At 39.5% G+C, this 144,179-nt stretch overlaps 4 protein-coding genes and 7 non-coding genes across 12 annotated transcripts; 3 read left to right on the top strand and 8 right to left on the bottom strand.

Annotated features, from left to right (window-relative positions):
* Window positions 1-20,037: 20,037 nt before the first annotated feature.
* c1ql3a (complement component 1, q subcomponent-like 3a) lies at window positions 20,038-36,138 on the bottom strand. The gene is made up of 2 exons (XM_041814468.1): window positions 35,524-36,138; window positions 20,038-20,217 (listed from the first exon to the last, which is right to left on the bottom strand). The coding sequence occupies exons 1-2, from the start codon at window positions 36,112-36,114 to the stop codon at window positions 20,038-20,040; spliced, it is 771 nt and encodes a 256-aa protein (XP_041670402.1). The 5' UTR covers window positions 36,115-36,138.
* Window positions 36,139-53,513: 17,375 nt separating this feature from the next.
* Window positions 53,514-95,228, bottom strand: rsu1 (Ras suppressor protein 1). 2 transcript variants are annotated; one of them, XM_041814174.1, is made up of 9 exons: window positions 95,123-95,228; window positions 94,829-94,951; window positions 92,918-92,968; window positions 82,422-82,542; window positions 81,069-81,187; window positions 79,000-79,082; window positions 77,929-78,043; window positions 77,379-77,511; window positions 53,514-56,913 (listed from the first exon to the last, which is right to left on the bottom strand). In XM_041814174.1, exons 2-9 carry the CDS (start codon window positions 94,935-94,937, stop codon window positions 56,811-56,813), a joined length of 834 nt encoding a protein of 277 aa, XP_041670108.1. In that variant the 5' UTR covers window positions 94,938-94,951; window positions 95,123-95,228; the 3' UTR covers window positions 53,514-56,810. The 2 variants fall into 2 exon arrangements, with proteins under 2 accessions (XP_041670108.1, XP_041670107.1); XM_041814173.1 differs by having other exon boundaries at window positions 95,053-95,222.
* A 1,223-nt stretch (window positions 95,229-96,451) lies between these two features.
* trdmt1 (tRNA aspartic acid methyltransferase 1) lies at window positions 96,452-103,468 on the top strand. Its single transcript, XM_041814280.1, has 11 exons — window positions 96,452-96,534; window positions 97,297-97,406; window positions 97,612-97,688; window positions 98,285-98,356; window positions 99,749-99,814; window positions 101,204-101,273; window positions 101,369-101,452; window positions 101,664-102,022; window positions 102,331-102,388; window positions 102,837-102,966; window positions 103,154-103,468. Exons 1-11 carry the CDS (start codon window positions 96,471-96,473, stop codon window positions 103,252-103,254), a joined length of 1,191 nt encoding a protein of 396 aa, XP_041670214.1. The 5' UTR covers window positions 96,452-96,470; the 3' UTR covers window positions 103,255-103,468.
* Window positions 103,469-106,139: 2,671 nt separating this feature from the next.
* Window positions 106,140-123,707, top strand: zgc:163022 (putative ferric-chelate reductase 1). Its single transcript, XM_041814704.1, has 13 exons — window positions 106,140-106,179; window positions 109,796-109,932; window positions 113,405-113,602; window positions 115,157-115,258; window positions 116,194-116,338; window positions 117,930-118,037; window positions 118,458-118,573; window positions 120,757-120,843; window positions 121,082-121,173; window positions 122,917-122,975; window positions 123,103-123,246; window positions 123,496-123,515; window positions 123,603-123,707. Exons 1-13 carry the CDS (start codon window positions 106,140-106,142, stop codon window positions 123,705-123,707), a joined length of 1,353 nt encoding a protein of 450 aa, XP_041670638.1.
* trnag-ucc lies at window positions 118,913-118,984 on the bottom strand. Its single transcript has one exon. It is a non-coding gene; the product is annotated as a tRNA-Gly (tRNA).
* trnaa-cgc lies at window positions 120,221-120,292 on the bottom strand. Its single transcript has one exon. It is a non-coding gene; the product is annotated as a tRNA-Ala (tRNA).
* Window positions 123,708-125,038: 1,331 nt separating the features above from the next.
* trnaa-ugc lies at window positions 125,039-125,110 on the top strand. Its single transcript has one exon. It is a non-coding gene; the product is annotated as a tRNA-Ala (tRNA).
* Window positions 125,111-127,019: 1,909 nt separating this feature from the next.
* On the bottom strand, window positions 127,020-127,091 carry trnag-ucc. Its single transcript has one exon. It is a non-coding gene; the product is annotated as a tRNA-Gly (tRNA).
* A 690-nt stretch (window positions 127,092-127,781) lies between these two features.
* Window positions 127,782-127,853, bottom strand: trnag-ucc. Its single transcript has one exon. It is a non-coding gene; the product is annotated as a tRNA-Gly (tRNA).
* Window positions 127,854-128,807: 954 nt separating this feature from the next.
* On the bottom strand, window positions 128,808-128,879 carry trnaa-ugc. Its single transcript has one exon. It is a non-coding gene; the product is annotated as a tRNA-Ala (tRNA).
* An 811-nt stretch (window positions 128,880-129,690) lies between these two features.
* trnag-ucc lies at window positions 129,691-129,762 on the bottom strand. The gene has a single exon. It is a non-coding gene; the product is annotated as a tRNA-Gly (tRNA).
* Window positions 129,763-144,179: the final 14,417 nt, after the last annotated feature.

Genomic DNA, 144,179 nt, shown 5'->3' with positions numbered 1-144,179 from the left:
GGATTTTCAGAGTGACCATGCAGGGCTAGCTCAGAAGTACCACAAAACTTAATAGCAATAGCAACATCATTGTCCAAGGTTGAGCTGTGTTCAAACTCATTACCTCATTGTACCCACGAGTGCACTATATAGTACAGCTAATTATAAACTGTAGGTAGGAGGGAACAAGTGTTAATTTAGGGCATTAATTTAGACACATCCATGGTTTGACTTTTCATGTATCTTATTAGTTTTATCACCATTCAAATGGACAGCAGTATTGCTCTGCACGAGTCAGACTGACTCAACCTCGAACGGGGGTGTGATGGTAGACAAGAGAGGGCTAGATGGAAAGAGAAAAGAGAAGGTTAAAATAGGATGGAGTTCACAACATAATTGGACATCTCTGTGTTTTCTCTTCCTGCTTGGATTAGAGAAGAGAGTCAGGCAGGATTTGGGACACATGATAATTATCCCATCTGAGATCCCATCTGTGACCCCCCCTGTCCCCAGCCTGTTTTCTTAACCCTCCCCAGCTCTCTCAGCTTAAACGGGATTGTCTTTCTCTGCTCCAGAGTCTCTGAGGTCACTAAAAACAAGCCAGGCTTTTGTGTCACAACAACAAAGGATTTCAAATGAAGGAGAGGATACTTTTAAACTCCCTATGAAAGGAGCCTGCACTTGTTTTTGCAGTTTCACACTTTCAGGAGAGCTTGAGTTTTATGTTTTCTGCAGACTGTGCTAATGATGCTGTGTACCTTAGAGAGACGTGTCTTGTTTAACTCATCAGTATGTCTTCATTGGGACACAGAAGCTCTCTGGTTTTATGATCAGATGATGTCAATTTTGTGGTGGGAATAATACTGACATGACTCGTCAGGTTAATTAGATCATGTCTGGTATAATTTTCCATTTTATTTTGTAGATCCACTTCCTTTTTTTCTCATTTTCCTACCATGTGTGCCAGCCCCGCCCTGATCACCCACATCTGTGTCTAACTAGCCCCTGGTTGTCTGTGGATCCCAGGTTGCGTATGAAATTGCACTTATCCTCTACTCTTTATTCTCTCTATAGTGAGCTGTCTGTAGCAGACTATATAGGGACTTTAGAGTTGGCATGACAACAAAATCAAAATTATGATTCTGATACCGAGTTGGGATCACAAAATGAAACTGGTTTGACTCTCCATATGTGATGGATCAGACGCTGGATGTCCATGAGGGATGGTAACTTTTTCAACAACTAGAATTAATTATTTAGTTAAAGATGAACTTCTTTCTTGTTTAAAGGCTCTTCCCAGATAACGTGACACAGCAGCGGAGAACCCCCGCTAAGGCAGGGGTCCTCAGTGTGGGGGTCGGGCCCAAGGTTATTTTAGTTAACTAAAACTAACTAAATAACTAAAACTAACATGTAAAATCATTTTGGTTAACTAAAACTAAATAAAAACTAAGCTTTACAAATAAAAGAAAAACTACCTAAAACTGTATTGTCTGTTTATGAAACTAAAATGAAATAGAACTAGGGGCAAAATCTCCTCAGTTTTAGTCTTTGACATCAGCATTGTGACTGACATGAACACCCAAGCCTGGAGAGAGTAAAATCGCCTGATTTGGTTGAAGATGGTTGACTTTACACAATGGTAAATTTAGGTCTTGATTGGTATACGAACATTAAAGACCCTGTAAAGTGAAAATGAATGTGTATTTAGGTTTGTTGTATGACAGGTCATTGTATTATGAACCCCTAAATCATATTTCAGTCAAATAAAACATTTCTCAGTTTATAAAATTAAGCTTCAAAATCATGAAAAATGAGGTATTAAAATCTGCTCCAGGATGGTGTGGGAGTGGGATGAGGTGATGGGGTTAAGCCCATGCCTACTCAGGAGAAATACGATCCTCTCAGATTTAAAAATGTTACAATCTGAATGTTGACCTTTTGATCAGAGTGCAGCTGCCTGGCTCTCTGCCAAAGAGACAGTCTGTTTTCTGGCTCAGATCTCTGTTGTCATGCTTTAAATGATCCATAGACCACAGTGGCTGATAAATTTGGCAAATGTACCTCTCAGTGAACAAAAAAACAGCATTTAACTGACTGTTAATTTAAATAAAGGCAGTAACATCAGCTAATAACAGACTGTACTGAGATGAACCGCTCTGTGATTTTATATTGTAGTGTTAGAGGGACGGGGTCATTGCCCACTGTGGGCTTGTGACATCACCAGCCCACATATTTGCCCTGCCCAAATTAAACTCAGTCAGGAACAAGCGGCAACCTCCGGTCCTGAAAAATGAAGCCAATGCGGAAGTGCAAAAAATTGCAATACAACGAGTGTCCACTTGAGGCTGGCTGCAGGAACACTGGAAGTCCCGTCTGGACACCTGTTACAACCAGCTGGTTTTTACTCTAGAAATAAGCTGGTTTACAGCCTGGTTCAAAAGACCAAACTTTTCTCATTAGCTGAAGTCTTCATGTGCTCTCACTGTACGAGTGGTGAATTTTTTTTGTACCACAATTGTTTAGATTATAGAAAAAACCTCACTGCGAACTGGTTGGTGCATCTTATTTGACTGACAGATAGCTCGACAGGCAGAAGCTACATTGCTGTCAACCAGAATGCTAGCTAGCTAGCTGACAGGAAGTCGCGGTTAGTGGGCGGTCTGTTAGGTTGAATCAACGTTTGGTTGAGACCACGATTTCAATATGGAAGCCGCCGCAAATTGGCTTCAAGAGCTGTTTGAGTCCGCCTATTGCCACATCCATTTCCTGAGAGGGGTGGGGTCAGGGGTGTAGTCAGACAGCTCATTAAAATTTAAAGAACACAGAAACAGAAACAGCTCATTCTGAGCAGGGCTGAAAAAGAGGGTTTTATAGACATTCAAATATCTGGAGTGTTTTTTCAGCAACAGACTACCCAGGCACAATGGGGACCCCTGAGACCAATATAGACTCGTCTTAAGGGGGTAAAACATGTCCCCTCAAACAGAATTCAACCATTTTTTCAGACGATGTCTCCTCATTTTACCTTTTTAATTCAGAAAACAAAATAGGGAAAATGGCAGCCATTATTGTTTTTTTGGTTTCTGTCCAGAAATAAAAAACAAGTGAAGCTGGCCATTTTCTTGATTTCCACACAGTCAAATACCCTTTCAAAATAAATGATACTTTGGTACCCTGACCACAGCCTCTTGTCGAGGGACAGCAAGATGTATTTTGAGCGCGTAAGGGCATAAAGTGCTAACATTAGCATCTGCTAGCTAGCATAAGCATCCACTAGCTTACATGCTACTAGCAACAGTGGCACATTTAAGTCAAGCATGAGGTATTTAAGACAAAAGAAGGTTGTTCTCTTTGAAGGAATAATGCAAGCTCAGCACCAGGATTACTAATTTACCCCGCCTCTTTCCTGACGACAGCTGGGATAGGCTCTAGCCCCCCACAACCCCAAACAGGGTAAGCAGTGTAGATAATGGATAGGTGGATAACACATTACCAGTTATACTCCATCATGTAGGGATGCATTCTGTATACACAGATGGTGGTAATTACAGGGGTTACATGGGGACAAAACTCATAGTTCTCCACTACAGCAAACTAGACGACATCTCTACACTGACCCAGTCTTTGCCAGATCTAGGATTTAGACTTGAACTGAAATAAGTGAGTCACAGTTCCTAACTGAAAATACAACACAGAAAAAAGTGTCAGAATAACAGATGCACCTTGAGAATAATAGCACTCAGAAAAGGTAGAAATTGATTTTAAGAGTCCTCTGCCCCAAATGTGGATGCCCTATATATTCCCTTGCTCCTGAGTTATGACACATGGGTCTCAGAACCTGACATCTTTGGCACACTTTTATCATTAATGGAGTGACAACTGTGGGCTTCTTCAGATAGTCAACCTGAGCTGTGCGGATTTCATACTCAAATATGTGTCATTATCCAATTACCTGACAAACATCCTCTCAAAGGCGTCCTGTTTAAGCTAAAAGGTCTCTTTCTCTCTGAAGGGCCAACTTGTAGATTTATACAGTGTGTCCTGTAAAATACATCCCAAGAACCCCACAGGATCACAGGCGTCCAAGGCAGTAGGGCATGTGTTGTTTACAATATCTCAGGAACCATAAGACAGATCTCTGAGGAGTAAATCGTGATTGGAAGCATACCTTTTTGATTATATGGACAACTTCTGGCATGTCTATCCCTTCTAGAGCATTTTCAACCCAGGGGGAAAGAGTGGTGTTAATTAAGAGCTTTGATACCAAGTTCGCTAAATCAATGATGATATGACTTCTTATTATGTTTTTTTTTTCATGTTTAAAACATCAGCAGTCTTGCTAACTTTGCTCCATTTTGACTCCAGAAGAAAAAGACAATAACTTCCTGTTAGCATGTCAGCCAATCACGAGGCTGCAATTTCTTTTTCTATATCGTTTTCCTGGTGATAGTGACCAATGACGACCAGCCACAGATAAAAAAGGAGAAACCAGAAAAGCACTCACAGAGCGCAGACCTCTGCCATTCGCCCTATCTCCCACTAGTGAAGAATCCTTTAAAAAATTCCCGGATCTGTCCCCATGTACCCCCTACCACAGCATTCGCCAATTCTCTGCCTCCCCAATGGGGTGGAAACACGGTGAGGCAGAGAATTGGCTTCGCTATGGGTGGACTGTCATGCTGGAAGCATTGCCTGCTGGTGCCAACGGATGCACTGACAGTCTCACCCATGGTCTCACTGGACAACTGGAAGTCATGGCAGAGAGTGAATATTCCTCTATTCCACCCAGCATTGTGAGTATTCTCGCTACAATTCACTGTCTTTCTCTCTGTTACGCTCCGACTTGTCTCCTCAACCAGGCGTGCATTTTTCAAACTCTATCAACTCCAAAACTTTGAATAGTAACACACACAAAATGCTGCTGGGATTGAAGTTACTCATGTCTGCCATCTCCTGGTGTAAAGTGGTAAAGTCTACAGGCATTTTAGCATAAGAGATACAGCCAGACCAAGAAAAGTAAAACCTGGTTTGGGGTTGTACTGGCTGGCAGGCTTGCCCACTGACTTTGCTGGGCCCCTGAAAAACCCAGTAAATGAGCCCTCATCAGTTGTGTTTTAGTGATCGTATCAGTGCATGTGTATTGGATCAGTGCGTTGAACCAGTAGCATCCTGGCTTATAATTACAATGCATTTTGGAGCTGATGAGTATGTCGAGCTATAACTGGGTTCTGATGTTCAAATTATTTATTATTTAATCCATTTTAATCACTGTTTCCATCCATTTTGCCACATTTGCTCTCCACATAAAACAGCCATTTTTTTTTTCTTTTAACCCTTTTCATTCTGAATCCATCCATCCTGACAGAGTGCTTCATACAGCACCAGAGATGGAGAGGAACTTTTAGGACGCACTCACACTAGGCAATCGGTACCGTGTCTTAATCCAGTGCCTGTAAGGTGACAGAGCAACAAAATCATCCCTTTATTTATTATATTTCCATGGTGGATATTCATATGATAAACGGGCAAATCATGGTGTTTAAAGTGAGGATTTGTTGCGAGAGGGAGAGTGAAGGAGGGGGGCGAACGAGCAGGAGGCAGTGTTTTTTTGCCACACTTTAATCGCTTTCACCACTTATCCAAGCAAACATTTGTCACTTTTAACCCTCTTTGAACTGCTTTTCACCATTTTTCTGCCTATTTTTTCTTACCACTTTAGCCAATTTTTTTCCACTCTTAAAACTTATTTTTCACTTAATTTTGCCACGCTCTTCACACTTTTAACCAGTTTTACAATTACTGTCTTTACTCTGCAACTATTTAATTATTTTTCCTTTAAAGTCACTTTAAATCTTTCCACTTTATTCTCTGGTGTCCTGACATCTGTGCACATATAGCTATAAAGTCTGACTTTACTTCCCTTATTGTTTAGTTCAGTGTGCCCATCCACACTGTTAACATTACATATAGAAGGGTAATTCTTTTGAAGAAAATGGGTTTACATTTTGAAAATACCACATTGTACTACAGCATACATAAATCAAATGTTGCTTTGATGGAAGTGTTTAGTATTCAGGTTAAACATAAAATATAGTTACTGCAGCTAAACTTTAAAATGGACCATGATTTCCTGACCTCCATGGGCACCCCCACTTAGCTGGGCCCCAGATAGCTTTCCTCTTTATCCCCCCCTTATGGGTGGCCTTGCCTGTTGGCTATTGTTAGTTCAGAGTTACAGACTTGTTGCTTATTGGTATGATTTCTGGGCCTCAGGAGAAAACAAGCGGGCACTCAATCATTCATCTGGAGTATTTGGCTGATCTGGGGCACAGATATTTGCCCATTTCTTTTCTATTCTGTCTTTGTTTCTCCTCGATGGTCTGCTTCTTCCTCTCTGAAAAACAGTATTCAACTTGCAAACACCATCAAAGATGAAGTAAAGTTAAACACAGAAGGGAAAGGGTGTTAAATTAAACTAAGGATTTCCTTTAGAGGCTTTTAGCTTCCCTTTCACAAAGGTTTTTTCCCCTTTTTCTGTGACAGACAGGGTGATGAGCCTCTTTAATTACCACAGCAGGGACCCTTCTTTCCCCACTAGTGATCATGATCACTATCTTTTGGTTGGGAGGAACATTTTCAGGAACATCTAATATGGGTTCAGGATTGTGTTTTGTTTGATTAAAATCACTTGATCATCATACTGGTCTGAGTGATGTTATCTGCTGGATGTTCTTTTTAAAACGTTCACATCCTGCTCCTCAGAGATTTTCTCTCCTGGTTAACTGGTGGGCATCAGGTGTGACCGTAGACTATAGAAAGAATCAGACTAAAGCACTATTTACATGGGATTAGTGTTACCTGTGGACTTCTGATACAAGGTTATTATAGTTAACTAAAACTAACTAATTAACTGAAACTAGAATTCAAAAATCATTTTAGTTAACTGAAACAAGAAAAGAAAACTAAAACTGTATAGTGCACTTACAAAACTAACTAAAATAAAATAAAAATGGAGACAGAATATCCTTATTTTTGATATGTTTTTAAAAATGTATGACTCAGATCACTCAGCCCTGATATCTATCCGCAGAAAATCAAAACTAACACTAATACTATTAAAAATTAAACTGAAACGGAGCATTTTTGAAAAGAAATACTAAACTAAACTAACAAACCAGCAGTCAAAACTAATAAAAATGAAACTGAAATTGAACACAGAAAGTGAAAACGAAATGAAAACAAAAACTAATGAAGAATCCAAAACTATTATAACCTCACTCTGTTAATTTGTGAATTACCCACTGGGGTCAGTATTCTGTGTGATGCATTCAAACAGGACAAGTGAAGTCTGTAATGTACTCAGATTTACTGGCATTTCCAGAAAACATAAAGGTGCTGCATGACAGCAGTAATAAATATGCATAGGTAAGTTTAATTTCTAAATTCTGTTCAAAAATTCAATGTTGTGCACATAGCATTTTGCTGTGGCATTTGCTTCATGTATCCTACACATACTGTTGGAACCTAACCACTTAATGTTGAGCAAAACATTTCAAAACCTAAAACTGTGTTATGAATGAAATGTGCGGCAAATCCCCTATTTTTTGTCAGAAAAAGTGGCACAGGTCTTAAAAAGCCCACATATACCCCCCTAAATTGCAGAAATGCCATTTCACATGGGAATAGAACTACCTGTGGATCTATGTGTGCTATGATCACTAATAACACTTTTTTGTGTTTTTGTTATGTTGCATAAAAACACAACAACAGAGCTGTATTTGAACATAACCTGAGGTAGTAGAAATGTTTTTTTCACTTGGAAAAAAAAAGGAACAAATAAAATGAAATTCTCTAAATAATAATTTTGGTCACATCTTACCTTGGGGCTACTTCTGTCAGCATCGCTAGCCTTGCTTCAAAACAATGCAGTGCATTGTAGGTAGACTGTTGCTAGGCTATGCGGAGTGTTGCATTCAGGTCTGAAATACCATGGGAATTTACGAAAACTAGCTTAACAGGTTGCCCTCTGCATCTCTGGCATGACCGCAGGCTGGGCAACTTGGGGGTTGGTTCTAGGCCGCATGTGGCCCCTGGGCCGCTAATTGAATAGGCATGCCATAGCCTCTTCAGATGTAAACGTACGTGCAAGCAAATACAAGCATTTTGAGTCTGTTTTTTTATCGCTTTATTAATGTAAACACATAGAAACATACAGCAGAACACTGACAAAAGTGAGCAGCATCACAGAGGCATGTAACCACTTGGTGGTAGTTTTAGTTTACAGTAAATGTTGATGCATGTGCACACAGGTCAAAATCAGATCATTTTTATTTAGCCTCCATGAAAACAGTGCATTTAGACTCCCTCACTGTGAAGGATTCTTATCACTGACAAAATATTGCTCCTGTAAACATATGGTAGCTGAAGTCATGAGGTAAAGGGAAAGTTCAAATCTCAGAAAAGACGTTTTTATGAGCTCCTGTCTGTGATCACCTCCTGTAGTGCGTGTGAAGGACATAGCACAGGAACAGGTGGTTCACACAGAATGAATGACAGCAGGCAGGAGTCACAATGGCAACTCATTATTATTATTATCAACTTAACCTCCTTAATCAGAGAGGGTCTAATGTGCCATAAATTCAAGTTATCTTATTGGTTCTGGATTCACAACGCACTTTAACATTTTCAATCGTTGCTGAATGTTCACCGGACTTACACCAGACTCTCACCTTGTTCCTGCAGAACTGGGAGAGCTCACACGCAAGTGTGGGAGAAGAAGAGGAAGAAAAAGAGAAGTTTCATGGTAATGATAGTGATCCTGACAGAGAAGGACAGAGGGGTCGAAACAGGTGAGCCTGTGAGTAAGAGAGAAAGAGAGTGTTAGCTGATCTGTGTCTCTCTAGAAAGACACTCTCAATAATATTGTCCATCACAGGCTGCACTACTCTTGTCCTTTCATGTTCCCTTACTTTGGACACAGTTTGAGAGCAATTCATCTTTACAAGTTCGGACTGGGATGAAACTCCTTTAAAAAAATCGGACATGATAAAGTTTATAATCAAACATCTAATGAGCTGCTTATTTTAGAAAAAAAAACCCTATTACCATCTAACAGGTCAATGTGGCATTAAACATCGAAAAAAAATCTGTTCTCAGCCCAGCTGCCCAGCTAGTCTGCCTAAACCTGGAGCCTCATTTACCAACAGTCAGAAACAGTAAAAAATTTATCAGGGTTAAAAAAAAAGTTTGAAACACTTTAAATACATTAAAGAAATCAGTTTGATTTAAAAAGAAATAGTCAACATGGTAAATAAGTGAGTAGTGATGCCTGTTTTCATCCCACTGACCTCCTTATCAAACCTCATCTTCTTGATTTCTTAGGGCGCACTCACACTAGGCCATCGGTACCGTGCCTGGGCCCGTTTGAGCCTAAAGTCCGGTACGTTTGACCAGTGTGAGTGCATTTATTCTGTGCTTGGGCGCGGCATGCTTCATGGCCCTGGCACGGAAGGACAAGGTATGCCTATGCATGGCACGGATGCAAATGAGCACAAGAGCGGGAATATGACATAACATGAATTAACAACAAAAGGACCCGCGACAGAGCGCACAGAGCACACCAGGCAGCAGCTGCATGCTCGAGACGGCAGGATTTTTCTAGAGAGATAGGGAGAGAGAACTATATATTTTGTCTCATTGTATTTCAACAAGTTACAAAGATTTTATCAGAGCTAAAGAATTTAACTTCGCACAGCTCTATAATGACCTTGTTCTAATGGATCCCAGTCCAGTCCACATTTCTGACCAGTTTCTTGCAAAGTCAGGCTTTAACGACTGTGACGACTGTCTTTAGTTTGTAACTCACCCGCAAAGTGGAAAAGCAAACAATGTAGTTGAACTTACAGAGTTTAAAAAAAAAATATCTGTATCATTCAATGGTATTTTCGTAGTAGCTAGCTGACAGCATTTGGGCATTTGGCCACCTACCATAGCTGAGACAGACATGCTACATTCCCTAAACTGATTCTTCTACTGTGCATGCAGACTGGGACAAAGACAGTTAAACTGCCTAATTAGGCTGTAACTCTGGCTCAATTTTGCTATGCTAATGCTATGCTAAGGAGTAGAGGAATGGTTCCTAGCTTTGAAACTCAGTGTTACGTTGCAGTTTCAAATGTAAAAATGCTGCTCTCTGATTGTTGACATCTTATTTGATTGTCATGTCATATGAAGAATCCACTATCAACCATGGAAATGTGCCTCTTGCTCTCCAGACACATGTAGCTGCATAAACATATTCAGCCAGTAAAGTAAATAATTTCACGGGTTGGATCTCATCACTCATTGTGTGAGGTTAAAAAAAATTAAAGGCACTTAATGTGATTAAAAACTAATTATCAATACACAGGAGAAGGTTTGCCTCATTTGTAAATGCAAAGAGAACCCATAGCATGAATGGTGAAGGGCAGTGAAGGACTCTGCTGAAGCTATCTTCACACCTCTAGTAGTGCTCCAGATGGAGGCTGTGGCCGACTGACAGGATGGCATCCTGCTTCAAGTTACCTTACCTCAAATATTTACAGCAGTCATCAAAGCCAAAGAAATCCTAGGCTTTAATAGCCAAAGTGCTGGGTTTCTTATCACTGACACATTTGAGACGAGGCTTACAACCAGTCATGCTGTGGAACCTTTGTAAATTTGTTGTGCACTGAGATTTTTCTAAAATGAAAATATTCTTCAGTCTGTATGTTTGGTTTTCTTGTCTGCTGACGCCAGTCAATGACTTCTTGAAGGAAAGCTCTTGTGGGATGTTGGCTATTGAATTAGAAAATCAGTCAAAACAATGGCTCCCCCGTGACAGATGTCTGGCTAGTTTTATACTCTTCAGGCACAGTAGAGACCAGCAGGTACAATTCATGCCCTGTTGAAAATACAGTGTTAAATCAAAGCTGCTGAGTTTTGGTAATGTGCTAACTAAGGTAAAGCTAAGTGCTTTGTTCATGTGTTAAATGCTGTGGTATGATGTTAATGACTGTATTTGTGTTAGGAACAGCTGATCACGCTTTGATTATGTTTGTTAACATAACCTTGGTCATGTGGTCTTCAACACTGGACTGGTTTAGCCACAACAGACATCTCTACTTTCCAATTTTCTGAATTGGGAAAGGGAAAGATTAAAGACAGTCTGGCTGCAGACCTTTCATTTCTGACGGCTTCTCTCACAGACTGTTCATCTGAGACACTGTTTATCTAAGAACTTTCTAAATAAAATCATATTAGACTTCTGTTTAGCAGTAGGGAATGGGTAAAGTAACAGGAAATCAAAAGTTTAAAGTCAAAAACCTGACCTGCAGAACCTGGTTATAAAAAATTTAATACATCTGAGTAAACAGTCTGCTTGAAGGAAAAAAGGTTGTCCTCCTTAAAATCACTCTGACCCAGCAAGTGTATGTTATGAAGCTATGTAGCTAGCATAGCTAAAGCTTAGCTAATAAAGCAGCTATGTCAGCTCCATAAATAACATCAAGTATGTTGGCAAAAGGTCGCATTGCTAAAGCAAACTTTGTCATTTATTACATAGCTATATAGTTAATGTAGCTAGGTTAGCTTTAGCTAAGTTTGCTCACATTTCTAAAGCTAAGTTAGCTAGAGATAATGGAGCTATATAGCTACATCAAGCTCACAAAGCAGCTATGTAAGCTATATAGACACATACTCTACGTAGCTATATAGGCTACATTTGCTAAAGCTCACATTGCTAAAGCTAAGTTAGCTATGGATAGTGTAACTATGTTGCAGATGTAGCCAAAACTTAGCTTTAGCTACATTTAAAAGAAGTTACAGCAAGCCACCATTCATCTAACTACTTATTAATAATTTTGGTCCTCTATGTCTCAGGCTGTGTAGCTGGATTCCTGCATTGCCTGGGTTCTTATTGTTTTTATGGTACTTGATATCAGAGTCTTTCCTGCATCCTGATGATGTCCATGATGTCTTAGTTGTGTAGTTTGGTTTGATGTGCGCCGTCTGGTTGATGTCCTGTGATGTCTAAGTTTGTATGGCATCACATGACGTCTGGGTTTGGATGTATTTTGATGTTGTTGAATTATTATCTCGATCATATTTTTGATTAGATTCTTTAAGTGTGTGGATCCTGCTGATGTTGTTTGCATGTCATGTTTCTGTCTTCTTTTGTTTGGGTTTGTTTCTTTGTTCCTCTGTTTGCTTCTGCACATGTCAAAGCACTTTGTAAACCCATGTTTTAAAAAATTCTATAAAAATAAAGTTATTATTATAATTATACAGCCCAATTATCAGAAATACACAAAACACTGTGTAACTCCCATTCATTTAATGGAAATGCTGTTGAGGTAAAAGTACACTGTGGACTGTTGTAAAAAAACAAAAAAGAGTGCAAAGTTTTTATAGTATTGCACACACCAAACATTGCATGTACCATACATATGCCTTTCACACCAATACACTGGTGAGGAGCAACTTCAACACAGTCAGTTTAATTATGATCATGATATCATTGAGTTGATTAATATATTACTTAAACATTTCTTCTGTGCTTTCACTGTTCATGGATTAGGCAGAAAATATAAGAAGTTTGTATCACTACAGTATTTACACAACTCCAGTAACAGTGATCCATTGGTTCTATCTCAGAGATACACAACACTGTACATGGATAAAATGTAATTCTCTACTTCTGCATAGTGCTTTCAGTTCACATTGCAATACTTCACACAGTAATTACATCTTCATATATGTAAAAAAACAGAAGTTAAACATTTTTATTAACGGAAATCAGTTTTAAGATAAATAATTACATTCAGGAACAGAAATGATGTCATTGCTTTGTAAGAAAGAGTTTATGCCAACACCGTGTCTATATTCATCATAACGTGTGACTCCAGTCGTCTTAGAGTTTTAGCCAAGGTGCATTTCTGGAAGTTTACAGTCGAAACCAAGAGTTTCAAGCTCATGCTAGTTATAGGTTGTTTGCAAGTAATGTAAGATCACTGGAAAGAGCTCAAGAGGGGGGACAGGAAGTGATTCTAAACAAATGGTATCAAAATGACAGTTCTGTGCTGTTAATGGCTGTGCCAACTGGATTTTAAATAACATACTAAAAATTTTACTAGGACACGAGTTAAGACTTGTGTACTATGTTTGAAACCCATAGAGTTATGAATAGAGCTTTCTGTCTGTAATTTGCGCTCTTTTTGTCCACATTTATGCACGATCAATCAAAGCTTATGGATATGAAACAAATGTTGCAATACCGCAGCCAATCATGGGGGGCAGTGTTGAGCGATGTAGCCAACAGTTCAAGCCGGAGCAGCAACACAACAACAATGGTGGAACTCACTCAAGCATTCTGAGGAAATATCACCCAATAAATTTTGAGTAGTTATAAATTATATTAATGATGTTAGCTCACCTGGGTACAGAGAGAGACATTTACAACAGAACAACTGGGCAGAGGACGGGTGGAGAAGCAGAGAAAGAGCTGTGGAGCTCCGTGTGAGACAGCGACCTTTGGGGGATTTATTGTTTAACGTCCATTCCAACATAACAAATGTGTAAGAATGAGGGCAGTGATGACTGTCAGCTGTCAGTCAGTGTTCTGGTTTTGTAATGTTAGTTAAAAGAGAGTCATGATGTGCTAAAGTTAACACAGTATCTGATGGCAGAGTTAGGAGAAGTCTTTTTGGTGTTATCCCAATGTGCCGAAGAGAAGTCAAAAAGGAGTCCAGCTGGCACCTCTTGTAATCAGTCAACATCCAGGCCTCACAAGAGTATAGTAAGACAGGGAGGACCAAGGACCGAAAGGCTCTGACTTCCATCTGCATGCACAGATAACAGGAGCACCACACCACCTTGCCCAGCAAAGCCACTGTCCAAATCTGTGGTTTATCTCAGCCTCATTGGCAGACTATGGATTATGCTGCCAGTGTAGGTGAAATGCTCTGCAACTGCCATGCTCTCACGATTCACAGACACTGATTGGATGGCATCCCCAAATGCCTGGATCTTTGTTTTAGCCCAGGAGATGCGCATTCCCAATATTTCAGCCTCCTCACTCAGCAAGTTAAGAGTCCCTACAAGGATAATGACAGTCTCCGCAAGGATCACAGCATCATTAGCAATGTCCAGATTGGTGATCCGGAAATTGCCAGATGGCAATCCACAGTTCGCTGCCCCTGTTACCCGCCCATTATCCAGTCCATACAAGTACTGAAGATTGTATTTAAGACAATCTCCTACCACCCCAGGATCAACTTAGATGAAGTCAGAGGTGGAGCACACCTACAGCACTCTCTGTACCAGAGTATAGAGCAGACATCAGCCAGACAAGCAAATGTGGGATCCTGTGAAGCCCAAGAATCCTCTGGAGGGCATTCCTGCTAACTGAGTCAAACGCTCTGTTAGTCAACATAGGCTGCAAGTAACCCTCTACTGAATTCCCAAAAGAGCTCAGTGAGGACCCAAAGTGCCAGTATGCAGTCTACCATAGACCTCTTAGGTATAAAGCCCAACTGTTCAGGCCACTGGTGTTGGAGCAGCAGCTCAAGGATCCTGTTCAGAATATCAGTGCAGTTGCCGGGAACTGAGAAAAGTGTAATACTCCTGTAGCTGTTTCTCTCATATATCATTCTTTCCCATCCAGATAGAGACAACAATGTCCTTCTTCAGTCAGTAGGAATGATTCCCCCTTAAGGAGCAGCTAAGAGGATGTAACCTCAGGAGGGAGGCTTCCCCAACTGCCTTAAGCATCTCAGCTTGGAACTAACATACACCTGGTTTGTTCCTGCCCTTAAGATTATTCACCATCTGTCAAGTCTTCTCAACACTTGGCAGGTCACAATGTACAGGTGGGTCCACACTAACTGCATCTGTGGCATCAATTTGAAACTCACAACTGGTAAGAAATGCTCGATACAACTTCTCTAAGTAGCCAGACCATCGTTTCTAGATATCTGACTCCTCTGTTAGGATCGTGACATCAGGCACCTTAACTGCAGAGCAACAGGAAGATGCAGCTGCCTTGATGTTCTGTATGGCTCCAGGGAAGCATTACTTGTGCCTAGTTGACTGTCTTGCAGCCTTACGCCTCAGTATCCTACCCAGTTTGATTTCGCCATCAAGTCTTGCCCTGCAACTTGCCTCAACAATATCAATGGTTTCCTCAGAAATAACGCCACCTCCTTCTTTGTGGTAACCTTGGGGTGTATTCACAGGCAGGAGTCAGGGTACCAGACTAGAAGCTTGCCCAGAGAGACTTAGGATCTCAAATGACATCTGGTGTTCCAAGAGTGGCCTCCTCAAGGCAACGGACATCCAGTCTGATTCGACTGGAGTTGGCCTTCCTGGGACTCTCACAAAAATGATACTAGTTGGTTAATGGTAAAAAAAAAAAAAAAAAAAAGCCAGAGGCACTGCAACAGTGCTGCTTTGTGGCTGCGCCATTACAGAGTAGCTGCATAAAAAGGAGTACAGTTTTAATAGTCAGATTAATGCCTGTATCTAATGTAATGTCTTTAGCCTGGATAAGCAGCAGAAAATGGACCTGTGGATGTGTTTTCCCGGCAGTATTATAAGTAAAAACAGCAACAAAGTTCCACAAAAAATCTCAAACTTAAACTTTACTCTGTCACTTTTCATCCAGTTCCTGCAGCAAATGTATGCGGTAACGTGGCAATCATTACATCCATAGTTTTTAAAGTTTCCATAAAGACTGCCCAGCAGTCACTAGAAAAATCATCAAGAATCATATCTGTGAATTTTTCTTTTATCCAACTTTTAAAACTCAATATCATTTAATAACAAATATTTCTGTGCCTTTTTTTGAAAATATATATTTTTACGCAAAAGTATATTACATGCAACACAGACTTAAAGCTTTAATGTGTAGAAATAAAAAGTGATTTCTCATATGTATTTATTTTGGTTGAGTCCTTACATCACCTTAAAAAATCAAACAGTCTCAGAGCCAGAGAAAATCTTAATTTTTCCTTTTCAGTGGTTCTTGTCATAGCAGCCACCATGACAGAACCCCTGTTATTTATTTTACCTTGGATACACTGGATATTATGTCAAAGACTGCTACATAAGGAAGTTTGAACTGCTACTGGAAGCTGTTTTTTGTTGTGATATCTCATGCATCTTTTATGCTGCTTGGAGTATGATCATTCTCTTCTAATAGGCTGCATGTTCTGTCACCCCATAATGTAAAAGTTCATCCTCACACCCTAACTCCAACCACAACAACTGTAACGTTGTGGCCTGACGAGTCATTTCTGAGAGTGGAAACAGATCAGCTCTGCCACTTCTACAGGCTACCTGTTATTATTAACTGAGGAGTCTATTTAAAAGCTACACTCCATAAGGTGTTTCTATGAAACATTAAACAGGCTTTTTAGTTTCATGGATGAATTTTTATATAATGAGGGGGAAAAGCTATTAAAAAAGTGGCCATTTGAACTTCTTGGTGTTTGAATTTCAACTTCAAACGATTTAACAGTTTGGCCCCCTGCAATCAGGGCCTATGAAGGGGAGACTAATAATAAAACATATGGCAGGGTTTTTTTTTTTAAGATAAATATTAACACATTTTCATTTTAGGAACTAAAAAATGGCTAACGAGGCATGTGTAAAAGTTAAATTGCTTACAGTGATATAGATTGTGAAATTAAATTTTTAGATACAGAAACTGTTTTGCATTCATTTTCAATCTAGCTTCAGTTCACCACCTCACTGTCTCTTTGCCTCCAAAATGTTCGTATGCATAGGTCACAGTTTCCTTGAAAAGTTTATAAGTGAAATGCCTGGGTTCTCCTTTATAAATTCTGTGTATGCACAAAACAGGGCCTAAAATTGGCGTACGCCAAAGTATGTGATCTATAAAAAACAGACCTGACTGTAAAATAGACACACCTATTAGCAAATTCTGACCAAGCGGTAAGCTCCAGTCCTAAAAAATGAAGCCAATGCGAAAGTGCAAAAAACTGCGAGTGTCCACTTGAGGCTGGCTGCAGAAACACCAGAAGTCACGTACACAACACGTTAAAAAGCCGATTTTTACACTAGAAATAAACTGGTTTAAGCATGGTTCAAAAAACCAAAGGTGTGTCATTAGCTAATGTCTTCATGTCCAATCACTGTATGGGGGTGAATTTTTTTGTACCACAATCGTTTCGATTATATTTAGGACAAACCTCACTGCACACTGATTGGATAGCTTGATAGGCAGACATTACCTATCTGTCAACCAGAGGGCTAGCATTAATGATAGCTTAGCTGACAGGAGGTCGAGCTCAGTGGGCGGGCCATGAGGTTGATCCAAGATACGGTTAAGACAGTGATTTCAATATGGAAGCGGACTGGCTTCAAAAGCTGTTTGAGTCCACTTATTGCAATCAAACGGCTGATGTCACACAGGCTTTGTCCAGTTCTTTTTACAGTATGATTCTGACCCATGTGCACAAACATTTGGAGACAGAGGAAAATTGACGACACGTATGGTGATGTAAATTACTCTGGTCTTCATTATAGGGTTAGTCTTTACTATAATATTAATGATTAACACTTATCTGATAGGCCACAACAGAGAGTACGGTCTAGTCCCGCCCTCTTTGGAAAGTGTCTTGAGATAACTGGTTATGAATTGGATTTATGCAAAGACTGATTGAAAGACTGATTGATTGATTGAAGGAAGTCTGTATTCTAATTCATTTAAAACAATACACTTTACAAAATTTAAAGCTCCATTCCACTGTCCCATCACCATAAGGAGACTGTTTCATTTTTATGCATGCCTAGTGAGCCATATTTTACTTCCTGATATGAAAACTGGTAGTTAAATGTATGGCAGGATTTTGAAAAGATAAATATTAACACAGTATAAGTCACCTTAAATAGCCCTATGAGCCCTGATCATAGATGGCCAAACTGTAACATCATCGTTTGGGGTAGAAATCCAAACACCACGAGACAGGGAAAAATTAAACAGCAGATCAAAGGGCCATTATATTATATTACTGACTTTTGAAATTAAACATTTAGTGAGGATAGAGGATTGCAGCCTGGAGAGACATGCAGTGAGCAGAAAGAGGCTCATCTTCAGCATCAATCAAACAATCCTGAATCTCTCTCTGTCAGCAGAGGTGTTGTGTGTTCCTAACTTCTTTAGAGCACATTCACTGTGAAATAACATCTATCCTAGCTTGGCTGCCCCGTTTTAGCATCAGCCGGCACTCGCTCTCATTTCATCACCCGTCACTGTGTGTTGTCTTTCTCTCCATCTTTGGGTTGAAATGTAAGTATCACTTTTTATTCAGTACGTCAGTATTTTCAGTACTATCAAACATAAAATTAACAATTTCAAAGTATCAAAAAATGTTGTCAACTTTTCTGTTGAGAGAAGGAAGTGAATGCATGTTGCTGACTGAATAAGGATGACTTTTCAGTCCCTTTTATCAGGTTATACTCCCCCCTGCAGGAAATCCAAGTACACTGCAAAGCTAAGCTGATCAGTGATCGTTATCGGTTTCAGGACTCTGATTGGAGCATGCTCCGTAAGCAGCTGAGGTGGGCGGAGCTTTCAGGGAGTCTCTAATTCTCATCTTTTGTTTCTGTTTTGATTGAGCGCCTCCTGGAGCACAGGACTGTGCGTTTAAGACAATTTAAACACTAAAATGCAATGACACTGAAAGATAAATTCAGACTGATGTAGAGGTTTGTAAAAAATGCAGGTATTTGTTTAGAAATGATTACAATTAATAGAGATTTTTGAAGAATAAATGAGGTAACTACGTTTATAATGGGAAGCCTGGTGTCGATCTCTCATAACACACTTCAGCTTTTCTTTTTGTCAGCACAAAGAGCAAAGAGAGACAAACACTGAACTGTGATTTTCATTATGATTATCACTATAAATATTGTTTATTATTGTATTGATTGAATAAAATCTTCTAGGGTAATTGTCTTTGAATATCATTTATAGTTTAGGACAGTGGTTCTTAGCTGCTATTGACTCAGGACCCAACACCAACTCCCTATTGAGCAACTGCGACCCAAATTTCTATTTGATTTATCAGATTTCTTCAATGAAAAAAACGATGATGTTTGGAGTTCAGACAGTACAGAATGAAGAGAAGCAACCAAAAGAGAAGATTCTGGAACACATTCCTAATAAAATTCCAAAACATGTCCCGGAAAGTTCCCAAAAATTCTCTGTTTCCTATGAAAATTACTGCTGGATAGGACTGCTGAAAGATTCTTGGAAAAATCCTAAGAATCATGGTTGAATATTCCAAAAAGGTAAAGTTCTTTGTGAATTTTCTTTTGATTTACATACCAAGCCACAGAGAATATTACCAACAGTTCCTGGGAAAATTTGCCAGAGAAAAATCCCCTAGATTGAGGGAAAATTCCTAAAGTTTTTTGGAGAAATTACTTTTATCTTGAAAACATTCTGCCAAGCACTTTTTTCATTTTTCATTTTTTAAAACCACAGAAAAAAAGAAATTAAAAGCGCTTTATAGACTCTGACAATTTTTGTTGCTGGCACACATTCACGACCCACCTTTGGGTCCTGACCCACCAGCTGAGAACCACTGGTTGAGGATTTCCTGTGTGTTCCTGTATTTCTGTTTGTTTTTATTTTAAACTTCTTCCTCTGTTATTGATAAAGAGCTTGATTTGTTCACACAAGGTTGGGCCTGTTGGCAGGAATATTGGGACCAGTCAGATAAAACAGTAGGTGTAATTAAGCTTGCAATTATTCATAAACCTTTCCCACATGTACAGACTCCCATTCTCCCCCATCAGTCCTTATCATTAACACATCTTCCAGTAGTAGGAGAAAAGAAAGGACATAGTTTTCCATCAGCTGAGGACAGTGATGATGGCAGAGGGTCAGAAATAAAAAGGCTTACAGATTATCGAGGGCTGATTTATATAGGTTTCTCCACAGACGTTTAAAGAGTACGTTTGTGATGAAAGTTTCTGGGCAACGAGGCCTCTACATGAATGTGGTTCAGTCTAGTCAGCGTAGATGATGAATCCAGAGAAGGTGCTGTACTTGTTGTTGTTCCCTCCGTGAGCTTTGCCTCCGTCTAGTTTAATGTAGACCTCGTCTCCTGGCTCCAGATGCAGCACGGCGCTGTTACTGGCGTAATCGTAGTTCTGGTCCGCATCCTGGGCAATGGCACTGGCACGCACCTGAAGCGTGACACAGACAAGAAATCATCAATATGCAATAATCATTTAGAGAAACACATGAAAACATTTCAGTCATCTCAATTTTTTAAATTTGTTTAAGTATTTATTATGGTAGCAAAATATTTGTTTGGCGTCAGTCTCTTACTTAAACACTTCTTGCAGATTTATTTTACATGCAGAATTAAGGAATCATGTGATTACATCTTAAAGGTGACATACAGTATTTTACCCTTTTAAGACAAGTTTATATTAGTCTCAGAGGTCCCCAAAACATGCCTGTGAAGTTTGTTGCTGAAAAACACTCCAGTATTGGATTTCTCCACGTCTAAAAACCCCTCTGTTTCAGCCCTGCTCAGAACGAGCTTCTGTGTCTGTAGCTTTAAATGTTACTGAGCTGTCTGACTCCGCCCCTCTCAGGAAATGGACGTGGCTCTCCTGATCCTCCTCTCAGCAGCTGAGAGGTCCAGGAGAGGAGGGCAGAACTCTCATCCAAGTGGGGAGGGCCAAACAAACCTGGGGGCGGTGCTAACTCCCCACATGACATCATGAGGGGAAAATCTGAGAACGGCTTGTTTCAGCACATATTGTCTAAAAGGTGGAGAAAGAGAGAAGGGGTGGGAATGGATTTGTGTGATTCTTGGGGGGATTGTGGACAGGCCAGGGGCACATATTTTTTGCTAGAAAAGCCTGAAAAAGTGTATTTTGCATAATATGCGACCTTTAAAATCTCCTCAGACCAGACAGGAGGATGCTGGGGGGGAGGTGGGTTGAAAGCAAGAGCGCAGTATTGATTCAGCAAAGGGGGCAATTGCATAGCAGAAGAATAAATTGGAAATCTTTCAGTCTGAGTAGATAAGATAAGATATTCCTTTATTAGTCCCACAAGGGGAAATTCCAATTTACAACAGCAAAAAGCAGTATAGACAAAGCAGGCCACTGGTGACAATAATACAATAGAAATAGAGGACAAATAGAAGTAGTGTTACAAGAGCATTAACAAATACAGAAATATGGAATATAAAACATCAACTTACAAATTATAAATAATATTTAAAAACTCTTATGTACAGGTTGGATATATTACAGATTGGGTGTGGTGGAGATATTTATATATTACACCTACACATATATACATACACACACATATATACATATATATATATATATATATACAAGCATGTGTACAGATTATACATATAAATGTTAGTTATTGCACAGATTATTTAGAGCAGTTTCTGTTGTGGAGCGTAACAGCCTAACAGGAAGGACAGACCGGCGGTACCTCTCCTTCTCACACTTTGGGTGGATCATCCTGTCACTAATGGAGCTCCTTAGTGCAGTGAGTGTGTGTTGAAGGGGGTGGGAGTCGTTATCCATCGTGGAGGACAGCTTGGCTGTCATCCTCCTCTCCCCCACCTCCTCCACAGGTTCCAGAGGGCATCCCAGGACAGAGCTGGCCTTCTTTATAAGTTTGTCCAGCCTCCTGTCAGCTGCTGTGATGCTGCTCCCCCATCAGACCACACCGTAGAAGATGGCCGAGGCCACAACAGAGTCATAGAAGGTCTTCAGGAGTGCCCCTGCACCCCAAAAGACCTCAGCCTCCTGAGCAGATAGAGTCTGCTCTGACCTTTTTTATAAAGTGCAGTGGTGTTATCAGTCCAGTTCAGTTTATGGTTCAGATGAACACCCAGGCACTTTTAAGATGTCACCATCTCAATGTCCCTTCGCTGGATGTTCACTGGTGATGGGAGGAGAGTGGGGGTGCTGACGAAAGTCCACAACCAGCTCCTTGGTCTTTCCAGTGTTAATCTGGAGCTGGTTCCGCTGGCACCAGTCCACAAAGTCCTGGATGAGTCCTCTGTATGACCGGTCGTCTCCATCTGTGATCAGGCCAACAATGGCCTAGTTGTCAGAGAACTTCTGCAGGTGGCAGGTGGGTGACAGGTGGGAAAAGTCAGCAGTGTAGAGGGTGAAGAGAAACGGCGCCAGCACCGTTTCCTAAGGGGCCCCTACACTGCAGAGGACAGTCTCTGACACACAGTCCTGGGTCCTCACATACTGTGGGTGGTTGGTGAGGTAGTCCACAATCCAGCATGTGAGGTGTTGGTCCACTCCAGACAGCTCCAGCTTGTCCCCTAGGAGCACCGGCCTGATGGTGTTAAAAGCACTGCTGAGGTCCAGGAAGAGGACCCAAACAGAGCTCCTAGGTGTCTCCAGGTGAGAAAGAGCTCGACTGAGGAGGAAGATAATGGCTCCGTCCACTCCAATGCCAGGCTGGTGCGCGAACTGCAGTGGGTCCATGGCCGAGCTCACCAGGGGGTGCAGGTGGTCAAGGATCAGCCGCTCCAGGGCCTTCATGAGGTAGGATGTTAAGGCCACTGGCCTGTATCTGCTAGGATCCTTGGGATGCTGGGTCTTTGGCACGGGTACCACGCAGGGTGTCTTCCAGAGGCTTGGTACCCTTCCCAGTTTCAGGCTCAGGTTGAACAGATGTCCAGTGATCCCACTCATCTGGTCTGAGCAGGACCTGAGGAGTCTGAACTGAGGCCGTCCAGTCCTGCAGCCTTCCTGGTCTTTATCCTCCTGAGCTGATTCCTCACCTGGAGAGGTGTGAGGGACAGGTTGGAGCAGGGGGGCTGTGTGTCTTGGGGTGTCAATGGGAGGGTTGGGAAAAGCATTGGGGGGTGGAGGTGGTGGTGAGCTGAATACTAAGGGGGAGGGGTGACCCAGCTCCTCTCCTCTGCCTCAGCCTAGGTAGACCACTGAATTAGGAGGAAGTGAGTCATGTGATTTGACTGAGATGAATGTCAGGTGTGATTAGGCTTGAGATTAAGGCTGGACAATATGGGAAATTTATCTAATTGCAATTTTTTTTCCCCCAAATTTTGTGATTTGATATGCAATTATTTAAGTTCCTCATCTCATGTATTTTCCAAAAAACCCAAGCAATAAGTCATTCTATATTATAACCAACACAATAATAGATCAAACAAGGGCTGAACTATTTTGAAAGAGAAAAAAATTGTTATTCTGACTTATATTCCAAATTGAAGATGATTTTTTTATTGAAGGGATTGATTATTTTTATGCAATTCTCATATTCAAATAAAAAATGTACAAAAATGAAGATAATTGAATTTTTAAGTACCTATTCCAAAAAAATCATACATGAATGACTGCATGATATGTAATGTATAAAAACTCTGCTGAAAAAAAGTTTGAAACAGGTACTGTGACACAAAGTTTGGGTTAAAGAAATATTGCACCTTCTGCGATTTGAAAATTGCAACATGCTATTTTGCTTTTCTATTTTAATCTAATTTTTAGATTAATTTCCAAGCCCTAATTGACTGACTTTTTTGACATTTGGCTGAGACGCAGCATGGCAAATGTATGAGGGCCAAACTGTAACCACATACACTTTATCCGACATTCAAACTTGGAGAGAATGTCTCTTCAGGAAACTCCCCTAATTGGAGCACTTGGGCCAAATATTACTTTTGACTTTTGGGCCACGTTTGGTGTATAATTGGCAATGGTGGCATTGCCGGACATGAGGGCCAAGTCACAACCACACGTGTTATGTCACACCTTTAATACTGGAGGCTAGCAGCAGTTTAAGATAACTAGGTGGAAGTAATGATGTGGTTTCACCTGGCATGTTTTAGAGATGGAGAAACGAGAGTAAAGAAAGATGTTGAAGCTGACCCACTCTTTGAATCGAGCCACACACAAAAGGACTTCAAAGTAAATGTGGTAGATTATTTCTTTGGTATAACTATGGTTCTTGGGAATAAATCTTTAATGTTTGGAACGCCTGTTTATTTCCTTTTTAAAATGGTGCCACATTTGTATGGAACAGTCATTTTTGGGATGAGCAGCAGAGCGCAATATTTGGGTTGAACCCATTGGAAAATTTGCCATTTCCTTACTTTTTGTGCTGTCAGCTGAAACCTTCAATGAGGCTGAAAAGGGAAAAAATCACTCTTAGCACACCACAGGATAATCCAGAACAATAATCTTAACAACCATCTGATAATCAGGCCTTGCTGACTTTGGTCAGAAGAGGGGATTCATACCGACGACTGGCAAGATTGTATGGTCTGCTTGGTTTACAAAAAAAAAAAAATAAATTTCAAACAATGACACCAGGACAAGACTATTATGACGTAGATGTCAAGCTTTACAAGAGATGTTCACATATTACTGATTCTGTAGGAAAAGTGATCAGATAAACTTACAGCAGTCTCATATTGACACATTTGCTTGTTTTAAGAAGATTTTCACAAAATTGTCTCAAGTAAATTAAATTCAGCCTAAATTCAATAGCTCTTACTGTTAACTGTGTGATCAAATGCTAAAGAATAGCAGCTTGTTGACAAACCTACCGGTAAACGCCACTGTAGTTTAGGAACTGTGGATTATGATGAGGATTAAACGCTGTGGCCAGTCAGGAGAAGAGTGAAAACATCTTCCCCGCCAAGAGGAGGCGCCAAACTGACGCCATACCAATGATACAGCTGAGCTAAGCGCCCCACTAGCTCCCATTGTATAAACAGACCCTCACTACACCCCCTACCCCACTTCCCTGTTGCAAACTCATGCAGAAGCAGGTTGGCAGAAGGGCGGGAACATCTTTTTTGCCACAACAAGCTTTCAGTGCTGTTTATTGCACTCTATTGTATAGAGAAATGTGTTTCAGTTGTGATAAAATTTTCGCTGTACTCCACCAAGCTAACCGCGAGGAACACAAAAGTTTCTGTTGGCTCACATTACAACTAAACCCTGCCTGTAGATAGAAAAAAATATATATATAGTATATATATATATATATATACTGAAATATATACTGAAAAGTGAAACCATGCAGAAAAATGAATCCAAACTTCAGTCAATACTTCTCAATCTCAATCAACAACTTCGAAAAGATAAACCAAATTTACAAGCTAGATAATATTATACTGTATGTATGTATATTGACTCCATGACTCTAAAATTAAGGCAAATTCTTGATGCAATCATGGACTCAGACCTAAATTTTAACAGCCAGTTAACAGACGGTTACAAAATCTGCCTTACCATCCTGGAAATAAAACAAGAATCAGACAGTTTCAATCTAAAGAAGACACAGAGAAACCTGTTCACACTTTTATTTTAGCGGGCCAGATCACTGTAACAGTGACCAAGAATAAATAAATAAATAAATAACATCCATCAGACAGCCGCAGCTCATCCAGAATGCTGCGGCCCGAGTCCTCACCAAGAACACATTACACCAGCCATCAGGCTTCCAGTCCTACTGTTAGTATATAAAGCACTAAATGGACTTGGCCGAAATACTTGTTAGATCTTTTACAGACCCTTGTGAGGCATCCAGACCCCTCTGGTCCTCTGGGACAGGCTTATTAACTCAGAACCAAAACCGAGCAGGGCGAAGAAGCTTTAACTTTCTACGCTTCTCACCTGTAGAGCAAATACTAGTGAGCCTTTCTTCATCTGTCAGCCTTTCTAAACAGGTTCTAAAAACTGACTTTACAGGTGATCATTTGCTGTTTTTTCTTTTTATTTTTGCTGAATGTCTTTTCCTTTATTTCTTTGTATCTTATACTTTATTTTATGTATCTTATACTTTATTTTATGTCTTTCTGCTGTGTTTTAATGCTCATAATGTTATAAATGTTTTGTTTTTTGCTCTGTAAAGCATTTTGATTTGCCCTTTATACAGTATAAATGGAGCTCTATATATAAACCTGCCTTACTTTAGGTGGAGCTTGCCGTGGTGCTGCAAGGCATTGAGATATTGTACTAGCACCATCTTGTGATTAATCCTTACCTGATTCATTAATTCTTCTGTCAACAATCACTATGAAGCAGTTACAGCTGAGTCATGTCTTGACCAATCAAATCAGCCTTTTTATGTTACCTGGGTTTGTCAAACTAGTGCTTTCCTGAGCAGCAGATAAAGGACAGAGAGAGGACTACATGTGATATGGACTCAGAAAACTTCTCAGGAATTTTTTGATCATCTTTCCTTCACAGATTACATCCTCAGTGACTGACACTGAGAGTCATCATCTAGGTTTATAGCTTACATAACATTTCTGATTGACACCACAAAAAATACTCTGAACTATCATCCATTGCCATTGTCTTTTGCTCAGAATTATCAAGGTAACTGCTGTAGATGTAATCATAACCATACCAACATGTCACACATTTCAAATGCCCAGCTTCCTTGCAGCAGAGTCTCATGAGATGTTCAGAAAATTACGAGGCTCATGCCCACAACACCCTTTAATGGAAACACAATCAAAGCACAATTGTACTTAGCTGAAATTTAAGAAATATCGATCTTTTTTTTGTGAAAAACTGTAATGGAAACCCAGCCACAGTGGTTAATTTGCAAAGCTGTATAAGCTAATGACTGCATAAGGCAGTGGAAACCCTGGGGTGATATTGAGAAAAATCAACAAGTCTAGTGACCAAACAGGGGAATGTTTTGACAGGAAGTAAAAGGAATTTGAGTCGCTGAAGAAAATGCTAAGACAGCCACTGCAAGTGCAGGTTTTGGGCACTTTTAACAATCAAAGTCGAGTACAAGGCAAGGCTGAAGGTGGAGGATGATCTGCAGTTATGCAATCCTGCGTCAGCTGGTTCGAAGGGGAGATTCCTCCTCAGCTGTTCTCACCTGATCCCAGGGCAACCTGACAGAGCCTTAACAGTTTTGTAAAGAGGAATGAGGCAAAGTGCAGTGTCCAGATGTGCAAGCCTGATTGAGACCTATCCACACAGACTCTGCTGTGATTACAGCCAAAGGTGACTCTACTAAAAACTGACAGGAAGGAGATGAATATTTATGCAGTCACTTGTTTTGCATTTCATATTTTGATTTAATTTACATTATTTTGTAGAAATCTGTTTTCACTTTAAAATTAAAGGGGTTGTTTTTTGCACATTTTTTGGACAAAAAAATGTAAAATTATCTTGACATGATTGATTTATAAAATCAAAAAAAAGGTAAAACGTCCAGAAGGGTGAATAAATTTTATCGGTACTGTAGATGAGGGCTTTAAAGGACTGAAGAACATTCAGATCATAAACTTAAATTAGGACAATACAAAATAAGACCAAACAACAGAGTCAAAACAACTACTCTTTTTGTCCTCAAATTGAATGGCAACTGGAACCGGGTGCATAAGCAGCTGTTTTTTCTGGTTTTGTTTCATGGTGAGGAAATTCTTTCAGTTTAAACATTTCAGGAAAACTGACAGGAGACTGAATCTCACTTTTATGATTTCATTCAAATGCAAGTTAAGCAAATGATGACTTTAATATTATGATTAATATTTAATCTATAACACTTTATTGCGTTTTTTATCAACTTGGAGGCCCCGGGTCATATTCAGAAACCCATCCGACCCCCAGAATATTATCAAAGTCAGAAAATGATGTAAGGAAAAAAACTGTTGCAGAATTTAAGTATTTATGAAATCTTTACAGCTATGAAAGCAACCACAGAAACACCTGACACAATTATTTGAGCAGGAATGACTTTAAGTTTGGAATGAGAGCCCCAGATCTACTGTGTAGCTGTTTAACCAAAAAAATCCTCCTGTCAGCCAGAACTAGTGAATATTAACTCTATGTTGTATCTGTGTACTTATCTTAAACAATAGCTTAGTTTGGTTGTGCTCTGAATCAGTGTGGTGAAACAAATCCTCTTTCATGACTAAAATATTGCATCTGCCTCATCCTGTTCAGCCAATTTTAGACCCCTTTTATGTGTGCAGATGCAACAACAGGAGCTTATATTATTATTATAACATTACATTCTAAAAGATAATCCCATGCCAGAGTGGGGTTGGGGGGGATTTGTGGCTTTCTTAAAAAATGTTAGGAATTGTTGAAGTTAATAAGGCAAAACGTGGGTTTTATGTTGAGATACTTTTTTTATTTTTAGGCTCTTGTCCGTAAAGTCACTGTAAAGTGAAATCCAAAATCTGTGTCACATTACACACTACATATGTTGGAATAAGGTAATGCTGTAAACGTGAAAAAACTGAAATCTATGTGTGACTGAATTTTGGATTTCGACCTCTTTCCTGGCTTGTTTTATTTGAGCAGGGCAAATATAAGAGCCCATGACGTTACCAGTCCCTCTAGGGAGTTACCCCAGCCCCTTAAGTGCTACAATGATATAAAATCACAGAGCAGTTCATCTCAATACAGTCTGTTGCCAGCTACATGCTGTGTTTTTGTTACTTGTGAGGTAAATGTCCCAAATCTATCAGTCATGGTGGCCTGAGGGTCATTTAAAGTGTCATAACAGAGAGATTCATACCAGAAAACAGTAAATTTAATCCTCAACGTCTGTCTCTGCTCTGGCACAGAGCCAGACAGCTGTGCTCTGGCTAGAGTTCATCATAAAGTCAGGGGGAAGGCTAATTGCTGGAGTCTATTTTTTTACTTGCCCCAGAGGCAGCAGGAACAAACACCTTACCTGCTGAAGGTGTGCTTTAATCCACATTTCACTCGCCTTTAGTCCTGGTTGACTAAAAGTGGCAGGCTGTGGCTTTGTCTCTCTCAAAGCAACAGCTCATTCCCTCCTGTCTGTTAGCATCACAGTGCTAAAGTTTAGTATCCAGTGATGGACATGTTCTGTTCCTGCAAAGAACTATCATTGAAGACCTTTACACAACACATCACTCCGACCCTCATCCACCTTCACTGGCTCCCTATCAAGCATCCATCCATACACACCATCCGGCAACCTTCGGTCTTCTAACACTTGCCTACTTTCCATACCCAAAACCAAACTCTGAACCTATGTAGACAGAACCTTCAGTGCTGCAGCTCCCACCCTCTGGAACACTCTACCTGCAGACATCCGTAGCGCTCGATCTCTGGACATTTTCAAAAAACGTCTCAAGCACCACCTGTTCACCACAGCCTACAGTCTTCACTAAACCACCCCTTACACCCATCCTTCCCCTCACATAGTTTGTCCATGTCTGTGTGTTCTTGTAAAGTTTCCTTGGGTTTCTTAAAAGGCTTTATTTAAATTCCAGATATTGTTGTTATTATTATTTATATTAAAGAGCAACATCAGGAAGTGAAGTGTTTTCAGTCGCAACTTAACAACAAAGACGTCTCATAAAGAGAAGAGAGACTTAACTTTACATAACTCAGAAAATAAGATATCAGGGATACCTGATAAGTAAAATATAGGATAATAAAATGAATCTTAGTCGTTTTAACTCAAAACAGTCTGTCATGATGTGAAAGTGATTGTTCCTTTGATGGCTTTAAAAGAGGGCTGTACCATAGCAGCAGAGCAGACAGATATTTCTCCAGTGGCTGGAGCATTCTTTTTAACTTGAGAGGATCGTATTTGTGTGGTTACAGCCAAATGTGTAGGTTTGGATCAGGGATGCTGATCAGTACGTCTGATATTAAATAACAAAAATAAATTGGACCCGATACCGATATTAGATCGGATCTGGCCCATCTCCAGTTATTGTGGGTTAGTCGAAAATAACACTAACACAGAGGTGTAGCGCCTCATAAAGCAGGGTAGACACTGTGGGGCTGGAGTAAAAATAAAAAAACGTTAAATTGATATTAGGGTTTAATGAACATATTATGGTTAAATGCACGTAATTGTTAGATCAGTCTATCGCCTATACTGTGGCCAGCCACCAGGTAGCAATTGAGATGTTTTGTCTCCATGGAGCTTTCATGTTCCCCATCACTGAGGTTGATGCTGATATGCTGAGTCCTGACTGCTAAAAGCAGAAATAAGACGTATCGTTTGGATTCTCAAAGAGCCTGAAGTAGAACGTTGGCACAGAAAACAGCTTAAAAAAAGAATGGACTGTTTTTATCACTCCAACTTATAGATGTGCTCTGCCTGTGTGCCTCCTTTTTGACTTATAAATCTGTTTGGCTGAAACAATGGGATCTACCATCTTGTCCTCGTTCTTCAGTGTAGTCAGGATAAGGCACACGCATTTGTTTCAGCCCCACTGATCCTACAGGCTACTACTCTGCAGTGCACAACCAGTGCAGGTGTTTTAGAATGGTTGCTGACACTCCCAGCTGAATATTCACCTATAACAGATGGCAGGTGGATTTCTGTAAAACTAATCAAATGTTGAGTCTTTCCTAATAAAAATCATCTCAGTTGTTTTGGTGGTTGCTTTAAAAGTGGCAGGCATTTCCTTTGAGCTCCCAAAGAGCTGCATGAAAAAAAGTGATGTCAAAAGTCAACAGCAGCTTTGTTTGCTGACCTTACAAATATGACTGTGTGTTTTTCTAAATCCTCAAATAAAGACCAGGGCCTTTATTTAGAAAATTGCTGGTGGTACCAGGCCTTCATAAAGAGGAGGCTTATAAGTTAGAGCCAGGCCTTTATTTCTGATTCTCACTGAGATGAGTACTTGTTCATATTGTAGCAAATATCATAGAGTAACTTCTAAACTAATAGGATTTTAAGTAGAGGGTTATATTATAACTGGGTAGTATTAAGAAAAAAAATACAGTAAATATTTTCTTTAATTACAAATAGGCTGAGGGAGGGTTTGAAGTAAAACAGTTTTTGATATCAAACCAGCTTACAACTGCTTCTCTGTTTTTCTCACTCTCTCTTTTTCATCTAGTGGCAGTAAGGATGGTCATCTCATCTAAAACATTTTAAATCTGAGCTGAAACTGTTACAGATGATAGCTCACAGATTTATGTTGATCTACGGTAAAGGTAGTTTTGTTGGTCGGTGAATGTGTGAGGATCCAGACCCATAGTTCATTTATTTTCTGTGTCCTCATATCAGATGTGAGTCAGGATTATTAAGGTGGGTTTTGGATCAGTGTATTTTCTGGTAGTTCCATTTCCTAGTTGAAACGAGCCTCAGAAATCAGGACAAACTCTTGTTACTCCGTTTTTTCATTTTTACAGAAAATGGAAAACTTAAGAAGTTTATTTATTATTATGCGTACCACTGTTGATTTCGTCAACAAAAACTATGACTTAAAATGTTGGTCAACAGCCTTTTCTCCATGACAAAAACTAGACTAAAACTAACAAAAATAGATCTTTGATGACTAAAACTGACAAAAGTAAATTTAGTTTTCATCAAGATAACTAAAACTAGACTAAAATGTCATTTAGTTCTTGTTCGACATTTAAAATCCAAGATATTTCTCCACTGTGTGTAAATCTGTCAGAAGACATTGCATCTGTTGCCTTTCTGCCTCTCAGCTGTAGAAAGCAGGGACCCCAGGTTTGGCAGAGTGCAGAGAACACACTACCATGATTTGGTACCAGATTTAGGCAAGAGAATAAACGCTTGGACTAAAAGTTAAGACTAAAATGTGAGGAATTTTTATGTACTAAAATATTTTTGAGTTTTCGTTGACTAAAACTAGAATAAAACCAAAAAGGGTAGAAATGATTAATATGTCACTAAACTAAAACATGTAATCAAAAGACTAAGATTCAAAATTAAAAAATTAAAAACTAAAAAAATTAACAATGTGTGTACAAAGTAAATAATTCAGTAAATAAATATATAAATGAATAATTAGAGAGAAAAACAAGCAAATGTTGGCTTATAAGCTAGAAACCATATAAACACAGACATACTGCCATCCACTGGTGTTAATAAATAAACATTTCCACAAAATAAATCAAAATTGAACCAATTTAAAAAAAAATTGTTTTTCATTTTTTACATGTTTTGAAAAAACAAGAAAAAACGGAAAATGTCCAATTTTTTCTCCTTTTATCAGAAGCAAGAAAAAAAAGTGAAATAAGCTCCATTGTTTTATTTTTTTCCATTTTCTGTCAAAAACAAAAGAACAAGAGTTTCTTCCGATTTTTGAGGCTCAACCAGAAACCGCCAGAAAATACACCGACCATTTTGTCCTGTAGTGATGTTAGACATCACCGCAGTGGTGAAACATACTGGGTTACTGGGTATACTGGGTTAAACCACCTGTAGTGTGGGAGAGAATCACCATGCATCAGTTCATCCTGGCTGAAGGAAGAAAAACGTTTTCTTCTGTCTTTTCCTCATGATCAAACCATCTCTGCTGTGACTCACTCTGTTTATCTCTCGGTCTGCACTGCTCCTCCACGTCCCTCTGATTGGCCGAGTAGCGTCACGTGTGACGACCTCTACCAGAGAGTCAAGAGGCTGTGAAGTTTTAAATAGATTCCTGTGTGAAAGTGATAAACACTGTGCTGTCTACAAGCAAAACACACTGAAACAAGCCTGGCCTATCAGGGCGGCCCGTATTTGTTCAAGTGGACCACGACCCCGACTCCAGCCACGGCCTGGGTTTGAGTCCTGGTCTTTATTAGAGGAAATACGGTCAATGTTTTATCATGGTATCACCTTAGATCAGACAAAGCTTTTTTGCTGCCCATGAGATCTTTGGAGGCCCCCTCCCTCTGTCCCCCAGACTGGGAAACCATGGAGTAAGCCCCTAAAAATCCAAGGGCCCACTGACGGGTTGGCACATTTTTATTTTTTATTTTTTTTGCAACTATTAATTTTTCATAATATGTGAATTTAACATGTTATACACCTACAGAAAGCGCTGATTCTCAGAATTCTGACCACGTTAATCATTCCAGGATAAAACTCCCACAGCAGACACAACTGTAGCATTTATCAGGCTACAAACTACAAAAAAATGTGACAGCTCACCATAAGAAGCTCTCCTGATCATATTATTCTATCAAAACAGTCCTGAGTCCACACAATCTAGATCCAGTCAAATATTTAGTCCAAAAACAGGATAACATCTATAAAGATTCATGAACCTGTTTTGTATATTTTCAAATTTGCCATTGTTGGTCACAATAGTTCAGTGTGTTTGCTGTAATAATGTCTTTTTTTCCAGGCTATTATTACCTAGACACCTAGACTTTTCCTCATAAAAACAGGTGATAAACCCTCCGTTTCTGCTCTATTGTAGTCATCTTTAAACCTAAACTAGCTAAGGCTTCATGCCTCCGTTCAGTTGAGTTTTCCTGCTAAAACCTCACAGCCACAGTGATCTGCAGGCCTCTGTTTCAAATTCAGACGGGAGGAAAAAAACAACTTTTGTTGAATTACTCAAAAACAGTAGCAGCGACAGTGAATCTGACAGCGGAGGAAACGTCAGAGTGTCACCTTTCTACAGACTCTGTGTTTGTGCTTGAACTCCAAATCATTCCCACACAGCATACAGTTCAATTTGGACGTACCTGGATAGGAGCTGTGGCCCACTTCACCTGGAATTCTAAGGGTTAAAGTACCACAACATACTTTTCCTTCCTCACATTTTCTGAATTGAATATTCTTCTGCTGGTGAATAGGATTCTTTGGAGCTGATGATAACTGACATAAAGCATCTCAATCAGAGTGTCTGTTTTCACATTTTATAAATGATGGGCTCATATTTATTAGAGTATTAGATAAACATGAAATCAAAGAGGCATTAATGGATGCAAATCTCTGCATCATCTGTGCACATGACTGACCCTCACTCTTTACTGATGCACCCATAAAGCATGCTTTTAAATGAAGAATAAATTAGCTAATAATTATGGTTGAGTCTACTAATAACCTTGTTTACAAGTGGCATACAAATAAAGCATTATAGATGATATTTTAGTATTTAACTGATGATGAGCAATATTTAAGAAGCTGTTTGTTTTTATGTCAAAATATGCAAAGGTGTAAACGTGGGGGAGATGTCCAGCATTTATAGACGAGGTCATGGCTGATGGCAGCTTTAGGAAAAAGGAGAGGGAAAAGAAAAGACAAGGAGTTCAGTCCTGAACCGTACAATTTAAATGGTGGTCCGCTTATTTCACCTTGACTTTTTAAGGTTGATTCCTGCCATTAATTCCTAAATAAAGTCCATAAATAGTCATTTAGAGGTCATGTCCACTCATTAATCCTAGTTGTTCATTTTTAACCACGTTTCAGCTCCATAGAAAGCCTTAGATCAAATATAAGCTCTGTACATGTGATTGAACTCCAAATATCTTCCTTTAAATGCGTCATCTTTTGTGCTCAGCTCTGCAAAGAATCTTTAAAGCTCAAAAATTTTGATTTTACTCTCTGAAATTGTGCTTTAAAATGAAAGGAAATAACAGAAAAAGCAAATGCTCTGCTCTGAAACAAGTCCAATGATTGCCATCTTAGAAACAGGATGTCTGAGAGAGTGCCAGCTTTAAAAGTGAATTTAATATGGATTAGAGAGTAAAGGCAGTGCCTGCATGTGTCTCACATTTATGGTTTTCCCCTGTGGAAATGTCTGAACATCTCAGTAGCACTCCTCCTAATTGAAACGTGTCTTTCAGCATCTGATTTGTCATGGCGTGCAGCTCTGCTGGTCTAATCCCAGAGATTTTTGCTGTGTTCTCTGCGCTCTGCAGACGCATTACAGTTGCAGGCTGACAGGCAGGGATGTGCTTGGTGGACCGACGCTGCAACACTGGTTTGCCCCGTGGATTAGATCTGCTGCTGACAGGCTGATCACTACGGAGACGCACAGAGAGCAGGACACAGTGACGGAGCAAATACACAAGCAGAGGAGACGAGGGGCAGCTGAGGACCTCTGTGGCCCCCGCTCACATTTCATTACCATTTCAGTCATCTTTGTCTTTTCTTCTTATAATAATAATAAAATAATTATGATAACAATAATGATATGCATCACTTTTACAGAGTTCACTACCATTTCTCAACACTGGGTAGGTAGTGATAATTCTGCTTATATGTAGACAGATAAGGGATTTTTCACCACCTACAGATAATTGTCTGAATTATTAAAAGCCTCCCTTGTGTAGCCTAGGCCTCAGTGATGGATATTGGCAAACATCATGGACACCACACACCATATTCTGACCCCTGGTCTTTGAGCCACAGATCATGAGGCTTTGAAGCTCCATCTCCCTCTAGATTCAAATTCCTCCACCAAAACCACAAAATTACGCACAGCCTACACGTTAGGAGACTCCCTGTGGAGACTGGATTTGGAAAGATCATGGATGTTGCTGATATAAATGTGTAAGTGAATTGCTGCGCTTCTTTTGTTCATGAAATAATGAAGTGATGCTGCTCTAAACTTAAACTGTAGTCTGATTCGTTTAAAATGTGTCTGATGAGACTTGTGGGGTAAATTGGCGCTAGCGTAACTCCAATAAAAGCGCACGATTGCGTAAAATTCTCCGTTCTTAACTTTACAGCCACAGATCCCTCACAGCTGCGTGTTAAACTCTGTTTTGACTTTACTGCTCAGTTTCTGTTACCTGGTTGTTTTTGCACAGATCTGCCCACATGCTCGTGCCGTCCCCTCCGCGCATCAGAACGTGGTACGTGAAGAAATAAATCCCGGGGATGGAGCATGTGAACTTCCCGGTCGTGGGATCGTAGTGGTTTCCCAGATTGGTCACAACGTCGTCGAACTTGAGCACCTCGTAGCCCTCGTGCTGCTTCTTCAGCCCTGCGTAAAAGGCGATCTTGGGCACGGTGCTGTAGGTGGCCGCGCTGATGGCGCCGGCAGCTGCGTTTGGTCCCGGAGGTCCCGGTAAGCCAGATCTGCCGGGCTCTCCTTTCTCTCCAGGGGGCCCCGCTGGACCGGGAGGTCCCGGCTCACCGGGAGGTCCTCTCGGACCCACCTTACCTGGACGACCCGGCTCCCCTTTCGGACCTTGGATAAAGGTGGGCAAGGACTGCACGAGGCTGTTGTCCCGGACCGTGTCCGCCGTGGCGGTGCTGGTGGGAGATTTGGTCCCGTAAGGGTCGCACACCATCCTACAGGTACCCAGCATCTCGTAGTGCGCCGCTGTCCCCGCTGAGTTGACCAGAACTGGAATGAGGATGACCAGAACCAGGACCATAACGACCCCCAGGACCCCTGCCGCCACCAGCCGCTTCCTGCCGACCAGCCGCGTCAGCGCAGGACGATCCTGTTGTCTGCTTTTGGGTGAAATTTTGCTGGCTAAAGAGGCACCCTTTTAAAGAGAAAAGGTAGCTGAGCTACACGTAGTTGGTATTAGGATCTAACTTTTAAAAGCAGGCCCCCCTCCCCTCGGCGCTCTCTCCTTTCTTCACTTTCTGCTGATGCGCACTTACTCAAGTGTTTGGAAAAGTTCAGCCCTTACTGCTCCGTAATGTCCAAAACAAGTGGATTCAGCATCTCTGAGATGCTCTCAAATCCAGACGCGGGGACTGGCCCCTCTTTGATCCACAGGTCCCAGACCAAAGTACCATACAGATGCGGAACTCTTAAGGAGGATCAAGATCACTTAGATCGTTTTCCTGATATAAAGCGCTCAAAGACAAAGGCAGCAGAGACACAGGGGGAGCGTCAGAGAGGAGGGAGGTGGGCGAGAGAGAGAGAGAGAGAGAGAGAGAGAGGAAGGGTCCTGATGCTGCATCTAATAGGAACGGAGAGGGTTAGAGAGGTTTCATCTTAGTGACCAGGTTATCCTGTTACATATCCACTGACTGATGAGGACCTGATTGGGGAAACATGCGTCTCAGTTCAATTTATTTTATGAACTCAGCTAACACTCCTCAGTGACAGCTCAATTTAAATTAATTCAACGGCATGAAAACTGCAAAACAATTTTCCCAAAGCATCAAATAGTAATACAACAAATTCAATAACAATTATTTTAAAAATTAAAAGCTAACAATAAAGTGATAATATTTAATAAAATAATCAAACACAGAAACAAATGATGTCGGCCATCACTGCTGTCACTGTTTACACTTTTATTTTTCATCATCAGGTAAAGCTTGAAAAAAGTACAAAAAATAAAAGTACCTTTTATTAAAAGACGCGGTGGGTTAAATGGTTTCTTCCTGATTCATAGTGTGAGCGGTCAAATTAATAGGCTGACCACTTTTTCATCTTTTATTGGAGCTGAACTCATCAAGGATCTGGATCTTTTAAACCCTGATTTTAAATCCATTCAGTGCTCAATAAAAGAATCACTCCCTTGGATGTTCTATCCTTTTATTGTTTGTATAAATCAATTATAGGCAGCATAATTTGGCTTTTTTTGACCAAAAAAAAAAAAAAAATTCAATGTCAAAGTGAAAACTGTTCTCTACAAAATAATGCTAATTTATCAAAAACATGGAATGTAAAATAAGTGACTGAATAAATATCCACCCCCTTTAAAGTGACCGACCTTATTCATCACAGGGCCAGACAGTTTGTGCTAGTAGTCTCACAATTAGTGAAATAGGGATCACCTGAGTGCAATGAATGCCTCTCAAGTGATTGTAGTATAAAGACAGCTGTGTCTGGAAGGTCCAGACACTCGTTGAACAGTATTCCTTGCCACCATTACACTATGAAAAAAAAGAACACTTCAAGCACATCAGAGAAATGGTTATTAAAAAGTATAAGTCAGGGGATGGATACAGAAAAAATAAAAGGCACTGAACATCCACCAGAATTCAGTTAAATCCATCATCATGAAAATGTAAGGAATGTGGAACGTGTAAATCTGCCTAGATCAGGCTGTCCTCACAAACTGAGTGACTGTGCAAGAAGGAGACTAGTGAGAGAGGGCGACAAGACACCTGCTGTATGACTGCTCTGAAGGAGTTACAAGCCTCATCAGCTGAGATGGGAGAGACTCTGCATACAACTGTTGGCCAGGTTCTTCATCAGTCAAAGCTTTATAGGAGAGTGGCGAAGAAAAGAAGAAAGAAAACTCAGATTAAATCTGGACTAGAGTTCACCAAAAGGCATGTGGGAGACTCCATGGTCAAGTGGAAGAAAGTTCTTGGTCTGATGAGACCAAAAAAACAAAATGGTGTTTTTTGACCATCAGGCGGACACCAAACACTGACTGTGGGGATGCTTCTAGGCAGCCAACCCTGAAAAGCTTGTAAATGTAGAGGATAAAATGAATGTGACATAAATAAGGAAAATTCTGGAGGACAGTCTTATTCAGTCTGCAAGAGAACTACAGCTCCAGCAGGACAACTGCCCAAAGCATACAGAAAAAGCTACATAGAGATGGTGTAAAGACAACAAGGTGGATGTTCAGGAGTGGCCGAGTCAAAGCCCAGACCTCAACCCAAGAGAGAATTTGAGGCTGGACTTGAAAAGGGCTGTTCATGCCTGGTCCCTGTGCAAATTGACAGAGCTTGAGTATGTGTCCAGATGTTGGAGCCTGACTGAGATCTATCCACACAGACTCAGTGCTGTGATTGCAGCCAAAGGCTCATCTAATAAAACTTAGCCTAAGTTCAGTCTGGAAGACCATATTCTCTCTTAGTGGTTCATGTCTGCACATTTTCATGTATTTCCTCACTCATGCTCTCTGTTACATCATAATCAGCTGTTCACATCACCTGGTCACACCTATCCAATAGCACTGCTCCACGTCCTCACTGTTGGCCTAACATATCACTGCTGCCCCTTTTAAATGTGGCTTCCTCCTCCATCAGCCCATTCATGGCGGGGGTTCCGAGCAACCCTCCACCTCCCCATCACTGCCAAGTCTACAAGTCCATCAACGTTCAGATGGATAAAGATGTCATCTTCAGCCATCACCACCACCACCAGTGTCTGGACTCCAGGGGGATAGATCTTTCCGCCGCTCAGGGCAGACACCCTTCGATCATGCTATGTCCTTGTGGAGTTCAATGCCAAAGAGACTCCGACAATAATTCAATATCACATATGTAAGGTAAAATGTTATCTTTAAATCAGTCACTGGTCTCTCCTGATTGAACTGAATACTGGTTTGAAGGGGACGAATTTTTATGCAGTCACTTATTTCACATTTTTGTTTAATTGATATTACTTTACTTTGTAGAAATCTGTTTTCACATTGACATTAATGGGGTTTCTATTTTTTTAAATTTTTTTGGTCAAAAAGCCAAATTGTATTGACCATGATTGATTTAAAACAATAATAAAAGGGTACAATATCCAAGGGGTGAATACTTTTTAGACATTGTATATGTTTTTCTTCTACGGCTACATTTATCATCATCATCAACAGTGAATGTTCATGTTTCCATGGTTACCGAAGACCCCTCCAATTAAAGACATCACCGTGGTACTCTAGGATTGTGGGAACTTAAGTATTTTTGACTGACATCACAAATAAACATGTTTTTCACTAAAAGAGGTTGATTTCTTACAAACTTGTTTTGTACAGGAGCTTCTATCTTCATTTCACACTCAGGTAGCTGAGGTATGTTTAACTTAATATTTCTGACGTCTTGGCTGATAATCAAATCCACTGTAAAGAAATTAATGGGAATTTTACTGCTGGAACTACACTGTTGGGCTGTATTGATAAGAGCAATCCATCCGCGTACTTTGCCTAAGCGATGCTGGTTCTGTTCCTTTTTGGGTGAAAACTTTTCATTTAAATGAGTCTTTGGTGATTTATAAGCTTAAATTTCAAACTGTGCTGTTTGGGAGCCCAAATCCTTTGACCCATGAGTTAAAAATGAAAATGAGAACTCTTCGGAACAGTGATTTCAGCATAACATTAAAAAATAAAGTTAAAGCTGTATACGGGTGTCTGTTCAGACTAGTGTTAGGTATGTTGCATTTTATTAATGGGCAGCGATACCACCTTATACACTTAAACATAGCAGCCCAGTCAGAGCTATTGTTAGCAGTGCTGCTAATTGCTTGCTAACGGTGTACGGTTGTGCTTTGACCTTCATGCACAGCCTACACAAGCCGACATTGCTCACTGCTGTCTTTATCAAAACAAGCTAAGTTATCAGCGTAGAAACTTAACAGAAGAGGATAAAGTGCACCTTCCAAGGAGAAAATCATTTTGAGCAAATCAAGATTAAAGTTCAAATGGCAAGATTAAAGTCGAAATGTCTAGATTAGAGATGGAATGATAAGATTAAAGGTGAAATGACAAGATTGAAGTTGAAATGTCGAGAATAAAGTCGACATAATTAGATTAAAGCCAAAATGTCGAGATTATAGTCGAAATGTCAAAAATAAAGTCGAAGTGACAAGATTAAAGTAGAAATGATGAGATTAGAGACGGAATGACAAGATTAAAGGCGAAATGACAAAATTACAGTTGGACTGTCAATATTACAGTCGAAATGACAAGAATAAAGTCAAAATGTCGAGGGTAAAGAAATGTCGAGAATAAAGTCTGAATGACAAGATTAAAGTTGAAATGTCGAGAAAAAAGTTTAAATGTGGTGATTCAAGTCAGTGATAAAATTAAATATGAAAGTGATGAGATTAAAGTCAAAATGATGATATTAAGGTTGAAATCTAGAGATTAAAGTCAAAATGATGAGATTAAAGCAAAAATGTCGAGATTAAAACATCTCCATACGTAATGTTACAAGATTATTTCATAGCGTGGTGAATGTACAGGTCACAACTTGTCCATGAGAGCGTTTTGGAGTTGTTGGATTGTGTATTTGATGAGGGAAAGCCAAAGTACCCTCTGCTTACATAGCATTAGGTGTGCAGCTTGTCTATCTGTCCCCCCAGATCTAGAAACAGCTTGCACCGACAACTAAAGGAAACCAACCTATTACTAAGACTGTAGGAATTATGGCAATGGGCAAATTTGCCAAAATGTTGAAGTATCCCTTTAAAGTCGAAACATCGACAATAAAGTTGAAGTGACTAGATTAAAGTTGAAGTGACAAGATTAAAGTAGAAATGACGAGATTAGAGACGGACTGACAAGATTAAAGGTGAAATGACAAGATTAAAGTTGAAATGTCCAGATTAAAGTTGAAATGATGGGGAAAAAGTCAAAATGTCGAGAATAAAGTCTATATGACAAGGTTAAAGTCGAAATGTAAACAAAGTCAAAGTGACAAGATCAAAGTAGAAGTGACGAGAATAAAGTGGAAGTCATGAGATTATAGTTGAAATGACGAGATTAAAGTTGAAATGAGGAGATTAAAGTTGAAATGAGGAGATTACAGTGGAAATGAGGAGATAAAAGTGGAAATGTTGAGATTAAAGTCGAAATGTTGAGAAAAAAATTAGAAATGTCAAGAGTAAAGTCAAAATGTCGAGAATAAAGTCTAAACCTGCTATTACAAAAAGCAGATCTTAGACTGAAGAGGATTAGGGCCATTCTGAAGGAGAAAATAATTTGGGGCAAATTGAGATTGAAGTTGAAATGACAAGAATAAAGTCGAAATCATGGTTGAGTCTGTGTGTCTCTGCAGGTGATCAGATGGAGAGGAAGAGACAGAAGCGCTTTTAATGTCCCCCTATTGATGTATGAGTATTTAAGATGATAACAGTGAATCGTACGCCTCATATCAATGAACATGTTTTACAATTTCTAATTACTGGATTAAACAACAAAGAGATTTTCTCTCATTAGATCAAAACACAGTGTCTAAGATCCACTGTTGGTAACAGCAAGTTTCAACTTTATTCTCTTCATTTTGACTTTAATCTCGATTTGCCCAAAATTATTTTCTCCATCGAAAATGGCCCTAGTCCTCTTCTGTACTTAGACACTGTGTGTTTATGTGCTAAAGAGAAAGAATATTTTTGTTGTTAATTTAAATAATGAGGTATAGTTACATTTTCATTGATATAAAGCATAAGGCATTTCGTAGAGACAGTCACTATCCTGTTATTGTCTTAAATGCTCATACATCAACAGGAGGGACATAACAGCTCTCGTCTCTATTCCTTTTCCTCTCCCTCTGATCACTCGTAGAGATGCACAGGCAACAGACTCAACCTCAGTAAGGGGATAGCGAAGGGAGATTAAACAAATTTACTGACATTTCTGAAGGGAAGCATGGAGGCACTGCGTGAAGGCAGCAATAAAAAGAAATGGTGATTTCTATCTCTAAATTCCATACAAAAAATGTTGTGGGCATTGTGTTTTGCAGGTTACATTTTCTTTTCTTTTTAAAAAAATCATTTATTTATTTTATTTGTGCAGAAAAATTACAAGAAATAGGGACACAAATAAGTGAACAAGGGGACACAAAATTTAAACACAAGATACTGACTTATAGAATATAATGTAATCAGTGGTGGGTAGAGTACACAGTAACAGTACTCAAGTAAAAGTAAAAGTACCCATAAGGATAAGTACTTGAGTAAGAGTAAATAACTACCTTACTAAAAGACTACTCAAGTAGTGTGTCACTTCACTAGTAACTTCATTTTGTGCAATTTATTATTTTGCATTACGACATATTATTCAGGGGTAGTGTATTTTGCACAGTGTCATAAATAAAGTAGCATAACTTGCTGAAAGTAAAAGAAATAAAAAACTTAACTTTTACATAAAGCAGCAGTCAAGTTATGTTTGTCAATCACAATTATGACATGAAAAATTCAATATAATGATAAAAAACACAGACTCCTTCTCTCATAATAGTTATCTTATTTCTACATGGTGATTTTAATCTCAGATACATGAATTTGTAAACTTTTTAAAATCATATTATATTTATATTATCATGTGTTAATGATTTTTGGCCTATATTAATGAAATGAATCTTATGAACTGGCCTCATTTCTGACTTTTTGCCCTGTTTTATTGAACTTTTACTTTTTAGCTCCAATTTATGAATTTCTATTCTGATAATCTCTCAGCAAATTTGGCAAGCCAAACTGAAACTTATTAAAACCAAAGACAGCTTTGGCCCACTAGCCCCACGTTATAACCATGTTAGGTATAATCACTGATATAAGAGATATGCCACACATACATGATAATAAATTAGTGTCACCTATGACGTAATGTTAAATAATGGCGTGTAAAACCATATTTGTGGCACAGTTACATAGGTGATTTGGACACGTGACATCGCAGTCTGCAAGTGAAAAGAGAGATTTGAACATACACGTTTTGCTAACTAGCAGTGCAGTCGTTAGTTTGTTTAGCTTACTTACCATCAGAGGTGTCAAGTAACTAAGTACATATACTTTGTTACTTTACTTAAGTAGAAATTTTGGGTTTCTATACTTTACTGGAGTAATTATTTTTCAGCCTACTTTTTACTTCTACTTCTGAAAATTTCAAGCGATTATCTGTACTTTCTACTCCTTACATTTTAAAAATAGCCTCGTTACTCCTATTTCATTTCAGCTTGTTTTCATTCCGGCTTGGCATCGTTCAAAAAAACACCAATAAAAAACCCAAAACTTATCCAGATAAATCGCGCCATCTGGATAGAGTGGATTTGATTGTGGTTGGATGAGAAGTATAAACATAATACCATTCTGACACCCTATTGGTTTATACGCAATCCATAGCACCTACATGACACAAATCCCATCACACTCCAGCAAGGAAATAGCAGACGTATGTAGCCTAGTACGAAGATGTCCATGGCAGAGACTCAAGAGGACTCGAGCTAAATGTTCCAACCAAGCACCAGTGAGGAGGCTGGTAGTACACATACTGTATATGGTTCTTGAATGTATTTGCATTGTACTAAAATGCATTCATTTTCAATGGGCATAAATACGGCTGAAACAGGTGCATCTGAAATTTTTCAACATTAACGTTTAATATAACATTATAGTCATTATGGCCTTTAGAATTTTTTTTTTTTTTTTTTTTGGGAGGTGGGATAGTGCACAATGGTAGAATGGAATGCAATGGTAGAATGGAATGGTAGAATAGAATGGAATGGAATAGTAGAATGGAATGGAATGGTAGAATAGAATGGGATTGAATGGAATGGTAGAATATAATGAAATGGTAGAATGGAATGGAATGGAATGGTGGAATGGAATGGAATGGAATGGTAGAATAGAATGGAATGGTAGAATGGAATGGAATGGTATGGTGGAATGGAATGGAATGGCAGAATAGAATGGAATGGTAGAATGTAATGGAATGGTAGAATATAATGGAATGGTAGAATGGTATGGAATGGAATGGAATGGTTGCATGGAATGGTAGAATGGAATGGAATGGTAAAATGGAATGGAATGGAATGGTAGAATAGAATGGAATGGTAGAATGGAATAGAATGGAATAGTAGAATAGAATGGAATGGTACGATGGAATGGATTGGAACGGCAGAATGGAATGGAATGGTTGAATGGAATGGAATGGTAGTATAGAATGGAATGGTAGAATGGAATGGAATGGTAGAATGGAATGGAATGGTAGAATAGAATGGAATGGTAGAATGGAATGGAATGGTAGAATTGAATGGTAGAATAGAATGGAATAGTAGAATGGAATTGGCCCCTAACATAAGCTTTTGTCCTTAATGGAATTTTTTTCCCTTTACATTACTTTTACTTTTATACTTTGAGTAGTTTTGAAACCAGTACTTTTATACTTTTACTTTATTAAAAATCTTGAGTTGATACTTCAACTTCTACAAAAGTCTTTTTAAACCCTAGTATCTATACTTCTACCCCAGTAATGAATTTGAATACTTTTGACACCTCTGCTTACCATAAAGTGCTTTCTGAGATTTGACATGCTATTTTTGAAGCTTGACATTTCCACTGTTTTAGGTAGACACAGTAGGCAGCGCATTATGTGGCTGTTGTTCCACGTCGTTTGAAAAGCAGAGAGTTTTGATGTTGGACCAGGGATGAACATGCTCCTCTGAAGGAGACGCAGGTAATACATCTTCAGCCATTATCTCCAACTGTTGATAGTTAAGGAGGAGGGGTCACTCCTCCGTTTACTCTGTGGTGCTGAGATTTTTACCTCACGCTGCTGTGAGAGCTCAGCTGAGAGTTAAAAATATTTAATGAAAATAAATTATAGACAAGTAAAAGGAACACCCAGTCCTTGCCAAATGTAACAGAGTAGAAGTATCATTTTTTCATCACAAATGTAACAGAGTAGAAGTATCGTTTTTTCATCACAAATGTAACAGAGTAGGAGTTAAAGTACTCTGCTCAAAAACTACTCTCAGAAGTAGGATTTTTCAAAAAAACTACTCAAGGACATGTAACGGACTAAATGTAATGCGTTACTACCCACCTCTCAATGTAAAAATGATAATGTTCATTTAGAAGATATTTGATCAGTGGTTTTGTGTGTGTGTGGGTGTGTGTGTGTGTGTGTGTGTGTGTGTGTGTGTGTGGTGGTGGTGGTGGGGGTGTTAAAGGACAGTCTGAAACTGTGTTTGTAAAGAGGGTAGAGTATGAAATAATGAAAATAAATTAATGAGAAAAAAATAATGAACCATTATAATAAAAAACACAAACAATAGCCTACTAAGCAATAATAATTATAGTAACTAGTTGTGATAATGTTCAATAGCAGGTGACATTTTCTTTATGTATCATACACAATACTGCTAACTAGAGTTTCCATTTGACAACATGTGCCAAAGTGTTCCTTTTTTTATTTAACATTTTGTCATTTGCATCAATAAATGATGAATCTCCCTCCGCTCTCTCATTACCAGGGTTGAGTCAGTCACCTGTTGGTCTCTTCAGGTGATCAGACGGTGAGGAGGAGGAGGAGGAAAGATATGAGTGTTGTTATGTCCCTTCTGTTAATGTATGAGTATTTAAGACAATAACAGAAAATCTTGACTGTCTCTACGAAATGCCTTATGCTTTATATCGATGAACATGTGAAACCATTATTATTAGCTTTAACAACAATGAGATCTCCCTTTAGCACATAAACACAGTGTCTAAGATCCATTGTGTGTAATAGCAAGTTTAGACTTTTTTCTCATCATTTCAACTTTAATCTTGACTTGCCCAAAATTATTTTCTCCTTCGAAGGTGTCCCTAATCCTCTTCCATAATACTTCAACAGGACCTTCACACATTTTATTCTGTGGATGTTCTGAAATTTTCATTATTCCATAAATCAGTCCGTCTTTTGAATCTGTTTATACTGATAGCTGTGATCACCTCTTCAGCTCGATAAATCTGGAGTCAGTCAAATCAAATCCCTGATGCAGTCAGACTGGGAACATCATGTTCAAAACCTCACGGCTGTTAAAGACAGATATTTAACTTTGTCTGATTGTTTTTACAGCCATGAAACAGAATGATGGGTAACAAGGACCCTTCATAGACATTTTAGAAAATGCTACTTACAGTTTAATTTATAACTTTGGTGGATGTCTGATAGATTTGCTAAATTGTGGGGGAATTCAGGTTAAAATAACCGCTGTTAGTTGCCAGCCTCTATAGATAGCCATTTGGAGAAACTTTTTTTCTTCCTCTGCTGTTTCACAGGAAGTTAATATCTACAGCAAACCCCAAGGAATAAGACGGATGGCATTAAAAATTTGTATGAGGCTTCTTATTTCAAAATAAAAGCACTTGTCTGGTCCAAACACTGCCTATACCCACTTGCATCCCTGTATGAAGCTATAAAGGACCGTTTTCTGTAAAACACACTCTAACTGGCCATTTCCAAATCAACGCCTATGCTGAAGTCATTTGTCTTCAGGATTGTGGAGAACAGTGGGGTAGTCATGGTGTATCGATGCCACTAAAATCAAACCAGTCCTGTCGTTTCTGGCTTCATTAGGCCTCCAAACATCCACTTATCGAGAGTCCCTGAAAATGAGCTGTGAAGGTAACTGAGCATCATTGAATTGGCACTTCACTCAATATCAGCCCAGTGAATGATGAATTGCTGTTGAGGGTATGTAGGAAAAACAAAAAAGGCGAGGGAGCAGGCAGAGTCATAATAACAGTGATGATAAACTTTATTTATAACGCACTCAGCAACAAATTTAAGAAACCTCTCAGAATGCTTCACCAGCAATAAAAAAGTTCAACAAAGTTTAAGGAAAAAAGTCAAAATAGAGATGCTTAGAAAAAAAATCAAGAGAGCTTCTGTTGAATTTTTGCAGACGCGACTACGATGATGGTTCTCAGTACAGTTGATGGTGGAAGCATCAATGTTGACATAAGGCGCTTTGCATTTTAGAGGCTAATTACGCTGAAGGTGTATTTCAGAGCCATAAAAGTACAAGAAGTGAATCAGCTAACCGAACATAAATATCAGTGATGCTGTTAAATGAACAGTCAAGAAACTGATGTAGACTGGACGGAAAGAGGTGTTTCCCTGAGAAGGGTCTGGCTGCAGACTGCAGTTTTTTTTAATTGCCCTATATTCATTAACAAAGTCAGCATTACTTTAATGAAATAGCTAACCACAATGCAAACATTACAGACAGAGCAACAGCTCAGAAATGAAACTGAAAAAAGGTCAGAGGTATAATTTTAGATTAAATTATGAATAGAGCCATTTGATAAAAAGTTATCCACATGGTGGCTTGCATTAGCTTCAGCTCTGCTAGCTATGTAGTTAGCATTACTACATAAGCCAACGTAGCTGTGTTATCTTTAGCTGTTATCATAAGCTATGTTAGCTTTAGTGATGTAGGCTTTAGCAAACATTACTAAAGCTAACGTAGCTACACTTAGTAGGTAATGTAGCTCAAAGCTATGCTTTAGCAAACATAGCATAAGGTTATGTAGTCAGTATAGCTTTATGAACATTTCATAAATGAAGAGAAAAAAAGGTCAGAGGTATGATCCACAGTTAAATTATGTGCAGGCCAGTTTTATAAGTAATGATGTGCAAAGTGGCTTGCTGTAGCTTGTAGATTTGGCTTAATCTAACATAGCTATGCTAGCTACATAGTTCACATAACCATGTAAGCCAATGTAGCTGCTTTAGCTTTAGCAACATGTGTCTTTGCAAACATACCTTAAGCTAATAGCTACATTAGCTGTGTAGTCAATGTAGCTGCGTAAGCTTTAGCAAACAAAGCATAAGGTTATGTGGCCAATGTATCTTCATTAGCTTCAGCGGCGTTAGCTATGTCTCCTATGTAGCTTATGTAACTCACAGCTTCATAAGCTTTAGCTGCTTTGGCAGCTCAATAAAAGGGTTTTCATGGAGGACAAGCTTTCCTGTAAGCTTGGCTCGATCAAAAATTTGTGATCAGTTTTTGCCAGGTTTTTGACTTTTAACTTTTTGTATCCTGACCCTTACCTTGACCCATACCCTGACCCTAATCAGAAGTTTAATCCAGTTTCGTTTTGAAAGTTTTAGCATGAATTTCTATTCTGACAGATGCAGCATCTCACAGTAGTTGTCTGCAAAGGGTGGCACCTGAGCCAGGCTGTCTGGGTTACGGTACACACAGCAACTGTAACCCTTGTTTCCACCTACAGTATGTTTGGTTACATGGTTTATGGTGATATCATACCTGTAAATCTCCTCACTGCAGTAATATTTTTGTCAAGAATGTGCCATGAGTAAATTAAAATAATTGAACTTTTGTGGTGGATTTTGGAAAGACTGTATGGCAGTGTGCTAGCTTAACAAACAGGCTGCTCTGAAGCTAACAGGCTAAAGCTAGAATAGGCCATATGTTTTCTGTCATGTTGGTAAATAAAGCAGATTTAATCACTTAATATGAAGTGATATCAGAATGTCTTGTCAGTTTTAATTATTTTAACATATTCAAGTAAAAAATTGGAAGGCATAGGTGAATAAAAGCAGTATTTGTTAGCATAAAAATGGAAATATGAACGGCTGGATTATGCCGCTGCCCCATGATTAACAGAGATTCATCTCTGATTTACTGTGCCCACCTCTGCTAGTGGTTACAGTGCCATGCAGAAGGCATGTTTGTAGGGCAAAGACAAGGAAGTAAGGCGTCTAATAGCAAGTAGGCCCATCTGAGGACACTGCCAGGTTGGAAGGAGGATTGACACAACCCAGGTTGTGCTCTGAATGTCCTTGCATATTACCAGGGGCATGGGAAAATAATCTGTTGGAAAAATAACAAAGTCTGTACATTTAGGGTGGAGTGAGAGGTGGATATGACAAGTAAGCACAACCGAGGCTACCGTCCAGGCGTGTAGTAGGAGTGCCACAAGCACCTGGTCGTGCCGAGGATGTCCCTAGGCCGTCTCTGGCGCATTATCAGGGGTGAAAACACCTGGAGAAATGAGACGCTCTCGAGCTTGACTGTTGCTGCCCTTCCTCCCCTTCCCAGCCTGGGGTTGTAGCACATCGGACCATGTGATGAATCCTTAGCACCTGAGATATCTGAAACTAACGCTCATGACTGAATATCTGCACCCCATGTACTCTGGCTGCTGTCCTGGAAGCAGACCTGCAGCTCCTTTCCTCTCATGTCTTTCCCCATGCACTCTCTCTCCCCAGATTCCAGTGTCCTCTGTCCTGCCCCTCAAATAAAGGCATAAAAGCACAAAATAATCTTTAAAAAAAAGTAAGAGAGGCAAGGAGAGATAAGAAAATCTATGATTTTGTTTTACATTCTTTAGAAAGAAACACAAATGAACCTTGTCTTGTACAATAAAATAAGAAACATCTTAGTGGTTTAACTTCATATTTTCAAAAAGCTAGCTGAATCATCCTTCAGCAACTTCATTTATAGAAATGAAAAGCTCACTATGTTTTAAACAAAAGAAATGATAATAATATGATATGTCTTGTGAGGTCTTTGGACTCTGCTGGTAGGTTTTCGTGAAATATGGTTGTCTGCTTTCAGCCGTATGAGGATAAATCCCCCGTGGAGTCCAGGCACTGGTGGTGGTGATGGCTGATGAACTGGTTGCTGAGGGGTGTGAACAGCAGCAGCATAGTGGAACTGAGGGAAGAAGAGTTTCATATTTATAAGGACAGCAGAGAGATGATTGGATAACAGAGAGGGTGAGACCACGCTATTGGATGGATGAGACCAACTAATGAGACAGCTCAAGGCGATGCCAGCAGAGGTGTCAGTGAGCATGCAAGCAGGTGCTTTAAAATGTTTATTATCATGTGGATTGTGTTAAGTTACCATGGTTTGGCTCTGTAATGACCTTCATACCTTATAACCAGTTACTTTCCCCAAGAAATTCAAGATGATAATAAACAGGAAAAAGAATCATAAAGGAAGAAAATTTGGATTAAATACATAAAAACTTTAGAAGCTGACCTGGCCTAATGAGCCAAACTTCTTCTTCTTCTTATTTTTTTTTTTAAAGCTTGCAGTAAACATGCCAGGAGGAGATGATAGGTTCAACTCCAATTCTAAAAAAGTTGGGGCGCTGTGTAAAATGTAGACAAAAACAAAATGCACTGATCTGCAAATCCCATAAACCCATATTTTATTCACAATAGAACAAAAACAACATATTAGATGTTGAAACTGAGATATTTTACCATTTCATGAATAATATTAGCTCATGTATAATTTTAAGGCAGAACGCAACTCAAAAAAGGGACAGGCCCATATTTACTATTGTGAATATTACCTCTTCTTTTAACACCCGTCTGGGAAATTAGGAGACAGTTGCTGGAGTTTTGGGAGAGGACTGTTGACTCATTCTTGTCTGATGTGGGATTCTAACTGCTCAACAGTCCTGGGCTCTCTCTGAATTTTTTTGTTTTCTGTAGCTTTCTGTAGGTGAAAGGTCTGGACAGCAGGCCAGTTCAGCACATGTACTCTTCTATTGTGAAGCCATGCTGTTGTGACTGATCTGGTTTGTGGTTTTGCATTGTCTTTCTGAAATAGTCAAGGCCTTCCCTGAAAGAGACATTGTCTGGATGGGAGCATGTGTTGTTCTAACACCTCTATCTACTTTTCAGCATTGATAGCACCTTTCCAGATGTGTAAGCTGCACATGCCATAGGCACTAAAGCAACCCCACACCATCAGAGATGCAGGCTTTACAATTGTGGCTGATAACAAGATGGATGTTCCCTCTCTTCTTTAGTCAGTAGGACACATCATCTGTGGTTTCCAAAAATAATTTCAAATTTTCATTCATCTGGCCACAGAACAGTTTTCCATTTTGCCTCAGTACAGTTTTTATTAGCTGTAGCCCAGAGAAAAACAGCATACTTTCTGGATTGTGTTCACATATGGCTTCTCCTTTGCATGATACAGCTTTAACTCGCGTTTGTGGATGGCACCGTGAACCTTGTTGACAGACAATGATTTATGGAAGTGTTCCTGAGTACATTCAGTGATTTCCAGTACAGAATCATGCCTGTTTTTAATGCAGTGCTGTCTTAGATTCCAAAGATCATAAGCATCCAATATTGACCTTTGGCCTTGTCCCTTGCTAACAGAGATTTCTCCAGATTTTCTGAATCTTTAGATGATATTATGGACTGTATATGGTGGGATATTTAAAGTCTTTTACACTGAGGAACATTTTTCTGAAATTGTTCGGCAATTATTAGACAGTTTTTGACAGATTGGTGAACCTGTGACCATGTTTACACAGGCCAGACAACAGGGGTTAAACTGAACGTTTTGAGGCCCTGTTAACATGGGTTAGTCATTAAGAAAAGCAGCAGTTGTATATAAGCTGCTCATCTTGTAGTGGGTGGGGTGATTGCTTCCCGGCCTATGTCACCACCCTCATTATAGTGGCACAGTGCAGCCCCCCTTAGACAATCAAGCCTGCCCTAACACACACGCCACCTATAAATCACCTTGTGAAAATCAATGGACTTTAGTTAGCCTGGGACTCATTGTGTCCTTGCAAAGGTGTGAGATGAATTGAGATGAAGTGAGAACAAAACAGGAACAACATCCACCAAAAGAAGACAAAAAGAGAGCAGCAGGGACTGGAGTTAGACTGATATGAGGGTTGGTGTGGGTCAGTCACTCATTTTACTTTGAAATGCTTTAACTATTACTAAAAATAAAATCCATGTTGCTTTTCCTTTTACAGCTATAACAACAGCAGTGAATCAGGTTGGAATCATGTTTGAGACTGATGGAGGACTTAAACTAAGCCCAACATAGTGAATATCTTTTTCTTTTAGGGAAACGTTTGCTTCCTAAATTGCAGAGTTCTTGTTGATCAAAACTTCATCTGTCTCTCGTCTCATCTTTGAAAAGGTAAGAAAATAAATCTAGCTGTAGTTCTCTTGCAGACTGAATAAGATCGTCCTCTAAGATTTTCCTAGATTTTGGTACATTTATTTTAACCTTCTTCCTTTACACGCCCTACAGGGGCAACTGTTGAGAAGCATCCCCGCAGCACGATACTGCCACCACCGTGTTTTACAGTGGGGGTGGAGTGTTTGTACAGATGTGCAGTGTTTGGTGTCTACCAAAAATAACTCTAGTAGAGATTTTGTCTGAGTTTTCTTCAGCAGTGTCTTTCTCTTTGCATAAAGCTTTGACTGGTGAAGAACCCAGCCAAAAGTTGCTGTATGCAGAGTCTCCGATCTCAGCTGCTGAAGCTTGTAACTCCTTCGAAGTAGTCATCAGTGTCTTGGTGGCCTCTCTCTAGGGCTGGGCAATTATGGCAAAAATCTAAATCACAGTCAATTGAATTTTTTTTTACCTCGATTACAATTAATAAATGATTATTCCACCCCTCCAACTGTTTGTTCTGTAAATATTTTTTTAATAAAAAAAAAAAAACTGAAAAGAACATGCACAGATTAAAAATCTATAGTAACCTATTGAAATAACTGAAAAAACCACATAAGCTGAAATTAAAATATTTTTTGGAAAAAGTCTAATTTTCTGAGAAAAGTAGGGAAAAAAAATACTGTTGTATAAAAAGTAGAAAATAACTTTGCTGTTCACGTTGCACAGTCGGCTCTGTGTTTGAGTTGTGGTGGACTGGATGGGATGGTATCACATGACTAGTACTTCCTCTTTGCTGCCTTTGACGTGACTACAGAGCTGGTAGTTTGATTTATAAGGGGATGGTGCATTAGTAGAGAGAGATATTACAAGGCAAAATAAATTGAAATAATTGACACATCAGGTTTTTGTCAGTTAAAAGCTATAAACTGATTATTTTGATTTCCCAGCACTACCTCTCTCACTAGTCTCCTTCTTACAAAGTCACTTAGTTTTTTGAGGATGGCCTGATCTAGGAAGATTTACACATGTGCCATATTCCTTCCATTTCTTCATGATGGATTTAACTGAACTTTTGTTTCTGAATCCATCCTCTGACTTATACTTTTCAGTAACCTTTTCTCTGAGTTGCTTGGGGGTGTTCTTTTTGTCTTCATGGTGAAATGGTAGCCAGGAATACCGATTAACCTTTATTTTTTTTTTGCCAAAAATCAGGTTATATTGACCACAATTGATTTACTATTGGTTTCTTCTTACATGACTAACAGATGGCTATGTGATGACAATGTTTATTGAATGCTTTACTTCTTATTTTTCATGCACTTTTTGTTGCTGATTGTAGGTACGAGTCCATTTATCAACCGGCCTCAACATGTTGTTTTTGGTGCTATAGTTGATCGATCTGCACTTCATGTGATAAATAAGGTGAGGAAATATTGAACAGTAAGTCTCAGTCATCACTCTATGTTGTAGAATGATCTTTATTTGAAATGCTGAATACAGAGATTCTGTGCGACAAACACGATGAATTAAAAAAAATGATCAACACGTACTTATTTTATTGAAATGTACTGGACACTGAAGCTTTGCAAAGAAATTCATTAGAAAGATGCAGCATTTAGGTTAGAGTGAAGGTTAAAAAGCACAAATGAAATGATTAATAAATGATAGATTCATGGAATGAACACAATCAATGCTAAGTGTTACTGTGTCAGATTCCTCACTCCTGGTGGCAACTGTGTTTGAAATAGCTGCTTAGGTACTGATTCAGAAGTAAAGGTTATCATGGACCAATCCTGTCTGTAAACACTTCTAAAATTTCACTTAGAAGAAAACTGATGATATATTCTCCACTGAGTCATTATCTACTATCTAAAGTCATACTCACTCTAGGTTATCCCTACGTGATCAAGCACACTCAGACCCTGAGTACCAGAGTGTTAGACCAGAGTCAGCACTCTAGCACAGATGTTCACGTGATATACAGTCAATACAACCATTTCCCTTGATAGTCATTTTAAGCAATGGTGGAGTGTGAGAGGGCCGTATCTGTCCAAAATTACACAAAATAAGCCACCATGACATATCTGTGCTCAGGCCCCACTGGTCTGCACTCTGGACAGGGGGGGTGATCATGCTTCAGCACAGTACTGGGCAGCTGGCCCTAGTGTTAGTGCACCCTAACGTGTCACTATCAAGCCTTTTATATACAGCAAAACCAGGGATGCACAATATTATTATGTCATTGCCTAAAAGTGAATTTTCTATATGAGCAGATATGAAAATTTCTTCTGATATGCACAGCAAACTCTTGGCACTTAAGGGCCTGTGTCCATAGCTGCTTAGTAGCACTTGCAGAGCTTATTCTTAATTCAAAATGATTTTAGTCCAGTGTTCTGAGTGTCAAGTGCCCTTGGCGGAAAAAACACCCTCAGCTGTTTTTGACACCGCACTTAAAAGCACTCTCAAGTGAAAACCGTTCATCTTTTGGAGGAGCACTGTGCTTACTTATGTGCCTTCTACCTCACTTACCAATCAGAATAAAAAAGGGGTGGGACTTCTGCCAATAGCAAAAGAGAAACCGATCTGACTCGCCTTTCTTCGTCTTTTTTGAAGGGTAGTTTTCAGGTCTACAGCTGCTGCCTTTACATTGTGTGCATGTTTTCTGTGTGATATTTCCTTGAAATTTGAAAATATGAAGCACACAGAGCAATTTCAAAACAATGTTACAGATTCTGCTGAGGACAGGGATTCATGTTTTTGTAACGCAGCATCAATAAGTGCTGGCAAGAAGGAACTGAGGGCGTGAGCACTTCCAGTGCTAAAAAAGCTAACTATGGACATGCAGCCTAATATCTAAATGTTCAAATGAATGTGTTGTTTTTAGGAGAAGTAACAGCAGCTATAGTTTGTTTTTTTTAATCCTCATTTATTAAACTTTAAAGTCTGTTTGAAGGGCTGAAGTTTTAGGTCTGAGCTGCAAATAGTTTGATTTATTTTTTGTTATTTTAAGCATTTAGTCAGGACTGAAAAAAGAAAACAGCTATCATTAATTCTGTTAACAACTGTTTCTAAAACAAACAGACCATCACAATAGGACTAACAGCTCATTCTTGTCAGGGAGACTTGGTAGTTATCATAAATCAGTATCGATATCAGTATCGAGTATGGAAATACTGGCAGAACTGCAATATTGTGCATCCCTAAGCATTTTTATAGTTTGAAAGAACTGAACAAAAGAAAGTGAAAGGGATAAATATAAAGTGAGACTGAGTAAAAGAGGGAGTGTCATATAAATTATTTGGAAAATAAATGTGTGGGACAAAGCTGGAGCTGTAGAGTAAATGAACCGAGTCAAGTAAAGCCTTAAGTATTTTACCTCATCCACATAAAGCCTGGTTTATACCTCTGTGTCAAATCTACGCCACAAGCATCTGCTGTAGGTTCTTGTAGTCCTGAATATACACAGAGGCCTACGCATTTAGCCTCAAGTGCACCTCCTCTCACATGTAACTCATGTTGAAACAATGCAGGCAGTATCACTTATTTAAAAGTACTTGCCAAAATCCAAACAATTACCATAGGTGCATTTCCGCCTCCTTGACTTAACAAGCCTGAGCATTTCTGTCTTCTGCCCCGGCTGACTCAGCAGCATTATTAGAGTGGATGATAATAATCTTTTCCACAATGCACCAATATGTAAATGATGGACGATTGTGCACAAGAGCAGGAGCAGAACAATAATGCAGACTGTAGCTGCTGTAGATTTTGCCTCTGTAGCTGGACCTACCATGAATACTCAAATAATGACGATTCCCTTTCAAACAGGGCTCATCTAATGCTTTTCAACAACAGTTTATTTCAAATGGCACAGCTTTTTCTCCTCTTTATGGTAGCTCACACTACTCAGCCAATCACTTCTTCTATTCAGACCAGGCTGGTGAGTGAATGTGGAAACACTCAGGAGTCTGTACAGACTGAAACAAGCAAGTCATGGAGAATCAGCAAAGATGACAGACCGAAAAAAATCAAACCAAGAATGGATGGGCTCTTGTCAATGAGCTCTCATCCAACCAAGATCTTCGTGATCTTTTTCACAGTGGTTAGGTAGAGTTATCATATAAACAATTTCAGCTCAACATAATGATGCAGGATGTTTGCAGTTAAGTGGCACAGAAAGTTTCAATTCTCCCCTTTGTCGAAGCATCAACTCGCGGCTGGCTAAACTACATAGTAGATTCAACGCAACGAGGATAAACCAGGCTTAAGAGGTAAATATGAGTACAATATGAGTTAAAACTTGAGTAATTCCTCGAAATCTCTCTAAAAATGTATTTAAATATTAAAAAATGAAACAGCTTTATAAAGTGGACAGACTTTCTCTTAATACAGCGTCTGAGTATTTTCCATGCCCAGATTCAGACTTGACCTTTGGTATAAGTTGCAGTATTTCTTGAGTCTCATAGCCTCAAAGCTGTAAGCATAAAGGCATCAAAGCTTATACAGCAGCTGTCTTAATGACCACTACTCTGTTTGTTTATGTCATCAATACTCACCAAAATATGTCCGAGCAATGCAAGTAAAAAACACACACATCCGTCTGGACTCAGGCACGCTGGAATACAGTCTTAACGATGTTTAACATATTCAAAAACATGATCGACACATTCAGATGTAATACATTTTTTCAGCTGAAAAAGAGAAATAAAGGCACATGCAGTGAGTCTGACTTGAAGAGAGAGGCTTCTCCTCCATCTTCTCTTTATTTGTTCTTGGCGGCCAGAGGTTTGCGGCTGATCTTCTTGCTCTTATCGTTGCTCTTCTTTGGGGGTTCTGGGTTGGCCTGCATGTGTCTGCCGTAGAGACTGAAGAGAGAGGAGGGAGGAAGAGGGTGAGGATTTTGTTTGGTATCACAATGAATGATTCAGTCTCTTGGATAAATAAGAATCACACAGAAAGATACTGTATATCTTCAGTTTTCCTTGTGATTCAGGGTTACTGATGGTCTGCTTTTAAAAAAAAACGCATGGCAGGCCCAAATGTTTAACTCTCCTGCATCCCTTAAAAAAGTGTGACACCCATGTCCCTAATGGTAAAAAATACCCGCTGATAAAGCCTGGCATAAAAAATGCATGTATTAATGTATCATTCCGATTTGTTTTGTATAAATACTAAGAGTGACTTCAGTCCTCACCATATATACGGAAAATGATGTGTGTTTCAAAATTTCAACCCCTTACATGCCAGATTTTGTGATTAGAACTTGATTTTTTGTAAAAACAAAAACAAGAAGTGAATTATTTTACTTCACATACATGCAAAATTGATTTCTTTTTTGGGGGTGGAATTATCTGAGCCTGGGATTGTCAAACATTGGCTTAAAGATTAATTTAAAACAATTTTTATGTTTTTGTACAGAGTTAGATTGTATAAAAAGTGCAACACCCATGTCCCCAAGGATAAAATAAAACTACCCTCTGCCACAGAAAAATGTATGTATAAATGTACCATTAAAGTTTTTCAATACTTTTAAGTAGGGGTGCACCGATTGCGATTTTCTGGCCGATTACCGATCACCGATCTTTAAAAAAACTCACCTTCCGATTCCAATTTTGGCCGATACTGTTTTTTTTTTATAACTGACAGTAAACACCTTCATTGTTCCAATCTTATTTTATTGAAAAACACTGAACAATACCCGTGAAACAATACAAACTTGTTTTAACTGCACATGAGGAAGTTCTCTCAAATATAAATGAAAAGTTTAGAGCATTGCTGTCCAAACTACTAAATTATATCAGTTCCTTTAGTCTTTCATTTTTCACATTTTAGTAGGTAGAGGTACATATGAAACCGATCTTATCCACCGATCTTATCTAAGTATTGGCCGATCACTGATCCCCCAAAATTAAGGAAATCGACACGGATTCCGATTTTGGCCAATCGATCGGTGCACCCTACTTTCAAGTAACTTCAGTCCTCACCATATATAATGGATCTCCATTCTGTTGCAAAATTTTAACCCCTTAAATTCCAGTTTTTGTGATAAGCACTTTATTATTTTTCAACCCTCCTGTGTCCCTAAGGGTATTTTTTGGACTTTCTTTTGGGATTACATTCTTTCACTATACACTGAACAAAGTGCTTGTAGGGGGGTTTATTCATGTAAAACTTGTGAAGAAGGACAGGGCTTTAACAGCAGGGGGGATTCTGCTGACATGCAGCAAACTCATGCCCTGTGTGAAAGCCGCACGGATGGGAGCCATAGCAGGCACGCACGGTACATGCAAGCAGCAAAACATGCTCCCAGTCTGAAACGGGCTTAAGGGTATTTTTTACCCTATTGACTCCCATTAGAAAATATTTTTTTGAATACACTGCCATTATTATTATTTATTGATTTGGTGTTGAAATCCCTTCAGAATTTTATGGTGGTGATATTATAGTAGTGTGTATATATATATATATATATATATATATATATATATATATATATATATACACATATATATATGTATATATATATGTATGTATATATATATATATATATATATATATATATACATATCTTCGCTTCTTTTTTTAATTATTTTTTTTCAGGACATTATCAGTGGATTTAATTGGTTAATACTTTATCTGAATAATAAAATTATATAAAACATTTAAAAATAGTCCAATAATTTAAGGGTACCGGTACATATCTAAAATATTCACAGCATGTAAACTGGAAGGCCAACAGTCGACACAAGCACATGGCTGTGTTAGTCTGTAATGATCGTTCATGTTTAATGTGGTGTCAATTACTGCTCGGCAGTGGACAAGCAGACTAGTCCCAACCGTACCCCCCACCCACCCTCGCTCCTCTGTCTGTCACATCCTCCCTCCCACGGGTGTCTCTTGATCGTACAGAGGAGAGAGGGCTCATTGGAGTGGAAAGACTTTTATTCAGCTTGGTGTCTCTGTCTTCCTGCAAGCAGCCTTTTACACAGATAATTGTCTCTCTGTATTTTCTCTATGCTCAGCCAGGGTTTCAAACAAGATTTTCTCAAACAGGGAAATGTTAAAGTGTGTTAAACCCAATTCTGCTCATGTGCTATCCTAGAGAAACAAAGACATCACCCTCTCTAAGAGGACAATACATCAGTTAATCATGTATGTTTAACTCACTGAGAGGCAGCTGTATTTTTATCTTAACGTCTATCTACAAACCCAATGCCAAAAAATTGGGGCACTGTAAAATATGAATAAAACATATTACAGTGATTTGGAAATCATTTTCAATCTATATTCAATAAAGTTCAGCACAGAGGCAAGACATTTAAGAATACTTAAAACTATGGTTATACAGCATTATAGGTCCGTTATAACACATTATAAGTATTCTTATAATATGTTACAATTCTTTATAGAGAGGGGGCATAGAAAGTGTTAACAAATTGTCATATGTTTTGCATTATAATGCAGCATAAAGCTTCACTGGGAGACAGGTGAGAACTACATGCAGGCAGTTTCTTTGACTGTGAAGCCGTGCTGTTGTAGCTTGTGCAGAATGTGGCTTGAAATTGTCTTGCTGAAAAACAAAACAAAACAAACAAAAAAAAAAAAAAACAAGGACATCCCTGAAAAAGATATTGTTCACCACTACAGCCACTTGAGATCTACTGCAATAATTCAAAATATTGTGATTGTTTTCACAGTTTATTTTAATCAGGATGTTGCTGGTGTCTTGCTTCTTTTTCTCTGAGTCCTTTGTGCCTTCTGTGTTTGCAGACTGCCCTGCACTTCCATGCCCTTACATGGGCATTAAAGTGGCATTTCTCTATGTTAGTTAGGAAAAATGTGCACGTTCTTTTAGCTTATGAGCACCTGGCATTCATCAATTTCAGAACACATGTGTGAACAATTCAGCCATTTAAGAACGTGTCATGAATCCCACGTAGGTTTCTCTTAGAAACTTTTTGAAGAACAAATTTAAGAAAAATCAGTGGTAGCATTTTAGGCTTTAATATCAGGAGTCAGTCAGGATGTGTTGATAGTGTGCTGATAGTCTCCTTTAGGGATTTAGATTTATTAAAGAACACAGAACAGAAACACACCAAACACACTGTCGGTCTATGATTGAAGTGTATTATGTTCTTTCCTCTTCACATGCCTCCATCTCATGTCAACACTTCCAGCTGGGAATTAAATGCTGCCAATTCCCTAATATCTGCTGCCCATCAAAACCCCTTCAGCCCTATGGCAGAGACAGACAGAAGTAGTGGAGAGATGCAGGGAGACAGGGATACAGCCTGTGGAAGAACCAGTTTCCTCTAGGAGGCAACCACTTTCCACTGGGACTCAAGTGCTTCATTAGAATGACATTACCATCACCCAATATGATTTATTTTTATATTCATCCTTCTATTTGGAAATGCTGCTAAATTTTCCAGTTTTCAGACACTAGCCCACCCCTTCTCAGCTGTCAGGACCCACTGTCTGCAGGGATTTATGTTTGACGAACAGAGGGTCGGAGAAAAGGGGGTCCTTGGACTTTGCAGAGCTCCTCTCCCAGTCAGCTGGGCTGCTGGGTCCCAGAGGAAACGAACAAGGGCATCAGGCCGGGCAACTCCTGGGAGTAAGAGAGTGTCTGGAAGCAGTTAGGCCTTGGGACGGTTGACAGCTATAGCCACTCTAGCAGGATGGCTCAAGGGATGACGACTGTCTGTCTAGTCAGTTCACTACCAGTCAGTCCAGGATGAAATGTTTCAATATCTATAAAATAGACCATCAAATAACATTTAACTGAATACAAGGTTTGAAGATGATGTAGTCTTTAGTCAAATAGTCAAACTACTATTACTACTTCAACCCCAATTCCAAAAAAGTTGGGGCACTGTGTTAATTTTAAATAAAAATTGAATGTAAAGATTTACAAATCTCATAAACCATTTTGTTTACGATAGAACATAAATCTGATGGCAGCAACACATCTCAGAAAAGTAGGGACAGGGCAACAAAAGGATGCAAAAGTAAGCGGTAACGATTGAAAACAGCTGGAGGAGCATTTTGCAACTAATCAAGTTAGTTGGCAACAGGTCAGAAACAAGACTGGCTATGAAAGGAGCATTTTAGAGAGTAAGAGTCTCTCAGAAGTAAAGACAGGCAGAGGTTCACCAATCTGTGAAAAACTGCGTTTAAACACTGGAAAAATTTCATTCAAAAGAGAGAATCTGGAGAAATCTGTGGCCAACGGACAAGGCTGAAAGTCAAAAACGGATGCTTATGATCTTTGGGGCCTCCGGCAGCACTGCATTTAAAACAGGCATGATTCTGTACTGGAAATCACCGCAGGAGCTCAGAAACACTCAAGTTTAAGCTCTGTCATGCAAAAAAAAAGCCATGTTTGAACACTATGGTATGGAAATTAATTGCAAATTAGAATAGATCACAATATTGATTTATTCCTGCCACTGTTTTCAAATTGCAGAAGTTGCAATTTTCTTTCACTTAAAATTTGTCAAAATTATAGTTTAATACATTCATTTTTGCAGCAGCAGCAGAGATCTTATACACATAATGCAATAATTTTATGTATATTTTGTTTTAGTCAAAATGAGTGACATAAAAATGGCAATCCCCTTCAATAAAGCAATGGGTATCTAATTTGCAATATGAGCAGAAATGACTTGTTCATTCAGTCAAATAGTACAACCAATCAAAATAGAACTTAATAAAATAATGGTAAAATAGCAAAATCTAAACTCTGTTGGGATAAAATAATCTCATCTTGAATCGAAAGCCAAAGAGAAGAGATGAGTTTTTAGCAATGATTTAAAATGTTCAAGAGTTTGAGCAGATCTTACATGGAAGGGTAGGCTGTTCCACAGTTTTGGTGCAGCTACTGTAAAAGCTCGATCTCCCCTGGTTTTAAGCCTTGTTTTGGGCACATCCAGGAGCAACTGGTTGGCACACCTCAGAGCTCTAGCTGGAGTGTGAACATGAAGCAGAGCTTTATAAGCTAACAATAGAACCTTACATTCAGTCCTGTAGTGGACAGGAAGCCAGTGCAGGGAGAGCAACACTGGAGTAATATAATAAAGAGGATCTGTTGATTTTCAATAAAAAAAGTGGAATTTTCACATTTAAAAAGTTTATTGATTTACAATGAAAACAACAGATTTGTATACTTTAAAAGTTGTAAATATATATGAACTGAAACAGAATCTGTCAGACAATAAAGTAAAAAATCCAAACACTGTTTTGAGTTTAGTTTCTTGTAAATGTTTTACTTTACACTGTTGTAAATTCACAATTTTAAAAACTTGACATTTTTGACATTAGTGTCAAAATGTAAGACTTTCTGAACTTGTAAATTTCAAGTTTTTTTCCTTTCAAATTCCTTACTTTTGAAACTCTTAAATTCTGAGTTTGAGTTCTTCTATATATATGTCTTATAATCTCAAACGTTCTGATTCTCATGCAGAATTTTTTGTACAAATTTACAGATTCTCTTCATGTTTTCATCTTTTAAGATGGCCCTAATACATTATGTGTCTACTGTCTTAAAAAATATAAATACGTACATTTAAATATGATAATGTCAGAGCAGACAGGACCCCCCTGAATCTTTGGCCTAGTGGTGGTCGGACCCCAGATTGGAAACCACTGCACCTGAACATCTGACTGCCTCCTCACAATATCTTTCAACTTATAGTGTAAACTATTAGTCACCACGGCATTTTTGAATGACGTTTTACACAGAAGAGTCAGCAAAGTAGTTATTTCTTTGTAGCAGACACCAGATTCTGAAATTCATGGCCAACCAAAATAATTAATCTTCCCAGAAAGTCAACCAAAGTGATTTTCTGTCTTTCACCTCAGACTTCCTGAGAGTACTGGTGGGTCAGCAGGAAATGTAAGTAACTAATGATGAGGGCAGACATCTTTTCCACCATTGGCATTAAGATCAACTAGTTTGTCATGAATCTTAATTAGGATATTTCCAGACCCTTCCTCTCTCTTTGCCTCCCCTTCTTTGCTCCTTTCTTCATCTCTTCTGCTCTTTGCAACATCCTCCCCTTCCTAATAATATTTCCCTGCCTATAAAGGGAGCTACTAAATTGCTTGAAACCTTTTGTGAAGATTAGGTGGCTGTGAAAGCTCAGCCCCCATCAGATCAATGGCCTTTGGCCTCCTTGCACATTTATCACACACTCAGTTCACACACATATTTTTATCTCACACATACACTCATGGGTAGAAGACACTGACTCTCAGTTCTCTTCACACACAAACAGTTAGAACTTTGCTGTGATTAATTAAGCCTTATGGAATAGCAAAGCTCCATAAAGACATCATCAGGAATCTGAATCCATTCGCCTCTCTTCCTCTGCATTTAATTGGCCCTAACAGTTCATCACTTCAATGTACACACAGGCGAGAAATGGGAAATCTCTATGTTGATCTGTAGCTAGAACTGTTTGTGCTCTGTATTTATTGTATAAGGAAATAATCTGTCTCTGCTCATTGGTATTTGTACATGTAGGCTATGTATAACTGTTGTGGCTATCACATGTTCTCAGTACACAAACAACAAGAACCTAGTGGTATTACATGTCTACTGTTTATGATTAAGAAAGCAGACCCCCACTTTATTCAGATATCATTAGAAGTAAATCAGACTAAACCTTTAGACAGGTTTTAAAATCAGGCAGGAAAATATTGGAAGAACAGCCCATAAGGTCTCACCACTGTCCTGTCCTGAGAAACCTAGAAATGCCATGTTTTGACGATTACATTTTATTTGCTACTAATCAACCAATATTGACTGAATTTTTAGATTTAGACCATTAGAACGCTGTTCACCTCTTACCTGGATTGGTTTTAGTTGGGCAGGGCAAATATTACAGCATTTGACATCACAGATCTTGATGAGTAATTACCCCACCCCAACAGTAAATTCATCTCCAGCTTCTATCTCTCTGCTCTCTGCAGCTGCGCTCTGATCAGAAGCATTTTTTGAAACTCAAGAGGATTGTATTTCACCTGAGTGGGCGTGGCTTCAGCTCATTCAACCTACGCACCCACACCATCCTAGAGCAGACTTACTGCCTCGTTTTACATGACTTTGAAGGTTTATTTTATTGTTAGAGAGGGTTTTTGGCCTGGTGGTTCATAACACAGTAGCCTGTCATACAACAAACACAAAATACAGATTTTTATATCACTTAACGGGGACTTAAAGAATTAAGAATGTTTTTATTTTTTCATTTTGAAGGCTTGGTATAGTCGTGAACAGCTCAAAACAGACTTTTAGTAGTTTCTCTATGCACAAATCGCTACTTGCCCCCAAAAGGGAGGTTCAAAACTGCTGCATGATGTCATCTGCTAAGATCTATAAGGGGATTTAGTTGTACTTTTAATCATTTAGGGTCACATCTTGACATTTTAGCACAGAGTACTTAAATTCTACATTTTATGTTAAAATGTGCACAGTGACTGCCCTATACAGATTGCAACCATCTGCTGAAACAGATTTTTTCTTTTTTACATTTTCTACTGGCTGATCTGATGTATGTGATGCAATCTGTCATCTCCACAGAGCTCAACCAGGCTAAATTTGCAGCCCCAATACTTAAATGTAAAGGCTTTAACATAAGGTGTTATTCTGAGTCATACAGAGGGGGACTTGTCCTAATGCTCTCAATATTAGAAGAACAAGAGATGGAGTACGACTGTATGACATAACATCACAACAGACTATACATACTAGTTGTCAAAGGAAATGATTAACAGCCATTAAAAACATTGATTTTCTGTTTTGTTTTCGGGGAACACTCCATCATCAATTAGACTGCGTTATTCTCCAATCATCACATTGATTTATTTCTTCCTTTATGACATAGTGATGGGTAATTCCCCTCCTCACTACACCTCTTGTATCCACATCTTTCTTTCATCGACTCATCCATCAATGCTGGGAACAACAGTTGTGCCAGCGCTAGCTTGTAATGTCAGCAGCAAGTGTGCTGCACGGGCCACTCATTCTGCTTAATCAATAATCCTTCTTCTCATAAAATAAACACACAATTGTACCAAACACACAAGCTCGGATCTCTTTTAGCAGCTCTGTGCCCCATGTCATCAGCCAATGATAGACAAGGACTGTCAGTGGTAACAGGTTAAAATAGAAATTAGTCTCTTTGGCTTGTGACAGAGGGGCGGCTCAGCTTACACCCAGGTAAGTCAGTAAATACTCAGGTATATAAATCCACCCTATCCTAATCCTCGTCCTGTCCTGTCTGACACACCTGGGATACTGTCCTCAAAAAGCTGCTAGATGACCAATCAGCTGATAAGACGTTGCAGCAACATCACGTGACTCTTCTGAGGAAGACTGTAGGAAGGTAACACAAAACTCTACTCTTCTTTCAATTAGAAAACAGAAAAAGGTTACAGTTTTTAGGACGTTACAAGCTTAGTTGGATTATTTATTATTTGAGTTCCTGCTTGGATACAGACGTATTTTTATTTTGAAGAAAATAAGGAGCTTCAGTTTGATCAAAGAGTATGACGAACTTGGCCGCAGAAAAAGGAATTTGTTATGAATTGAAACAGTAAAAGGATAAATGTTTGTTGGCACAAGGTGCATATGACTTGTGACTTGTCAACTGAGCTGAAATGACAAATCAAGGAGTATTGGTGGACTTATTTTACATCACTGTGGCTGCAGAGTGACAATATCCAAAGTGTTCTTAACCCTCTAAGCATTATGTTATTTTACCACGGTGTCTAGCCTGGACTTTTTGTCTTAAAAAGCCTGTAAGACATCAACCCTGCACAGTCAAGCTATGAACATCTTTTTCTTGAAAACTGGAAAACGGGATGATGGATGGATAAAAAGATGTCCAATATCAGAGTTACTGGTGTGGATTTAAACTCTAAAGACCCTGTAAAGTAAGCCAAGTCCCAAGCTCGCTAGAAAACATTCTGTAAGAGCTCCTGAGGTGTGGATAGCATCACTAGAATGGCACAATGGAGGGTTTCCAGAGCTTAAACAGGTATATGACTATGGTTTATTGTTTAAAAGTTATTTAACTTTGAATGACAGGTGTCTCTTTTTGTCATGTACAACAACACCAGTCTAAGAGGGTTTAGTGTCACAAAGATGCCATGCTCTGAGTTTACTGAAGGGCTAAAATAATGTGCCAGTTTTCTACAACACCGCCGCCCCACAAGTTTACACCATCGGCTGATAGCTGACGCTCTGGTATTGGAATCAGAATCATGAAGGAAAAATGGCTAGCTTACACCACTTCTGTTAAAAATGTATTGTTAATTTGTCTTTCCACCAAACAACAGGTATAGATAGTGGTCAATGGGGAGTATCAATAAGGGTATCATTAACAATAAAAATAAGAGACCTCCACCCTGTGAATGTGACATGTGGTTTAAAACACTTAAAAGGAACTCTGCATGAACAGACAAGTTGATCTTGTTGGATAGATATTTGTATCTCTCAAATATTTAACTACAAAACTCACTAGATATCTGCATTTTGGTAAATTTGAGCTTATAAACTCACTAGAAGGCCACCATGTTTTTGTCTGCGCTGGTAGTGTGACGTCACAGTTCCACAGCGCTCCCTGTGAGCGTTCCTCGCCGTTGCTATGCAGTAACTGTTTTTCAGGCGGTTTTGCTGCTTGCAGCTGTTGCTGCCATAACAGCTTTCATACCAGGCACAAGTTTGCTTCGTGTTGGTTTTGTCTCCCTGGTGTCAAAGCTCAGTCATTCCTCCTAAGTTTTACCTCAATAAACCTCCCTAAGTGACTGGTTTCAGTGTATAGTGGAAGCGTACCAGGAGCTTTTCAAAATAAAAGCATTATGTACATAGAAAGGGAGTTTCTCCAAAGAAATGCTAATGTGGACTTTTACTTTAAAAAAGCGTAAACCGGAAGTGCTTTTGTACTGTGCTTATCTTTACCTGAACTGTGTGGAAACAGAAAGTTTCATAAAGAGTAGATGTTTGTGGAACAGCTTTATTAAACATACGCATTTTAGCTCAAGGCCTTCATCTGGTTCATTAAGAAACAGATTTCAGACATATTCTGCAGATGTGGACATAAATATTTGCTACAAGAAGGTAAATATGGCTCTGTATTTATACTTTTCCTGTCTAGATGGACAGATAACTGCTCATGGTGCAAATAAAAAAATAGAAGAGACCTTAAATTTTAAAATTCTCTGTGTATTAGATGTGCAGCCAAAACATGGCAGTGTCTTGGTGAGTTTATACACTCAAATTTACTCAAAATGAAGATATCTAGTGAGTTTTGTAGTTCAATATACATACAAGAGATACAAAAACCTATCCAACAAGATGAACTTGTCTGATCATGCAGGGTTCCTTTTAAGGTACCTATTTCCTTGACTAAGGACTGCATGATTACTTTGCAACATCAAGAACAAATGTGGGCAAAATATAAAGTGAAACTTTTTTAAGACCAAGCTGACCCAGCTGAAGGCCACCAGCTCAAACATCCTTGTCCAGCCAGGCAGTTATGGATGTTTCAATCAATCAGCTTTACATCATTAAATGCTAATGTGTGCATTGTATCTTTGATTATTGGTAAATCATTTTTTGTGCTTTTGTGCCACTTGACAGTGACTGACAGTGGTTTGCTTGTTAGCGTTTCACAGTGAAAGGATTTTATGCTGTGTAACGGTTTATTTGCTGATTCATTTTATGACATAACTGTTAAAAAAAAACACACACCTCACAGAAATAAATGAATAACTGGCAGTTTTTACTTTAAGTGTCAGCTTTGGGCATGGACGGGACAAACTGTTCAGCTTTGTAAGGCAGGTTCCACTACACCATTCAGATTACTGACTGGAAATATTAGAACTTTATTTAGTTCAGTCACCAAATTCACATATTGCATAAGTTTCATCACTGAAAAGGTCCCTTTTCAGCAATGTTAACATGCTGTGTTCCTCAGAAAAAATCATTCAAAAGAGGTTTCTGAGTTTTACAAGCAGGTAGGTATTTAGCTTAGAGGGAATTACAAACAATCAACGAGTGATTGCATATAGCAATGCTGCTGCTGATTTAAGCTGTAAGGCTACACATTCAAAGAAATGGTCTTTAGCTAAAGGGAGACTCTAAAGTTGCTCTTTAAATAAATGCGTGTCTGTATATATGCACTAGAGAGAAAAGCTGAAAAGCTACTGTTAAACTGGTCCTGTCACTACAAAGACCATCATATCTTTTTTTATCCTCTGAGATGTGCGGTATGTTTGCATGTAGGAATAAACGTCCTTGCAGGAGTCTAAAAATAACTAAAACATCCATAGTGGCCTGTAGGATGGATGTAAATTTTTTTTTTGTTTTAATGTTGATGATTACGGCTTAAAGCTCACAAAAATCTGAAATCCACTATCTCAAAATATCAGAATACTAAAACATCAGTCCAAAAAAGGATTTATAAAAAAGAAATGCTCATTTATGCACTCAGTACTTGGTTGGAGCTTCTTTTGCACAAATGACTGCATCCATGCAACATGATATTGAGGCGATCAGTCTGTGGCACTGCTGGGGTGATAGGAAGCCCAGGTTGCTCTGATAGCAGCCTTCAGCTCGTCTGTATTGTTGAGTCTTGTGTCTCTCATCTTCCTTTTGAAATTTCCCTAGAGATTCTATATGAAGTTCAGGGCAGACCAGTTTGCCGGCCAATCAACACAGTAACACCACGGTCAGCAGACCAGTTTCTGGTGGTTTTGGCTTTACTCTGGACAGGAGCCAAGTCCTGCTGGAGAAGGAAATCAGTGTCTCCGTAAAGCTTCTCAGATGGAAGCAGGAAGTGCTTTAAAATCTCCTGGTAGACGGCCAACAGTGTTGACTCTGGTATTGATAAAGCTCAGCCAACCAACGGCAGCAGATGCTTGTGCTCCTTTTCTTACTACACTTTTCCCTCCAGTCAACCTTCCAAGAATATGCTTTGATACAGCCTCTGAGCAGAGCCTGCTCTTTTGGCAATAACCTTCTGTGGCTTATCCTCCTTGTGGAGGCTGTCAATGATTGTCCTCTGGACAACTGTCAAGTCAGGAGTCTTCCCCATGATTGCAGTTGTGTATATTGAACTGGAACAAAAGAATGAAAGCTCAGGAAATCCTTGCAAATTGAACTTTCCCACAATATTCTTATATTTTCAGATAATTTATTTGAGATTTTTGTGAGCTGTAGTCATTAAGATTTTACTTTCAAAAGTAAATCACAGGAAAAACTTTTACTTTGATATTCTAATTTTTGAGTTACACCTGACCGTGAATGCCAACGTCAGTGGCGGTCACAGTTGCCAATTCTTCTTTATTCTTCTTGGTAGATGTGAAAACCAACGATGCACATACCATCTCCTAGTTTATCGAGCTGTGTACACATGCAGGTGTGCTTAGGCACAAAATAATGTTAGAAATGTGAAAGCAGACCTGTGAGGGAGAGGTGAGAAATTGTTTAGGTGGACACAGTAAGATACAACTGTACCAAATGTGAAAAGGCCCTCATAATCTGTACATTGGAATAATGCCCCCTTCACAGAGTTAACTTCTGCCTAGTTTTTCACCCCAGCCAACCCCTGTTAAACAGGCAGTGATTGTTCTAAGAAGTTATGATTGTTACCACATATCCTCCTCCCAATCCATATCAGTCTGTACGTGAGTGCTGAACTGTGTAGTTGACCTCAGCCTCTGACCTCCCATTGGAGGAGACATCGACATACGATTCCTCTACAAAGGAAAATACTGCAGAATAATCTTCATACTAAGTCCAACTTCACAGCCCAGACATTATACTGGTGCAGATGTGTTTGTTAATGTGTGTTGGCAGGTTTAAGAGTTGAAGGACATTTAGTCAGGTGTAAAGTCAGGTGTAATGAAGCTGTGAAGACTCTAAGAAAACCTCTGTGGGGAAACTGTTTCACACCTGTCTAAAGACCGGCTGCTGCTGCTTATTAGTCTGTGTGTGAATTTTCTCTGTCACTTGTTCATATAAACTCAAATCTTTCACACTCACACACATCCGTATAATTTCTCTCTCATACTGAGACAGTATCATCACTGTCATGGCCAGCATGTTAAAGTTAGCTTCAGCAACTCCTTTTCTACTGAACTCTGCTTATGTTAACTTTTCACCATTCTGCAGCATAATCAAATACAGTCCAGTTGACTGGGAATAGCTCATGCTGTTGGGGATACAAGTCAATTGAGGTGTTTGTTTGCAGGTGTATTGATGAAAGTGATGGAATAATTATGCATGTATTGCTTTTATGAATGCTGACTAATGCTGGCAGTGACTGATCGCTCAGGTAGAGACGTCGTCCATGACAGCGAGCTGCTCGCCTCTCCATCATCTAGACTGACAGACACAGGTGACTACTCCATTTGATCTGCTTGTCATTAAACATAACGTATAGCTTTTTAGTCTGGATGTTTTGGCTGGAAGGACACATTCATATCTTCCAGTGGTCCAGTAGGAAGGTCCCAGTGGTCTACAGGGAAAAATAACTTGTTCCAATGCGTTATGGTTCTTCAGATTTGAAATAAACATTTTTATCAAACACATAAATTAATAAATAAAACAAAAACATGGTAATCCAATACAGATTAAGATATCCTTTGTAATCTAATTAAAAAAAAACAACCAACATCACATCTTTCCACAAGTGGCTAACAAAGCAAATGGTCTGTAAAGGATTTTGGGATGGCCAACCAGATTTCAGGAGGAACTTGGTCGGCAATGGTTACCACCTCCACCCCTACTCATGGCAAGAATGACACCCTGTGCAACAGAGAGGGGAGACGACGAGGGCTCATCTCCCCATTCAGACGCAAAAAAACAAAAGCAAACTTCCCTGTAAAGTGCTAAAAAAAATCTCTATGTTTGGTGTATGACCAGCCACTGTATTATAAACCATCAAGCCAAATTTAAGTCATGAAAAAAGATTTCTAAATTCATAAAATTGAGCTTCAAAATCATGAAAAATGAGGCAGTAAGTCTGCTCTAGGATGCTGTGGGCGTGTCGGTTGAGTGAGCTTAAGCCAGCCCACTCACGAGAAATACGATCCTCTCTCTCTTTAAAAAAAATGCTACAACCTGATTGGAGGACTTATCTGTCTGCTCTGCTGGACCTGTGTCTATGACCAGAGAAACAATCACATTTATGTCAGGACAGACAGTTTAGAGCTAAAACGTCTCAGTTTCATTTCATCATCCTGTATTTTACTCTTCAGGTATTCCTTATATCTTATTTTCTAAGTTATGTGAAGTTATGTCTCTCCTGATTATGAGAATTCTTTGTTGTGAAGTTGCTGCTGAAAACACTCCATTTCCTGATGTTGCTCATCAAAATAAAGTCTTTAATGATGATTAACACTGGAGGCTTTTATTCTGAAAGATTTCAAAGGAACAGAACCTGTCTATTATCAGAAAATTGACTAAACTTTAGCATCGCAATGCTAACAGACATGCTAGGAGAGAGACAGCCACAGTCTGGTTTTTAATATACCAGGAGGATGTTTTTTCCTGCTTCATCTGGTTTAAGTGAAAAATAGACAAGCACTCCAGTAATTAGCCTGCCCCCTGACCTTACTGTGAGCTCTGATCAGAGCATAGCTGTCTGGCTCTGTGCCAGAGCAGAGAGACAGAAGTTGGGGATCAAATTTACTGTTTTCTGGCACAAATCTCTCCATTATGATACCTTTAATGACCTGTAGGTCACCATGGCTGAAAGATTTTGGAAATACACCTTGCAATGAACAAAAAACAGCATGTAGTTGACTGTTAACTATCAATGAAGGCAGTGACATCAGCTCACAACAGACTGTACTGAGATGAACTGCTCTGTGATTTTATAATGTAGCATTAGGGAGGAGGGTTAATTCCTCTAAGAGACCAGTGATGTGGTGGGCTGCTACATTTGCCCAACTCAGAAAAAAAAAGCCAGGAGAGAGGTGAACAACTTTCTAATGGTCAAAATCCAAAACTCAGTCACACATAGATCTCAGTGTTTTCACAGCAACCTTATTCCAATATATGTAGAGTGTTAAGACACACATTTTGGATTTAACTTTGCACGGAATTTTACCAGCATGCAATATGCTTCTTAAAAATAGAAGCTTGAGATGGAGCAGGAACATATGAACCTGATTTCAGCAGCTATTTGCTATTGGAATTAGAGATATCAGTATTATCATGGAGGTCACTTTATTTCCAGTTACACTGTCTCTAACAGGATTGCTGCACAATTATAAAAAATAAAAAGACTTTTTAAAACTAAAACAAACAAACAAACAAAAAAAAAACAAAAACACAAGTACCAAATTTGTACCACATTACTTTGGTGCTTTTCTGATTTCACGTGGGACTCACTGCCAGGTTGAAAAGCTGTTTTGCATATCTTTTGAGTCCCCTCATAATCGCTGGTCACCAACCATTCCCTGTATTTTCTTTTATGCACTCAAATTTTCTTGAACTCTCACAATCCTATCTTCATTCCTTCGCTCTTAGATTCACATTTTATGATTGGTGTATAATGACCGGCTGAAAATGCTGCCATGATTGCCGTGAATTGTCTGGTGAACAGCCAATCAAGCCCAGGTCTCAGTCAACGGGCGTCTAAAGTTTAGGACCTGTCACAAGGAAAAAAAAGGCTTTGAATACATTTTAGGTATTTTAATTTTAAATACTAATTCAATGCTTTTTAAGGATTCAACCTGTTATTTTCAGTTTTATTGCGGATAAAGGAAAGATAATGGTTTCTTAACTTTAGTTTGGAGTCCTACTTTTATTTTTTACATCAGGTTAATGCAAAAAGCACATAATCTATTCCTCTAGTCAAAATGTTTGTTGACTGACTCAATACAGCAGTTACTGCAATGATACTTTGGTAACACATCGTATTTTCTTACCTAGAATTGTTCGTCAGCTTTTCCTAGTTTTGCCAAGTTCAAACAGGCCAAGCATCCTGCCAGCTCTACATGAAACATACTGGTTTAACAACGCTTTAGTAAAAGATACGCATTCAAATAGAAGACTCTCTTGCAAGCAGCACAAGTACAAAAACATGATCGGAATTGAATATGGTTGAGAATTGGCCTTTTTGCTTCACTCACACACAGTCAAACAGTGCAAGGATCAGTTCCAGAGCATGCCTCAGAGCAGCAGTTTGAAGCATTCACACAGAGGATTTGCAGCATCTCCTTCTGCCTGGAACAAAGAATTAATCACAGCTCTCTGCTACACGCTGCAATCTGCAACACTTCCCTCTCAACAAGACAAAGCATTCCTAGACTCTAGTTCACAAACTGTAAATGTGCATTTGACAACACATTAGACTTTTTTACTACACCTCAAAAACAAATCACTCAGTGGACAACAGACAGCTTTTTGATTAGCATTCACATCACATGACATTCGCTCTGCCATATTTTCAGAGGAAAGAGCATAGTGGCAGTGAGACAGTAGTCATTAAGAACAACTGCTGTAGCTACTGGTGGCTGTGTTACAGTTTAGATGGGACATTTGCCTGGATAGCTTAGTCAGAAGTTAAGTAAATGATCACCTCCGTTATTAGAAATACAGTACAGGAATGCCACTTTCAACAGCTTTTGTCGACAATAAACAGTTTAACAGCAGGGTTAGCAGGTCCCATTTTTACAGGAAGCCATCCGTTATGGTGTAGAGATGCACTGATCGCGAAACCAAGGGCTGATACTGGCACTGATATTTAACTTAATAATAGAGCCGATGCTGATGCTGATACCAGTAGTGTTTTCATCAGTTCTTTTGGTGCATACCAACATTTTCTCTCGTGTTTGACTATAAAAACAGATCAGTGTTTTTCCAACTGGTCAATTCTTCTGCCTGCCAAAAATCTCTTGTTTGATTAAGCCTCCAGAAGGGGTGTAATGGTACAGAAAAAATTTGGTTCGGTACTTTCGTTTTGAAGTCATGGTTCGGTACATTTTTGGTACGGAAATTAAAGCAAATAAATACAGAATTTAATTTTTTTTAATTTTATTAAATTGTATTAAAATAAATAGGCTGAATATATTACATTCAAATTATTAATAATGCTGCAACCTCCTTCCAAAAGGTCTTTGATGAATTAAAAATGTAAATAAATAAATAAATTTTTTAATTACTAGGTTATTTTAATTGATATATTGACATACCCATTTTTTAAACACTAAAATTTCCAAGCCAACTTGAACACATCATCATACAACAGTATGTTAGCTTGCCGAGTATGCTAATTAACGTCCTGCTGATTAACGTCCTGCTGATTTCAACACGGACTTCAGCACTTACTTTTTTAACCAATGGGACATACTACAAAGTCTGGGAGAACTTTTAACAGCCCATCTTGGTGGATAAAGTGGTTAGAGCCGTGTGAAATCTGAGGATAACTTTACCTTTGACGCAGCTGCAGACATGATGGAGTCCCCTCCCCCTCCTCCGAGGCTGACAGTTGAAGGTACCGTATTTAGAATTAATTTGATTCACAAAACCAGAGCACCATACAATCTTAAATCATTCATAACTGGCTGGTGAGACTTTTTTTTTGTTCCTCCTCTTTACAGTAGGGCTGCAACGATTCGTCGACATAATCGTTTGTGTCGACTATAAAAATTTGTTGACGCGGGAATTCAAGTGTCGACGTGTCGTATTATTGTTTTTTATATTGGTAAAATCTAGTACCAGCCAGTAAGGACTCATCTGTACTTGCAGTTCACTACAGGAAGTGGTAGGGGCAGTATCGCTCCCACTGTTTACATTATTCACAGAAGAAGTTAAGCATGGCGGAAAGCACGGAGAACACACCAAAAAGCTGACCCAGAGCTTCTAAAGTTTAGGAACTTTTTTACAGAAAACAAACTGGCGAAACAAGTCAACTGCAAACTGTGTCAAGTCAAACTCTCGTACCATGGCAGCACTATGGCAATGCACAAAGACCTGAAATGTAAACACACTGTAGCTGCCGTGTCTTCAAATACCGCGAGTGGGTAAGTTTGCAAGTTGCATGAATATCTTTTAGATCTTTTGCATTTAGTTACTGAGCCTTTTGTGCTTCAGGCATGAGGATTAATTCCAGTAGCCTACTTATAACGTTGATGCCGTACGTTAATCAGTCGGAAAACCATCTTTGATATTTGCTAGGGTAACGGTTTTTTCAGTAACGCTAATTAGTGTGCAATTTACTTTAGTTATCAGTTCAATACTTTTATATTAGAGGAAAAACAAACCTTGCCGATGTAGCAACTTGACATGTCATGTCAATTTGCTAAACCATTAAGTTTTCACAGGTGTGCATGCATAAGAAGGCGAGGTAAAACGGGGATCCAAAATAGTATGCCAAATAGCCACGATTAGTCGACTAATCGTAAAAATAATCGTTAGATTAGTCGACATAAAAAATAATCATTTGTTGCAGCCCTACTTTACAGTGACGTTGTTGTTTGAGTGGTGCCTTTTCAACTGCTTTGATTGATCCACTGGACAATGTGCTGTCAACGACACACCTGCTGAAAAATGTCAGCACTACTGTTGTTGTCTTTTTTCACTGTTGTATTTTACTGGAAAACAAAGTGTTCTTTAACAGGACACTTCTATCTGGGAATATTCAGGCCATTGCTGTTGTTGTGTGGTTGCCAGGACAGTGTGACGGTTAGTTGCGCTCTGGTTTTCCGTCTGTGTATGAGCTTCGTTCAACATGTATCAGTTCGGTACAAGTCTGTACCGTACCGAGAGACCCATACCGACTGGGTACAGTATAAAAACATGTACCTTTGCACCCCTAGCCTTCAGGTCTACTAGATGCAATCATCACACTGATAGAACACAACAGATAAGCAATGATAACTGGAATCAGTTCATGCCAGATCATCTGGCCCACAACTTACGTCTGTAAAAAAGGCTGATTTTCATTTATACCCAAATCAAACCAGTGCATTGGTGCATCCCTAGTTGTAAGTCTTGTCTTAACAGCTGTTTAACAATTGAAAAAAAGACTTTCTTGATAATTCAGTACTCTGTTTTTACCCTGAAGTGGCCAGAAATAAAAGTCCACACTTGGTTGGTTTAGAAAGTAAATTAACTGTAGGTGTATGAGCTGCAGTGCTGTGAAAAAGTATTTCCCCCCTTTCTGATTCCTGATTATTTGCATATTTATCACTCTTAAATGTTTCCGGTCATTAAAGCAATTTTAATCTCACAAAGACAATCCCAAGTAAATACAACATGCCATTTCTAAATGATGATTTTATTTATTAAGGGGGAAAAATCCAATCCTATCTGGCCTTATGTGAAAAAGTAATTGCCCCCTGAACCTAAAAACGGCTTGTGCCACCCTTGACAGCAATAACTGGAATCAAGCATTTGTGATAGCTGGTGATGAGTCTTTCAAATGGCTGTGGAGTAATTTTGGCCCACTCTTCTTCTTTTTCTCCAAAAGTCTTGGGGATCATGAAGATATTTCTTGGCAAATGTGAGACGAGCCTTTGTGTTCTTCTTTTGTCAACAGTGGTTTTGGCCTTGAAACTTTCCCACGGATGTCATTTTTGCCCAGTGTCTTTCTTATGGCTGAGTCAGTTCTTTGGATGTGGTTCTGGGTTCTTTTGTGACCTCCTGGATGAGTCGTTGTTGCACTCTTGGAGTCATTTTGGTTGGCCGACCACTCCTGGGAAGGTTCACCACTGTTCCCAGTTTTCTCCATTTGTGGATAATGGCTCTGACTGTGGTTTGCTGGAGTCCCAAAGCCTTGGAAATGGCTTTGCAACCTTTTCCAGACTGACAGATTTCAATCACTTTGTTTCTCATTTGTTCTTGAATTTCTTTGGATCGTGGCATGATGTGTTTGTTTTTGAGATCTTGTAGCCTACTTCCCTTTGTCTGACAGCTTCTATTTAAGTGGTTTCTTGATTCAACAAATCTGGTGGTAATCAGTGACAAATGTGGCCAGTGAAATTGAACTCAGCTTTCCAAGAACTACGGTTAATCACCGTTAACTCATGATTTAACGGGGGGGGGGGGGGCAATTCAATTTTCAAAGAGGGTCAGATATGGTTGGATTTTTTTCCTTAATTAATAAAACCATCATTAAGAAACTATTTTGTATTTACTTGGGTTGTCTTTGTGAGATATTAAAATTGGTTTGATGATACGAAACATTTAAGTGTCATAAATATGCAAAAAAAAAATCAGGAATCAGAAAGGGGGCAAATGCATTTTCACAGCACTGTAGGTTAATAGATATGTTTCTGTGTGAGTGGCTGAGTGCATAGTATTACTTACTACTTGTAGGTCTCTGAGCGAACATATTCAAAAACGTGGGAGACACCCAACTGGAACTGGTCTGCTATGGGAGTGACCCAGGGATTATTCTCAGCTTTGAACACCTGTTTAGGACCAGTCAGGTCCAAATTACCTGCAGACAAAGGGAGAACAACGCATACCATTTCAAGTCTTCACCTTCTGATGAGTAGAAAATACAGGAAAAAAAATTATAAATTAATTATTTATAGTGACTGAACTATAATGAGAGCCCAGGGCACAATCATAGTGAGGCAAAGAATGTGAAGGAGGTGTCAGGTGTTGTCTTCTGCCATCTATGCTAACAGGAGCACAAATTAGTCTGCTGAAAGTGAAACTGACAACTGTGTCAAGTAGAAAACAGTAAAGACACCTGTAATTCACATTAAGAGGCATTGCACCAGGCAAAGAACAAGGCCCACAGTCTCTAAGCAACAGATGAAACATTTGCCATTGCTTTGAGTCATTGCATTAGGAAGTGTTTATGTATAATCTAGCATTAACTATATGCCTAGGTATGTGTGCTTAGTACCAAGTTCAGGCGGCAGGACGGTCAGTCTGTTGCCCTGGATGTGAAGCTCTTTGAGTTGGGCCAAATCTCCGATCTCCTTGGGCAGTGAGATCAGATCGTTGTCCCTTAGACTCAGCTGGACAGGTCAGGAGGAAGGAAATGGCAGGAAAACAGACAAAAAACAGACAAAAGTATTAATACTCAATATGCACAGCAAAATATGTTGAAAGTCTTTCTCCTTTGAGTTATGTTATTTTTATATTTATCTGTTTCTATAATATCTAGATCATTGGCCCCCAACCTGGGATCCCCAGGGGGGATGCCAAAGATCTCGGGCAAGGCTTTGTCTGCTGTGAGGCTGCCAAAATTAGATTTGCAAATATTGACTAAAGCCATGATAAAGCAGTTATTAAGTAGTTTATACACAGGTCTTTTGATAACAAACGCATGCATAGGCCTTTTTTAAGGTTTTATCCATGAAACAATTAAAATCTATGTCAATTTTTGACGACAGCATGTCACTTTTTCTTCTCTTTTGGGTCCTGGGGGGGGGCTTTGCTTTTCTCAGGCACATGTAGGGGGGCTACATCTGCATACATGGGTCTCTTATAGTCTTATGGGACCCTTGAAGGATCTGCTGCTTTAAAGGTAACAATTGCCATGAATAATCCTTTCTCTTTGGAGGCTGTGGTAAATATCTCAATAATCCTGCCTTTAGAAAAGTGGCAGGAAATAGTCTAAAAAATAACAAAAAAATAACACATAGATGGTTAATTGTTCAAAATACGAAGACATGCCATAAAAATGATAAAAACCAGTTTCCATACATCTATTGTATCCTTTGCTCTTGATAATCCACAACTACTTCAAGAACAAAACTTTCTCCTGAAAGGGCTTTTCTGGAGTACAATGTTCAAATTTTGTTTAATTTGTGGAGTGATGACCAAGCGTACTCTCTCTTGGTCAATCACAGAAACTACTAAACACATCAGAAAATTTTTAACTTGGTAATTTTGCCCTGATAAAATACTCCCACAAATATTTCCTGTCTATATATAATCTTATTTGTTATTGGTACCATCATTAACTTACTATTTGCAATTTGGTCAGCTTCCCGATGTCTGCAGGCAGGAGCTCAAAGTCGTTGTCACTCAGATAAAGAGCACGAAGAGTGGCTGCAAAACAAATTCCTCTGTTAGTCAAGCTGAGGACAATTAATTATACCGCTTAATAAACTGGAAAGATCAATTCATACAGACTTGCTGCTCTGAGGCTTTCCTAGTTCATGCTAACAGAGAATGTTTTGCAAATACCTTACAAAAAGGCCACTTTTAACAGCTTTTCTCCCTCATTATGTGATCCACAACAGTCCTCAATACAAAACAAGAAGTAAGCAGTAGAGGAAGGCCAGGCTGAGCAGCTCATCTGTCCTTGGAATGTCTAGTGGGATCACACCGGTCGTCAGTGGGTTGGGTGGGTTCAAATCAATGAGATATTAAATGTCATATGAAGCAGGGCACAGATTTTTGACCTGATTCCCCTCTTCTAAGTCAGCAAAGCCAAGATGCTTCTAAATACTATCCATCCAGATTTCCTGTAGTGTGTGGTTTTTTAAGAGTGACTTTTTCCCTCTGACCTGCTCCAAGGACAACCAGAGGTGCTCTGACTCTAGGTTAAAAATGTTTATGATCAGAAATCCTGTTGTGTGGAGGGAACATCAAGGACAGCCTAGAAGGCATGAGCAGAATTAGCAGCAATAATGTGGCTTGTTTAACATTACAATATACTATTAAACATACCACAAACAAACTGGCAATCACTGCTACCACGGTGGATATAACAGATAGCTAACAGCTAGCCACATTAGCTTGTTTACTGTAAATTTGTGGTTGACTGTTTGAGATTTAGAGTTTTAAGAGTTGAGACTCTCAAAGTGTGAAGATTCTGTTAATGTATGGTGTTTCAGGCCCTAGAAAGTGGAGGGAATACCATTTTTTGGAGAAGTACTCGAATGGGTTCAAGCTATCAATACCCACCACATAATGACCATGTGATGAATTTGACTGTTTTCTAAGCATTTTCTCTACTTAAGACTAGTTGGTTAAATGCAATTTAGGAATTGGGTGCCTTGGGACATCCTTAGTGTAGAAGGCTTAAGTTAAATGGAAAACCATGATTCCCTGTAGAATGGAAACTTGTAGAACTCATTAGGCGTCATGCTAGGCTGGCTATTCTTGCCTATTTTAAACCTGATTTTCTGCTAGATTCGGCCTCAATGACTGTGGGGGTCATGCCCGGACTTGAGGCATGTTGCAACTATTTATCCTCATAACTCTAAATACGATTATTTTACTGATAACGATCACGCCCAAACCTACCTGATCTGGAATCATGAATTTGTAGGTCGGCTGCCTTCAAAAGAATACCCGCAGTAATCGATGAGAGCAAGGTGACCCAGTAGTGTCATTAACTCAGCCAGAATTTCACCCACATTCTTTTACTTGATTCTTGTCACTGCAACTAATGCATGCATTATGCATGAGAGGCAGGTGAGGATGTTGATCATCTGCCATACATGTTCCTCTTTGGTCACGTTTATTACGCAAGATCTCATGTCAGGAATCTCTAGGCGGGAAATAATTACCGTAAACAGCAGGTCTCAGAGTGAGGCCAAATAATCTCAGATTTTAATGTCAAATATTTTAATGTTCTAAATCTGTTTACATTTTCCTTATGTCTGTGGTCACCTGTGTTTTAAAATCTGTAAACAGTTGAAAATTGTCTATTGTAAAGCCAGCGTTAGACGATTACTTCATTGACAAAATGAGAATTCTGCTTTTAGCAGGAAATACTCTTCAAGAAATACCTGAAGAATGATGTTTTCTTGGTGAAAAGCTTGAGAAATATGCAATAATGGTTTTAAAGTCTGGAGTACACTTTGTGATTCTGGCTGAAATTGTGCTGCCAATGAAAAATCAACAGGTCCCTCTGCTGGCTTAAGTCATCAATAACTCTGCTATTCAGTAAAACTCCCAAAAGGCAAAATCTACAGTCCTCCATCTCATTCAGATCAATTAAGTGTTTTGGTACGGATATAAAACAGCTGAATAGAGAGCCATTTGTCCTTTACTCTCTGACAAAAACATAGAGTGTGGCCTTACTGAGGTAAAAGAAGTTTCCGGGCAGGGAGTTGTGGTTTAGGTTGTTGTAGGTGAGGTCCAACACCTCCAGAGCTGGCAGTGAACCGAACCCTCTTGGCAAAGTGCTCAGACGATTCATTCTGTGATCACAGCACAAACACAGAGACGGGGAAAACATTAATTAAAAACAAAAACCCAGGAGTTCAACAATGAAGTCTGTGTAAGCATTTTGGCTTTCAAGACATAAGTACCTCTGCCCAAGTCCACATGACCTGAGCACAAGACCACATCTATGTTGGGATTTGTGCCCAGGTCCTTAATGTAAGACCCAAGCACCCTTAGTCTTGTGATATTTTGCCCCGGTTTATGTCCTGTTGTTGCAGGTTTTTGCTGTTTGTTTGCTACTTGTCCTTGTGCTCTCACCCTCACTATCAGCAACCAAACAAGAAGGAAGCAACTCAAAAGCCTGGACAGATAGATTAGCAGGCAGGAAGAAGAGGATGCATATATCCCTGTCTGTGTTTGTGCAACTGACAGGTCATTGAGACAACTATTCTATTCAAATTCAATTATGTGTGCTTGACAAATGAGATTAAGCACTTGCAGCGCTTAAACACACACAGCAACCCAGAAACAAACGCACACACGCACACAGAGCCAAGAGGAAAACAAACAGACAGTGAAAAGTGAATGCACAACCTGAATATCAGTATGAGGCTTACACTATCCAGATGATGTTTGTTTGTGGATCAATACACAACAAAAGCTGCCTCCCTAATCCTCCTGTCACTGACACCCTGCCAGTGTCAGCCTGCTCTGATACACAGACACACGGAGGAAATTTAACCAACAGGTGAGGAACAGAACCTTCTTAAACCTCCCCTGAATACGTCACACAAAGGCACAGCTACTTCTGTCATATTAGGAATATAGTTCAGTTCAGTTTGGATCAGTTCATGTTTATGTGACTCCATAATATTGATGTGCCACTTTATTTTCTTTTGAGGGATTCCTCCCAAAATCTGCATGATTTTTTTTATTTGGCAAAGGAATATGCAGATTTATGCAAATAACAGGAGTCAACAGGCTAAGCAGTACTCATAAAAAATGAAAAAAAACTTAGTGCAATTCCTTAGCATTGGCTCAGATGGAAGAACAGTACTTTGGCATGGTATGATTGAATGTGTTTGAGTTAATTTGCCCACTGTTTACTAATCTTACACATCCAAATCACTGTATGTGTGCACACCGTCAAGTGGATAACAAAATATCCTTTAGTCCTATAACAAAGTATTTCTTTAATTCGCTGAGGGATTACTTCTTCACCTTAAGAAGAATATCTGAGTAATTCTTACACCACTGAGTGGTACCTACCCAAGGTTGAGGTGTTTCAGCTTCTGAAGGCTGCTTATCTGGGTCGGCAGCTCTTCAATCTGGTTGTTGAACATGTTCAAGACCTCTAGGTTCTTTAGCTCGGATATGTTGGGGGGCACCGCTGGAAAACACACAAAACAGATTGGAACATTAGCTACCACTTAATCAAAACATGCACTCTAGCAATTCGTTCTTGTCAATAACAAAATTAATCAAAACAAATGAATAAAATCCCTCCCCATCTATCCCAAAAAAGAAGAAAAATAGATAATAATTGGTTATTGGTAGTATAGATGATAAATTGGTAAATCCTCAACCTAAAAGAAGAGACCCCCTTCCCCTAGGTCTCAGGGTTATTCCAGACAGGAGAGGGATCGGTGGGAGGTGACTCCATCAGCCAGAACCCTCTGCAGAGTCTCACTGGCCCTAGCTTCTGTTTCCCCTTGTTTTTCTCGTCTTAAGTACTTTTCAACAAAAGTTCCAGGAACTTTTCATTCCTGTAACACCTTTACTCAAGGTTTAACTGGTTAGATTTAAAGGTCACATATTATGCAAAATACACATTTTCGAGCTTTTCTAACAAAATATGTGCACCTGGCCTATCCACAATCCCCCGAAGAATCTGAAAAAATCCATTCCCTCCCTACTTCTCTTTCCCCACCTTTCAGAAAATATGTGGTGAAAGAAGCCATCTCAGATTTTCCCCTCATGATGTCATGCGGGGAGTTAGCCCTGCCCCCAGGTCCGGCTGGCCCTCCTTGTTTGGGAGAAAATTCCGCCCTCCTCAGGAGAACCACATCCATTAAGACACATCAATTTCCTGAGAGGGGCGGAGTCAGACACAGAAACAGCTCATTCTTGGCAGGGCTGTAACAGGGGTTTTTAGACATGCAAAAATCCAATACTGGAATGTTTTGTCTGCAACAAACTTCACAGGCATATTTTGGAGGGGTAAAATATGTGACCTTTAAAGGTCAAATGTCAGGGTCATTCGACCTCTTGCTTGTACCATTTCTACTACAGAGTCCTCCTCGGCCCTTCTTATTGACCCACTCCTGTGCTTCCACTGTCTAACAATCGGAAACTTCACAGGAGCATATAACCGGCAGGCGGTGTTTCTAATTTATCTCCAACACATCACACAGAGTGTGTTCAGCAGCTGCATCAACTCCAGACAGCCAACATATCATCATAACCTGCAGGGCTCTGACATTCCTCATGTAACTGACTGCATTAGCTGCTTCGTCTGTCCTCACTCTATATGAATCAGAAAATTAAAGAGCAACATATTGCATTTTCTTTCTTCATTTTCATCTACACTTCCTTCATGGTGTGTGGCCAAAGAGGCGGACACAGATCAGTGAGCTGATAACAAAGAGCGGGACATTTTTCGGATTATCAGGAGGATCAATGGAGAGAGAAAGAGATTAAAGCAATGGAGGGGAGAGGGGAAGAGTAAACCAAGCATGCTCTGACCTGAATGCTGCAAGGAGAATCAGTGTTGGAAAGGTGCGGTCTCTACATATTGATACTACATCAGCTGGGACTGGGTATTTTCGTGGAGAACACTTTTACCCAGCAATAACATCAGAGTTTACTGTGACACATAAACTCAGAATAACATTGAATCTTATTGATCCAAAGGTTATAACTCCACTGACATTAGGCCAAACAAAACCAAAAAATAGTTGTGGAATGCCTGGAATACACTGAAATCTAAGGCAAGAAGAAGCTCAAACTCCACACCTGAAGGGCCACCAGGAGCCAGAAGGAACATCTCCTGCTCCTCACCTAATGAGTCTGTACCTATTCTGAGAGCACTTGGGCATTTATAACCAAGCATAAAGGAAAAGACTGAAAATCTCAGTGAAGTTGACACATCTGTCAGGATGCCAACAGAGCCAGTTATCCTCTCTGAACATCCATGTGATACGAGGGTTGTTAGCCATGCTGGGTCTTCGGACATTCTGCAAAAGGAAAACTGTCTCTGAAATGTGTGGATGAAACTTTCCTTGGCTTCTGGAGAAGCTGAGCAACTGCCAGATACCACACATTTTGATCTCAAACCCTGTTCCAACCGAGGGAAAAGGAGTGAAGTCCTTATCAGATTGTTTGGTTCAGGGATGCCTGTCTGATTTTTGTCCTGACAGGCCTGTATTTAACTGCTTTGTGTTTCTAAACTCTCATGGTGCAAAAAATATTCACTTGCACATCTGCACAAATTTGTACACCCCGTTCCAAATTATTATGCAAATTGGATTTTAGTTTCAAAAACATTCAGTTACTCATGGATGGTATTGTATCTCTGTGGATCACTAAAATCAATCTCAGACACCTGTGATAATTACTTTGCCAGGTGAGCCCAATTGAAGAAAAACAACTTAAGAAGGACGTTCCACATTATTAAGCAGGTCACAGGTTTCAAACAACATAAAACAGAAAAAGGATCTCTGCTGCTGAAAAGCATCAAATAGTGTAATGCCTTGGACAAGGTATGAAAACATTAGATATTTCAGGAAAACTTAAGCTTGATCATCGTACTGTGAAGAAATTTGTGGCTGGAGTCCCACAAACCTCAAGGTGTAGGATCCTCCAGAGGCCTGTAGCCGTGCATAAATCTATTATTTGGCCAATCCTAACCAATGCTCACAAGCAGAAATGGTTGCAGCGGGCCAAGAAATACATGAAGACTCATGTTTAAACTGTCTTGTTTACTGATGAGTGCTGTGCAACCCTGGATAGTCCAGATGGATAGAGTAGTGGATGGTTGGTGGATGGCCACCATGTCCCAACGAGGCTGCGACGCCAGCAAGGAAGTTGTGGAGTCATGTTTTGGACCGGAGTCATGGGGAGAGAGCTGGTGGGCCCCTCTAGGTTCCCTGAAAGTGTGAAAATAACTTCGGCAAAGTATATAGAGTTTCTGACTGACCACTTTCTTCCATGGCATAAAAAGAAGAACCATGCCTTCCATAGTAAAATTATCTTCATGCATGACAATGCACCATCCCATGCTGCAAACAGCACCTCTGTGTCATTGGCTGCTATGGGCATAAAAGGAGAGAAACTCGTGTTGTGGCCCCCATCCTCCCCTGACCTCAACCCTGTTGAGAACCTTTGGAGCATCCTCAAGCTAAAGATATATGAGGGTGGGAGGCAGTTCACATCAAAACAGCAGCTCTGGGAGGCTATTCTGACATTTTGCAAAGAATTTCAAGCAGAAACTCTCCAAAAACTCACAAGTTCAATGGATTCAAGAATTGTGAGGAGATTTCAAAGGAGGGGTAACTTAAGATGTTTCTGATTGAAATATCTTGTGATTTCAGTAAATATGACCTCCTAATGCTGCCAATTCAACAAATGACAATTTTCAGTTCTTAACAACCTATACAAATGTTTTGAAACTCTGTTGTTTATAATAATTTGGAAGAGTGCATTTTAAGTTTTAATTAAAAAAAAAAGTTATCATTGGGAGATTGATCAATAATTTGAATAATGCTCTAACGGTTGATGAAATTATACTGACTGTCATTTGCATTGACTATTTAGGAAAATCAGAGAAAAATATAGTTTGCGTAATCATTTGGAGCCCGGTGTAAACTTTAGAACATTATAAAGAAGCCTCTCAATATGAGGTTTAATGGGAGAGGAGCTGATGTCCACAATGTCTGGGCCTTGATCATTATTAAAATATGTTTTCAACAGTGTGTTCACTGATTTGCAGTTATTTACATACACGCTGCTCAACATCTGAGGTCACTTCTTCACTGTATGATCATATCACAGAAAGTAATCCTATTCTGGATTGTTTAAATTTGCTCATTATGTATTTTTTCCAGTCTATAACCAGAACTAGTGATGCACCTATGAACCAGTGGAAAGCAGCTAAAAACCCAGAGAAACGGGCCGATGATAATTGCCGATGTCTGTCATATGTGGAAAAGAGACACATCTGAAGTGCATGCTGTCATATGAGATAATGCAGAAATTTGCCTAAAGAAATTATGGGCTGCAGTCTGACAAGTTTTTGCTGCACAAACCCTCCATCTGACTCTCCAGATCAGCTAAGCACGCAGTGCGGCGCCTCTGAGGTGGTTGAAATAGCTGTAAAATAGTGGGACACTTTATACATTCTCTCATTGTCTACTCGCGCATGCAGGCTGTGCAGATGCAGTCAGAATAAAACCATAGAGACTGCAGCAGGACATGTCAACCCTGTGGAAGAGTATGTTTGAAACATGATGCAAAGCCTCTTAGAATAAAAACACCCACTCACCACATATGTATGCCTCTCCCCACAACTTCAACTGAACAACACATAGTTTGAAGACCTTATCATTCCTCTCTCTCCATTTGAACAGCTGACCAGAGTAGTAAGTGCATCACATTTATCTGCTGGTGATGTGATCCCCTTGTGAAGAGCTCTGAGACGTCTTTTTATGCACAGAGGTAGACTCTGATCACATATGAAATTCCACATGAACAAGCTCGTTCTACAAAGCTTCAGCTGTAGGACTCTGCTAAAAGTCCACAGGTTTGAAAAATGAATGTCACTGTGTAAAAATGTGCCTGATGAACCCTTAAACAGTATAAAAAATTAAAAAAAAAACACAAATGAGGATATACAGATAAATCATAATTCAAAAGTGGTGTAAAAAAAATACAGATGAAATCCATTAGACTGATCAAAATATTGGGAAATAAAGTCTACGGTTTAAATCTAATTCTTGGACCTCCAGACCTCTCTTACCTGTTCCAACTATTAAATGGCAAATACATAAAATTACATGGGAAATAAGTGCGTTTTTTGGTCGGAAACTTAGAAATAAGACTTAAAAGTCAGAATGAAAACAAACAGTGCTAGAATCTGGCCATTAAATAAATCTATACATCCATTTTTTTACACCACTTATCCTGTCCAGGGTCCTGGGGAGGATGGAGCCTATCCCAGCTGTCACTGAACGAGAGGCAGGGTACACCCTGAACTGGTGGCCAGTCAGTCACAATGGTGACATATAAAGAGACAACCAGCTCACACTTCCACCCCCGACCAATTAAGAGTCACCAATTAACCTAAGGAGCATGCCTGCCAGAGCACCCAGTGAGAGCATGCAAACTCTACACGTGATATGATATTTTCTCTAATTGCCCACCTTTATGACACTGTATGATTAAGCTAATTGATCCCATGGTCCTTTTATGCCCATTATCAGTAAGAAAGCACTTTCAGTTTTCCCTCTTTTTTAGATCAACCAGTCACCGCTTCTGAATAAATGTGTCATAACTAGCAACAAGGTCAACCCCGCATCCTCACTTAGATAAAGGCTGCAGTCTTCTCCTTGTTCAGAGTTGATCTAGAAATGTTCCTTGAAGCCCAGACTCCTAGCTGGGATTTTTAAGCTAAGATAGAATGGGAGGATTCTTAGTATGATTGTGAATACAGGCCCTGGTTTGATGTTATTGGATCAGTACATTGACTACCATTGACATAGCAGCCTTTAGCTGGGTCAATTTACCACTGCTTACAGTGAACAGCCAATGGATGGATGGTCTAGTTTGTCTAAAAGATTCAGTAAAGAACTGCAGGTTTTAAAGGTCCCACTGGTTCAGTAAGCATGTCAGAAATCAATTTCATTTAGCTGCCCCCTCTCTCTGTGGGCTGCTGACCACGGCTCAATCAATGGACCAGCACGACCTCCAATCTAGGTGGACAAACCAGCAGTGTTTATATGGCCCCTTATACCATATGGTATTGATCTCCATATGTGTTTCTCTGCCTGTTGTTTGTAAGATGTTGGATTAACAGTGCTGGGGTCTAAAGAACAGAAGCTCTGCAACCCTAAAGGTAAAGACAAAACCATTGACTTCTGGTGATGACATGTGATTTGCATCATGGCCACGGTGGACGCATCAACAAAGGGGTGCAACCAAAAGAAGCCCCTAATATCCCCTTCCTAAATGTCATAGAAACATAACCTCCATCCTACATTACACAGCGAAGCTACATTTGTATGAATATCAAATAGGACAGGATAAAATGGTAAACAAGAAGAGATAGAGATACTTCCTGCTGATTCCATGGGCTGCTTGCAGGGTGGGAACTTTTAAGACTTATTTCCTATTTTCTTTCTTATTTCTGAACATACCTTAAGAGTGCCTGCAGGAGGTTATTTATGCTGATTATGTTATCAACATTTTGTCTGATCTGGGCTAAAAATAATCCAGCGAAGTGGGATATCTCCACATCTGAAGCAAAAGATTAGAAGCACACCAGAAGGTGAATATGTCACTGACTGAAAAAATCTGATAAAAAGGTGCAGCTTAAACTGTTGTTTTTTCACATTTGATACAATTAAAAGAAATCAATATAATTTGATGTACTTGGGCTCTCAAATTGAGGTTTATCCGACATTTTTACTGGTTTCACGCAAAAATTTTGTTTACTGTAGATATAGAGCCAGAGAATGCTGAAAATACAATTAAAAGCCAAGTGAAAATAAAAAAAAGGTTACTTTACAAGCTTTATATCAGGGGTGTCCAAACTTTTTACACTTAAGCCCACATACAGAAAAATACCAGGACACTTCCTGTACATGCCTCATCTTCAGTGGAATAAAGTTAGTCAGGCTAATCCAGTGTATGTTTAGATATGTTTAGTAATCAAATATACTTTGGGAAAAAAATAGAAATGCAGAGACTGTTCATTTTTATATTAACTTTAAGTTCTGCTTTCTTAGAATTACCTACTAATATTTCCTAATGTCTTATCATAACATTTTACTACTTGGATTCCCATCAGGCACTAATGGAATACGGAACCACATTCACTCAAAATCAAACATTATTTTTGCATCAATATAGTACTATCTCTACATATTTGAGGGCATGTGTGGATGTATCATTGAGTCCATAGTGACCTCTGCTGGTACAAACTACAACAGCATCACTTCATTCAAAGTGGAACATGCATTACTCCAACATTAGCTGCTGCGATTAACTACATAAGGAAATGTTCAAATTAAAGTCTGCGACTGTAGTTGTGAATCTAGTGTTGGAATACTCTAAATCAGTGGTTCTCAACTGGTGGGTTGGGACCTGTCTCCAGTGGGTCATGAATATGTGCCTGGGAAAAAAAGTGGCAAAATGTCTATGATGTATGGCAGCCCTGTAAGACAAGATAATGTAAGTTAAATTTTCATTGTCCCCAAGGGGCAATTTGGTTTGCAACATTGTGAGATCAACACAATGCAAACGGTCCAACAATCAAATGTTACACAAATCCATGTGAACATGTAGGGCAGCAGGCCTACAGCTTATTTAAAAACCCAACAGCTGATGGAATAAGTGGCCGCAAGCATCTGTTAGATTTGGCCCTCCCAGCATAAGTAAACCTCCTCCCTGATGGCAGAAACCTAAACTCTGCATGCAGAGGGTGCTGAGGGTCTCCCAGGATGGCCCTTACATGAAAAACACGACCAAGATCATTCAAGTTGGTGCCAACAATCTTTCTGCAAAGTCCAACAATATTTCCCAGCCTGTTGTGTTATCCACGCTGAGATGACCAAACCAACAGATCATTGCAAAGGTAAAAAAAAAAAATTGTAAAATAGTTTAAAAAGACATCTATCAACATTAAATCCTCTTTCTTAAAAAGAACGGTCTCTGATTGACCTTTTTGCAAATGGCATCAGTGTTGGCGTCAAAGGTCAGCTTATTATCAAGACTGGTGCATGAGTATTTATACTGACACACTGTCTCCACAGCATTGCCATCAATGAATGTTGGTGCCCTATGTTGACAAACATCCATACATTTCAGTTTACTCAGTTTTTCTGTGATGATGAGTAAACTTTGGTTCTTTTCACAGGATTTCAACTTATTCATCTCCTTCTCTTGAGTTACTGAAACTGGTTTTCCTAAGTTAATGAGGTTATTTCTTGTGAAATTACCAAAATATCCTTGCAATCTTGGGAAATAAAAGAAAATGTAATGTAAGCATGTTTTCCCTTCTGTAACAATGTGCATTTAAAACATTTTTATGTCTTGTCTCTTTGTTTAGTCATGTTTTGTTGCATCCAAGGTCCAAATTGCAACATATTTCATTGAATGAAATGAAGGTTTTAAGTTTTGAATTTGGGTCATGACATCTCTCAAGGAGGTGGTCTGGGTCCTGATGCCCAACCAGTTGAGAACCACTGCTCTAAATACACTAAAAGGTCACATATTTTACCTATTTAAGACAAGTTTAGATCATGTTACATCATAATATACATGCCTGAGAAGTTTGTTGCTGAAATAACACTCCAGTATTGTCTCAAAACCCCTCTGTCTCAGCCCTGCTCAGAACAAGATGTTTCTGTGTTTGTGGCTTTAAAAGATATTGAGCTGTCTGACTCTGCTCCTAACTCTGTCCCTCTCAGGAAATGGATGTGGCTTAAGGGATGTGGCTCTCCTGAGAAGGATCAGGAGAGGGGGGTGGAACTTTCATCCAAGTGGGGAGGGCCAACCAAACCTAGGGGTGGCACTAACTCCCCACATGACATAATGGGGGGGAACCTGAAGACGGCTTGTTTCAGCACACATTTTCTGAAAGATGGAGAAAGAGAGGGGGGAGGGAATGGATTTTTCTGGTTCTTTGGGGGATTGTGGACAGACCAGGAGTACATATTTTGTTAGAAAAGCCTGAACACGGGTATTTTGCATAATATGTCCCCTTTAAGTAGTCCACTAAGGGCGCACTCACACTAGGCCATGCGTACCGTGCCGTATTCTAACAGTGCTGAAGCCCATTAGATCCCCTCCCCCGTCCCTCCTTTGGCCCTCACTCACAGTGCTAAACGCATCCAGGCCTGGGCACGGATACGTCACGTGCCATGTCATCACACAAAGCATCCACCGTTGATGAATTTATTCGTGTTGATGGCTCAGTTTACACGTGTTGTTGTTTAGGCTGTAAAATAGCAACAGATTTATACGATATCTGATCTGACACCAGAGTTATTTCAGCTGACCTAGGATCAGTAGCTATGTTAACTATACAGAGCAAAGTGAGGAGAGAGAGAGAGAGAGAGAGAGAGAGAGAGAGAAAGCGGTTCATAGCGGACTTTCAACTCGTATGAGCCCCTACAGCCGCTCTTCTGCGTGTCCATATACTATCTGAATCCCCCTGGAATTCTTTTACGCGCCATGAACTGAGACTGCGTTTGGATGCCATTCAGTGCTGCTACAAGCTCTCATGTCACAGGACAGCCTGTGTCCAGAGAAGGATTAAAATGTTCAGATAAAAGATTTTTCTAACCATGACAAGAGCAATTTTAACCATCTGATGAGAGCTGGAGGTGACAAACGCCTCAGGATTGATAAACGATGTTCCGTCCAAACGTCAGCAATCAAATTCCCAATTTCACTTCTTGGTGACATGATAGAGAATTAGAGGTAAGTTAATTCAGTGGATGATAGTTTGGCATTATAATTTTATAACAAGAGAGGTTAAATCAGCCGTGTGATTAACCCTGACACACACTTGTCCGTGTAATTGGCATTCTCCTTTACGCATGGAGGATGAAAGGTGTTTGTTATCCTGTGAGCTGCTGTTTGTGACTCAATCAAGGGAAGAAGCTTTATTTCCAAAAGCAAAAATCCTCTCACTGTGGTTAAAGCCTGACTTTGCTAGAAACTGGTCAGGAATGTGGACTGGACTGGAATCCATTAGAACGAGGTCGTAGTGAAGCTGTGTGAAGTTAAATTTTTCAGCTCATATAAAGTCCTTTTAACTTGTTGAAATTCAATGAGACTAAATTTATAGTTGTCACTATCTTTCTAGAAAAAATCCTGCTGTCTCTAGCATGCAGCTGCTGCGCTCTCTGTGCTCTGAAGCGGGTCCCTCTGTTACTTCATGTTAAGTCACATTCCCGCGCTTGTGCTCCTTCATTTGCATCTGTGCCGTGCCACGGCCAATTGCACTCACACTGGCCAGATGTACCAGACTTTAGGCTGAAACGAGCCCAGGCATGGTACGGATGGCCTAGTGTGAGTGCGCCCTAAAGTACCGATATTTGTGCTTCCCTATTGTCTTTGCATGCCTTCATGTGCTCTTGAAATTATAGAGGGAAACCTAAAATTAAATGTGACTCGTTAGTTGATTTAAACACCATTAAAGTGTTCATACTTGGCTATCACTAAACCCACATTTTAGAAATGGAGTTAAATCAGATATATCTACAGATATATATACTCTACAAGTCCACTGCTCTGACTCAGTTTTGTTAAACATCCAGAAAATATGTTTTTTATCATTCTGATGCTATTCAATCATTATTTCTTCTTTAGGGAGGCTGATGATAATGCACTTCCACTTCTGTCAGCATTCTAAAACCACTGGTAACCAGTAGCTACCTATTATCATGTGACAGAGAGAGTACCCAGTGTGATGGACTTACTTCACCTCCGTCTGATAATTTGTGTCTGTGAAGGCAGAAAAGAGAAAGGGAGCAGCTTACCTGTGAGCTTGTTATGGCTGAGGACGAGCTGAGTGATGTTCGACAGAGTGACTGAAACAACATGAAATATCACATCAACACAGCATGGCAACCACATCAGCAGTGTTTACATTTAGGGATGCATGGTATTGGATTTTTGCTGATATCTGATGTGCTGGGCTCACAATGGGCATCTGTACAGGCCCTATAAAAGGTATTCACCCCACTGGATGTTTCACCCTTTTATTGATTTTATAAATCAATCATGGTTAATATCATTTGGCTTTTTGAAAAAATAAACTCTTAAACGTCAAAGTGAAAACGCATTTGTACAAAGAATTTCCAATTTAACAACAATATGAAAGACAGAATTTGTGACTGCATAAATATTTACCCCCTTTAAAGTGACAGGCCCAATTCAACAGAGGTCCAGCTTATTGGTGCAAGTAGTCTCACACTTAGTAATTTGGGGATCACCTCAGCGCAGTGACTGTGTCTCAAGTGATTGTAGTATGACACCTGTAACTGGGAGGTCCAGTCACTGGTTAATCAGCATTCCTGGCTACCATCACACCATGAAGACAAAAGAACACTTCAAGAAACTCAGAGAAATGGTGATTGAAAGAGACAAAAGTGACAAAAATTTCAAGGCACCGAACATCCCCCAGAGTTCAGTTAAATCCATCATCAAGAAATAGAAGTAATATGACATGTCTAAATCTGCTTAGATCCGGCCGTCCTCACAAACTGAGTGGCAAGAGGGAGACTAGTGAGAGAGGCCAACAAGACAACTATGACAACTCTGAAGGAGTTACAAGCTTTAGCAGCTGAGATGGGAGAGACTCTGCATACAACAGCTGTTGGCTGGGTTCTTCACCAGTCAAAGCTTTATGAGAGAGTGACAAAGAGAAAGCTACTGTTGAAGAAAACTCATATTAGATCTCAACGAGAGTTTGCCAAAAGGCATGTGGGAGACTCCATGGTCAAGTGGGAGAAAGCTCTTTGGTCTGATGAGACCAAAAATGGCGCTTTTTGGCCATCAGACAAGACAATATGTTTGGCAGACACCCAACATGCACATCACCACAAACACACCATCGCCACTGTGAAGCACGGTGGTGGCAGCATCATGCTGTGGGGATGCTTCTCAGCTGTGAGTCCTGCAAGACTTGTGAAGGTAGAGGGTAAAATTAAAGGAAAATCCTGGAGGACAATCTTATTCAGTCTGTAAGAGAACTATGGCTTGGGAGAAGATTTATTTTCCAGAAAAACAATGACCCAAAGCATACAGGGAAAGCTAAACAGAAATGGGTCAAAGACAACAAGGTGAATGCTCTGGAAAGGCTGGGTCAAAACCCAATCTCAATCCAATAAAAAACTCTGGCTGGACTTGAAAAGGGCTGTTCGCACCTGATGCCCATGCAACCTGACAGAGCTTCAGCAGTTTCGCAAAGATGAATGGAGTAAAATTGCAGTGTCAAGATGTGCAATCCTGATTGATACCTATCCTCACTCAATGCTGTGATAACAGCCAAAGACGCATCTACAAAATACTGATTTGAAGGGGGTGAATATTTATGCTGTCACTTATTTGACATCAGAGATTTTTATTCATCTTATTGCTTGTTTTAATCTCTTTCCATTTTGACATTTAAGAAAAATTAAATTTTAGTATTTTTGTCAAAAAAAAAAAGCTAAATTATATTTATTGACCTACGTTAGATACGTGACCTATGTTCCTTATTTTTACCCAGCAGAAGAGGTGGGCTGGCCCTCACGTCATCAACACGAACACATACCCTGCTCTATCAGCGTTTGTATCTTCTACACGTATTGGAAGTTTCTCATAGTGAAATTTTAGCGTAGTAGCCTTTATAATCACACCAAGAAGACGGTTAATTAGTGGTCAAACGTCGTTCTCGTATAACTCACATAGTCCTGGGACGTCCAACATGTTTGAAATGCCTCTGTCGCACATCTCCACCTCTGGGAGGTTCTTGTCTCGACTTTCCTCCACAATCTTCTTCAAGGACTTGGACATTTTTCCTGTAAACACTAAAACGAGAAAGTCAAACATTCAGTTAAAAAAAAGTCATTTTTACTACAGAAATGGAAACGTTAAACAGTCGCGACATTTCACAACGAGCCAAACTCACACGTTAAAACACGGGATAAACGGAGGACAGATGGGTTGAATAAAGGCAAACTATTTAAAGGGTGTTTCACCTTGTCGTTTATAAAAAAAAAGTATGGAAAATTAAAAATGTAAAGGCTTTAGATTCCTGACGGAGACTCCGCTGCTCGCTCACACCCTACCGGAAGTTTATGTGAGAGCCACTATGCCATAATAGGATACTTCCTGTTCCTAGATACGTACACAAGAGGAGGGCTCACCAAACTTCACATTTAACAGGAAAGCAGCAGATGTTCGCTCACACAGTCCAAAATAACACAGAACTATTTTTTCTTTCATCTCCTTTTTAATGTTTACAAATGTCTGACGAAGCATTACTTGCCCATTTAAATACTTCACGAAGACTACCGACAATGTATTCCAAGTCATTATCAAGTTATTTTACCGTATTATGTCGCCAGTTTAAAATACTTTTTTTTAGTTTACGCTAAATTTAACGCATCAAAAAATAGAAGATTTCTTCCTCTATACAAATGATACATGCATACGGCTTGTCCAGGCTTATCTATTTTTCCTCCTCAAATGTTTATTTAACCAAATTTGTATTACCCCTGCATTGCTTTTCTCAATGACTGTCAGTAGGAGGACGTGTTCAGCTCGTTTTACTTGCATTGCACTTTTTTATTTTTTATTTTTTAATTCCTCAATTCCATTTTTTCCTCCAAAAATTAGACTGCTAAGGAGAAACTTCTTCAAATTTCCTACTTCACTAAATGTGAAGGAAGTGTACTTTAAAATCATCAATGGTATACATCCATCTTAATCATTTCTCAGACGGTCTTTCCATCTGGACTATGATAATGAATGTTCTTTTTGTAATGAACAAACCGAAATGGCTGAACATGTATTTTATGACTGTATTTCAGTGGTTGCCTTTTGGGAGGACTTTAATCTTTGGGTACCCTCTATTCTTTAACTTAACTTTGTCATAAAAAGAAAATGTGACTTTTTTGCCTAAATGACAGGTTTTAGATAATACTCTTGATAGCATTGGTGAGTTCTTTATACGTAAAACCAGATCCCTTTCCATAAAGAGCTTGAAAACTACTTCTCATACGTAAAGCCTTAAAATTACTGAGCATATTTGAAGAGTATGGCCTGTCAGAAAACCCTTATTTTTTCGCTTCTGCTTGTTGATTACTGTTTATGTACTTTATGGTGAAAAAAATGGTACAATTTTGCATAAAAATGTCTTACATTAAGCCAAAAGTGCTTCAAAAAGGAATGACCGTCAGGAAATAACAGAAATCGAAATCGGTTTCCTACCAAGAAGATTATTCCGTATCCTACCTCTAGGGGGCGGTAAGCGCTAAGTCGTCCCTCTGGCAACCATCACAAACATCGAGTAGAAGAAGTGACCTGGCGTCACGGCAGTACAGCATGGAGGAACTACGAGTGCTGGAGCTTTACAGTGGGATAGGAGGAATGCATTATGCTATAAAAGGTGAGTTAATCATCGGTAAACTCGGATTTCTGCATTTTTACTTACTGCTTCAACCCGTTAGCGAATCTGCCAGACTGCGTCTCACTGAAACAGTATATTCCATGGTGATAATATTCTAACTTTCTTCATTCAGGTTTTGACTTCAGCTGTCACTGTCTTCAGCTAAAGATGAGCATCCTAAAAATGTGTTGAACGCAACCAATACAGACAGCAGATGTCAGTTGTTTCAAGTGAACCACCGCTCTGAAAAAAGTGTCGAATTGTATTTTAAAGAATAGTAACCACAGCTGACATGCTCTTACCATTTTGCGAATTAGCAAAATGAGCGAATAATCGATTAAGAGATTGACTGAAGATTGAGATGAACTACCTGAATGTTTGATATTTTTAACCACCAAACCAGTATTCCCGTTCTGACGGCACGATTGCAATTACATTAATCCTGCAGTATAACAGACTAACTGTGAATAACGGCTGAATGATTTGTTGATTTACTTTAGATGCCACGTCTCTGTGTAATATGACTTCAAATGTTTTAATGGGCAAGATGGGTACCAACAATTCCTCAACATTCCTAGTCATTGTTTCTTCTTGAGACAGCCTTCTTAATATTTTTCTATCTTAATACAGTAATTTTTTGTCTTAAATGTAATGTTTGTTAGATGTGTAGTTTGTCATCCAGTGGAAATTTAACAGAGCTGCATTTTCTGTTGTTATGGGGCAGTAACAGTGTTATATTATGAATGTTTTTCTTTCCTTTAGATAGCGGAATACCCTTCCAGGTAGTTGCTGCCATCGACATAAACACCATAGCTAACCAGATCTACCAGCACAATTTTCCAGACACCCCACTCTGGAACAAGACTATAGAGGTGGGTTACAGTCTAGACTTTGGCATTGCTGCTTGTCTCTGAACTGTGATTGAAAATTAAAATGGATTAGTTATGTGTACTCTGATGACTGGTGAATCTGCTGTATCTGTTTTCATTCACTTTTTAAAATCAATTAAGAAGTGAAAATCCTGCTGTATGCACTGGATAAGACATTCATTTCCCATTCTCTCTTTTTAATTTTCAGGGCATAACACTTGATGACTTCAACAAATTATCTTTTGACATGATCTTGATGAGCCCACCTTGTCAGCCTTTTACAAGGTACTGTATGTCTAATGTGATTTGCATTTACTGAGATTCAATAGGTTGTCGAGCCTCACCTCTGTTGTGTAAGGGCACACTCACATGAAGCAATCCATAATGTTGTGTTACTAAATATACTATAATATACTCTGCATTCTTGAATTTCTGTCGGGGTTAATAGAGTATCTATCTATCTACTGGGCCTGGATTGGAGGGGTGTGCCTCATCACAGTACGGTTGCTCATGCAAGAACACAAACGTGTATGCAACACAGTCGATGTATAATCAATGCACCCCCTTGAATAGTAGTGAAATGAAGGAGTGTTTGATGACTGTATTTGACCAAAACAACCCCAATACAAGCCATAAAGCTCCAGTCATGATCCCTGTGCTTTCATTGGGCTGTCTTTGGTACAGCCATTCCTGAAAGCACAGCCATTCATAATTTGTATCACAACATTTTGACGTGCATGTACAGGAGGCCAACAACAGACTGGGAAGGGGGTGGATCTTGCATGTGGGCCATGTTCTGTAACTGCCCTGTCTGTCTTCAGGGATTTGAAATTTGTTTTCTTTCTTCTCCACTTTTATTCCTATCTCTATCCTTGATACAGGTTAGGACATCAGGGGGACATCGCCGACCCTAGAACGAAGAGCTTCCTCTACATCCTTGATATTCTGCCAAGGTCTGTTGATTTGAGTCTTATTACTCATCAGTCAGAAATTATTAATCATGAAACATTTTCAAAAGACACAACTTTCTGATTATTTTCAGTTTTGTTATGTTGCAGCCTGATCCTACAGTCTCTTAAATTATTTTTTTCTCTCGTTAATCTACACTTAGTACGCCACCATGACAAAGTGAAAACAGAATTCTATAATTTTTTTGCAAATGTATTAAAGGGTAAGTGAACCGCCAGCTCAGATCTAACTCCACCCACTTAAATATTTCAAAAAATGCACAGAAAGTGAGCAGTTTGGTACTGAGAGGAGGGAGGGAAAAAGGATGTTTTTTGGTTTTGTTTTGTTTCTTTAAATGATGGGGTTTTCCAGATGAAGCGCAAGTGACAGTGACTCCCCTTGCCAGAAAGTGACAGAGTCCCACAGCAAACTGCCTCAGAATGATCCTTTGGGTGAAGATATTTTTCCCCTCCAGAGTCTCCCTGAAGCAGGCTGTTGAGTGGTGTTGGACTGTTTTGCTCCTGAGCACTACCTGCTTGTGCCATTTGCTCCAGTATCAGCATCACTACAGCCAGAGCTCTCAGAGCTGAAGCAGTACAGAAGAGGATGAGAGTGGTCTCTGGATGGTAAAGTCAGTTAGAGGCAGTAACATTCTACCTTTTATATAGAGTTTGTCATATAAGCCCTGCCTTTTCAGAAAATATTTTTCAAAGCAGATGTTCATTTGAGCTAATTAAAAGTTGTAAAATTTAGATTTATATCAGTTTGGTGCAAATATCAGAAATAACACCAGCATTGATGTGTTTTATCATAGTTCAGTCAGATACCTCAGTGTACAGCTGAAAAAAAAGTTAAAGTCTTCACTACTTCTTTAAAAAGAAAAAACTGAAATATCAGTAAGTATGCGCACCTTTTACTCATTACTTAGTTAAAGCACCTTTGACAACATTTACAGCCTCAAGTTTTTGATATGATGCAACAAGTTTTGCACACCTGGATTGGGGTTTTTTCCACCATCTTTCTTTGGAAATCCTCTCAAGCTCAGTCAGGTTGGATGGGGACCCATTTTCAGGTCTCTCCAGAGATGTTCAATAGGGTTCAAGTCAGGGCTCTGGCTGGGCCATCAATTTGATTTACCACAGGTGGACTCCATCCAAGGTGTAGAAACATCTCGCCAAAGATCCAGAGAAATGGGAGGAACCTGAGCTAAATTTCAAGCATCGCTGAAAAGGGTCTGAATACTTATGTCAGTGAGATATTTCATTTTTTGTTTTTAAAAAATCTGCAAAAATGTTGTGTTGTAGCATCAGGTTGCAACATAAGAAAATCTGATGAAAAAAAGTGAAGGGGGTCTGAATACTTTCTGAATGTGCTGACATATGATCTTGTGTTTCCAGGCTGTGCAAGCGTCCCCGTTTAATCCTGCTGGAGAACGTGAAAGGCTTCGAGAGCTCCTCTGCCAGGTAATGACAGATGAGAACATTGAATGAGTCACTCAAAGACCTGCAGGGTCAACATGTCAATATACAGAAGCTGTGTCCAAACTATGCCCTGGGGGCCAAATGCGGCCCGCAATCCATTTTTGATTGGCCCGCAGCAAATTGTAAACGTTAAATTAAATATGGCCCACATTTGAACATGAAGCCTGTGCTTGACTGTATTGTACTTTGTAGTTTCAGCACAAGGCAGTGCTTCCATGCTAATTCTGTAAACAAACATTTTGACAAGAAGAATTTATTGATTTGATTTATTGATTGATATTGAGTTTTTTTGTGACTTAATGAAGACAACACTGTAAATGGAAAAAATAATAGCAACCCAAATAATAACAATATTTTGATTTATAATGCCCTGATGGATAAGGAAAGGCTAATAGCAGTACCAATGGTGTTTTAGAGGCAGAGCCAGTGGTAGTCAGGGCTGACCAGGCCCCCCTGAAATCTGATTGGCCTCCCTAAAGTCCTTAAAATGATTGGCTATTTGCCTTGTCAGCCATTAACTATCTATTTAAGCATATCTTAACCATCATGAGATTGGCTTTACTAACTTTACTATCCTCAAGGTGAGGCATATAAAAGCAGCCCCATCATCCTTATATATTTTCGTATGCGGCCCTCAGTGGAAAAAGTTTGGACAACCCTGGTATAAAGCAACATGAACAGTGCAGGAATAATAATGGGAATGCCCTTTAATGACTGGAATGATATTTAAGTAACAAATGAGAAACAAGTTTATTTCTAGAGTTTATAAAGAAACATGCTTCTCTGCTTGTTCTTTATCCACTATTCCTCCTACATTCATTATCCAAGATCCAATTAAGGAAAAAATATAATCTTTCATCGCATTCATCTGTTACACCCACAGCATCCTTGAGCAGATTTTACTGCCCTTTTTTGGTGATATTGAAACTTAAATTATGTACTAAGAAATATTTTCATTATTGATACTGGGTCTGGTGGTTAAAAACAGCCAAAAAAACACTTTATATCACTTTACAGAGACTTTAAGTTGTAAAAAACATACATGTGCATTTATCTGGTTATTTTCTGTCTTTATTAAGAATATCATTGATATGTATTGCAAAAAGAAAATATATTTTAAAGTGTCAGTCTTTTCCAGTATTCTGCTTACACAACACCAGTTGCTCCCCGTAGCTTTAAGGTCCATATATTATCTCTGGTTGTCGGGCTTTGCTCCTGTGTAGCTATTGAATATTAAACTCTTCTTGGGTCTTTTACTTTCTTATCTACTGGACGTTAGCATGCCTTATGTACTCTTATTAAACACTGTAACAGTCTTATAATTTCTGAGTTAAAAGTTAAACTGTCTTCATGTTATATATTTTTCTGCAGGGAAAGATTGGTGAAAACTCTGAAAGAATGTGGATACACCTACCAGGAGATCATGATCTCACCCCCCAGTGTAAAGACAGTTTGTGTAACTTTATGAAGGACATGTTAACTGTTTGTCATACATGGGGAGTCTTATTTAAATGACTTGTGTATTCATAAATGCAGGTTGGGATCCCAAACTCAAGACTGCGTTATTACCTGATTGCAAAGATTTCAACTGAAACCTTCAGTGCAGAGACGAGGTCAAAGGTGAGATTACTGGCTGTGATATCATGAGAAAGAAGCTGCTAGCTCCAGTGATGGCTAAATGTAAACTTTAACCTTCATTATATACAGTACATACATTCTAGTAGCCGAGAAGAGCCAAGACATCAAAGTTTTCAGCACTGGACTATATCAGTAGAAAACTCTTCTAAATTGTGTGTACACAAGGTTTTTGACAAAGCATGTTGTCCTACAGATTTTAGAAGCCTTCCCCCATGCTGCTGAGACTGACTCTCCAGTCTTCCCCTATCCCACTGAGACTATTCCCCCTGAGCAGCATGCAGTCTCCAGCCTTTCGACTCCAGATACCTGCCAACCAGAAGAGGATATGCAGGGGGGGCATTTCCTGTATAAATTAGAGACAATGATAGAGGTCCAAAGAAAAATGAATCAGAATAATGATCTGTCTGTCAGGCAGATCAGAGACTTTTTGGAACCACAAACAGAAGATAAGGTTGAAAAGTTTCTCCTTCCTCCGAAAACTCTGCTGAGATACGCTCAGATCCTGGACATCGTTCAGCCCACATGCAGGAGATCAGTGTGCTTCACCAAAGGGTAGGTAGGGTCACCGCTCTAATCTCCTTACTTATCTTTTAAAGATAAAAACAAACAAATGAACCAAAAGAAGAGCTGTTTTGGAACTGAAACACTGGCTGCTGAATACTGAGCTTAGCCAAATAATCTTGATCTCTAAAAAGAAACACAATTTCCATCACTCGTAAGCAGTCTTTACTGAACATCCCATGATTGTATTTCTTTAATAAACTTTTCATGGTATACATTTTACCTGCTATTTTCTGTAAAGGCTTGTACTGTTGAAATGATCCCATTGTAATGCTGCTGATTGTGTTGTTTCTTTTCAGCTATGGTCGGTATGTCGAGGGAACTGGCTCAGTACTGCAGAGTTGCATGGAGACCGAGGTAAGTTTGGTTTCAGTACAGGAAAGTGTGATTGTTTGCATTCAGAATCAAGTTACATGTGCCTTTACAGGAAATGTCTGGAACCACACATCCACTCTTCAGAGGCTTTTTTAAAGGGAAAAATGTCTCCTTGCCATGTTTTGTTGATAAAAAGCAGGGTAATTTACCTCAGGTAAGCACTAATTTGCTCCTGATTTGGCTACAATAACCCCCTGAGCAATGGAGACGGTGCAAATCTGCTTTAAAACAGAGCTTAAAATCATTACTTTGTTCTGGCTCTGGTTTGGAGGGGTTAAATGTTATATCGGTCAAACTCATTTACATTCTTGAGACTTTTATTTTCTAAACCTCTGCACTGAGACTATGGATCTGTCTCTGTCCTTTTATGGTTCATCTCCTTTTGATTGTCAGAAAAGTTTTATTCCTAACGTGTCTGTGTTTTCTGCAGATGGCAAGCATATTTCGAGGTCTTGACCAGTGCTCTGAAGATGAGAAACTCCAGCAGCTGTTCAAACTAAAGCTCCGTTATTTTACTCCAAGAGAAGTCGCCAACCTCATGGGCTTCCCTCAAAGCTTCTGTAAGTCAAAAAATAAAAAACAAATTGCTGATTTGGGGGGCCTTAACGTGTCTTAACAGCCACCAAATATGCTCTGTGAAATTATATTGCTGGTGTGAAAGCTGGCATGATGATATTTTACACTGTGGGATGGATAATAAACCTGTGTGTTTATTCTTTTTTCTTTCTTTACCTGTGTATTTTTCAGCCTTTCCAGAGCAGATCTCTACCAAGCAGCAGTACAGAGTCCTGGGAAACAGTCTCAATGTGGTGGTGGTGGCGAGACTTTTGCAGCTGATGATCTCCTAACCCTAAGAACTGACTGGACAAGAAAATGTTATTTTTCATTTAAGTAATACATAACAAAGTACATGCTCAGATGTATAAATGGAGTTAACTTATCAAATTGTGGACAAAACCCATCAGAGACGTCAGCAGTTAAGTGTCTTCATATCACTGAAGGCAGTGCTTGTCTTAAGGCTGAATTTGTATATTTGTTTTTTATAAATGCAAATATCTTTTTAATTAAAAAAAATTAAAGAAACAATTTGTGTGTTTTATTTTTATTTTCAACAATATTTGACAAGATGCAATATATTTATGATGTACCACTCTTTATTTATGAACATTGTTTTGACACCTTGTGTTACAATTTTTCCTTGTCTTGTAAAGTTTGTTATATTGTAAAGATTGCGTGTAAACCCGTTTCACCGTTAAACACAGTGATTAACTATTTAGCACATACAAAAATCTTGTGATTGGATTGAGATAAAAACTCAGTTCATTACAAGTTCTAAGGGAGTTGTGACATTTTAGTTTGTTTCTAAGTCTGTGTTGTTTATGACTGATTGTGACTAAGGGGAGGGTAAAACATTTTGTGTAAAAAAAAAAAGGGTACAATTTAAAAATGTGTTTTTGGTGCAAAGCTATTTTTATTAACATGAGAAGTGAAAATCTTGTAAAGAAAAGTTGAGAAAATATAATTCTTCATTCAGGTGCAATAATTGAAAATAACAGGTCTATAAAATTCAAGGTTATGAATTTCTTTTAAATTTAAATTTTAGACTGTAACATAAATAGACTATCCCACCTATACCCCAAAGTTTCTCGCCCAAGGACACATCAAATGTGTGACTGCTGGGGACTGAACCAATAACCTCCTGATTACAGGTTTGCTGACTCTACCCACTAAGCCAAAGACTGTATTGGCAGGTTCACTGGACAGCTGTCAGTGATTATGGCAGAATTTTCAGCAGCTTATAACACACCAATCATTAAACTGTGAGTGTAAAAGAGAAGAAAGACAAAAGGATAATAAAATATCAAGAAAATGGGTCTGTGATTTAAAAATAAAAGGAAAGGTAGAAGAACAATGTTTATGCAGTGACTTAAAGATGTGCTGTTATGTACCTGTTTATTCACTTATTTATTTATTTATTACAAGGGACAATGCAAATTAATGAACATGGACATGTAAGGGTTAAGTGCAAGATTGTAGCCATAGGCTAATTTCAATTTGCAGTCTCTGGCAGGTTGATGGTAAATATAACAAAGATTACATTAAACATGTACAAAAAACAAAAAGCGACCATTGTAGTTGAAGTGCGTAAGGCAGATGGTTAAGTGCTCTAGTGCTAAAGTGCAGATGTATTGCTGATGTATTGCACATGATCATGAGTGTGCTTAAGGAAACTGCACATTTGCCCTTGGTCTGGTCATTTAAAGTGCTAATATTATTGCACATAGTTTGCACATACAAACGTGTTTATGCATTGCACATTGTACTGGAAGAGCATACATAAGTGTATCTATGTATGTGATATTACACAAAAGATGCATACATTATTGCATGTAAGTATATTCATAGAGATAATGAAATAGTTAAATATGGTCCCAATTCTGGTTATTAATAATAATTCTTGTCACTAATAAACTTAGTACCAAAACTCAAAAAAAGATGTTTTATTAAAAATTTCTAACAACCAAAAATAATGGTTCAAAACAAAAAGGCATAAAAGGCTGTTCTTAAAATAAAAATCAAGAGAGGAGATGGAGATGCAAAAAGAAAAAAGGGAGATGCAGACAGAAAGAAGAGGTAGGTGCAAAAGGAGGGTAATGCGGAAGAGAAGAAGAGGGGGATGCAAAAAGCAAGGAAACGAGTAGAGTCACATGCAACCATGTTTGACAGAATACTGATCATTCTCATATTAGCTCTGGCAGCTAAATGGTAATTATGTTAGCAGTAGAAGTTGAGCAGCTCTTTTCACGATGCCAGTGGTTCCCAACCTTTTTTCCTATGAGCCCCCCTTTCTTGTATCATAGAGGAGATGAGGACCCCCAGGACCCACACAAACAAAAGGTGATACATGGATGTCAAAAATTAACATCAAACTAAAAAGTTTGCATAGCTTAAATCTATATTAAATATCCCCACACAAAGGTTTTCTTATAAAGAAACCTTTGCATTACCTATTCATAAGTGTTTTACCATGATTTTAGTTTGTACAAGTGAATCTAACGACCCCCCCCCCCAAGGGGGTCCCGGCCCCAAGGTTGGAAACCAATATTTTCAATCTGATTTATTTAGTGTAATGACAGAAAACATTTTGGTTTGATGTCATGACTGATACTGGACTAAAATGTTTTTCAATTCTCATTGACTAAAAGTACATAAAACTATCAAGAATAAAAACAACTAAAATGTGACTAAAACTCAAAGGCATTACTCTCCAAAGACTAAATCTTAGACTAAATCTAAACCATCTGCCAAAGTGATCACTGTTTTATCATCAATTAGTTTTAAAAAACATCCAACTCTCAACCATTCCCCGTCTACTGTGTTGCCATGTGTAGTTTACTTAATTGCAATAAACTGAGCAGGTGCACACCTGTGGCCTCCTCCCTTTGCTTTCCATATCTCCCCTCTGTCATTGTATCCCAACAGACTCCGCCTAAGCTCCTTACAGCTGAATAGCAGCATTGTACAGAACACAGTCATGGTTTTTCACCTGTTTTTCAGCGGAGTGGGAGCTTATCGTTTCACTGGAATGGACTGTGTGAAGCTGCTTCTGGTATTGGTTGTTCCTGCGGTTCACTGCTACAGCTCAGGAAAAGTCACAGACAGCTGTGATGACATGCGACCACATCACTCCGGGCTGACCCCACAGACAGAACCAGGGCCTTTTAAGGTCACTATGGACAATAACAAGTACAGACCAGGAGAGGTGGTGGCAGGTAAGGATTAGTTTACATCCACTGGAGTTACTGTAGAGAAGACAGCATGGGTATTATATTCACAAATGGACACCCTTCTGAGTTGAAGCTGCCTTGAAAAATATGAAATGTAGTGTTATCTATCAATAGTTTGTAATGTGTTTGATACATTTAACTACCCCTGCATGTTTGTAAAAGGCAGCAACTGACCCAAAACGTTTAATTTACCAATTTTTTTGAGTCACTTTATTCGCCATTGCCACCACAGAAAAGTTGTTGTATTTTTATTTGAGTCATACGGATCAAAATGTATGGAAACTTTCTCACCATGGTTATCATGAGTGACTTATTCACTTATCCTGGTTGGCCTCCACTGGTCGGGTTGTGGTGGCAGCACACTAAGCAAGCTGACCCAGACATCCCGCACCCCAGCGATATTTTCCAGCTCCTCCTGAAGGATTCCTAGGCATTCCCATTCCAGATGGGATTTATAATCCCTCTGGAGATTTATAGATCTGCCCTGGTATCTCATTACCATTGAAGGGAGGCAACAAGGAGGCATCCTGATCAGATGCCTGAATCCCCTAAACTGACCCCCCTTAATGTAAAGAAGCAGAAGCTCCACTCTGAGATCCCCCCTGGAAGTCAAACCTCCTCACTCTATCTCTAAGGCTGGGCCCAAACACCCAGAAATTTATTTCAACCACTTATTGTATATCTCATTCTTTCAGTCACTACCCAAAGCTCATGGCCATAGGTGAGGGTTATAATGAAGATTGGCTGGTAAATTTAAGCGTTGCCTTCAGGCTTTACCACTTTTGGCCAGCACAATGCCTGATGCTGAAATCCATCTTTTAATCACCAACATGAAGGAGACTATGAAATACTTGAACTCCTTCACCAAGGGAAGCAAAATCAGAAACAAAACCAGGATATCTCATTGCAATGAAATTGAGCTTTAGTAACACAAGGATGGTTTCACACCAGATATCACGTCTTTTGTTGTATGGAGCACCTAAGGTTACAAATTGTTTTCATGTTTACCAGTTATCAACATAGACACAAAATCATGCCAATGGCATTTATCAGTAATTTGATGCCCTTTTCTGTGCATACACTCACAGGCCACTTTATTAGGTACACCTGTTCCATTGCTTGTTGACACAAATAGGTAATCAGCCAATCAACATCTCAATGCATTTAGGCATGAAGATGTAGTCAAGACGAGTTGCTGAAGTCCAAACTGAGCATAAGAACAGGGAAGAAAGGCGATTTAAGTGACTTTGAACGTTACATAGTTGTTGGTGCCAGACAGGATGGTCTGAGTAATTCAGAAACTGTTTATCCACTGGGATTTTCACGCACAACCATCTCTAGGGTTTTACAGATGGTCCCAAAAAGGGAAAATATCCAGTGAGTGTCAGTTGAGTGGATGAAAATGCCATGTTAAAGTCAGAGGTCAGTAGAGAATGGGCATACTGGTTTAAGATGATAGATAAGCAGCAGTAGCTCAAATATCCACTCATTACAACATAGCAAGCTATGCAGAATGCCATCTCTGAATGCACAACACGTCAACCTTGAAGCAGATGAACTACAGCAGCAGAAGACCACTCCAGGTGCCACTGCTGCCAGCAAGGAACAGGAAACTGAGGCCACAATGGCTCACCCAACTTGGACAATAGAAAACTGGAAAATCATTACCTGGTCTGATGAGTCTTGACTTCAGCTATGACATTCAGGCCTGGTCCATTCTGAGACAAAACCGATATATTTCTATTTCTTTTTGAAAACATTTTTCGTAAACATGGGATTGTTTCAGGAAATGTTCGTGTAAGCACAGAACCACTGAAAACGACTGAAAATGCTATAGTATATACTGTATGCCAAGCCTGTAAGTGGCACTGTAACGCTGCCACATAAATGCACCTAAAGGGAGAAGAAAATTACAGAAAACTGGCACAAATGTTCTCCTAGTCGCCATTCTGGTTGTTCTCTGTGGTGGATTCAAGAACATCTGGTGTATGCTGTTCTCGGTGGTGGTAAAGGAGCATCAGATTTTGCTGTAAAAGCCATAATAAGCTCAGTAGCTTCTGCAGCACGAACACAACCCCGTAATCCGCCATTGTTGTTTTGGTTTGACACACACATGGGGCCTAAGTGAGCTACACTATGTCTGCTGACCACACGGAGACAAAACGGTAAGCGTTTACAGATTTGTTCACTCTGGGCCCCGGTTTCAAAAAGTAGTGACAAAAAACTTTTGCGTATACTCCTGAATTTGTCTCCGTGTGGACGGGGCCTCAGATGGTAGGATCAGAATTTGGTGTAGCAACATGAAAGCATGGATCCAGCCTGCCTTGTATCAACAGTTCAGGCTGTTGGTGGTGTAATGGTGTTGGGGGTATTTTCTTGGCTCATTTTGGGCCTTAGTACCAATTGAGCATTGTTTAAACAAAACAACTATGTCCATCCCTTTAGCCACAGAGTATCATCTTCTGATGGCTACTTCCAGCAGGATAGTGCACCATTTCACAAAGCCAATGGCCTCCACAGTCACCAGATCTCAATACAATAGAGCACCTTTAGGATGTGGTGGAGGGAGATTCACATCATTGATCATCTTTATTGACCAAGCATGCTTAAATAAATGAGGAATTTGACTTTGGTTATCTTTGCTATTGATGTACAGGAATTAAACATTAAATATAAAAATAAAAATGAGGAAAATTACACAAAGTTTACATTTAAACAGGTAAGGCTGCAAAAAGTGTAAAGATGCTGAATAGACATGATCAAAAAGTAAAAAAATATCCAATGATGTGTCAGATCAACATCAGGGAAGATAAGACATTTTGCATTAAAAAAAGCAAATGTGCATTTTAAGTGAGGTGAGTAGGCCACCTACCTGGCACAATCCTGGCTGGCTCTGGATGTTCTTGCACATTTTCAGGGGAATGGGAAAATAATCTGGCAGATTTGGCGAGTATACATGGCCTAGGGTACTGTCCAGGCGATGTAAGGCAGCCATGAGCCCCTGGCCGTGCTGTGGATGTCTGAAGGCCTGAAAACCACCCTCGACCTCCCTGCATATTGCCAAGGGGGAAAAAAGCTGGACAAAAACATGCCATCGAGCTTGACCTCAGCACCATGTAACAAACGTTGGCATGAGTCCAGCTTGACTCTCAAACAGTCGCTTAAACAGCTGTGGCGGCAGCATACGATGAGCTGGATCACACTTGTAACAACATTTTTGTTACACTGTCTGACATGGTGCCATCGTAAAAGATAGAAACATTGTGTAGCTTGAGCTGAACTAAAAGCCATAGACTTTGCAACATTTTTTCAGAATTACAATGTGTTGTTCAAAACAGCCCAAACAACTTACAAAGCAAAAAATAACCTGCTGCCAGACAAAAGTCTCACAAGGAACAATGATGAATGATAATCATTTGTATCATTTGTATTTGTAAGTTGTTTAAAAATTTCGCTGTTGAGGAAAATCAGTGAAGTTGTGATCCATAGGATCAGAGTTTACTGTGACATTCCAAACGTTAGGCCTTTTGATACTACATTTTTTTCTGAGTAAGACATAATCAGCAGTCGAAACTCACCTGGAATGTGTTGCTTTTTTCAGTGGAGCTCCAGGCTACAACCTCGATACCATTCATCGGTTTCCTGTTACAGGCCCGAGAGGAGGGGGCTCAGTCTCCAGTGGGCTCCTTCATCCTCACAGCTGGGTCCAGTCAGCTCCTCACCTGCAGTCAGAAACCTGTGAGTCAGTCCCCCGACAGCAGACTGAAATGTGAATAACATGAAGTCCCATGGCATCCAAATGATACCGTTTCACAGCTTTACCGAGTTCTTAAATCTGACGACCAATTACAGCAATTTACAGTCTGTTACATCTATACAGCAGCCGGCTGCTATGAGTAAACATAAGTTACTAAGGATGATAGAAGTCTCTAGAAGACTTTGTTCAGTCCTCAATACACACGTTTCTGGTTCAGTCAGTTTGGTAATGATGACTTAAAAACAAAAATTGAGAAAAAGCAACATTTTCAGAGGTTTGCTGTGGCGTTTCCTCCCAGAAGCAAAGAGAAGCCAGGCTTCTCCAGTTTTTGCTGTCTGTCAGCAGAGCCTATGTACCTAGTCACAAGGTGAAATGTCTCCAGGAGCCTCAACCAAGTCCAGTTGCCCCTTTGGATCAAGCCTTGGACCTAAACTATACATACATCTATTGATTTGCAGTCTTCTCTGTTTAATTTAAACCAATCTTTCTTTGTTTTTGTGTATCTGTGTGTAAAGGACTCAGCGGTATCCCACACATCAGAGTCAGCAAAGACGTCCATTCAGGCGACGTGGAGACCAGAAGCCGCTGTGAACATGAAGCCCATTCAGTTCTAGTACAGTTTAATTCTACTTGTTAGATCTCTGCATTCATGTTCTTTTTGCCATGTTCATTAAATAAGCAAAGATGGCCCATTCATACTGTAAAGCATAATCCATAAATGTTTTAATCATGTTTCCTGACACCTGTTGTGTATCTGCAGTGCTACCTTCGTGCAAGACTACAGGACATTCTGGGTGAATGTTAAAAGTCCTCTTTTGACCTTCAGCAACGACAGTACTGGGGGGTCTACGAGTCATCCCACTACACCATCAAAGACAAGTCCCATCACTAAAACAGCAACGTCAGCGACTACAGCACAGCAACCTGCACCAGCTGCAGTAAGCATTACTGATGATGAGACACAGGATATTAATTGTCCTCATATAAGACCAGAAAGTACAGGTGAACAGAGATGTTTTAGGCTGGGATTTGTGGCAAAATACAGATTTTAAAATATCAACATTCAGAGTAAAATAGAGTCTTGTGGAATAAATTTGCTAATGAGATGTGAAAGCTGGTTAACTGTTCTCAGCTGTAATGTGGAAGCAGTCAGTAAGTGCGTTTCCATTACAGTTTTTCGCAAAATAAAAGCACTATTTCTTAAATTTTGACTGAGTTCAGTTGCACCTCGAATGTGTTTCCATTGAAGCGTGTTTTGGGCCTGAGCCTCGTAATTCTCGTAAAATCTCAACTCGCGAGACACCACTGCAAGAAAGATGGTCTGTGTCCGAAATCACACACTCATTCCCTCCTCCCTATCCACTATATAGTGAGCAGCTCAACTGCACAACACGAAAATGATTTTGGACACTACTTAGGCCATGGGCGATGAAGTCATCTCCATCTCACAATCAAATAATTTAGCAACAACAGCTCATACATTTCCATGACAACAGCTGAGGATTGAAAATAGCGGTAGAATTTCACTTTAAACTGATACTAAATGTAACATACAGTATTTACACAAAAAATAAAAATACTAATAGACAAAAGGTTTTGTGGCTTTAGTGGAAAAATGATGTACATTTTTGTGTGTATTATCTTTTAGTTTTGCATATAGACCATGTCTTGTAATCATCATGGGGGGAAAAAGGTACTTCGATTTGAATCCTTAACATTTTCTGAAATACTTTGGTTAAAACCAAACAAACAACAAAGCCGATAAAATGTTTTTAATGTGTTCCTGAGCTCCTCTCGTTCGTAGCAACCGTAGCAACCGTAGCATGATGGTAAATATTGCTGGGCTAGTGACTATCGGCTGTTCACTATTTTTTATAATGCATTGTGGGATAGAATGAGTGCACTATATGATGATTAGCAATGCTCACTTAGAATTCAGACACCACTACAAAATAGCCTATTCACTATATAGTGCACTATATAGTGAATAGGGAGTGATTTCGGACACAGGTATGGATTCTCAAAACCTGAGAGTTGGTACGGTTATGATTATATCTGCAGCAGTTTCCTTGACAATTTTGAACATAAGACGAAGGCAACAGATGATAGTTCAGAGGCAAAGTCCATCTGTATGGCAAAGGCTACGTGTAAGGGTAAAAGTGTGATGTTAAGAAGTCTCAGTCTCCTCTTCAGTCCACATGTATCGCGCCATTTTTTCTCGGACTGAACTGGTCATGTGACACAGAACGTTACATCCTGTGACATGCAAATGCAGAAAGTGTTTCTATTGCACTTTTGCGATATATTTCTATATTGAAATGTCTGAAAAACTTCCCCATGAAAGCTCAGAAACTTTTTAACAAAGCTGTGCTTTTGATGTGCATGAGAACATGTTGGACCACCTGAAATTGTACTGCATTTAATTTCTCAAGGTCAGAAAAACACACCTGGACAATGCTGTAGGAGATCAATGTATGTTGCTGGTCTACACCTTAACTGGACCACAAAGTGCGCATTCCCGGACAGTTAAAGCACAGTCATGGGTCAAGAAGAAGGGTTGTGGAGTTTTCTGTGGTATCATGATTTGTAGAGATGTTATATGCAAGGGCTGACCACAAAGCACAACAGTCTTGACCTACACCTGCAAGTCTATCCAATTCATCCTTCTTTGTGGACATTTGTGCAATGTTTGACGGAAACCCCTCAAAGCATTCTTGAAATATTGCATTTTACAAGCAAGGGATGCACATTAGCCCCTTGACATAGATCTTTGACCTACGGGGTCCAAAATCTAAGTGGTTCATCCTCAAGTCAGAGTAAATTATTGTGCTAAGTATGAAGCAAATCCATTAAAGCTTTGTTGGGATATTACATTCAAATAATGGCCTTGATGGACATGCTGATGGACAGATGGAACACCAGAAACATAGTGCCTCCAGCCTCAGCTATCGTCAGCATGAAAATTGAGTATGAATGGAATCCAGATGAAAATCTTGTCCATCGTTTTTCTGTTTAAGATACAACCATTTGGATGCTCGCTTACTGGACAGCACAGTCAACCAGAAGAAGTTCCTGAAAGGGCACATATGGCCATCTACAATAGTAGATGTCATGGCAGCTGAGCTCAGTTTCAACAGAGCTCTAACCATAGTTCAACTTTACTGTGGATGTTAACATACTCACTGTGAATACTCTGACCAACTCCATAGTGTAACTACTGATTTAACACGTTTAAAACATGACTGTCTTTCCTGTGGTAAAAATACCAATCTACTTTATATGATTATTGAGGAATAAACCAATTTTAATGGTTAAACCACATGTTAAAATACAAATGTTTTACTACCTAGAATGGTGTTTAGAATTTGCATATAAAGGTGTCTCACTGTCCAATAGATTGATTGATAGATTGAATCAGGTTCAATCAACACAGATTTGCTCTTGTTTTTGCAGCAAAATGTCTCCAGGAAAGACTGTGGTATCACCAAGGTGTGCTTCAGTCAGCCTTCAGACTGTGACCCCACAGTAAGCACTGACTGTTACTTCATGTCAGCCCAGAAGTTATCGACCAGCGACGCAGGCGTGCACTATGAAATGATGGGCCGATCTGATGGATACATCTCTTTTGGATTCTCAGATGATCAGATAATGGTAATGCAACAACAAAATAAGTCCTTTTCCATTAAATATTTATTTCAATATGTAACAAAGCTATTATATAAACTAATCTTTTTTTTTATGTGTAAAGCACCCCCTCCATAACAAATATTACTTCAAGACAGTTAACAAAAAGAGCATGTCTAACTATGCATTTCTATGCTTTACAGAAAACCAACAAAAATCCAATACAAGCAAACACTAAGAAATATCTGATGACAGTGTAAATAAATAAATACCAGCAAAATGTTGGGCAGCACCAGGTACAAGGTGATCAGCCAACTGCTGCCGCTGTGTTGGGGTTAAAAAGGGAAAAGAAAGACAGAGATGATAGAGAAAAAAATGAATGGACAAATAACAAATTGTTTTTAGTTCTTAGCTAATCTTTATTAGACAATTACAAATAAGTGTGATTGTATCTTTCATTAAAATGTCACCTATTAACCAAAATATTTTGTAAATTCAAATGTACTAAATAATTATAAGAAAACACTGTTACAGAAGCCCTAGAGAGATTTAAAGAAATTAAGATTCATCATGGAAAAAACTGCTTTTAAATCTCAAATTTCCAAGATGAACATCAGCGCTCTTCAGATGACAAAGTGCAATATTTTAAAGGTCACATCTTATGCAAAATAATAAAAAATCTTCAGGCTTTTCTAACAAAAATATAATGTCCACAATCCCCCCCAAGAATCAGAAAAATTCCTTGCCCGCCCCCTCTTCTCCACCTTTCAGAAAATGTGTGCTGAAACAAGCCGTTCTCAGATTTTTTACATCATGATGTCATGTGGGGATGCAGCATTGCCCCCTGGTTCAGTTGGCCCTCCCCGTTTGGAAGAAAGTTCTGGCCTACTCTCAGTCAGGAGAACCACATTCATTTAGCTACATCCATTTCCTGAGAGGGGCGGGGTCAGACAGCTCTGACACATTTAAAGCCACAGACACAGAAACAGCTCTTTCTGAGCAGGCCTGAAACAGAGGGTTTTTTAGGCATGCAAAAATCCTATACTTGAGTGTTTTTCAGCAACAGACTTCACAGACATGTTTTGGGGAACTCTGAGACCAACATAAGGACAAAATATCTGACCTTTAAACTCCATCTATAGCCGCTAAGGCTAAACTTAAAGCCACTGAGGGCTACGTAGACAGACTGATTGACGTGCTCACCGTGGCACTGATCCTGAGCGTCTTGTGAAATAAGACCATAAGTCCAATATCCCCTACTTTTATGGAAGATGTATTTGTCATCCAACAATGATCTTCAATGCTCTTTACATGCAAGATTCCAATAAATCCATAAACTCCTATTCAAAGATTCACATATATCACTCAGTGTTTCCTGGTGTGGTGGTCAAAAAATACTTTGCTCCTCCGTCTAGCAACACCTGACACCTCAATGGTTCCTACCTAAAAGTGATCTACCTGTACCCAACGGTGACATGTTCTGGAGAGATCTGTGCATTACACCTTATGGCCTCTAAGTATGGCTCCTACATCATCTAAAGACAATCACTCATGATTATTCTTACATTTCTTTTTCTTTAGGGGAACGATGACATATACATCTGTGTTGTAGGAAGTGACGGTCTTGTGCAGTTGCAGCATGCTTTTTCAACAGGAAGAACAACTCCACAAACTCTTCCTCTGGTACTGTGGTTTCACTCATAATATCTTATAAATCTGAATGTTTTTATGCTGTATTTATAGAGAAACTAAACCCCAGAGTTTCAGCTGAGGTATATCTACCCTCCTTTGTGCTGTCCAACTGAAACTTTAAGTGTACTTACACTTGGCATCAGTACCATGTCCAAGCATGCTTGATATCCACATTGAAGCTTGTTTGGCTAGTGTTAGCGATCCACACTGTACTGAAACATAGTAGGCTTCCTGGGCCCTGGCACTGATGAGGTGTGCTTCGACATCATACAATTGGTCATGCATGCAAGCATGGATGCATAACACAGATGTGATGTGTAATTAGTAAGACCGTTCCTCTCAACAATCATTTTCAGCAGACCAACACCATATCTAACTAAAATGACTCAAAATAAGGCACAAAGTAAGTAAACTTACTGAGAGGGGGAACAATCATGCTTCAGCATAGTTGGGCCCAAGTGTGAGTGTGGCCTTTATTGCCTTTGCAGATTTGACTATTACCCATAAAATATAGTGCATTTAGAAAGTATTTTGACTCCCTTCCCGTTTTTCATAGATGTTACGATGATTCCACACTTATTTAAATACATTTTTTCTATAATAACTGTTCAGAACTTTTTTCTCAGTACCTAGTTCAAGCATCTTTGGCAGCAACTACAGCCTCCAGTCTTTTTGAATATGTTGCAACAAGCTATGAACGCCTGACTGGGGTATTCTCTGCTATTCCTCTTTGCAAATCCTCTCAAGCGCAGTCAGGTTGGATAGGGATGGTCGACACCAGGAAATGACCATAAACACAGGTTTTCAGCTGTAAAAACTTGCTCTTTGGGTTTAGTTACTCAATAATGACCATTCTATTACAATGAGTAAACTGCTCATGCATCTGTCTATATTCATTTTAAACTCTAACTTCTTTTCGCCACCAGGGGGATGTTTCCAATATAAAAGCATCAGTACAAGGAGGGGTTATCAGCTGCTCTTTCACCTCCATGAACACTGTATCTACCGTGAAGAAGACTGGGTTTAACAAAACATACTATCTCATGTTCGCCCATGGGCCAAGCAACAATGGTAACGACAGTGTCATGTTTTGATACAGAAGTAGTTTTTTATTCGGGGTCAGGAAAGCAGATATTTACTCCTAAAACAAGGATAGCTTCAATCATTGGAGGGAGATAAGGGAATGAATCTGGACTTAAAATTGTCTCACATGTAGCTTGTCAATTGAAGATTTTTTTGATTATGTTTTTGAGACCTTGCCTTTATTTAGACAGGGCAGCCAAAGAAGGCAGAAAATATGGGAGGAGAGAGTGGGGGAAGATATGCACCAAACAGCGCTAAGATTGGGAATCGACCTGCCACCCAGGGTGTTGGGGACTATAGCCTCTGTATGGGTGCCTGTTCTACCCACTGAGCTAACCAGCACACAAATGACTTTTTTTCTTTGCTCTGAAAATCGCAGTCCAGTCAAGTTTATGTCCTGTAATATAGGACACCACAGAGTAGGGCTGGACAATTAATCACAAATTAGATTAAATCGCAATATGACCTGCTGCTATTTACAAATCGTAGAAGTTGCAATATTTCTTTAACTTGAAATGTATCAAAACACAAGTTTAATGCATTGATTGTTTGCAGCAGCAGAGATTTTATGCACATAATGCAAACATTCAAGTGTCATTATTTTTTAATGGTTTAAAAAAAATCTTTTTCGTTTTTTTGTATGTTTTTCTTAGACCAAGTGACACAAAAATGATAATCCTCTAAAATAAAGCAATTGATAACAATTTTGCAATATGAGCAAAAATAGTTCATTCTATCTAATACTAATGAAGCTTAGCGTAAGTTCACAGAAGTCATACCCCCCGTCACAATCAGCTGATAGCCAGCTTTCAATTATTGCCTCCCAGCTCCCACAGCCAATCACAGCTCGTTCCCTGAACATAGTGGTCCATTCAAACATGACGTAATCATCACTAATCCCCGCTTGCATTAATGCTGATGCACCACACTGCTGCTGGCAAAGCTTTACCTCCCCCACCCCCGCCTCCTCCTTTATAGTTTAAAGCTTGCTGCACCGTCATATTCAAATACATGCTACCATGGATTAATTGCTTCTGAAAAAATGTCATTGTTTTCAGTGTACATTGTCATAAGTGGATCTATCTATATTGGGGTTTCTAGTTATGCACTCCCTGGAAAGTCAAAGCTAGCTGCTTGACTAACCCAGGAAGCATCTTTAGAGCAGAGCCTTCTCTGCCAGCTAAAAGTTTAGATAAAGTTTCTTTGATTATTAACTGTTTTCAAACCATCTTTATCTTTCTGAAACCATTAAACAGCATTCTTGCCTCCTTGAAAAGGCTTTTATAAGTTACATCACATTGTTTGGGATTTGAAACACTTATTTTTATTCAACCTCTGGTAGGTAGGACAGTATAACAGATGGCAATGTTTCCCAATTTGTAAATTTGTAAATTTGTAAGTCTTATTGGTGTTAAGCCAGGGAGGGACTGACAATGCATGACACAGAGTTTAATTTAATTAATAATCTGAAAGATTTGTGGCTTTTGAAAAAAGCCACCCCCATCATCAGCATCACTCTGATATTCACTCAAGACCTTAAAAGGGACCTTTGAGCTTTAACTGTTTTCCTCTCCTACAGGACAAATCCGGTTCCACAGAGCTACCTTCATCAGCGCAGAAAAGATAGACATTTCTAGACCTCAGCTCATTCAAAAAGGTGGATGGCCTCACATCATCAAAGCACATGGTGAGAAGTTTCAGGAAGAAGTACTTCAACCAGCTATCAGGACTTCTTAACCTCCATTTCCACACACAGAGCTCCAAACACACCCTGCAATCCAAAGCTAATTACTCCTTTTAAAGTAGCAGTGTAATGGTTCACAGAGGTCCCAATAACATGCCATGGCCAATTAAGTTAATTTTTGTGGTGGAAAACCACATATATCACACATCCTTTCTCCAAAACAAAAACCTTTTAATTTCCTAGTGTACACTTCTACGGCAGAAGCAAAAATATCATGGACTAATATTGAAATGAATCAGCCTCAGAAAGGGAACGTAATCTGTCGTTTACATGGTGCTCTCGTGTTGCATTCAGTTGTTATTATGTGATCTTGCAATCTCACATCTCACCACTGTGATACTCTAAAATGTCACTGTTTTCCAGGAGCTCTGATGCTGATAGCTTGGATGACCACAGGATCACTAGGAATGATGGTAGCTGGATATCTGAAAGGGTTTGCCAAGGGAACGACACTTTTGGGCAAAGCTGTCTGGTTTCAGGTGAGATGCAGCTCGTCTCTTACAGTGAGAAACACTTAGGCGATCACAACGCTTCCCCCACTGCTTTACTTTACCTGTAACTAACCATTTTTATCTTTGCGTTCATAAGCTTTATAAATAACATGTAAGCAAGCTCAAGGCAGAGCAAAGGGAGATCGTGCAGTTCTACAGACTTTAAATAGTTCAGTAAATAAGCTGAATTTCGGAAAGTGTTATCTATTGGAAGCTCTGCAAAAAAAAAAAAAAAACATTTGCAGACACACAAGAGTGCAGTCTATGTGTTTGTGTCAGTTTTTCCAAACTTATCCTTTTTCTGCTGTCCATGAAAAACTTTCCATCTGCGATGGCCGGGAATCGAACCCGGGTCAACTGCTTGGAAGGCAGCTATGCTCACCACTATACCACCATCGCACTACACACAAACATATCTGTCAGCTCAGCACTTCACCTCAGTGTGAGAACTGAGCAGAGACGGAGAGGGAGGAGAGAAAACTTAAAGGAGGAGCTGAGGAGAGGAAGAGGGAGGTTCACAGAAAGAGACTGGATTCAGTTTTCACCCCTCAGTTCTGTAAATGCTCCTTATTCTCTGGATAACAATGAATAACACTATCCCTGAAAACATACACCATCTGTACTTTCATGGGGTTTAAAAGGGGAGGGTTCCTGCTGAAGCAGAGCTTTTCTTTTTCTCTGCATTCCTTTCATTTTTTTACATCCATAAACTTTTTATAACTCTGCGCTTTTTCTGCTGCTTGGGCAAATAATTGGATCTGCAATGGTTACTGTTTGGGGGGCAGCCATGCTCACCACTATACCACTATCACTATGAACCAAAGAAGTTTCTATTTAATCTTTAAATTTATAAAAGATCTCACATTTGGATTGGACTGTGGCAACTGCTCTTTAGAGGCCATCAATGTCCCATACTTTCTGATAGTGCTACAAAACAGACATCTTTTACAGACAGATGGAAGAGTAATCTGTGACACAATTATGCCTTAAACACATCCATCCATCCATTTCCTATACCACTTATCCTGTTAGGGGTCACGGGGCCTGGAGCCTATCCCAGCTGCCATTGCGTGAGAGGCAGGGTACACCCTGGACTGGTCGCCAGTCAATTACAGGGCTCACAACCTAATGAGCATGTCTTTGGTGGTGGGAGGAAGCAGGAATACTTTAAGATAACCGACGTATGCACCAGGAGAACATGCAAACTCAGCACAGAAAGGCCCTGACCAGGATGGGAATCAGGAACTATCTTGCTCAAACACATGGTTACAGGTATATCTTCAGTCAAATCACCACCACTTTCTGCTTCTGATGCACAAACCTCAATATATCATAGGTTCGGCTGTTGAACTTCTTCCTACCACAATTTAAATCACTCAAACATTGTTGGCAGGACATGAACCTGCACCTCCGAAGAATTTCTCATCCATCACCGCAAGCATCTGGCCACAATAACCAATCAAGAGTTTAGGTTTATGCCATAGCCAGCCCTGACTCTTTCAATTCTTCCAAAACCCTTTCTTTCTTTTAATTACAGCCCCACAAGAGGGGCAAAGAAGCTTGTTGCTAGTTTCACCCCTAGTGGATTTTGCAACTCAACCAATCTTTGAGAGATCGAGGACACCACAGCAGAAATGGAGATGCCGGGGATTGAACCCGGGGCCTCATACATGCGAAGCATGCGCTCTACCACTGAGCTACATCCCCACTGTGAATAACCCTGAACACATCAGTGACTCGGATTGCTCTTGGATGGACTTTGCCCTGCTTTAGAAAGCACTTGTGCTAAGTGCCATAGTGTATATAAAAGTCTGGTCATTATGAGTATAGTTGAGACTTCAATAACCCAAGGTGAATGTGCCTTGCCAAACACTGACATGTGCAAGTAGTGCCATAGTCAGGAGTTTGTTGTCCTTTATTTTGCATACAGCAGTCTTTGAAATACTCATACCCAGTATTATAGGTTTCCAGTTTTATGGCAGTTTCTGTACCTTTTCATTTTTTTTCTCCACTGTTAAAATCTCCTCCTTTGCACCCAGAAAGACATCAAACAAACCAATCATCTTTCTGTGGATGGTAGGAATAAAGTCAGTCCTCCAAAGTCTGTGTTAAGGGCAGCGCCTCTGCTCCCACTTATCTAGTATCAGGTTGTACTTTTTGTGTTCCTTCAGGTCCACGTTGCTGTAATGACCCTGACGATGGCAGCCACGATCATCGCCTTTATCCTGCCCTTTGCACATGTAAAAGGCTGGTCTGGGGTCAGTGCACAGAGATTTTGTTTCAAAAACAGTCTGATTCTCATTGAAAGCTTTGAGAAGAATATGTCAAAAATGTTCATTTTAATGCTCAATTACAAAAGGGCTTAGTTAATCTATCAAAAACATGAAATGGTCACAGAAAACTGTCCAGGTTAGACAGGAAAGCCTGGTTCAAATAAAGGATGGGATTGCAAGGAGCAGGGGTTTCAAACTCTAATTGTATTTTGTGCTTTTTCAGGGGGCTCATCCTGTGTTAGGCTGCCTGGTTATGATCCTTTCATTCATTCAATCCATCCTAGCTCTGCTTCGCTGTGGACCTCAACATCAATGGTAGGTATACAGCTGTTAGGGCTCATCAAGTCCACATCAGTCTTACAGTCAGGCAACAAAGCAATTTGCTCGACCCACTCTTCAACAATTCATATAAAAAATATGAAGATTTCAACCTATGGGGTTCAGAAATTATTTCTTTATTTATGGCCAAAGAGGTTACTGAAAAGTAGTGACCTGAGGTGCCATTATCATTGATAGGGGTATCAATGTTTTAAATGTGCTTGATCTCATTTTCTATAGTAAATTTCCATGAATCTGTAATTCCACAACTTTGTTTTTGAAACTGTTCTGCATTTATGACTTTTGGACCAAGTTAAGGGTAAGTGACATCCTGGTTAGACAGAGACCAGCCTTTACTTTGAACGGAAATAGGAACCTTGAGTAGACTGAAGATTATATCATAAATTCAACCACGAAAAAAGTAACATGTTATGGACTACAAAGGAAATAAGGGAACAGGTTAGATGATATAAGACTTTTTCTTATCACTTGTTGCCTTTTGAATTGTTAAAAAAATACGAATGAGTTTTGATGTAAACAAAGATAAAGTCAGACAAGACTAAAGCTTGGAGCAATTTCAAGCCAACTCTGCAAATATTGCATAATTGAGTAATTTACGATGCACAACCAGGCAAATGATTTATGTGCTCATACTGTACAGTCTGATGATTGCACTGCACTGGAGCTGGGACAAGCTGAACAAATGCCTTTTTTCTTTTGAAAAAGTCTCACACATGGAGGTAGAAGTCATTGTTTTGTTGCAAAATAGCTACAAACAGCGACAACACAGCTTTCACACACATAAAATAGCACTGTAGCAAACACAGCTACTAGCTAAAATTAACAAATATTTAGTATCAGCAGGTTTATTTCTTATAGTCAAGTAATGCTCATCAAAAATTCCTGCAGTTTTCATGGTGATTTCAGATGCTGTCCAACAGTTTACATAGCAAAAAATGCCACAAAGTTGAGGATTCTGCTCTCCCTGTGTGAGTGTGTGCAGTTGTACGACCAAAATGAAGAATGTCACAAATCTTTCTGATCAGCCAGGACTGGCTGGTCTGGTCATGGTCGACTGTTGTGTTTCCCTGCAAATTTTCATCTTAGTGGTGAAATTCAAAATTTGCATCTGTTGGCTAATAATTGCACAGTAATGGTAGATTTTAATTTATTGTTTACCAGATAGTTAAACTTAAATCAATCTGTTATTCTCTTACTTTTGTTGACCAGTCAGCAGAGGCGTAGCTAGGGATCTTGGGTCCCCAGAAAGAATATTGAAACCCCCCCAAATGGCTAACAAGCAACAAATGTTGCCTAATTTTTAAAAATATCTATGCTTTTTAATGCATTTTTGATCCACACTTTCCTTGCTTATAGGCAATATTTTTACTATGGTTAAATTTAATTTACTTGCATTATTTCGCAGTGCTGGGTTACCCCTTTAGGACATTTTTAAGGGAGGAGCAAGAGCCTCCCAGTATTGCAGTATTACTCTATTTGGCCCGAGTAATCAGTACCTTATTCCCCCCCTGTGCTACGCCCATGCCAGTCAGATTATCAAAGTTTCATACTTGCTGACAACCAAGCCATGGTCATAACATAAGCTGATGCCATCTCTTGACTAAAGAAAGTGAAACTTAAAGGTTCTACTGGGTAATTTCATGCCTCTTAAATTTATTTTTGAATAACATTCAGACAACACACTACCAGTCTGATGTGTTTTCCTCTTTTCTTTCACAGGAGGTTTCTGTTCAACTGGACTCATGCGTTAAATGGAGTTGGAATAAAAGCTTTATCTGGTGAGCTCTTTTCTCGCAGTAAATACTACCTCACAGTGCTAATGCATATTTAAAAACATGTTTTTAAACATTCACCTCAAAAACATTATAACCCCTTGAATAATACTGTTTATATAACATCCCACAGTGGCAGGAATATTTACAGGCTTGAAGTTGATTGACAGCTCTGTGGACCAATGGCTGATGAAAGTCATGGGCGGCTTTGTTGGCTGGGAAGTTTTGTTCCACATCCTGTTGGCTGTCAGTTTAGGATGGAAAGTTCAAAGAAAAGGTAAATTCATCCCCAAATATTGTTTATATACATATGTCTATATTGACCACTTCATTCGTACCTGTTCAACATGACAGCAGTTATTGCATTTCGATATAGAGATGTTAAGATGATCTCCTGGAATCACAGGAATGGGGAATGGGGAAGTGTATACAAGGTCATAGTCAAGTATTATTCCAGTTTAAATAGTTAAATAGTTGAAGGATAAACATAACAGGCGCTTACATTTTTTTATTCTTTGGATTACAGATACTCTGGAGTCAAAGATGGTAAGAACACAATCAAAGTAATAAAAAAAAGAATGAAAATAATTCAATTAAAACTGCTTTATAAGTTAATTCTATTTGTTCTGACAGATAACAACAGATGTTCTGCTGATTTTTCTCTTCTTTTTGGGAAACTTGGCCTTTTTGGTGGCACTTCTTGTTGGAATTGGGACTTCAAACCATGACTCACAATAAAAAAAAAAATCTATCATTACATAACAAAAACGTATCTCTTCTTTTTCCTGGGACCATGTTTAAAATGCTGGCATGTACTGTTTGAAAGTATAATTTGCAAAACCCTTAAACAGAGGTTACATTATTAATCTCTCTGAGACAAAAAGACTTCTCTAAGAAACAAATGGAAAGGTAATCTGTTGCATTCTGAGCAACTGAAGCTGCATAAGTGAGCTTGGAATCCAAGACATTAATTATGCCTCAAACACATGGTAATAGGTCAATCTTGAGTCAATTAAAAGAAATAGTTAATTAAAAGGTGCAAAGCATCAGGTAATTATTATAGACATAAGCAATAGTACTGTTGTTTTAGGGTAAAGCATTGAAAAGTTAGACTGCCCAAAGTACAGATTATGTGCTTGTGCCAGTTTTTCCAACTCTGTCTTTTTTTCTGCTGTGATATTATGATATCATGTAATGATATTATCACAAATGTATGATACTTTTTAAAAACATTCCTACCAGCCACAGATTCTGGAGCCTCTTGACTCTTTGCTAGTTTCATGGAGCTATTTTGCTGACTAAAAAGACTAAATAGCTGCAACATTTCTAGCCTAGCATATATTATGGTAAATCCATCAAAACACAATGCATCTTAATGCATCTGTAGCTCTTCTGCCTCTCAGCTGTAGACAGCAGGGATCCATGATGACAGAGAGCTCAGAACGATGCTGATTTGGCACCAGAAACGCCTCAAAGGGTCAACATGTTTTTCTGTTTTTGGTAGGAGATGAACTTGACTATTCTGACACTGATCAGACCCATCCAATGAAAATGACAATGAGGCCATTGTTACAGAGATGGAGCAGCACGTCTCTCTCTTCTGAGTCTCTGAGTGCTTCTAACATTTTTAAATGTTTGTGTCTTACTCTTCCTCATGGTCTGTCACAGTTGCAGGGAAAAAAGAAGTACACTGTTTTGCCATAGTCACTTTATCCAGAAGTATTTTGGCCAAAGTCAGGTTCAAAACTGCCTAAGTCACAAAGGCCGGTTCATAAATTAGTCTAGGTCATCTACTCCTCTTATGTTACAGAATCGACTGACAGCATTATTAGTATGTCAATAGTCATTTATTGTCATAACCTTTTTGTGTGGAATGGTTAAAAATATCATTTACTCTATATCTGATTCAGTTTTTTGTCTGCCCTGTTTGTGTCACTTGAAAATATGACTTAGGCCATTATTTTAGGAAGGTGTGGATATTCTATGGTTCTTAGCACTTCCTACTATCTAAATCAGGGCAAAGCCCACCCAGGGGCAGTTCCATTCACTCATATGTTCAAACATGCAGTGGGGATGTAGCTCAGTGGTAGAGCGCATGCTTTGCATGTATGAGGCCCCGGGTTCAATCCCCGGCATCTCCATCTGTATTTCTGCTGCAGTGTCCTTAATCTCACATAGATTCAATGGCAGCAAGCCATTCAGCACTAGGACTGATCAAAACTAGCAACAAGCTTCAGTGAGACAGCAGCCGTTCTTACATAGAGATTCCACAATAAAGGCAAAAAGGAATGCCTGCAAAAAGGAATCTGTTCTGCAACAAGCAATTCAAACTGAGGTGTAACAGAGCCATGCACACCGGAGCTTACACACAGACCCCAGCCTCTTGTCATCAGATGGCAGCTGCTGCTTTCAATGAAACTCCAAACTGTAGATTTCTCAGTTCAAAACATTGTATTTTCTAAATGAAAAATGAAAATAACATGAACATTCAATTTGATTGATTAGATCCAATAGACTTTTGATCCTCCATGTTTCTGAGTTGGAGGTCCGACTTTAAGCAGTGTCACAGCGCATATATTTACGCCGGAGGTTGGAAACTTCAGAGTTCCGAGCTCACTTGAACACATCATGGAACTTTTCAGACGCTGCTGTGAGCAGAGATGTGTCTGCTCTCACCTCACCTGTACAGAGTGTGATCAGCTCTCTAAACTCACAGTCTCTCCAGTAAATCCACATTATTCTTTGTTTTATTCCCCTGTTGTTTTCTCCGATGTAATGCCGCTCGATTAAACCACGCTGGTTTTTAAAGCTCCGGTTTATGGAGACAGCAGCGCACACTCACCGTTGCAGAATGTTGTGACGTCCTTTCACACTCGTTGCGGAAAAGTCTGTTACCGCTCTGATACTACCTCTTGATCCCGATCAGAAGTGGGGCGAGATCGACCCCCCCATTGCGGAACGGTCACTTTCATACAGAACAGCGTTGCGGAACGAAGGCATAACAGACACAGAAAAGAGAGGCAGTGTGAAAGTAGCTAGCTGCTCATAGAGGTGCCCTCTCGCTGATGTTGATAAAGTTTCTCTCGAGGGAAGTGTAACATGTACTAAAAGATAGATCTGTTGTGAAAAACTGAATAATAATTATTGAAGAATTATTATTGGATGTTCAATTTTATGTTCATAATAACACACTGACTTAGGCTACGTTCACACTGCAGTTAAAAGTGACCTGAATCTGATATTTTTTGCTCACATGTGACTCGTATCTGATTTTTTTTCTGACAGTGTGAACAGCGCAAGTCACATTGAATCTGATCATTTTGAAACAGATTAAGGCCACTTTGGTATGTGGTTCTAAATGAGATACGTATCTGATCTTTTGGAAGATTACTGCAGTATGAACAGGTAAACAAAAAAATCAGATCTGAGAAAAGATCAGAATTGAGCATTAAGGCGTGTGTCACAGTGCGGTTTAATTGAGCGGCATTTCATCGGAGAAAAAGATGAAAAGAAAAGGTGTGTCAGCTCGGTCGTGCACGGCTCTATTACCCTTTTGTGTGAATTGCTCGTTGTGGAACAGAGATGGGCATTCCTTTTCCCCTTTATTGTGGCATCTCTGTGTAAAACAACTATTGTTCACTTGACCGCCTCTCTGCGTATCTCTGCCTTATTAAACAGGTTTGTGGGAGCAACGAGTTTTGATCATGTTTTGGTCAAAGCTTATAAATTGCCTAAGTCACTGTGTGTTGTGACTTAGGTAAAAAAAAACAGCCTAAGTCACACTCTTGACTTAGGACATTATACTGAAAGGGTAGGATCATATGATATGTTTAGCTGAGGATGTTGTTGATTTTACCACAGATGGTCAGCATCATGAACAGCTGATGGAGGCAAAAAAGTCTTTTTTTTACTTTGGAATGGTTAACATATTTAAGCCCTTAGGAAGTCTAACGGATCTTCTTAACACTGTACAAACATTTTCTAAATGCAATGAAAAGAACTCGTGTTTGTGTCAGTTTTTCCAACCCTGTCAATAAAAGACTCTGGACCTGTGATGGCCAGGAATTGAACCCGGGTCAACTGCTTGGAAGGCAGCTATGCTCACCACTATACCACCATCGCCCTGTTATTTAACAAACATACACAGGAGAGAAAACAAACAGGACAAACTGAGGAGAGAAAGTAGGAGGTAACCAGACAGAGAGAGGACTCAGTTGTAACTCTTAGTTCTGTAAATGCTCCTGATTCTCTGGATAATATTCAATAACACCATGGCTACACAAATGCCAGATCTGTTCTCATGAGGGGTCAATCCTGTCCTGCCTGCTTGCACATGAGCTACAAGTCTTAAAAACTGTCCATCTTTTATTGTTCCATGATTTGTCCAGGAGATGGCAGTGTTTCCCCTGAATTGCCCAAAGGTATTTCTAAGTTTGAAGCATTCATGGTGACAAGTGAAATTGACAGTGTCGAGTGTAATAAAGCTGACCTTGCAGGAAATTTGGATGAAACATTATGTTCTCATAGACTGCATCAGTGTGAATTTGTCATTCCTCTCCAACAGATTCAGAGTCAACCTCCAAAAGTTTCCTGCATGCTGCTCTAACTGCAATGCACAGAATCAAAAAAACAGAAATAGTTAATTAAAAGGTACAAAGCATCAGGTAATTACTATAAACCTTAGCAAAGTACTGTTGTTTTAGGGTAAAGCATTGAAAAGGCATTTGCAGACACATCAAAGTGCAGTCTATGTGTTTGTGTCAGTTTTTCCAACTCTGTCTTTTTTCTGCTGTCTATGAAAAATTTTCCATCTGCGATGGCCGGGAATCGAACCCGGGTCAACTGCTTGGAAGGCAGCTATGCTCACCACTATACCACCATCGCACTACACACAAACATATCTGCCAGCTCAGCAGTTCACCTCAGTGTGAGAACTGAGCAGAGACGGAGAGGGCGGAGAGAAAACTTAAAGGAGGAGCTGAGGAGAGGAAGAGGGAGGTTCCCAGAAAGAGACTGGATTCAGTTTTCACCCCTCAGTTCTGTAAATGCTCCTTATTCTCTGGATAACACTGAATAACACTATCCCTGAAAACATACACCGTCTGTACTTTCATGGGGTATAAAAGAGGAGGGTCCCTGCTGAAGCAGAGCTTTTCTTGTTCTCTGCATTCCTTTCATTTTTTACATCCATAAACTTTTTCTAACTCTGCATTTTGTCTGCTGCTTGAGCAAATAATTGGATCTGCAATGGTTACTGTTTGGGAGGTAGCCATGCTCACCACTATACCACTATCACCATGAACCAAACAAGTTTTATTTAATCTTTAAATTTACAAAAGATCTCACATTTGGATTGGACTGCAGCAAATGCTCTTGATGGAGCTACAAAACAGAAATCTGAAACAGGTATATCTTCAGTTAAATCACCACACTTTCTGCTTCTGATGCACAAACCATCACAGATTCTGTTGTTCGAAAACTTCTTTCTAGCACACTCACTCAAACATTGTTAGCAGGATTTAAGCATACATGGGGAGACCTCAATGGAGTTCTCATCCTTCACCGTAAGCACCTGGCCACACAAACCAATCAATCCTCATCCTTTAGGTGTATTGCCATAACCAACTTTCACCCTTTCAATTCTTCAAAATGCTATCTTTTAGTATGGGTAACACTTTCTTCAAGAGAAACCTTATCAATATCTGCAAGATGGTACCTCTATGAGCAGCTGTCTCACTGAAGCATGTTGATATCACTCCTAGTGCTGAATGGCCTGCTGTCTTGATTCCATTGACTCTATGTGTTGAGAGATTGAGGACACTGCTGCAGAAATATAGATGGAGATGCCGGGGATTGAACCCGGGGCCTCATACATGCAAAGCATGCGCTCTACCACTGAGCTACATCCCCAGTACATACAGATGGAAACCAGAACATATGTGTTACTGAAACCCTTGGATGGACTTTGCCCTGGCTTAGATAGCACTTCAGTGCACTTAAGTGCCATAGAATATAAAAAAGCTAAACGAGGTCTGTGAGAAAGATTTTTAGCTAATCTGAGGCAGGACTTTTCACAACAAGTTGGAGTCTTCAGGTCAACTTGAACAGGGGGTATGCCTCAGGTACCACACAGTGCATCTGCTTATCTCCTGTCAAGTTTATAAAATTAAGCTTCAAAATCTTGAACAATGAGGCAGTAAAATCTGCTCCAGGATGGTGTGGGTGTGAGCGTGTCTGTTGAATGAGCTGAGGCCACGCCCACTCTGGGGAACTACGATCCTCTCAACTTAAAAAAATGCCACAATCTGAATGAATGAAAGCTCTTACACCATTCTCCTGCTCCTTGACCTTATAGTTAGAGTGTAGCTGGCTCTGTGCCAGAGATGAGTCAAATACTTTAATACTTTAAATGATCCATAGACCACTGTGGCTGATAGATTTGGCAGTTAACCTCACAATAAACAAAAAAAACAGCATTTAACTGACTGTATTATTTTTCACAAACATTGTAATTGTTTATATATTTCTATATCCAGTTTTCTGTTAAAGTACACTCTTTTTTCTCTGTACCCTATCCTTTGTTTTTGTTATACAGCATTATACAAAGAAGAAGTGTTTGTGCTCAATCATGACCTAATAGTTATAATTTCACACTACAGCAAAGTTCAAGTGCTTGACAACTAACAGCTTTTTTCTAACTCTTGTGAAAAAGTGTTCACTCTGCGATGGCCGGGAATCGAACCCGGGTCAACTGCTTGGAAGGCAGCTATGCTCACCACTATACCACCATCGCTCTGCAGAAAGCAAACATCACAGCCACATCAGCAGTCCAAGTCAGCGTGAGAATCTGAAAGGAGGAGGGGGACGAGAGAAAATAAGGAGGAGGAGTTGAGGAGAGGAAGAGGAAGCTACCCAGCCAGAGAGAGGGGGGATTCCTTCCCTTGTTAACCCTTTAGTTCTGTAACTGCTCTTTATTCACTGGATAACAATCAATAACACTATTAAAATGGCAGATATGTGCTAATGAAGGGTCAAACCTTTATATGCTGGCTTTTTGTTTTGATCATATTTCGCAGTTCTCCTTTTCTTGTCTAAAAGTGCTTATGGAAAAAAGACAAAAGCAAAGTTTTCCTACATTAGCAAGAGGGGAAAGTTCATGCCCTTAACAAACAAAAGTTTTCCTGGTGACAATCAAACTTGTCATATTCTTCTTTATTTCTAAAAACCCAGTGTCCAACAACTCTTAATTTTTTAAGCATGTATTAAATAAAGGCAAAAAGTAGAGAGGAAACTGCATCTTAAATGGGAGCCAGCTCCTGTAGCTCCCTAGTGTCCTCCTCATATAAGAGATGCTAAACACTATGAGTAGAGAAGAAAACTGAGCTACAATAACAAATTTAATAAATGTCTTTGTGCTTTGTCAGTGGATTATGTTAAAATTTAATCATTAATCTATAACACATATATTATAATACTACAATCTAATAACCTGACACGCCAGATGGATTTGTTGTCCGGTGAGAAATACAGAAACGGGCAAATCCATCTGCTTCGCAAAGTTAATCATAGATACACGATATTATCGGCCTGATATCGGTATCGGCAGATATTAGCTTAAAAAGTCAAAAATTGTATCAGCGGATATCAAAATTTCCGCCGATATTTACTTCTGATATTTTTGTCGTAAATATCAGCATATATTGACTGTAAAATTTGGCCATATATACTAATAAATTAGTGGACTTTTAGGCTGGACCAACAGACCTGTGTATGTTGAGATCTTTTTCTTTATTCATCCTCATTCTTTAAAATTTAATGTGTATTGTAAGAAAAAACAGTTTGTTTCATTTTTCATCCTCAACTCTAAATTGTGTTCAAAGGACTGAATTTAGTTATGTAAAACATATCTAAATATCAGTACTGATATCAGTATCAGCTAAAATGAATCTGTAAATATCAGCATATCAGATATTGGCAAAAATCCAATATTGTGCATCCCTATTAACAATCTAATATTTACTTAGCAGAAAAAGGTTGAGCTATTACACTACAGATGCAAACAGCTGATGGGTGCACTCCATGGGGAAGAGGACACGTACACTGGCACTGTGCTATAAAAATGGCTTGAGTAAATTAAAAGCCCCGTGATTTTTTTTCACTGTAGCATACATTTACCATGACATTGTTTTAGTTCTCATTCTCTTAGCATTAGCTATGATATATGGAAAAAAAACAATACTTTGTGCATAGCTTGTACAGCCTGCATACAGCCATTCATGTAGTGTAAAGTCACTAGCAGGCCCTGCCCTGATGTCATATAGTAATATCAGGGATGATATCATCAAAACACGCACGTTTGATCAGTTGCAAAAGCTCTAGCCTCTTGGCTTGTGCAAACCTGCAAATGCAAACTATTTTAAGGTTTACCATTCCAAATCATACTAAAAAGTAGTCAATCAAACTGGACTACCTGGTGGAAATGCAGATATTCCTCCCCTCTGGGTAGGCCTAAGACACAGCACCCAGAGCACATCTGACAGTCAAGCACATCTGGTACCCACACAGTCTCTTATGGCGGTCTCTGTTTGAAGGGGCCACACTGACAGACAGCTCCTGTGGCTAATATATTTACTATTAAAACATACCTCATATAACCCCCGTTACAAAATAACAAACTATCACTTTAACATGAAATGTTTGTCATAATAAAAACAAGCATATTACCAAGAATATGTCCCTGTCGTTTACAATTTGACCAAGAGATGGCAGTAGTTCACAGTTTCTGAGAATCAACATTAGGAGTCTAAACAGGACAAGCTGTCTTATACTGTTACACAATAAGAGAGAGAGTTTAATGTGTGAACTACCCTGAAGGCCTCAAAACGTGTCCTCTAGGAGCTCCACTGATGTGAATATCCCTCTCATCCAAAAAAAAAAAAAGAAAATAAAACATTAAAGCTTAGCTGTTCTCCAAAGGTGCTGCCATGTATGCATGATTATGCATAAGAAAATATTAAAGATTTATCCTTAACTTGATACAAACTAATATTCTTGCAGTTTAGTGGTAATTTTGATTTTTAAATAATGCTTAATGACGGAATTACATTTTAAATTTATCTTTACTGATGCAACAGGTCTTTGTATGATATAGGAACCAAGCCCTTAACAGTATAGTAGACGTTTATGAATTATACATGGCTTAATAAGTTGCTGCTGAATTATACAACTCTAATCTCCTTCCTTCTCCCCAATGTTTTCCATTAAAATAAAACGCATGTCACCCAAACTAAAGCCAGACAAAGGGAGTAAAAGCTGCAATACAACCGTGACAATACACGAGTCAATTTTAAGCTAGGTTAGCGAAAGTTAAGCTATCTGCTTAGCTCTCTAACTTCCCTTTCACTAACAGAAACTTACCCGTAAACTCTGCGGCACTCACAGCAGTGTTAACAACACCTTCGGCTGTATGTTGTTCTCGTTATTGCCCTCCTTATCTTTTAATTTGTTTGAGTTCCGCCACCATTAACCTTATATCAGATAGCCAACACTGGGTCATGCCCTGTCCGCGTGCGCTTCCAGAAGCACGCTCAGAGTGAATCATTTGACGTCATTTAAGGGTTAATGCCCGACGAGGTGTCCAGTTATCAGGGATTAATGGACGACGTGGAGGCCTGAACCGTCCGACGCGCAGCGGAGGGCCACTTAAGGCCAATTCTCACTTTCAAGCCATTTTTGGCATTTTTTGCCTCAAACTCAATTTTTGCTAGTGTTTTTTTTTTTTCAATTTTGGCCATTTTTTATTCCACTTTTTACACATTTTTGCCACTTCTCGCCCATTTTGCCACTTTTATCCCATTCATACTACTTGTCACTCTGATTTGTCCACTTTTAAACAATTTTTGCTGCTTTTCCCCTGTTTCTACCACCTTTCACTCATTTTTGACACTTCATTATTCAATTTTTCCCCATTTTTTAACACATTTTGCCACTTTTATCCCATTGTACTGCTAATCACCTTGTGTTTTTCCACTTTTAACCAATTTATGCAGCTTTTTGCCCATTTTTACCACTTCCTTATTATACTATAACTTGTTTTTGTGGGTTTTTGCTCAATTATCCCACATCTCACCAGTCTTTTACAGTTAAGGAAATGTAATTAGTTACTTTCCAGCTCTGACAATGACACAATGCAATCATCTAAATGAAGAATGGCTTCACCAGAGAAGGAGAGGTTTTGGACTGGCCCAGCCAGAGTCCAGACCTGAGTCCTAGGGGGTGAGCTGCAGAGTGCTGTGCCCAGGTGATGTCCTCGTTGTTTGATTGATTTTTAATGCTTTTGCAATAAAGAGTGGGAAAACATCTCCAAGTTGAGAAAAGTTATACTAATGGACTCCTATCCAAAAGACTGAATGCTGTAATAAAATCAGCAGATGCTTTAAGTATTAGTCTAGGGGTGTGTAACTTTAAGCAACCAGGCTTTTCTTATTTCTTATTTATTAATGAATTCCTCCTTAAAGATTCTGGGTGCTTTTCTATTGAATCATATGATTTATGTTACATTGAAGGTGGAAATAGATCTGAATAGATATGTTATTGCCTTACGTTGTACACCACAAAAATGTGACATTTCAACAAGGGTGTGTTATTGTGCAAAAATAGTAATTTCCTCTCATATAGAGCATTTAGGCTTCACTCTGCACAGGTCTGTGTATATCCTTAACACTGGTTCAGGAGTATGGAGTGATCGGCTCCACCCATTTCTGTGGGTCAGCGTTGGCAGCATGTTTCCAGATGTTGACATGCATGTGGCCTGGAGGCTGGGAGTCAGACTGAGAGCCTGTGGTAAAACACATGGACAGCATGCAGCTGTTTATAAGTCTGTTTCCACTTTGAGGAATATGGATGTTTATCACTGCAGGAACTGTTTATTTCTGTGTACAAGGATATTTGTCAGCCAGTAGCAGGATCACCCCATCGTCTTTAAAAGTAGTTCTTTGCTGTTACACAATTTTTCTTTCCTCAGTGTTTCAGCTCCTAACATCCAGCTGTTCTTAAACCACTATAGTCTTTGACAAAATCTTTCCAGTACCTCAGTGAAAGGGGTCAAGGGCTTTGGGAAGGGGACATCCATCTCTGTCTGTGACATCATCTCCCTCCTCTCCCCCCTTTCTCTCACAAGTGGCCACAAATCAGAAAACCTGTTTTTGTTTGGTCGCTATCACGGCTAAGCAACGCGACACAGAGTCTGTGAGAAGACTTCGAAGAAGTCAGTGTTTTTTTATAAGCTGTACAAACCGAGCGAAGCAGAAAATGCAGAATGAGGGCAACATCTGGCACAGATCAAACAAGGAAAACGAAGGACAGAGCTGCTTCGATTTTCTGGAATGAAAACTTGCAAAATAGCCCCACTTGAAATGACATTGCAAAATTATTTGCGCTGAGAGTTTAGGGAGAATGGATTGCAAAACATTACCTCACTTAGGGAAAGTACACCCAGATGAGCTGCATGAATGCCTGGCCAGCGGAGGAACTTTACATAACATGCTGTGTACCTTCACCAGCTGCCACATTCTTAAGACAGAAATATAAGGTAGCTTCCAAGTCTGTTTTGTAAGAAGCCACCCTTTGTATCTCCACCTGACTGATTATGTAAATGACCAGGGAACACATTGTATGGCAATGGAGAGGAAACCTCTGTCTTTAATTATTCAGCTTGGCTAACAGAGGGCCGCAAACAATATCAAGTCTTCCAGCCTTCTAGCACAAGCTCAGTCATGAATTATGCATGAATTAGAGGGACTGTAGTAGCAGCAGAGTCTGACAGGGAGACCCAGCACTCATGTTTGTCCTGTCAAAAATCAAAATCCTTATACTTTCTTTCTAATCCGGTGCAAATACATCTCTGTGGAGTGACTCTTTCCCACATCTGCTTTAGTTTCAGCATGCATATGCCACATTTCCCATAAGGCAAATACTCTGGTTTCCCAACACCATAATTCATAGATTTGTAACCTCGGGTTGTTTTTTAGGAAAATGGACAGCTTCCACCCTCAAATAACCAAATAGAGCCAGGTAACAAAAACAAATCAAGAAACTAGATGTGTCAGTTCAGTTGTTTTACATTTAACATTATTAACCGTAATCATACAGGGCTACAAAAAAGTATTTCTTGATTCTGGACTTCTTTTTTGTTTGCATTTTTGTAATGTTTCAGATCAAAAAACTAATTCTAATATTAAACAAAGATAACAAGAGAAGAGGCTTAATACAGCTTTTAAATGATAATTTTATTTATGAAGGGAACAAAGCCATCCAAACCTACGGTTTGGCCTATGCTTGCCATTCTCAGCTGCAACAACTGCAAGCAAGTGTTTGCAATAACTATCAGTGAGTCTTTCATATCACTTTGGAGGAATTCTCACCCAATCTTCTTTGCGGAATTGTTTTAATTCAGCCTCATTGGAGGGTTTTTTAAACATGAACGGCCTGTCAATCAGATTTCAGCCATTAAACTTTGACTTTTGACTTTGACTTTTTTATTGTAGAATCATGAACACCGACCTTCAATGAGTCAAGTGAGGCCTGCAGGTCTTAAAGGTCGCATATGTTACCCCTTTAAGACAGGTTTATATTGGTCTCAGAGGTCCCCAAAACATGCCTGTGAAGTTTGTTGCTGAAAAAAACACTCCAGGATTTTTTCATGTCTAAAAACCTCTCTGTTTCAGCCCTGCTCAGAACGAGCTGCTTCTGTGTCTGTGACTTTAAATGTTAATGAACTGTCTGACCCCGCCCCTGACTCCGCCCCTCTCAGGAAATGGATGTGGCTCTCCTGATCCTCCTCTCAGCTGGCAGCTGGATAAGTAGAGGAGGGCAGAACTTTCTTCCAAGCAGAGAGGGCCAACCCAACCTGGGGGCGGGGCTAATTCTTGACATGACATCATCTGAAAGATGGAGAAGGTGGGGGGGGGGGTAGATTTTTCTGATTCTTGGGGGGATCTTTAAGATGTTTTTTCTGGGCTCTTTTGTGACCTCCTGGATTAGTCGTTGATGCGCTCTTGGGGTAATTTTGGAGGCTGGCCACTCCTGGGAAGGTTCACCACCGTTTCAAGTTTGCTCCATTTGTGGATAATGGATTTCTTTAAATTACACCATGATGTGTTGTTTTTTGAGATCTTTTAGCCTACTTCTTTTTGTCTAATTGAGGGGTTCCTTGATTTAACAGGTCTGGCAACAATCAGGCCTGGGTGTCGCTAGAGAAATTGAACTCAACTTTCACAGTTATATTATGCTTTTACAAAGGGGGAGGGAGCCCCTTACTAAATTAAATGATCATTTTAGAGGATAAAAAATTCTTTGTATCAAATTTTCTCTGTGTAATGTTAAATTAAGTTTCTTTCTTGTCTGAGTTGAGTAGTTACTGATTAACTCCATTTTCTGATCTTGCTATTTAGATTAAAAGTCTTCCATAAAACTAAAAACCAGAGACTTTTATTGTAACAGACTCTGAGAAAATAAAAAATGCCTGGCTTCAGATGCTTAACTGAACTCCTGTATCATGACTTGTTACTCAACAAACCCACACTGAGACCAAACATCTCACTGACCACTCAGAACAATCCTACTTGCATGGCCTCTGACTTCATTTAGTATTCTTCTTGACTGTGTGCATATTTCTGCATTTTGAACAGTGGTCTACTGTTGTTGACATGCATTATGTGTTCATGTGGGTTGTATGCATTGGAAATAAGCTGTCTTGGACATTCCTGCAGTTGAGGCTGTGTGGTCATTAAATAGGACTTGACTTCTTTCCACATAACTAGCCAATAACTGAGCTGTCTGTCTGAACTGCCCTCAGGTTGATCATATGACCTGTTCAAGTCTGCTGCACTCGAGGAAATACCCTCATTAGGCACCAATGCTTAAAAAACCCTCCAATCATAATTTGAGCCAGGGTGTTTGAATGGTGACATTTGCTGTGCTAAAAATGAAATATATATATTAACCCAACTCAAAAGAAAGGAAATGTGTGTTTAGATGATTATTTCTTTTTTGTAAGAATGCTTCTTGGCATTATCTTATACCACTGGAAAGCCTGTTTATTTCCCTTTTAATGGTGCCATATTTAAAGAGCATGCATTTGTAGGATGAGCAGCAGAGCTGAGTATATAGGTTGCACCCATGAAAAATTTGCCAGATCTTCTCTGCCAATGCCAAACAGCTTATTCTGCCATTTGCTCCTGTTTGGTGGATTGGATGATTAAATCCTAAGGAAACAAGACAAGTTGGCAATTTAAAAATCTATTCATTGAACGATCAGGAGCCTCAGCAGAATTTGGAAGAACCATACACAGCCACACCAGCCTGGCACCTCCTCCTCATGCTGGTCACCAGCCTGGTCACACACTGCTGTGGGATGGAATCCCATTCTTCAACCAGCATTTATTGCAAATCAGCCGATGTGGTTGTGTTGGTCACTCAGCACGCCCAAGCTGATCCTACAAGTGTTCAATGAGGTTGAGGTCAGTACTGCTGGCAGCACTGCTTCCATCCTCTCTAATCCCAAATTGTGGAGATAGTCTCTGATAAACCCTGCTCTGTGGGGCCGAGCGTTGTTGTGTTGGAGGATAGAGTTTGGGCCTAGACTGTGGAGATATGGGAATGGCACTGGCTGCAAAATTTCATTTTTATATCGCTCTGTATTGAATTGACTTACAATGATGACAAGCCTCAACCTGACACACCAGATGGATGTGATCCATCTGGAAAACCACTGATAGACAACGTTTGGGAAAGGGCAGAGCCTTTGAAAAAAAAACTCAGAGCTGATTGGATAAAAGTTCTGTCTGTCACATCTTTATGGGCCAATCAAAGCAACAAAACACGTGACGTTAGCTGCTACCGAGATGCGCGTGCACCGCTACCAAGGAATAAACTCCATTTAGAACAGCATAACGAGAACCATGGCAACTATAGACATGTCAGTACCCGACTTCTGTTGTTTTTGAATAGAAAACAATTCAATGCTGTTCCTTGTTCTTCTTTTAACGAAGAAATGTTGTCAAGTTCTGATAGAACTAGCACTTTAGCAGCATCCATGCTAATGTCTTCCGCCATTACTGCCCCGACCTCTTGTACTGCTTGCTTACATCACGACTCCACTGTGCCTGAAAGAACTGCCCCTTAGCACTGATTGGTCCTGTCACTTTCTAACCGGGCCCAAATGGTTCAGATGGGAGCTTTGCAAGATGGATTCGCCAGTGAGAAACACGGAAACAGGCGTATCCATCTGCTTTGCAACATTAAGACAAGTGTCCTTTTTCAAGTGAGGGAGATGCCACCTCACACCATCACACTACATAGCATTCTCTGGTCTTCTCCATACTCTGACCCTACATCAAACTGCCATAGGCAGAATCTGGACTCATTGCTGAACATAACGTTCCTCCTCATGTTCAGGTTCCAGTGCAAATGTTGCCAACACCAGCATAAATGGGCCTGATGCTCATGACAGGCCTTCTGGCAGGCCTATGAGACCGGAGATTGGCTGAATGCAATCTGTTCTGGATTGTCTGGCTAGAGAGCAATCGGCCATATCGTCCTGGAAGCCTTGACTTCAATCTGTAGTGTTGACAGAGGGAGGGGCAGTCTTCTCAGGACGCCCACTTCGTGGCCTGTCTCTGACATCCCCCATTTTACGGAACTTGGCCTTGAGTTTGGAGATGGTACCAGGGCTCACTCCAAACAATGCACCAACCTGGATTTGTGGAACACCAGGTTGAAGTTGCCCTATCGCACAAGCCCTTTCCAGATCAGTCAAACCTGGCATGCCGATTCTTGAAGCAGACACCTACTGACCACTGTGGCAGGACCCAGGCTCACAGGTAATGACGATCAGGTGCCAACCAGGCAATCTGAGCCTGCCAGTGGCCAGAACAAGTCTTTTCAATTGAAATATTGATTGGGTATATTAGACCTTAAGATTACATTACCCTGCAGCCTGCGTAGCTGTGGTCAGCTGAAGCAATTAGCTGGATAAGTATCAAGCTCTTTGTACCTGAGAATGGGACAAAAGAAGGCCTGTGTTCAATGCCTGATTCCCTTTAAGTAGCATCAGTATTTAGAGGTCAGCAAGATTCTAAATTTTATGTGCAGATTTGATTGTTTTTGTGTCTGTTGAATAAAGTGAGCATCTTATATGCATATTTGTTTCTTTATTACATTTGGCTAAAGAGCAATAGAGAAGCCAGCTGCTTAGACATGACTTGAGAGGGTAGTCCCATGGTTGGTTAGAGAAGTGACAGAGAAGAAGAAAGAAGGAGATTAAGTATAGGATGGACAGATATATTGGGGAGTCTTTCTCCTAAATCTTCATTGTTTCCCCGGCAACAAGGGCCAATAAAGAGGGATAAATATTGCGGTCAGGACCACCCTGAATCTGGCAACCCAACAGACAGAAAGTCAGCAACAGGACAGGCCAAGTTGTTGCTGTTTTGTTGACAAGATGTGACAGTGACAGAACAGATGTGGAGCCAAAGTGGTTGGATTAGTGTGGACTGCTGTCTGTTTGACAAACACACGCACACATACAGGCCGAGGATATACAGCCCAGCAAACACACCATCTGAAACACAACCAGTTTGGAAAAGTAGATCCAGTCTCACATGCACATATAAGTAAGACATCCAGTAGGTGTACATAAAATTTCATACATAGACACATGTAAACACACCTGAGTCATCATCTTAATATTCTTCAGAGACTTTGAAAGGTCTTGTATTTTGCTCCTTTAAAGGTAGGTCACTGGTATTAAGAACAAATTAATTAATCTCCTCACAGAAATAAGTCTATAAGCTGATGGAAAAAAGTAACACTGGTGACAGTTAAGAGTTTTTAAAACAACCCATCAAGTTAGTCAGGTAATGAATCTGTTTTTCAAATTTAGGAGCAAAATTTGTCCATGAATTTTTTTTTAAATTTTCAACAGATATCTTATTGCAACGAGACTGAACTAGGAAAGCATTTTTATGTTTACATGTGGCGTGAAATTTCTCTGAAATGCTACAATGGCGATTATGGCATGGAGTTAGTGGTGGGCAGGAATTTTACAGCTTGATGTAATGCATTATCCAGTTGATAACAATAAGGGCTGCCCCTGGCCAAAGTGAGGCCAATGAGACTGTGCATGGTCTGCATATGGAGAGGGGCAGGCCTAATAAAGATGCAGTAACTCTGCAACACTGTCCTTGTTGTAGAGGTACATATGTTATGCAGTTCTTAAGAAACAAATCACCTTAAATATAGTTCAGTCCCCAGATGCTTCCAGGGTGTTGTTAGAAGAAAAGGTAATGTGCCATTGTGGTAAAAATGCTACTGCCCCAACTTTTTTGGAACATGTTGCTGGCATCAGATTCAGAATGAAGTCTAAACATCTTGTCTTTGTGCTGTATTAACTTGAATTCCTTTCAAAAAGCATTTCCATATTGTATTCAGTTTTAAAGCACATTATACACAATGTCCCAACTTTTTTGGAATTAGCGTTTGTAGATGAGCAAACATAACCTTCGCTGAAAGGTTCACAAGAAAGAGGAAAAAGCTCATATTTGAAGATTTGTCTGATCTCAGGTGTGGTCTCCACATTTAAAGTGTTATCAAAAACACATAAACACAGCGTTTGATCATCAGCATAGACAGCCATCTTTCACTTGTTTTCTCCCTTTCTACTGCTTTCATCCTGTTATTTCCTCCATTCTTTCATGTTTTTCTTTTGTCACTGGTCTCGTCCGTGCAAAGGCTTTTCTCAACAAAAACAACGAGCAGATTGTTTTCTGTTCTCTCTTTAATCTACACGGCCTGCTGAGCTGTTGCATTATTTATCTGTTTGCCATTATTCCTTCTTTGAGCCACATGCTTTCCAAAATATTGTTCATTTCTCCAAGTGACTTTGCTTTTGTTGTAGTGCCATAAGAGGAGTGGTGATACACTATGATACACTGATACACTATGGCATGTTTTCAGGGTCACTAAGGCTGAAAAAGGTTGAGTATGATGTAGACATGCCACAGTTAATTAATGCCAAACCGCCATTTGGATTAGATCACACTCAGAGTATATCCAGCTGTATCACATTAGGCTCAAATATGTTGTGTAAGGACCAAAAACTGTTCTTTTTCCTGTGACTTTGGCTTCATCCTCAATTTAATGTTTCATACAGCCTGTTTTATGTGTGAATAATATAGCATATAACAGTTGGAAGTAGGTTTTCTGCCATACTCACTTAATAGTTTATGATAATCCACGAACCATGGCCTTACTGAAAGTTATTAATGGTTTTATCATTTGCACTGGCGTGGAGCCGAACCGTCTCTTATAATGTGTTGTTACCTCACAATAATGAGTCGCAGATGTGAATATCTCATTGGTTGGCCTCACCACAGGTTGTGGTAATCTTAGACAAACACAGCGTAGAAAAAAAGGAGCTTTCTAATGTTCAGTTTCCTTAACTGAATAGCCACAATTTTTACACCTGTTTCTCATTTCTACTTCAACTAAAAGATGACTATAAAGAAAAACAGGCCTCAAAGTGAGGTCACATGTTGTTTATGCCATAAACGGGAAAAAACTACTATTTCCACAGCACAACACAAGCAAAATCTGAATGGAACTCATTCAAATGATACCATGAAAGTGCATACTCTATGGGTGTCCTTTACCATCAGTTCTCAACCTCCTGAGACCTAAGCCTTTGTTTGAAATGTTTTTAGTGTCTCCCACTTATAAAGGATCTATAAGTTGAAAGGTCACATATTTTACCCTTTTAAGACAAGTTTATATTGGTCTCAGAGGTCCTCAAAACAGCCCTGCTCAGAACGAGCTGTTTCTGTGTCTGTGGCTTTAAACGTTAATGAACTGACTGACTCTGCCCCTCTCAGGAAATGGATGTGGCTCCTTGGACCCTCCTCTCACTAACTAAAAAACACACCAGATATCTGCATTTTGAGTAAATTTGAATTTGTAAACTCACCAGGAGGCTGCCGTGTTTTGGTCCGCACTGGTAGTGTGACGTCACAGTTCTGCAGCGCTCCCTATGATCGCTCCTCTCTGTTCCTCTGCAGTAACCGCTGTTTCAGGCGTTTTTTTTTCTGCTTGTAGATGTTGCTGCCATAACAGCTTTCATGCCGGGCTGAGTTTGCTGCGTGTTGGTTTTTATCTCACTGCTGTCAACACCCTGTCATTCCTCCAAAGTTTTACCTCAATAAACCTCCCTACAAGTGACTGGAATCAGTGTTTATTGGAAGGGGAGCCAGGAGCTGGGAGCTTTTCAAAATAAAAGCATTATGTACATACAAAGGGAGTTTCTCCAAAGAAATGCTAATGTGGACTTTTACTTTGAAAAGCATAAACCGGATGTGCTTTCGTACTGTGTTTGTCTTTATCTGAACCATGTGGAAACAGAAAGTTTCATAAAGAGTAGACGTTTGGAAAACAACTTCATTAAACAGACACATTTTAGCTGGCAGCCTTCATCTGGTTCATCAAGAAATGGATTTCAAACGGATTTCATGTGCACTGGATAGATTTTAGAGCATATTTTTGGCTGTGTTGGCCAGTTGGTCAGTTGTTGGGGGTCTTCAGTTCGTAAAAAATGGTATTAGACATTAAAAGGGGGATGATGGAGTAATTTCCACTAAAACTCAAAAATTTCTTTAAAAATTCCTTTCTCAAAATGCTGATATTTATATTTTCTTTTATTCTGGGTAGATATTGTGGTATGAACTGTGCATTCACTGAAGATGAAATGTGTAGCGTCATGATATATAGCATCAACAGGTCAGACCATTTGACCTCACAGGGCTTGAGTTAACATTTTTTACAGTTCAGCTCCGCCTCTTGTCAGGTCTGTTTCCAGAGGCCTGTGAAGGCATGCACTTGTAATTAACCCGGATTTAATATGTTGAGAAAATTTATGGGGTCAGTCTGGAATTAAATTGTACCAGCCAGGATCCCATCCATCCTCGATAGGTCAGCCCAGTCTCACACAGACTTACACACATACAGTTATCCCACCGGTGTGTCTGTGAAATGTTTTTCCCCATAGAGCATAGAGCACAGGGAGTACACATTCAAAGCCTCAGATATAAGGTACATGAGATCAATGTTACAGTGAAAAACAAAACCTAAATCAGCACTACCACCTCCTTCAGTAGAAATGGTCCCAAATATTCAACCACTCAAATAGTTTTGATAACAGCATCCCTGCTTTTATGATGAGGGATGACCACGAAAGAGAATTGTTGGTGATAAATAGCAGCCATTAGAATTAGAATATAATTAGCGTATCATTCACCAGAATGTTTGGACAGACAGATATAGTACAGTACAGTTAATACCCCATGTTTATTAAAAGTAATCTAGCTCAGCTCTTGTGTAGTCTGATCTGAGCTTAAAGGGGTACTTCAACATTTTGGCAAATTTGCCCATTGCCATAATTCCTATAGTCCTAGTAATAGGTTTGTTTCCGTTAGTTGTTGGGGAAGCTTTTTCTAGATCTGGGCGGACCGATATACCAGCTGTACAGCTAACGCTATGTAAGCAGACGGTATTTTTTGCTTATTCCTCATCAAACTCATACATACACAATCCAAAAACTCCAAAACGCTTTCGTGGATAAGTTGTGACCTGCACATTCACCACGCTATGAAATAATCATGGAACATTACGAGACGGAGATGTTTTAAAGTTAAATGCAAAGCCGGAACTACACTCCTGACATGGCTGCAGCAGTGTGTTACTCCATCCTGTGGTTTACTCAAGAAATTGTTCCAACTATTTGCTTCATGTGTTGTAATGTTACATAACTATACATTATTATTTCATAGCATGGTGCATGTGCAGGTCACAACTTGTCCATAAGGGTGTTTTGAAGTTGTTGAATTTTGTCTGCTAACATAGCGTTAGCTGTGCAGCTAGTATATCGGTCCGCCCAGATCTAGAAACAGCTTGCACCGACAACTAATGGAAATGAACCTATTACTAAGACTATAGGAATTATGGCAATGGGTGAATTTGCCAAAATGTTGAAGTATCCCTTTAGGTCTAGATTCTCTTAAGATAAACTGCCCTACATGACATGCCAGATAAAGTGTTTTGTATTTCCACTGCATGGGAAACATTTCACAGTCATCAGGGAAAGCTCCCATACAAAGGATGATT

Source organism: Cheilinus undulatus, linkage group 19 (assembly GCF_018320785.1).
Source record: "Cheilinus undulatus linkage group 19, ASM1832078v1, whole genome shotgun sequence".
NCBI lineage: Eukaryota > Metazoa > Chordata > Actinopteri > Labriformes > Labridae > Cheilinus > Cheilinus undulatus.
The sequence above is the reverse complement of the archived record's forward strand: the minus strand, read 5'-3'. Positions and strand labels throughout refer to the sequence as shown.

Excerpts from the sequence above, each read along its gene's own strand:
- c1ql3a (XM_041814468.1), bottom strand. The coding sequence starts at position 36,114 with ATGGTCCTGGTTCTGGTCATCCTCATTCCAGTTCTGGTCAACTCAGCG. Across the intron at positions 20,218-35,523 it reads ATCTGTGCAAAAACAACCAG|GTGCGTGCCAGTGCCATTGC; the intron begins GTAACAGAAACT and ends GTCACGCTTCAG.
- rsu1 (XM_041814174.1), bottom strand. The coding sequence starts at position 94,937 with ATGTCCAAGTCCTTGAAGAAGATTGTGGAGGAAAGTCGAGACAAGAAC. Across the intron at positions 79,083-81,068 it reads CGGAAACTTCTTTTACCTCA|CCACTCTTCGTGCTCTTTAT; the intron begins GTAAGGCCACAC and ends TTTGTTTTGCAG. Across the intron at positions 56,914-77,378 it reads CGCTCAGAGACCTACAAGTA|TCTCTACGGCAGACACATGC; the intron begins GTAAGTAATACT and ends CTCTCTCTTCAG.
- trdmt1 (XM_041814280.1), top strand. The coding sequence starts at position 96,471 with ATGGAGGAACTACGAGTGCTGGAGCTTTACAGTGGGATAGGAGGAATG. Across the intron at positions 98,357-99,748 it reads ATCCTTGATATTCTGCCAAG|GCTGTGCAAGCGTCCCCGTT; the intron begins GTCTGTTGATTT and ends TTGTGTTTCCAG. Across the intron at positions 102,023-102,330 it reads TCAGTGTGCTTCACCAAAGG|CTATGGTCGGTATGTCGAGG; the intron begins GTAGGTAGGGTC and ends GTTTCTTTTCAG.
- zgc:163022 (XM_041814704.1), top strand. The coding sequence starts at position 106,140 with ATGGACAATAACAAGTACAGACCAGGAGAGGTGGTGGCAG. Across the intron at positions 106,180-109,795 it reads ACCAGGAGAGGTGGTGGCAG|TGGAGCTCCAGGCTACAACC; the intron begins GTAAGGATTAGT and ends TGCTTTTTTCAG. Across the intron at positions 118,574-120,756 it reads GCAAAGCTGTCTGGTTTCAG|GTCCACGTTGCTGTAATGAC; the intron begins GTGAGATGCAGC and ends GTGTTCCTTCAG.